This window comes from Nycticebus coucang, chromosome 16 (assembly GCF_027406575.1).
Source record: "Nycticebus coucang isolate mNycCou1 chromosome 16, mNycCou1.pri, whole genome shotgun sequence".
Classification (NCBI taxonomy): domain Eukaryota; kingdom Metazoa; phylum Chordata; class Mammalia; order Primates; family Lorisidae; genus Nycticebus; species Nycticebus coucang.
In genome coordinates, this window is record NC_069795.1 from 93913942 (window position 1) to 94048289 (window position 134348).

The 134348-nt window shown below is 39.1% G+C and overlaps 2 pseudogenes; both read right to left on the reverse strand.

The window, feature by feature from the left end:
• Positions 1-28708: 28708 nt before the first annotated feature.
• Positions 28709-119463, reverse strand: LOC128567498 (7-methylguanosine phosphate-specific 5'-nucleotidase-like; annotated as a pseudogene).
• Positions 115915-116014, reverse strand: LOC128568201 (uncharacterized; annotated as a pseudogene).
• Positions 119464-134348: the final 14885 nt, after the last annotated feature.

Below are 134348 nucleotides of genomic sequence, written 5' to 3' on the forward strand. Positions count from 1 at the left end.
ATGTGGGCCATTCTTGCTGGGGTTAGATGGTATCTCAGGGTTATTTTGATTTGCATTTCTCTAATAGATAGGGAGGATAAACTATAGGATAAAAGTCTATATGCTCTGTGCCCAAGCTGCCTGAGAAAAGCAGTTTCAATTTCTCGCTGACAAAAAGGTTTCGTTGCAGGCCTGGCTGCCTCAGTATGTGGCTGTTAAGCCTGGGGGCTTTGGAGCAGAAAACTCCACTCCCAGAGATACAGCCCAGAGGCTGATGCATGCAAAACATGTAATCAATAGGCTGAACAGCTTCTGGACCATGGTTAAGCAAGATACTAACTTTCTGCTCCTCAGGTCATTATGGGTTTCCAGAGATCTAAAGGAACAATCTATTCTTTCTTTATTGTGGTCTTATGACTTATCGGCTCATAAGCAAAGCAGCTGACATATGACTCATGTGATAGTTATTTTTGGGTTAGAAAAATGTATATCAGTTGATCAGTAGATTGGCAAGCACCAAGAAAAGGTTAATCAAATTTTACAATATGTTATGTAAAGTACTGTGTGATTATAGATCAACAGTGTGTACGTGACTAACTAGCTATTTAAGCTGGCTAGAAATAAAGAATATCACTACTTGCCACTATGAGCTTGTAGCCGTTTCTTGCTTTCATACCATTTCAGTAGTGGTCTTACACCTGTGACAACAGCCACTCTGCGATCCCTCATGCAACATTTTTGGGGCAGCAAGCAGGGTAAGCTGAGGACATCAGATGAGAGTGCTCAGCTCTGTGGACTCCAGAACAAGGGACGGCCGCCTTCTTTCAGGCTCTCCGCAGACTGATTCTGTCCTTTGTTGAGGTAGGACTGAGAACACTGAACCAAGATGATTCATTATTGTGCTGTGAGTACTCCAAACGTCTGGCATTAGCAAGAAACATGGGGAATACTCTTAGTTTACAACTGAATGCTACCTTGGAAGATCAGTATGTTGCTCTTTTAAAAACATTGTTGCCATCTATGAACATATGGTTAAAGGTAAAATCCTTTTAGAATTGTTTCAGGTAGTTGTTAAACATTGTTATTGGTTTTCCCCAGAGAGAAAAGTTCAATTAAATTTAAAAGTGTGGAAATGTATAGGTAGGGCTTTTAAAAGAGCTCACCAGAACGGTGAATTTATTACTAGAGATGTTTGGGGTGCTTATCACTAGGTCACTTTGGCATTGGAGCCATTTCAGTCATTCTCTGAGGCATCTGCCTTTGAAGCGGAGGATGTCCCCCAACCCCCACTCCATTGCTGGCGGTGTTGGGGGAGGAAACAGAGATCCCGTAGAAATCAGTATACGATGGGTCAATAAGAACTCCTGAGCCAGACTAAGTTACACCCACAAAGAAACTCTGTACTGCTGGTGATTTAATTAGTGTTGACAGTGACTCAGGAAGTTGCACACCTATAGATGAAGTTGCTCTAGAAAGCAATGAAGTTACTGAAGAAAGCAACTTTGAGCATCTTAAAAAATTGATTGCTGGGGCATGAGCAAGATGGCGGCTGAGTAACAGCTTCCCTGCATATGGGCACCATGAGTCTGGGGAAATAGGACTCCAGGCATCTCTGGCTGGTGGCATCTGCCTATCATCACCCCTGTGAGGATACAGGGAGTCAGCGAGAGACTTCTGGACCCCAAGAGGAGGACTAAAACAGTGGAAAACCAGCAAGTGGTTGCGTGTGTTTAATCAGTCTAAACCTGCCTGCAACTGTAAGTTCAGTAGCAGAGAGACTGCAAACCAGAAAGGCCTTACCTGTGAACTGTTCTGGTGTCTTTGGACTTGGCACTCAGTTGAACTGCCTTGGGGAGAGCCTGAGCAGGAGTGTGGAGAACTTTGGCCGTTGTCTAGGGCCCCAGTCTGAGCCGCTGAGCCAGACGGAGCTAATAGTGTTTGGCTGTGGACCACAGGGAGCCATTGTGAGTGATCTGCCCTGGCAAGCTCTGCACTCAGGGTTGCAGAGCTAGAATCAGGTGGGAGCTGGTAACTTAGCGACTGAATAGCCTAAGGGTGGGGTCTGAGCTGCCTTGCATTCCTAACCCTCAGGGGCAGAGTGAGACCCGTTTTGGCACACTGGGTGAGTGGATAGCCACTTCAGCAGTGATTCCAGTAACTTTCCTGGGAAAGCTTCTGCTCAGCAAGTTTACAAGTTCAAAGTGCCTTTTAAGTGGGCTGAAGAGAGATTTAGGGTGTCTACCTGCTGGGGTTTGAGAAATCAGCAGCCTCCAGTCATATCAGAACTGTGATTAACATCTCATACCCGAGACTACCACGTGTTGCCCAGACAATATTCAACAACATATTCATACAGCTTTGTTTTTGGTTGTGGTTTTTTTTTTTGTTTGTTTGTTTATTTTGATGTTGTTGATGTTGTTTTGCTTTTTAATTTCAACCTTTTCCGAATAGATCTTTTTTCTTTCTCAATTTTTCTAGTTCAATTATAACTTCCCATTGCTGCCTTTTTCAATACCTAGAACTTCATTTTTGCTAGTGTTTCTACCACTATTATTTGGTTTTTCACCCAATTTTATCCCATAAAGTTTTCTGTTTGCTTGTTTTGGTTTGATTTATAGCATTTTTGTCTTTCCTCTCTACCTGGTGGAGGTGGTGTACTGTGTCCGATCAGGTTAGCAAAGAGCTGCTGACCTCAAGGGAACCACCCAACTGGGCACCCCCAGAAGGTGGTTTTTTTTTTAAGGTTGTGTCAAAGTACCCTACTGTACACCTATATTGCTCTGTCTCCCTCTGTCTGTGCCTTTCTCCTTTTTGACAATATTCCTTTTACCCACCCCCTCTCCTTTCTCTATTTTTTTTTCTTTTCACTCGGTCCTCCTTTCTTTCATCCCTTTCTTGCTCTTCAAACTTCTCACCCTTCTGGTCATGTACCAAAAGGACTCATCGAACCCTTAGTCCACAGGCACGAGAACTTAAAGAGCAAGAGGAAGTGAAAGGAAAATTAGGACAAGGAAACAGATAAAAGAAATCACTCATGAGGAAGAATCAGCAGAAAACTCCAGGCAACATGAAGAACCAGTCCAGAACAACCCTGCCAAGGGACAATGAGGTAGCTACTGCAGAGGATTCCACCTATAAAGAAATGTTAGGAATGACAGAAAGGGAATTTAGAATACACATGATGAAAACAATGAAAAAAATGACAGAAACAATGAAGGAAACTGCTAATAAAGTGGAAAATAACCAAAAGGAAATCCAAAAACAGAATCAAATAAGAGATGAACGATATGAAGAATGTAAAAAGGATATAGCAAAGCTGAAGGAACTGAAACAAGCAATTAGGGAACTTAAAGATGCAATGGAAAGTATCAGCAGCAGGTTAGATCATGCAGAAGAAAGAATTTCAAAGGTAGAAGATAAAGTTTTTGAGATAACTCAGATAGTAAAAGAGGCAGAAAAGAAGAGAGAGAAAGCAGAATGTTCACTGTCAGAATTATGTGACTTTATGAAGCCTTCCAACATACGAGTTATAGGAATCCCAGAAGGGGAAGAAGAATGCCCCAGATGAATGGAAGCCATACTAGAGAATATTATAAAAGAAAATTTCCCAAATATCACCAAAGATTCTGACACGCTGCTTTCAGAGGGATATCAGACCCCAGGTTGCCTCAACTCTAACCGAGCTTCTCCAAGACACATTGTGATGAACCTGTCCAAAATCAAGACAAAAGAAAAGATTCTGCAAGCTGCCAGGAGTAAGCACCAGTTGACCTACAGGGCCAAATCCATCAGAGTGACCACAGACTTCTCTAATGAAACTTTCCAAGCAAGAAGACAATGGTCATGTACCTTTAATCTACTTAAACAGAAAAATTTCCAGACCAGAATTCTGTACCCTGCTAAGTTAAGCTTAAAAATGACGGAGAAATCAAATCATTTACTGATATACAAACATTGAGGAAATTCGCCACAACAAGACCAGCTCTACAGGAAATACTTCAACCTGTTGGGCACACTGACCACCACAATGGATCAGCAGTAAGAACTAAGAAATTAAAGGACAGAACCTAACCTCCACACTGATGCAAAAGATAAAACTAAGCAATGGACTCTCACAAAATAAGATGAATAGAATACTACCACACTTATCAATTATCTCAATAAAAGTTAATGGCTTGAATTCCCCACTGAAGAGACATACATTGGCCAACTGGATTAAAAAACACAAGCCATCCATTTGCTGTCTGCAAGAAACACACCTGGCTTCAAAAGACAAATTAAAGCTCCAAGTCAAGGGTTGGAAGACAATTTCAGGCAAATGGCATTCAGAAGAAAAGAGGAGTTGCAATCTTATTTTCAGATACATGTGGATTTAAAGCAACTGAAGTCAAAAAAGACAAAGATGGTCACTTTATATTGGTCAAGGGAAAAATACAACAAGAAGATGTTTCAATTCTAAATATTGATGCACCCAATTTAAATGCTCCCAGATTCTTGAAACAGACCTTACTCACTCTGAGCAATATGTTATCTGATAATACCATCATAACAGGGGACTTTAACTCTCCTCTTACAGAGTAGGACAGATCCTCTTAACAGAAATTAAACAAAGATATAAGAGATTTAAATGAGACCCTAGAAAAACTATGCTTGATAGACGCATATAGAACACTCCACCCAAACGATAAAGAATATACATTCTTCTCATCACCCCATGGAACATTCTCCAAAATTGATCATATCCTGGGATACAAAACAAATATCAACAGAATCAAAAGTATTGACATTTTACCTTGTATCTCTTCAGACCATAAGGCACTAAAGGTGGAACTCAATCCTAACAAAAACGCTCGACCCCACACAAAGGCACGGAAATTAAACAATCTTCTATTGAATAACAGATGGGTACAGGAAGAAATAAAACAGGAAATCTTTAACTTCCTTGAGCATAACAACAATGAACACAAGCTACCAAAACCTGTGGGATGCTGCAAAAGCAGTTTTGAGAGGAAAATTCATCGCTTTAGATGCCTACATTCGAAAAACAGAATGAGAGCGCATCAACAATCTCACAAGCCATCTTATGGAATTGGAAAAAGAAGAACAATCTAAGCCTAAACTCAGTAGAAGAAAAGAAATATCCAAAATCAAATCAGAGATCAATGAAATTGAAAGCAAAAGAATTATTCAGAAAATTAATGAAACAAGGAGTTGGTTTTTTGAAAAAATAAATAAAATAGATAAACTATTGGCCAGACTAACGAGAAATAGAAAAGTAAAATTTCTAGTAACCTCAATCAGAAATGATAAAGGGGAAATAACAACTGATCCCACAGAGATACAAGAGATCATCTCTGAATACTACCAGAAACTCTATACCCAGAAATTTGACAATGTGAAGGAAATGGATAAATATTTGGAATCACACCCTCTCCCTAGACTTAGCCAGGAAGAAATAGAGCTCCTGAACAGACCAATTTCAAGCACTGAGATCAAAGAAACAATAAAAAAATCTTCCAACCAAAAAATGCCCTGGTGCAGATGGCTTCACACCAGAATTCTATCAAACCTTCAAGGAAGAGCTTATTCCTGTACTGCAGAAAGTATTCCAAAAAATTGAGGAGGAAGGAATCTTTCCCAACATGTTCTATGAAGCAAACAGCATCCTGATGCCAAAAACAGGAAAAGACCCAACCAAAAAGGAGAATTTCAGACCAATCTCACTCATGAATATAGATGCAAAAATTCTCAACAAAATCCTAGCCAATAGATTACAGCTTATCATCAAAAAAGTCATACATCATGATCAAGTCGGCTTCATTCCAGGGATGCAAGGCTGGTTTAACATATGCAAGTCCGTAAATGTTATCCACCATATTAACGGAGGCAAAAATAAAGATTATATGATCCTCTCAATAGATGCAGAAAAAGCATTTGATAAAATCCAGCATCCTTTTCTAATTAAAACACTGAAGAGTATAGGCATAGGTGGCACATTTCTAAAACTGATTGAAGCTATCTCTGACGAACCCACAGCTAATATTTTACAGAATGGAGTAAAACTGAAAGCTTTTCCTCTCAGAACTGGAACCAGACAAGGTTGTCCTCTGTCACCTTTACTATTCAACATAGTGCTGGAAGTTCTAGCCAATACAATTAGGCAAGACAAGGAAATAAAGGGAATCCAAATGGGAGCAGAGGAGGTCAAACTTTCCCTCTTTGCTGATGACATAATCTTATACTTAGAAAACCCCAAAGACTCAACCACAAGACTCCTAGAAGTCATCAAAAAATACAGTAATGTTTCAGGATATAAAATCAATGTCCACAAGTCAGTAGCCTTTGTATACACCAATAACAGTCAAGATGAGATGCTAATTAAGGACACAACTCCCTTCACCATAGTTTCAAAGAAAATGAAATACCTAGGAATATACCTAACAAAGGAGGTGAAGGACCTCTCTAAAGAAAATTATGAAATCCTCAGAAAGGAAATAGCAGAGAATATTAACAAATGGAAGAATATACCATGCTCATGGCTGGGAAGAATCAACATTGTTATAATGTCTATACCTCCCAGGGCAATCTACCTATGAAATGCCATTCCTATCAAAATACCAACATCGTACTTTCAAGATTTGGAGAAACTGATTCTGCGTTTTGTATGGAACTGGAAAAAAACCCGTATAGCTAAGGCAGTTCTTAGTAGCAAAAATAAAGTTGGGGGCATCAGCATACCAGATTTTAGTCTGTGCTACAAAGCCATAGTGGTCAAGACAACACGGTACTTTCACAAAAGTAGAGACATAGACACTTGGAATTGAATTGAAAACCAAGAAATGAAACTAACATCTTACAACCACCTAATCTTCGATAAACCAAACAAGAACATACCTTGGGGGAAAGACTCCCTATTCAATAAATGGTGTTGGGAGAACTGGATATCCACATGTAAAAGACTGAAACTGGACCCACACCTTTCTTCACTCACCAAAATTGATTCAAGATGGATAAAGGACTTAAATTTAAGGCATGAAACAATAAAAATCCTCCAAGAAAGCATAGGAAAAACACTGGAAGATATTGGCCTGGGGAAAGACTTCATGAAGAAGACTGCCATGGCAATTGCAATAACAACAAAAATAAACAAATAGGACTTCATTAAACTGAAAAGCTTCTGTACAGCTAAGGAGACAACAACCAAAGCAAAGAGACAACCTACACAATGGGAAAGGATATTTGCATATTTTCAATCAGACAAAAGCTTGATAACTAGGATCTATAGAGAACTCAAATGAATCCACATGAAAAAAGCCAACAATTCCATATATCAATGGGCAAGAGACATGAATAGAACCTTCTCTAAAGATGACAGATGAATAGCTAACAAACACATGAAAAAATGTTCATCATCTCTATATATTAGAGAAATGCAAATCAATACAACCTTGAGATATCATCTAACCCCAGAGAGAATGGCCCACATCATAAATTCTCAAAACTGCAGAGAAGAGAACACTTTTACACTGCTGGTGGGACTGCAAACTAGTACAACCTTTCCGGAAGGAAGTATGGAGAAACCTCAAAGCATTCAAGCCAGACCTCCCATTTGATCCTGCAATCCCATTACTGGGCATCTACCCAGAAGGAAAAAAATCCTTTTATCATAAGGACACTTGTACTAGACTGTTTATTGCAGCTCAATTTACAATCGCCAAAATGTGGAAACAGCCTAAATGCCCACCAACCCAGGAATGGATTAACAAGCTGTGGTATATGTATACCGTGGAATACTATTCAGCCATTAAAAGAAATGGAGATTTTACATCCTTTGTATTAACCTGGATGGAAGTGGAAGACATTATTCTTAGTAAAGCATCACAGGAATGGAGAAGCATGAATCCTATGTACTCAATTTTGATATGAGGACAATTAATGACAATTAAGGTTATGGGGGGGAGGAAAAGCAGAGAGAGGGACAGAGGGAGGTGGGCGGGGCCTTGGTGTGTGTCACACTTTATGGGGGCAAGACATGATTGTAAGAGGGACTTTACCTAACAATTGCAATCAGTATAACCTGGCCTATTGTACCCTCAATGAATCCCCAACAATAAAAAAATAAAAATAAAAATAAAAAAGAATTGATTGCTGAAGGTTTTCAGGACATAAATAAATGCATGACTGTGATAGAAAAGAAGGGAGATCAGCTTCTTGGCAGTTCAAAGGCAAGCTCTGTTTGCTCTGTGGCACCTCCTTATCGGCCACACCCTATAGCCCCACCAGACCCTTCAGCTCCTTTAAAATGGAGAGATGGCCTATTGTCTCCCTCTGCTCCACCTGGCATTTATCCTATATGGCATGATCCTATGGACTCAAAATTTGTTGCTAAATACCACTTCCCTATTGAGTCCTCTGAAGTGAATATTCTAAATGAACCACCAATTTCCTCCACGGAATTAAATTCTCAGAAGTAGGAGGGTGTGGCCACTTTTCCTGTAATACAAGAAATCCAAGCAGATGGCTTCACCAGTCCAGTACACCTTCAGATTGAATTAAAATTTCTAAGAACCATGAAAGAAGCAGTTCATGCCTGTAGTCCTACTTCCCCTTATGTAATAGGAATTTTAAATTCTTATTGGGCTGATCATTCTTTTCTTCCTATTGATTGGAAAACCTTGGCTAAAACTACTTTAAGCCCTGGACAATTTTTACAATTTAAGGCGTGGTGGATGGAGGAAGCCAAATTACACACCCGTCGTACAAGGGCTACTGTTAATCAATTGACTGGGTCTGGTGATACAGAATAAGTGCATGCTCAATTAGGATTATCACAAGATTTATTAATTTAAATTAAAGATGTATGTATTAGGGCTTGGTAAAGATTAGAAGATAAGGAGGGAGTTCACCGTTTTTCACAAAAATAATGCAAGGCAATAATGAACCTTATGCAGAATTTGTAGCTTGCCTACAAACTGCCATAGAGCGCTCCATCCCAGGGGCAGAAGCTCGTTGAATGCTTTTATTACAGTTGCATTTGAAAACACCAACAATGACTGCAAGCAGACGCTGGCAGGAACTAAGAATTGGGAGAATGTCACCATTGAACAGTATTTGCAAGCTTGCAGAGAAGTTGGCTCTGGGACATTTCAAGCCAATTTGCAGGCCACTGCAATTGCTTCTGCCCTGCAAATATAGATAAAACTTAGTGTTTTAATTGTGGAAAAACTGGCCACACCAGAAAAGAGTGTAGAAAAGGAAAGAAGGAAGAAAGTAAACCTTCAGGCTTATGTTGCCAGTGTGGTAAAGTAAGGCACTGGACTAATGAATGTCACTCAGTTAGAGACAAAGATGGTAATCTTTTAAAACCAAATGAAACTATAGAGTCTGAACACAACCAGAGAAACTTCCATCTGGGCTCAGCTTAGGGTCCAAAATCAAACAACACAAGCTCCCCTCCCTGAGTCAGTTCCCTGTGAGCAATGGACTTGCTCATGCTCATATAAACCAACAGCAAACTCAATAAAGAAAATGCATGTACAGGATTTGTTTCATACAATGCAGGAAAGTGCTGCTTTAGATTTACCTTAGATTTATTATCAGATGTTAACATTAGCCCTATAAACTCTCCTAAAAAGTTGCCTACAGGAATTTATGGCCCTGTTCCAACAGGTGTGGGGGCTGATTTTAGGCAGAAGCAGCCTTTCTATGGAAGGACTCAATATTCACCTTGAAGTAATTGATGCAGATTATACAGGTGAAATTTTAATTATGGCTTCAGCTATGAAGCCTATTCAGCTGTCTGCTGGGCAGCGAGTGGCTCAAATTCTCATACTCCCGTATTATAAAGGGAAAGCTGCTCCCATAACCAGGGAAGGAGGCTTTGGTAGCACAGGAAAACAGGTCTTTTGGCATACTTTTTAAAATGACTCACGTCCTCAGTGCACTGTGTATTTTAAGGACAATGTGCAAATAAAAGAGCTCATAGACACAGGAGCAGATGTATTAATCATTGCCTCTTACATGTGACCAGAAAATTGGGCAAAAACTAAAGTGAAAGCAACTTTTATTGGACTAGGAACAATGACAGATATAGAACAAAGTGCCACCCTGTTAGAATGCAAGGGCCCAGATGGCCAGGCAGGTAGCCTGCATCCGTACATTGCCCCACTTGCAGTCTCCCTCTGGGGGAGAGATTTGTTACAACAATGGGGAGTAATATTAACCATCCCTACCATTTCAAAAGCAGCTAAGAATATTATGCTTAATATGAGTTATAACCCTACACTTCCAACCCCCTCAAGAGAGCCAGAGGTTGCCAGACTAGGAAATGACAAAACTAGACTTGGTTTACTTACATCTCCAGAGGATTTTCCCTAGGGGCTCCTGTGCAGCACTTCACCCTGCCACTACAGTGGAAGACAGATGAGCCCATCTGGGTTGAACAGTGGCCTCTTCCTTTGGATAAATTAGAAGCACTACATCAATTAGTTGAAGAATAACTCCAAGCAGGTCATACACAACCAACCACAAGTGCTTGGGATAGTCCTGTTTTTGTAATTAAGAAAAAGTCTGGAAAATGGAGAATGTTAACTGACTTAAGGAAAGTTAATGCAATTATCCAGCCCGTGGGTGCTTTTCAGCCTGGTATTCCTAACCCCATGTTAATCTCAAAACATTATTCTATTATTATTATTGATCTAAAAGACTGTTTTTTTATAATTCCATTGCAACTTCAGGATGCTGAGCAGTTTGCATTTACCATGCCAGCCTTAAATTCAGAAAGGCTGGCTAAAAGATTTAATTGGAAAGTTCTCCCACAAGGGATGCTCAATAGCTCTACCTTGTGTCAATTATATATGTAGCCCAAACATTAGAAGTCATTAGAAAAAATTTTCCAGAAGGAATATGCTTACATGATATGGATGATATTTTGTTTGCTCACCCTGACTTACAAATACTACAAAAAAAGTTTCAAATTGCTCTAAAAAAATTTAAGGAGTATGGTTTACAAATATCAAAAGATAAAATTCAAACTCAGGAACCATGGGAATATAGAATTACAGCCCCAAATATAATTCCTCAGAGAGTTCAAATTTGTAGAGACTCTCTGAAGACTCTTAATGACTTTCAAAAGTTATTAGGGGGGAGGGGAGACAAGATGGCGGACTGAAGCCAGCTTTCAACAAAGGCTCCCGTCCAGAAGGAGAGTTAAGGGACAGGAATTTAGTAAGTATCCTGGTGGACTTGAGCCTCACCAAGAGAGAAGGCTGAAGAACGCACATCAACACCGCTGAGGCAAGTTGTGATCACAAGGACGCAAACAAAAGGTACAAAATCCACCACCAAGCGGACGGGAGTCCCCCTCCCCCATGAGACCGGCTCTGGAGCCCCACAATTGAACAAGCGGGCAGAAATTAAAGCCCCTCCCACTACACTCCACGGGAGAGACCTTCTAAAAACTGGACCTACCTCCCCTACTGGGGTGCCGTGGCATTCTCCTGCCGGACATAGGGCTGAATAAAACTTTGGGAATCCTTTGCCGGCAACCCTGAATCCCCGGCGCTCCCCTCCCGCCCACTGAGGTCTGGAGGCCTGTCCCCCAGGACTTCGGATCCTTGGGTGTTTTCTCAAGGGGAGTGGACAGTCCCCGAGTTGCGACTGGTCAGCATTGACTCTGAGGCGCGCGAGTGAGGAGAGGACACCGGGCTGAGGGGGAGTCACGCCTCGGCACTTCCCTGCGGTGCAGTGCAGCAACCCTCCCCGGGCACAAGACTGAATAAGACTCTAGCCTCCCCGCTGAGAGCTGAGAGCCCCTACTCTCACTCGGGGTCTGAGGGACTATCCCCCAGGACTTCGGATCCTTGGGTGATTTCTCAAGGGGAGTGGACAGTCCCCTTGAGTGCGACTGGTCAGCATTGACTCTGAGGCGTGCCGAGTGAGGAGAGGGCACCGGGCTGAGGGGGAGTCACTCCTCGCGGCACTTCCCTGCGGTGCAGTGCACCAACCCTCCCCGGGCATAGGGGGCCCAAGACTGAATCAGACTCTGGCCTCCCCGCTGAGAGCTGAGAACCCCTACTCTCACTCGGGGTCTGAGGGCCTATCCCCCAGGAGTTCGGCTCCTTGGGTGATTTCTCGAGGGGAGTGCACAGTGCCTGAGCTGCGTCAGGTCAGCGCTGACTCTGGGACACGTGAGCGAGGAGAGGGCACTCTGCTGAGGGGAAATCAAGCCTTGGCATCACTTCCCTGCGGTGCAGTGCAGGAGCCCTCCCCGGACCGCAGTATTGCGTGAAACTGAATGAAACTCTAGCTTCCCCCCGCCCCACTCCCAATCCGGGTCTGGGGGCCCATCCCCCAAGAGTTCTGATTCTTGGGGGATCTCTTAAGGGGTGTGGACCCAGCACAAACTGCGGCCGCTCAATGCTGACTCTGGGGCGCGGGACAGAGGAGAAAAGGGTCGCCTGAGTGCCCACACCAGAGCAGCAGTTCCCTGGAGGTAGATCAACAGCCGTTTTTTCTTTAACGGCAGAACGCTCACTTCTGGATATTCTGAGGCCACACCCCCTGTCTCCCTGGGCAACCAGAGGAAGCCACCGGTGACACGGCTCACAAACCCAGAAGCCTCCAGGGCGGGGCCGACCCAGAGAGGTGTTCAGACGCAATTCTCCAGCAGCAAAGACGTTTGAACTCAAAACAGCCCGTCTCCTGTAGGCGACGACAGGAACAGAGACAGAACCTCACAAAGTTGTCTGTTCTGTTCTGTTCTGTTAGCAGCATCCATCAGGGACGGGGCTAAGCCTGAGTGAACACCTCCTTCCCATCACCTGCATCAAACACTCAAAGATGTCAGGCCCCATCTCCTCCTGCTAGATAGCGGCAGTCTGCGGGGGCCTGGCAGACTTCCTCGTGATTCAGGCAGGTGCAAACCCCTGGAGTGTCTGTTCACTGCAGGCAACTGGGTTAGCCATCTGCAGAGATACCAGTGACTGGGTCCGACGGAGGGGCAAAGTGGGGAAGGAGACGTCAACCTTCCCAGACTGCTCTGTTTGCAGGGTGGCTCCTCCTGACTCCACGCTGCACTGGGGTGAGCTGTCTCAGAGGAGTCACCAGGCCCCTGTGATCCAGTTCCCAGAGACCTCTTGAACCCTTCCACCTGAGACAAGTGCCGATTGAGACAGTTGATTCAGACCTTTTGAACTGGGCTAATAGACTGAGAACTTTTCAGGTGGTGCCCTGGGTGTGCGATTGTAGGTAGGTTTGATTCTCCTTTTCCAACTGGGGCCAGAGGTGGGCAGGCGGGGTGACTTAATTGCTGATTTTTCCACACAGCTGAGACTTCAAGCCAGAGTAGAAGTTGCAATAGGATCGAACAGAAACCAGCTGAAAACAAGACAGAACCACTTTGCTCCACCACACCAGACAGGGCCCCAGTTTCTCAGGCCACAACACTGTACGGGCCCTCGATAAAACCCCAGGGGAAAAACCAAAGGGAGTAAATCATGGGGCGGAATCAGCGGAAAAACTCTGGTAACATGAATAACCAGAATAGATCAACCCCCCCAAGAAAAGATACGGCAGATGTGATTGAAGATCCCATTCATAAACAACTGGCTGAGATGTCAGAAGTCGAATTCAGAATTTGGTTTGCAGACAAGATTAATAAAATGGAATTAGGAATTCGAGGAGAAATTCAAAAACTGTCTCAAGAATTTAACGAATTTAAAGACAAAACCACCAAAGACTTAGACACACTGAAACAAGAACTTACAGCCCTCAAAGATATGAAAAATACAGTAGAATCCCTCAGTAACAGAATGGAGCAAGCAGAAGAAAGGATTTCTGACATTGAAGATAAAGTCTTCGAACGCTCCCAATCTCTCAAAGAGGAAGAGAAATGGAGAGCAAAAACGGATCACTCACTCAGAGAGCTCTCAGATAATTCGAAAAAAAATAACATAAGAGTTATAGGAATTTCGGAGACTGATGAAGTGGCAGCCAAGGGCACAGAGGCCCTTCTACATGAAATTATGAAAGAAAATTTTCCAGACATGCCTAGAGAATCTGAAATTCAGATAGCAGACAGCTTCAGAACCCCAGCACGATTCAACCCCAATAAGCCATCTCCCAGACATATCATAATTAGCTTCACTAAAGTTAACATGAAAGAGAAGATTCTCAAAGCAGCCCGGCGAAAGAAAACTATAACATACAAAGGTAAGAATATTAGAATAACTGCAGATCTCTCTGCTGAAACTTTGCAAGCAAGAAGAGGCTGGTCATCAACTTTTAATCTCCTAAAGCAAAAAAACTTTCAACCCAGGATCTTGTATCCAGCTAAACTGAGTTTCATCTATGATGGAGAAATTAAATACTTCAATGACATTCATATGTTGAAAAAATTTGCCATAAGTAAACCAGCTCTTCAGGATGTTCTCAGACCTATCCTCCACAATGACCAACCCAATCCTATACCACAAAAGTAAACTCAATCAGAAACTTCAGATCAAACTCCAACTTCCACACTGGCGAAAGGATTAAAAATGTCCACTGGACCGTTGAAAAACTCGATACCCAAAATTCCACCAGACTTATCCTTACTCTCCATCAATGTGAATGGCTTAAACTGTCCTCTAAAGAGGCATAGGTTAGCTGACTGGATACAAAAACTTAAGCCAGATATTTGTTGCATACAAGAGTCACATCTCAACTTAAAAGACAAATACAGACTCAGGGTGAAAGGATGGTCATCCATATTTCAGGCAAATGGTAATCAGAAAAAAGCAGGTGTTGCAATTTTATTTGCAGATACAGTAGGCTTTAAACCATTAAAAGTAAGGAAGGACAAGAATGGTCACTTCATATTTGTTAAGGGTAATACTCAATATGACGAGATCTCAATTATTAATATCTATGCACCCAACCAGAATGCACCTCAATTTATAAGAGAAACTCTAACAGACATGAGTAACTTGATTTCCTCCAGCTCCATAATCGTTGGAGATTTCAACACTCCCTTGGCAGTGTTGGATCGATCCTCCAGAAAGAAGCTGAGCAAAGAAATCTTAGATTTAAACCTAACCATCCAATATTTAGATTTAGCAGACATCTACAGAACATTTCATCCCAACAAAACTGAATACACATACTTCTCATCAGCCCACGGAACTTACTCCAAAATTGATCACATTTTAGGTCACAAGTCTAACCTCAGTAAATTTAAAGGAATAGAAATTATTCCATGCATCTTCTCGGACCATCATGGAATAAAACTTGAATTGAGTAACAACAGGAATCTGCATACCCATACAAAAACATGGAAGTTAAATAACCTTATGCTGAATGATAGCTGGGTCAGAGATGAGATTAAGAAAGAAATCACCAATTTTTTGGAACAAAATGACAATGAAGACACAAGCTATCAGAACCTCTGGGACACTGCAAAGGCAGTTCTAAGAGGGAAATTTATAGCACTGCAAGCCTTCCTCAAGAGAACGGAAAGAGAGGAAGTTAACAACTTAATGGGACATCTCACGCAACTGGAAAAGGAAGAACATTCCAACCCCAAACCCAGTAGAAGAAAAGAAATAACCAAAATTAGAGCAGAATTAAATGAAATTGAAAACAAAAGAATAATACAACAGATCAATAAATCAAAAAGCTGGTTTTTTGAAAAGGTCAATAAAATAGATAAACCTCTGGCCAACCTAATCAGGAAAAAAAGAGTAAAATCTCTAATATCATCAATCAGAAACAACAAAGATGAAATAACCACAGACTCATCAGAAATCCAAAAAATCCTTAATGAATATTACAAGAAACTTTATTCTCAGAAATATGAAAATCTGAAGGAAATAGACCGATACTTGGAAGCACGCCACCTTCCAAGACTTAACCAGAATCAAGTGGAAATGTTGAACAGACCCATATCAAGTTCAGAAATAGCATCAACTATACAAAACCTCCCTAAAAAGAAAAGCCCGGGACCAGATGGTTTCACGTCAGAATTCTACCAAACCTTTAAAGAGGAATTAGTACCTATATTACTCAACCTGTTCCAAAATGTAGAAAAAGAAGGAAGACTACCCAACACGTTCTATGAAGCAAATATCACCCTGATCCCCAAACCAGGAAAAGACCCAACAAGAAAAGAAAATTATAGACCAATATCACTAATGAATATAGATGCAAAAATATTCAACAAGATCCTAACAAACAGAATCCAGCAACACATCAAACAAATTATACATCATGACCAAGTTGGTTTTATCCCAGGGTCTCAAGGCTGGTTCAATATACGTAAATCTATAAATGTAATTAAGCACATAAACAAATTAAAAAACAAAGACCATATGATTCTCTCAATTGATGCAGAAAAAGCTTTTGATAATATCCAGCATCCCTTCATGATCAGAACACTCAAGAAAATTGGTCTAGAAGGGACTTTTCTTAAACTGATAGAGGCTATCTACAGCAAACCCACAGCCAATATCATATTGAATGGAGTTAAATTGGAATCATTTCCACTCAGATCAGGAACCAGACAAGGCTGCCCATTGTCTCCATTGCTTTTCAACATTGTAATGGAAGTTTTAGCCACCGCAATTAGGGAAGAAAAGGCGATCAAGGGTATCCGTATAGGGTCAGAAGAGATCAAACTCTCGCTCTTCGCAGATGATATGATTGTGTATCTGGAAAACACTAGGGACTCTACTACAAAACTCCTAGAAGTGATCAAGGAATACAGCAGCATCTCAGGTTACAAAATCAACATTCATAAATCGGTAGCCTTTATATACACCAACAACAGTCAAATTGAAAAAGCAGTTAAGGACTCTATCCCATTCACAGTAGTGCCAAAGAAGATGAAATATTTGGGAATTTACCTAACAAAAGACGTGAAAGATCTCTATAAAGAGAACTATGAAACTCTAAGAAAAGAAATAGCTGAAAATGTTAACAAATGGAAAAACATACCATGCTCATGGCTGGGAAGAATCAACATTATCAAAATGTCCATACTACCCAAAGCAATATATAATTTCAACGCACTCCCTATTAAAGCTCCACTGTCATATTTTAAAGATCTTGAAAAAACATTACTTCGTTTTATATGGAATCAGAAAAAACCTCGAATAGCCAAGACATTACTCAGAAATAAAAACAAAACAGGAGGAATCACACTACCAGACCTCAGACTTTACTACAAATCGATAGTGATCAAAACAGCATGGTATTGGCACAAAAACAGAGAAGTAGATATCTGGAATAGAATAGAGAACCAAGAGATGAATCCAGCTTCTTACCGCTATTTGATTTTTGACAAGCCAATTAAAAACATTCAGTGGGGAAAAGATTCCCTATTTAACAAATGGTGCTGGGTGAACTGGCTGGCAACCTGCAGAAGACTGAAATTGGACCCACACCTTTCACCATTAACTAAGATAGACTCTCATTGGATTAAAGATTTAAACTTAAGACATGAAACTGTAAAAATACTAGAGGAGAATGCAGGGAAAACCCTTGAAGAAATTGGTCTGGGTGAGTATTTCATGAGGAGAACCCCCCGGGCAATTGAAGCAGCTTCAAAAATACACTACTGGGACTTGATCAAACTAAAAAGCTTCTGCACAGCTAAGAACACAGTAAGCAGAGCAAGCAGACAGCCCTCAGAATGGGAGAAGATATTTGCAGGGTATAACTCTGACAAAGGTTTAATAACCAGAATCCACAGAGAACTCAAACGCATCAGCAAGAAAAAAACAAGGGATCCCATCGCAGGCTGGGCAAGGGATTTGAAGAGAAACTTCTCTGAAGAAGACAGGCGCACGGCCTTCAGACATATGAAAAAATGCTCATCATCTTTAATCATCAGAGAAATGCAAATCAAAACTACTTTGAGATATCATCTAACTCCAATGAGACTAGCCTATATCACAAAATCTCTAGACCAGAGATGTTGGCGTGGATGCGGAGAAAAGGGAACACTGCACTGCTGGTGGGAATGCAAATTAATACATTCCTTTTGGAAAGATATATGGAGAACACTCAGAGATCTAAAAATAGATCTGCCATTCAATCCTGTAATTCCTCTGCTGGGCATATACCCAGAAGACCAAAAATCACAACATAACAAAGATATTTGTACCAGAATGTTTATTGCAGCCCAATTCATAATTGCTAAGTCATGGAAAAAGCCCAAGTGCCCATCGATCACGAATGGATTAATAAATTGTGGTATATGTATACCACGGAATACTATGCAGCCTTAAAGAAAGATGGAGACTTTACCTCTTTCATGTTTACATGGATGGAGCTGGAACATATTCTTCTTAGTAAAGTATCCCAAGAATGGAAGAAAAAATACCCAATGTACACAGCCCTACTATGAAACTAATTTGGGACTCTCACATGAAAGCTATAACCCAGCTACAACTTAACAACAGGGGGAAGTGGGAAAGGGGGTGGTGGGTAGAGGGAGGGGAATCGGTGGGATCACACCTGTAGTGCATATTACAGGGGTATTTGCGAAACTTGGTAAATATAGAATGTAAATGTTTTGGCACAGTAACTGAGATAACGCCGGAAAGGCTATGTTAACCACTGTGATAAAAAAGTGTCAAATGGTTTATGAAGTGAGTGTATGATGCCCCATAATCATATCATTGTATACAGTTATGATTTAATAAAAAAATTAAAAAAAAAAGTTATTAGGGGATATTAATTGGATTAGACCTACTCTAGGCATGCCAATGTATACATTTAAAACCTTTTTTCACTTTTAGAAGGTGATCCTAATTTAAATAGCCCTAGAAGTTTAACTCCAGAAGCAGAAAAAGAATTAAAATGAGTAGAACAACATATTCAAGATGCTCAGTTAAACCGTATTTCAGAATTTAATAATTTTTTTATTTTTGTATTTCCCTCTATCCATTCATCAACTGGTCTAATAGTCCAGGATATGGCATTTGTTGAGTGGTGCTTTTTACCTAATAAAACTACAAAAAAGATGGAATCATATTTATAAAATTGCCGCAATAATTTTAAAGGGCAGACAAAGACTTAGTAGTAGGAAGAGACCCAGAAAAAATAGTGGTGCCATTAACTAATAATCAAATTAATGATTTATTAATGCTTAATACTGAGTGGCAAATTGCCTTGTCAGATTATGTATGAATAATTGATAATCATTATCCCCAAGATAAAATAATTCAATTCCTTAAAAATACTTCTTGGATTTTGCCAAAAATTCTTAAATTAGAAACCATACCTGAAGCTCAAACTTTCTACACAGATGCTAACAAATTAGGAAATTCTGGATATATAGGACCTAATATTCAAAAAGTACAACAGTCTCCTTATACATCTGTACAAAAGGCAGAGTTATATGCTATAATTATGTTACTGATTGTGCTAATTAGCCTTTAAACGTGGTCAGTGATTCAATATATTCTATCCATGCTGTCCAAAAAATTGAAACAGTTACTTTGCCTTCAAACACAGAGGAGCTTAATATGTTATTTCTGTCTTTGCAACAATTAATTAGTAATAGACAATTTCCTTTATATATTATGCATGTTCGAGCTCATTCTAATTTACCAGGACCCATAGCTGAAGGAAATCAAGCAGTAGATCAATTAATTGGATCTGTAATTATAGCTTAACAAGAACATGCTTTATATTATAGTAACGCTAAGGCATTAAAGAGAAGACATGATATTTCATGGCATTCAGCAAGAGTGATTATTCGCTCATGTTCTACTTGTCAACTGAGGAGCAACCGTTAACTTTTCCTCATTTGCCAATAGGAGTGAATCCTAGAGGCTTACAATCTAACCAATTATGGCAAATGGATGTAACCCAATTTCCAGAATTTGGAAAATTAAAATATATTCATCATTCTGTTGATACTTATTCATATTTTTCTTGGGCATCTGCATTATCATCAGAAAAAGTGGATGCTATTATTATTCATCTTTTAGAAGAATTTTCAGTCATGGAAAAACATACTTAGACAATGGATCTGCTTATGTTTCTAATAAATGTCAGAGCTTTTTAAAATTACGTAACATAAAACATATTACTGGCATTCCTGGTAATAGCACAGGTCAAGCTATTATTGAAAGACAAAATAGAACATTAAAAGAAATGTTAATCAAGCAAAAGAAAGGGAGAGAGGGTTATACTATATTCCCCAGAAATAGAATATCTTCAGCTCTTTTTACTTTGAATTTTTAAAATTTAAATGAAGACTATGAAACACCTGCTTTTAAGCATTGGATAACTGTGGCATCACTGCCCCTAAATCAACCAGTTTACTATAAGGACCCTTTAAAAAATGAGTGGGTCCCAGCTAATGTTATATGTTCGGAGAGAAGTTATGCTTATATTTCTATAGGAAATACTATACTTTGGGTTCTAGATAAGAATTTGAAGCTACATCAAGCTCCAATCAATAATGGGGAAAGACAAAAATCGCCTGAGGGAGACAATGTCCTGGTTTCAAAGAATGTCTCTGACCAAGAAGATCAAAAGGTGGAGACAATGAGGAATCCACCACAGGAAGAATTTGAAACTGGCAACAATGGAGCAACTACAACACCTGGGTAATAAAGCTAAACAAGTGGTTATGCAGACCCAGCAAGAATTTACACCTGCTAATCTTTTTGTGGCCATGTTAGCTATTTTCTTGCTCCAGCTTCCAGACAAAAATTTGAGTATTAGACTTATGTCAATAAGTCTTATTAGACTTAGACTTATGTCAATATCAACCCCAACCCTCCTATATTAAGAGGAATAAGTTGGTTGGAACCTACTGTGTCTAAATATGTTAATGACTCATCATGGTTCCCAGGTCCTTATGATACCACAGGGCCTTTTAAGCCTGAGGAAGAAGGCACAGTAATTGTTAATTACACTACTGGAGTAACCGTTCTGCCTATTTGCTTTGGGCATAAGCCACAATGTTTAGATATAGCTTTACAATCTTGGATCAGTATTTTTGATCACAAACCCGATCAGTCAGATCCTAAAGATATGGTGCAAGAAATGTTAATGTTAAGTGCTTACTCTTTACATAGGAATAAAACTGGTAAAGCTTTAGTTGACACTGAATTGCCACCTTGTTCTATGTACTCCCTTAAGGAAATTAAAGACTGGATTCATTGGACTAAATGTAAAGGAAAGTTTCCTTTTATGTTGGTTAACACTACAAATGGTGAAATTGTTGACTAGGGACCAATGGTCATTTTAGTAGATGCTTCAGGAAAGTCAGTCCCATTTAATTAACCATTGGATAGATGTAAGTTTCCTTTTAATAAGGACAAAGTAAGTGTGGTGTTGTCTGGTACTATGAAATGGAGTAACAAGGGATTTCCCCCCCTTCTCTTGGGATAGCAACTTACCCTAAACAAAGTCATCTATGGAAGGTTGCTGTTGCCTTGCAACCCATTAAAGCTTGGACAGGAGGTTTATATCAACATTCTGGTACTCACCATTTTGAAATGAAATTTGAGGTAAAAGAAATAAGATATTCAAGCTTGTTTACAATTACCTTTTGTGTGGCTGAAAGGCAATATTACTTGGAATAAAGCCATGGGAGAGCTTTTATGTCCAAAATGTCAAATATTCACTTGTATGAATAATTCTGTCAGCTTTGATCCTTATAAGGAACAGCTGTATTTGCTACAGGCATGCACTGGCATGTGACTTCCAGTCAACCCAGCTCGTCAGTGGCAAGAATCACCTGCCCTGTCAGTGTTGCAGTTGCTACGAGATGGCATTTTGAAGAAGAGCAAGCATTTTATCAAGCTGCTGATAGCTGTCATCTTGGGAATCACTGCTGTGACTGCTACTGCTGCCACTGCCAGTATTGCACTGACTCAAGAGGTCAAAACACAAAACTTAGTTGCTGATTGGCACAAGAACTCTGAACAGTTATGGACTGCTCAAAAACAGATAAATACGAAATTGTATAATGAGATATCAGATCTTGAACAAGCTGTTGTAATGCTTGGAGACAAATTGGTTAGTTTAAAGAAACAAGTCAGACTTAAATGTGATTGGAATATGATGACATTTTGTATAACCCCTGTCATATATAATGCAACTAAGTTCCTTTAGGAGAAAGTTAAAAAACATTTGTTAAATCATGAGAATTTGACTAATGAAACTGTAGAATTGCAACATGAAGTGTATTCCACTTTCCAAAATAAGTTGCAAAAGATAGATGGTGATCAGATTTTACAAGGTATTGCTGATGGTATTGAGCAAATGAATCCCATGCCAAAAATACATGGGCTCATTGGAAGTTCTGTCAGTTCATTTGCTTTATTATTAATTTTAGGTTTAATTTTATATATTATTTGTAGAAGAGTTAATTAGAGTAAGAAAGATAATGAGAGACATCCAGCTGTTTTTGCTTTGATGATGACTGATTTAAATGCCACTCATCAGAAAAAGAAAGAGGAAATATAGGCTAAAAGCCTATATGCTCTGTGCCCAAGCTGCCTGAGAAAAGCAGTTTCAATTTCTCACTGACAAAAAGGTTTTGTTGCAGGCCTGGCTGCCTCGGTATGTGGCTGTTAAGCCTGGGAGCTTTGGAGCAGAAAACTCCACTCCCAGAGATACAGCCCAGAGGCTGATGCATGCAAGTTATGTAATCAATAAGCTGAATGGCCTCTGGACCATGGTTAAGCAAGATACTAAGTTTCTGCTCCTCAGGTCATTATGGGTTTCCAGAGATCTAAAGGAACAATCTATTCTTTCTTTATTGTGGTCTTGTGATTTATCGGCTCATGAGCAAAGCAGCTGACATATGTCTCATGTGATAGTTATTTTGGGGTTAGAAAAATGTATATCAGTTGATCAGTAGATTGGCAAGCACCACGAAATGATTAAACATTTTACAATATATTATGTAAAGTACTGTGTGATTATAGATCAACAGTGTGTACATGACTAGCTGGCTATTTAAGCTGGCTAGAAATAAAGAATATCGCTACTTGCTACTATGAGCTTGTAGCCATTTCTTGCTTTCATACCATTTCAGTAGCGGGCTTACACCTGTGACAACAGTCACTCCGTGATCCCTCATGCAACAATGAGCATTTTTTTCATATGTTTGTTAGCCATTCATCCGTTTTCTTTAGAGAAGGTTCTATTCATGTCTCTTGCCCATTGATATATGGGATTGTTGGCTTTTTTCATGCGGATTAATTTGAGTTCTCTGTAGATCCTAGTTATCAAGCTTTTGTCTGATTCAAAATATAAAAATATCCTTTCCCATTGTGTTGGTTGTCTGTTTGCTTTGGTTGTTGTCTCCTTAGCTGTACAGAAGCTTTTAAATTTAATGAAGTCCTATTTGTTTATTTTTGTTGTTGCAATTGCCATGGCAGTCTTCTTCATGAAGTCTTTCCCCAGGACAATATCTTCCAGTGTTTTTCCTATGCTTTCTTTGAGTATTTTTATTGTTTCATGCCTTAAATTTAAGCCCTTTATCCATCTTGAATCAATTTTTGTGAGTTGAAAAAGGTGTGAGCTCAGTTTCAGTCTTTTACATGTGGATATCCAGTTCTCCCAACACCATTTATTGAATAGGGAGTCTTTCCCCCAAGGTATGTTCTTGTTTGGTTTATTGTAGATTAGGTGGTTGTAAGATGTTAGTTTCATTTCCTGGTTTTCTATTCGATTCCAAATGTCTATGTCTCTATTTTGTGCCAGTACCATGCTGTCTTGACTATTATGGCTTTGTAGTACAGACTAAAATATGGTATGGTGATGCCCCCAGCTTTGTTTTTATTACTAAGAACTGCCTTAGCTGGTTCCATACAAAATGCAGAATCATTTTTTCCAAATCTCGAAAGTATCATGTTGGTATCTTAATAGGGATGACATTGAATAGGTAGATTGCTTTGGGAAGTATAGACATTTTAACAATGTTGATTCTTCCCAGCCATGAGCATGGTATATTCTTCCATTTGTTAATATTCTCTGCTATTTCCTTTCTGAGGATTTCATAATTTTCTTTATAGAGGTCCTTCACCTCCTTTGTTAGATATATTCCTAGGTATTTCATTTTCTTTGAAGTTATGGTGAAGGGAATTGTATCCTTAATTAGCCTCTTATCTTGACTGTTATTGATGTATACAAAGGCTACTAACTTGTGGACATTGATTTTATATCCAGACACATTACTGTATTTTTTTATGACTTCCAGGAGTCTTGTGGTTGAGTCTTTGGGGTTCTCTATGTATAAGATCATGTCATCAGCAAAGAGGGAGAATTTGACCTCCTCTGCTCCCATTTGGATTCCCTTTATTTCCTTGTCTTGCCTATTGTATTGGCTAGAACTTCCAGCACTGCGTTGAATAGTAATGGTGACAGAGGACAACCTTGTCTGGTTCCAGTTCTAAGAGGAAAAGCTTTCAGTTTTACTCCATTCAGTAAAATATTGGCTGTGGGTTTGTCATAGATAGCTTCAATCAGTTTTAGAAATGTGCCACCTATGCCTATACTCTTCAGTGTTCTAATTAGAAAAGAATGCTGGATGTTATTAAATGCGTTTTCTGCATCTATTGAGAGGATTATATGGTCTTTATTTTTGCTTCTGTTAATATGGTGGATAACATTTATGGACTTGTGTATATTAAACCAGCCTTGCATCCCTGGGATGAAACCTACTTGATCATGATGTATGACTTCTTTGATGATAAGCTCTATTGGCTAGGATATTGTTGAGAATTTTTGCATCTATTTTCATGAGTGAAATTGGTCTGAAATTCTCCTTTTTATTTGGGTCTTTTCCTGTTTTTTTATTTCAGAATGATGTTTGTTTCGTAGACGTGTTGGGGAAGATTTCTTCCTCCTCATTTTTTGGGAATAATTTCTGCAGCACGGGAATAAGCTCTTTCTTGAAAGTTTGATGGAATTCTGGTGTGAAGCCATCTGGACCAGGGCCTTTTTTTGTTGGAAGCTTTCTTATTGTTTCTTTAATCTCAGTGCTTGAAATTGGTCTGTTCAGGAGATCTGTTTCTTACTTGATAAGTCTAGGGAGAGGGTCTGATTCCAAATATTGATCCATTTCCTTCACATTGTCAAATTTCTGGGCATAGAGTTTCTGGTAGTATTCAGAGATGATCTCTTGTATCTCTGTGGCATCAGTTGTAATTTAACCTTTATCATTTCTGTTTGAGGTTAGTAGAGATTTTACTTTTCTATTTCTGGTTATTCTGGCCAAAGGTTTATCTATTTTATTTATTTTTTTCAAAAAAACAACTCCTTGTTTCATTTATTTTCTGAATGATTCTTTTATTTTCAATTTCATTGATCTATGATTTAATTTTGGATATGTCTTTTCTTCTGCTGGGTTTAGGTTTAGATTGTTCTTTTTCCATTTCCATAAGATGGCTTGTTAGTTTGTTGATGCACTCTTTCTGTTTTTTGAATATAGACATCTAAAGTGATAAATTTTCCTCTCAAAACTGCTTTTGAAATATCCCACATGTTTTGGTACCTTGTGTCTTCATTGCTTTTATGCTCAAGGAAGTTAAAGATTTCCTGTTTTATTTCTTCCTGCATCCATCTGTCATTCAGCAGAAAGTTGTTTAATTTCTATGCCTTTGTGTGGGGTTGAACATTTTTGTTGGAGTTGAGTTCCACCTTTAGTGCCCTGTGATCTGAGAAGATACAGGTAAAATTTGAATTCTTTTCATTCTGTTGAGGTTTGTTTTGTGGCCTAGGATATGATCAATTTTGAATAATGTTCCATAGGTGATGAGAATGTATATTCTTTATCTTTGGGGTGGATTGTTCGATATGTGTCTTTCAAGGACAGTTGTTCTAGGTTTCATTTAAGTCCCTTGTATCTTTGTTTAATTTCTGTTTAGAGGATCTGTCTAGTTCTGTAATTGGAGTGTTAAAATCCCCTTTTATTATGTTAGTATAGGATATCCTATTGCTCAGACCAAGTAAGGTCTGTTTCAAGAATCTGGGAGCATTTAAATTGGGTGCGTAATTATTTAGAATTGAAACGTCTTCTTGTTGTTTTTTTTCCCTTAACCTATATAAAGATATTATCTTTGTCTTTTTTGACTTTAGTTGCTTTAAATCCACATGTATCTGAAAATAAGATTGCAACGCCTCTTTTCTTCTGAATTCCATTTGCCTGAAAAATTGTCTTCCAACCTTTAACTCAGAGTTTTAATTTGTCTTTTGAAGCTAGGTGTGTTTCTTGCAAATAGCAAATGGATGGCTTGTGTTTTTTAAGAGTCAGCCAATCTATGCCTCTTCAGTGGGGAATTCAATCCATTAACATTTATTGAGATAATTGATAAGTGTGGTAGTATTCTATTCATCTTATTTTGTGAGAGTCCATTGCTTAGTTTTATCTTTTGCATCAGTGTGGAAGTTAGGTTCTGTCCTTTAATTTCTGAGTTCTTACTTTGCTGCTGATCCATAGTGGTGGAGAGTGTGCAGAACAGGTTGAAGTATTTCCTGTAGAGCTGGTCTTGTTGAGGTGAATTTTCTCAGTGTCTGTATATTGGTAAATGATTTGATTTCTCCATCAATTTTATTGCTTAGCTTAGCAGGATATAGAATTCTTGGCTAGAAATTGTTCTGTTTAAGTAGATAAAAGGTAGATGACCATTGTCTTCTTGCATGGAAAGTTTCATTAGAGAAGTCTGCAGTCACTCTGATGGATTCGCCCCTGTAAGTCAACTGGCACTTACTCCTGGCAGCTTGCAGAATCTTTTCTTTTGTCTTGACTTTGGACAGGTTCATCACAATGTGTCTTGGAGAAGCTCGGTTAGAGTTGAGGTGACCTGGGGTCCAATATCCCTCTGAAAGGAGTGTGTCAGAATCTTTGGTGATATTTGGGACATTTTCATTTATAATATTCTCTAGAATGGCTTCAATTCCCTTGGGGGCATTCTTCTTCCCCTTCTGGGATACCTGTCACTCGTATGTTGAATGCTTCATAAAGTCCCATAATTCTGTCAGTGAACATTCTGCTTTCTCTCTCTTCTTATCTGCCTCTTTAACTATATGAGTTATCTCAAGAGCTTTGTCCTCTACCTCTGAGATTCTTTCTTCTGCATGGTCTAATCTGTTGTTGATACTTTCTATTGCATCATTAAGTTCCCTAATTGACTGTTTCAGTTCCTTCAGCTCTGCTATAACCTTTATATATTCTTCATATTGTTCATCTCTTATTTGATTCTGTTTTTGGATTTCCTTTTGGTTATTTTCCACTTTATCAGCAGTTTCCTTCATTGTTTCCATCATTTCCTTCATTGTTTTCATCATGTGTTTCTAAATTTCCTTTCTGTCATTCCTAACATTTCTTTATAGGTGGAATCCTCTGCAGTAGCTACCTTATGGTCCCTTGGGGTGGGGGGAGGGGTTGCTCTGGACTGGTTTTTCATGTTGCCAGGAATTTTCTACTGATTCTTTTTCATGAGTGATTTCTTTTATCTGTTTCCTTGCCCTAATTTTCCTTTCACTTCCTCTTGCTCTTTGAGTTGCTGTGCCTCTGGACTAAGGCTTTGATGAGTCCAGTTCTCCACTGCTTTTGTCCTCCTCATTGGGTCCAGAAGTCTCACACTGACCCCTGTGTCTCCAAAGGGATGTTTCCGGGCAGATCCCACCAGCCAGAGATGCCTGGAGTCTTCTCTCCCCTGATTCACTGTGCCCAGTTGCAAGGAAGCTGTTACTTGGCTGCCATCTTGTGGGTCATCCCAACATCAAGTTTTTTTTTCTCAAATTATGTATTCATGCTCAAAGGTTGTTGGTTTTTTTTTTTTTTTTTAACTGTTGGGGATTCACTGAGGGTACAAGAAACCAGGTTACACTGATTGCATTTATTAGGTAAATTCCCTGTTACTATTGTTTCTTGCCTCCAAAAGGTGTGTCACACACCAACACCCCACCCCTGTCCCTCCAATAACATCAATTTAAATGGTATGCCACCACAAACCCTTTTTATCTCCTTCCTTCCTCCTTTTGTTCAATTTTTTTTTTTTTTGAAGTTTTTTGTTTGGGCTGGGTTTGAACCCGCCACCTCTGGCATGTGGGGCTGACACCCTAATCCTTTGAGCCACAGGTGCCACCCATTTTTTTTTCAGTTTTTTTTTTTTTTTTTTGTAGAGACAGAGTCTCACTGTACCGCCCTCGGGTAGAGTGCCGTGGCATCACACAGCTCACAGCAACCTCCAACTCCTGGTCTGAAGCGATTCTCTTGCCTCAGCCTCCAGAGTAGCTGGGACTACCGGCGCCCGCCACAACGCTCGGCTATTTTTTGGTTGCAGTTTGGCTGGGGCTGGGTTTGAACCCGCCACCCTCGGCATATGGGGCCGGCGCCCTACTCACTGAGCCACAGGCGCCGCCCTTTTTTCAGTTTTTTAATTTTCATTTGTCTCATACATTACATTTGTTTGAAGAAAAGCTTTCCATGTTTAAAATTTTTGAAAAAAAATAATTGCTGGACTAGACAAGCTTTATAGCACTAACATGCCATGGGCAATTGTTCATCAGATATAGTGCTTGTGCCCTTCTGCCTAGCAGGCCTCCCTCAAGCCACCAGTGATGAAGGCAACAGGGAGTAGGAGAAGGGAGGGGGATGGGAGGGTCCAGTCTTGGCCACCCTGGACTTTTCTCTGTGCTCACAGAAAAGCAGCTGACAAATTGGAGGCTCCTCCTAGTCTTGGCCTGCAGGGCCTGGCCTGAGCCTGCATCCTCACAAGCCCTGTATCTCCACCTGGTCCCCCTGGTGCAGGATGTGTTGTAGCAGCAGGTTGGCCACATCCAGCTTCTCGTCTTTCTTCAGCACGATGTCATAGGAGTCCATGTAGTGCTCCGTGGTTCCTCCACTTTGTCATTAGGAAGCCGATCTTCAGAATGTTCTGTACACCTGGAACCTCATCGGCCATAGTGAGGTCCCCCATGGAGTCTCCAAGCAGGATGATGTTGGTTTGGCCTCGAAGCTGCTGGCAGTAACTGGAGTTCTCACACACAGAGCTATTCTTATTGTATGTGTGTCTGAGTTGGCCCTTAAATCCCTGTAGGAAATCATCTTCATTAAAATCCATGTAGTTATCATGAATGATGTGGATGTTGGGGTGGAATACTTTTATCTGTCAGATAATTTCTTCCAGGATATCACCAATGCCTGCTGAGAAGATGAAAAGGGAAATGTTGTTCTGATAAAGTGTGTTGAATGTCTTGTATTCCTCCCTGAGCATTGCCCTGGACTCTAACCACTTGGGCTATCTGAAACTTCTGGATCTTCTGCTGACACAGGAGATTGTGTGCTTTGGTCCATCAGTCCACCATATGTGGTGACTTCTCCTTGATGGTTTGGTGAGGGTCAATCTCGATTGGGTAATAATGGTGTAGGAGCTCCATGAGCTGTAACCGGTCTCCCCGCCCCTGTGGAGGGTGCCAATGATCTCCTGCACCTGCCCAGGCTGCCGCTTCAGGACCAAGACCTTTCTCGGGGTGCTCACCTGTCCCGAGACCCCAGTGCAGTGCTGGGCCCAAGGGGCACCCCTGCCAGGCGGGCTGGGCGCGGCAGGGGGCGGGTACTGGCTGTGGTGGCACCGCAGGGCTTCAGGGACCTGCTGGGGGCCTCTGAGCTCTCCAGGGATCCCGCCCTCTCCACGCCAGATGCTTCTTCTAGACCTCTTCTGCGATGTCGCTCTGAACCAGTCGGTGGTGCAGAAGGTCCCTCGGTAGAGTGTGGGGGTTCAAACTGCTAGGCTTAAGCGATTCTCTTGCCTGAGCTTCCCAAGTAGCCGGGACTACAGGCACCTGCTGCAACGCCTGGATTTTTTTTTTTTTTTTTTAGAGACAAGAGTCTCACTTTGTCTCCCTTGGCAGAAGGCTGTGGTGTCACAGCTCACAGGATCCTCCAACTCCTGGGCTTAGGCAATTCTCTTGCCTCAGCCTCCCGAGTAGCTGGAACCACAGGTGCCCACCACAACACCTGGCTACTTTTTGCTGCAGTTTGGCCTGGGCTGGGTTTGAACCCGCCACCCTCTGTATATGGGGCCGGTGCCCTACCCACTGAGCTACAGGTGCGGAGCCATTCTCATCTGTTTAAAGCAAAACAAAACAGACAAACCCTATTTTTTTTTTTTGCAGTTTTTTTTTGGCTGGGGCTGGGTTTGAACCCGCCACCTACAGTATATAGTGCCAGTGCCCTACTCATTGAGCCACAGGTGCCACCCAGAAAAAGCAATGTTCCATAGCACATTCATCTAATTTCCTACTCATTCAGTGGCTGGTTTTTCTTCATTAGACTTCCAAATATTAGAGTATGTTTCAGGGCACTATCACAGCCCTTTCTTCCTCTTATCTTGAGTATCTTCTTAAGTAATTCCATCCAGTCCAATGACTTAAGTACTACCCTGTTTTCCCCAAAATAAGACATCCTCCGAAAATAAGACCTACTCACAGGAAAGATAAGACATCCCCTGAAAATAAGACCTAGCGCATTTTTGGGAGCACACCTTAATATAAGACTAGCTTATTTTCGGGGAGATAGGGTATTAGAGCACTTAAAGCACCTGATACTTTTATACCTCTAGCTAGGACTTCTCTGCTATGCTTTAGTCTCATATATCTGACACATTTCATCTTGGATGTCAATAAGGGCCTGTGTTGTTCTGATACATACTTTGGTTCTCATCTAGGGTTCTTGGCTCATAACTTCCACAGTTCTTGTTATAATGGGGTGTCTCAGGCCTCAAGAGCAAGTCTCAAAATACATAATCGCTCCCTGACCTTCTCTTGCCTTCTTTTAACCAGCCCAAGGCAGGAGTCTATTGATTGTGAGTCAAAAGACTCTTATTCCAGAGAGGGTTCTGCCCATATCGTGGAGAAAGAAATGCTGCTCAGAGAGGTCAGGAAGAACCTAAACAGACAGGCCTTGCTGAGTTTATATCATGTGCTTTTTGTCCAATCATATTCAAAAAGGAATATGATTGGACAAAAAGCAATTATAATTATCAATCTTACCTATGTAATGAAGCTTCTACTAAAAGGGTCCAAAGGACAGGGTTGGGAGCTTCTGGAGAGCTGAACTGTAGAGCTTCCTGGAGGGTGACACATCCTGGGGAGGCATGAAATCCCCATGTCCCTTCCCTATACCTGGCCAACTGCATCTCTTTGTGTGTACCCTTTGTAATATCTTCTATAATAAATTAGTATACCCATTTCTCAGAGCTCTTTAGCCACCCTAGAAAATTAATTGACTCCAAAGAGAGGGTCATAGGAACTCCAATTTGAAGCTAGTTGGTCAGAAGTCTAGAGGTCTGGACTTGGAACAATTGTCTGAAATGGGGTGAATTTGGGGGACCTAGCCCTCACTCTTTGTATCTGATGCTATCTCTAGATAGTGTCAAAATTTAACTAAAGGATACCCAGCAGGTGTCTGTTGCTTGCCATATAAAGGACAATACCACATTTGATCATAGAAATCTTAGGTGTTGATTATTGTTGTGGTACGAGAGCTAAGAAAAAACATTGTTTGAGGAGATTTTTGAAAGCAGTATCTCAAATTTACTGTGCTTGAAGGAGAACTATTTATCTAGTCATACCCCAAATCTGACTTTATCCATTGCTCTGTGTTACAGTAAGTGGTCCCATCATCTACCAATTCCTTGGGCACAAAACTTAGGTAGTCATCCCTAATTTCTCTCCTGTCTTTTTTCCCCAACAGTTAATGTTGCTTTTGAAATATATCTTTTTTTTTTTTTTTTTTTTTGAGATAGAGCCTCAAACTGTCACCCTGGGTAGAGTGCTGTGGCTTTACAGCTCACAGCAACCTCCAACTCCTGGGCTCAAGAGATTCTCTTGCCTCTGCCTCCCAAGTAACTGGGACTACAGGCACCTACCACAATGCCTGGCTATTTTTTGGTTGTAACTGTCATTGTTGTTTGGCGGGCCTGGGCTGGATTCAAACCCACCAGGTCAGGTGTATGTGACTGGCGCCTTAGCCACTTAAGCCACAGGCGCTGAGCCTGACGTATACCTTGAATCCAACTACTTCTCACCACCACTTCTACTATAATCCTGGTCCAAACCACCACTTTTTATCTGAACCAGAGATATGATAGTTGTCTCCCCTCCATTTTATGCTATCCATCCTCCATATGCAAATGAAACGATGATTCTAAAGCATAAATCTAATCCTTTAACTCACTAACATAAACTTTCTAATATCACCTTCAAACCAAGCCTACAGGATTTGGTGGTTCCTTACCATTTCCTCTTGTAGTCACTGTGCTCCAGTCACATCAAGATTCTTTTTGCCTCTCTAAAATTCTAAGCTTATTGTTCTCCCCACCACCAATTTTCTCCCCTTTATGTCTTCTGCTTAAAACATTTTGATCTTTATATGACATTTTGATCTTTATATAAAACAAATACAGATTCTAAGAGAGGCCTTTTCAGATCACAATACTCTACTGCCAATTTTATCTTTTTTAAAACCTGAATTTTTCTTATTTATTCTTTAGCTTATATGTTTATTTTTTCTTCTTATTATTATTTTTATTATTTTTCTTATTATTATTCTTTAGCTTATATATTTATTTGTCTTCTCCATGAGAATATATGAGCAGGTGGAGGACAAAATTCTACCTGTTTGTGATGGAATCCCCTATACTTACAACTATGATTGCTATAGGCATACAGTAAATTTTATTAATTGATGAGTCTCTTCTGAAAGATCCCATTGAATTCAGTATATTTGATGTATATTTAAGTGTAGTAATTATCCTGAAAAATGAAAATTGTTTATTGTTTTCTACATAAGATAAAACGTATTTAATGTAATAGCCTGAAGAAGAAAGTAAAGAGTTCCAAAATAGTGGCATAGATATAAACTGGTTTCACTTCCCCCAAACCAAAACATATGTGCATTGCCAAGGTTATTGATACAGGATTCCACCACTCAGGGCTGGACAGGGAGCCCCTCCACTCTCAGGTGAGCTCAGAGGTCATACCCCCATTTCCAGGCACAAGCCAACTGCCTTTTTTAGGACACACCCTTTGGGTTCTGATAAAATGATGAACAAAGCACCCTGAGATGATTTTTTGGGTGGTTCCACCTTGAGTAGGTGCACACACCCTTATTCCTTCTCAGAGACAAAGACTGTAAAGGACCTGATAACCTTGCCCTAGTGGAGGAGGAACTACATTCATTCATTTGTTAATGACTTTGAAAAGATGTTTTTCCATCTACCAAGTCCTGGCCACATGTAATTCTCTAGACCCTTAGATAAAGAGCCCATGTAGATGCTCTCCAGCTAGTTCATTTTTTTCTCCCTTCCAGAAGCTCTGGTCCTTTTTAGTTCTTCTGTATTCCTTTCTAACTTATTTTGTTGTTGTTGTTGTTGCAATTTGGCCAGGGCTGGGCTTGAACCCACCATCCTCCACATATGGGGCCGGCACCCTACTCCCTGAGCTGCAGGTGCCGCCCCTCCTTTCTAACTTCTAATAAAAGTCCTATCTTACCACTGATTTGTGGTCTGTGGGTTCATTCTTTGAATCCTGAGATCAAGGACCTACTGAAGAGCAAAATTCCAGTATTGTTATCACCAGTAATATTTCAGAACTCAAATATGATGATGAAACAGTTCCCAGAACCACAGAGAAGTGAAAAAAAAACTCAAAGAAGACAGTAAGAGAATTGGACTTTCATGTCTGGGATATACCACCCTCTTTCTGCCTGGCATCAAGCGCATGGAAAATTTCCTCCCAACTCACAATTTCTACAATGGAAAAAGTGAGAATGACGTAGACAATCAGCTTCCCCAACAGTTCTCTGGAGGGAGGCCAATCTTTGCCTTAACACATAGAAACCATCAGGAGTGTTAGAAGGAATCAATATCCCTGAGGACAGGTAGAGTAAAAGGGAGACAACAGAACTATTATCCCCTGCTATGGAAACTCTGCTCTGTAAGTAGGTCTAAGGAGACACCAAATAAGAATGGCTAATACTCCCTTTGAGACCGCCTCCATTTGGGATGGGCAGCATTCTCATTGTTTAGCAGAGCAGAGGAGAACCTGAGCTTAAATGACCATCTATAGCCAAAAAAAGAGGCAATGAGGTAAAGAATTGCTAAACAAATATGTGCTAAGAATTTCTAAATAAATATACCAGATAGAGAACACTAGTATAAATAATCATTCAATGCAGAGATATAGATGTACTTCACAAGAAACAGCAGCAAATAGGAACCCATGACCTCCCCAAGTGGACAAAGCAAGAAACAAATGACTGACCCTGATGAGATAGCAACACGTGAACTCTCTGACCAAGAATTCATAGTCATAGTTTTAAGGAAACTCAGTGCTCTCCAAGATAACACAGAAAAATAATTCAAAAATTTATTAGAGAAATTTAATAAAGAGATTGAAATACTAAAAAAAAAAAAAAAGCAATAATCCTGGAACTGAGACGTACATTTGCTAACATGGCAAGTTCATTAGAACCTCTCAGTAGCAGAATGGATCAAGCAGAGGAAAGAAGCAATGAGTTCAAAGAAAGACTATATTAAAATATCAATCAGAGCCTAAAAAAAGAAAACAAAGAAAAGGTATAAAAACTACCTACCAGATATAGAAAATTACCTCTAAAAACCAAATTTAAGACTTATTGATGTTCAAGTCAGACTTGAGGAAGAACAAGGGGTAAAAAGCTAATTCAAAGAACTAATAGCAGAAAACTTTCCAAAACTTGAGAAAGATTGCAGGTACAGAAAATTAGAAAACACCAAACATATTTGACCCAAATAAGTTTACCCACCAAGGCATGGAATAATCAAACTATCCAAAATCAAAGACAAAGAAAATCCTAAAAGGAGCAAAAAAATGTATGAAGTAACATATAAAAATTTCAGTTCATTGGGCAACTGATGTCTCAACAGTAATCAGGCCAAGAGGGAATGGTATTGCTTTTCGAAACTTTAAAAGAAAAAACTTCCATATAAGAATACCATATTCAGCAAAATTATCTATCATGTACGAAGGAGAGTCTTTCCTAAATAAACAGAAGCTGAGAGAATTCCCCACCATGAGACCGGTCTTACAACAAATGCTAAAGAGAGTTCTTCAATCTGAAAGAAAAAAGTTACTGATGTGTGAAAAGAAAACGTATAAAGATATAAAACACATGTAACATTAAATACACACAAACCCAGAATACTCTGATATTATAATTGTGATGTGCAATCCATGCATAATTCTCATATGAAGTCCGAAAGATAAACCCAACTGTTGGGTTGCCAGGTTCAATCCTGCCAACTGTTGTGAACCAGTGCAGGGTAGGGGAGTGAACCAGAGTGGAATTGGTAGAGAATGAGGAAAATACAGCATAAGAGAAGATATAGAAACGAAAGATGGGATCTGGAGGTCTGACTGAGCTGAAAGCTGCAGCCACCAAAGCACAAAATCGCTTTATTTTATAGTATCTCTACAGGGTTGTCCAGCAGAAAGTAGCATAGACAATATGGGGAAATAGCATAAACAAAAGACCTATTTTTGCTTTTACAGTAAGACAGGAAGATGTAAATGACTTGAATAAAGACAAATCCTCTTGTTAATGGTTTCTACTCAACTTCGTTAACATATGTAAGGAGAAGGAAGGGAATGATTACAAGGATCTCTGCATAATTAACTAGACAAAGAAAGATATGTGGCTTCTGGCAGTGAGAGCATGAAGAAAGGAATATGGCTGTTTTGGGAACGGAGGAGAAGCAGTTGGGGGTTCATTCCCTGAATGTTCCCCAGGCAGTGGGGGCCCTGCTGTCGCACAGCTTGCTCGCCACACCCAACAAAACAATAATAGCTATAGCAATCTTTTGAGAGACAGATAATATAAAATATATAAGTTGAAATGTGGAAGGATGTTTCTATTTTTTTCTTTATGATCTAAGATAAATTGCTATCACTTTACTCATTATAAGATGTTTTATGTAAGTCCCATGGCAACCACAATGCATAAACCTATAACAGATTAACTAAAAGTAAAAAGCAATAAATTAAATCATATTACCAGAGGAAAATAACCTAACCACAAAGGATGATAGTAAGAAAGGAATAAAGGAAGAAATCAGGTAAAAATAGCCAGAAAACAAAGAAGAAAAACCCCAGAAAACAAGGCAATAAAATGTCCTTGTTACCAATAATAATACTGAATGTAAATGAACTCAGGTTTTTGATTAAAAGACAGAGGATAGCTGAGTAGATAAAGAAATAAGACTCACCTATAAAGGTACACAATACACACTGACCAAAAATGATGGGGTGAAAAAAAATTCATGCTATTAAAAAACCAAAAAAGAGTAGGGTCAGATAAAACAGACTGCAAATTGGGGATAGTAAAAAGAGACAGGTCACTATTTAAAGATAAAGGGGTCAATTCAGCAAGAGAATATAATAATTAAAAGTATCTATGCATCCAACCCCAGAGTTCCCAAGTATAAAAAGCATTTATCAATAGATCTAAAGGGAGAGACAGATTACAGTATACTACTCACAGGGGACTTGAACATTCTACTCTTTGTAATGGACAGAAAATCAACAAAGAAACATCAGAGTTAAACTAGATCTAATAGACCTAACTGGCATATACAGAACAGGTCACCCAACTGCTTCAGAGTACACATTTTTTTGTGTGTGTGTGACAGAGTCTTACTATGTAGCCCTCAGTAGAGTGCCATGGTGTCACAGCTCACAGCAACCTCCAACTCCTGGGCTTAAGTGATTCTCTTGTCTCAGCCTCCCAAGTAGCTGGGACTACAGGCCCCTGCCACAATACCTGCCTATTTTTTGTTGCAGTTGTCATTGTTATTTTTTAGCTGGCCTAGGCCAAGTTCGATCCTGCCAGCCCTGGTGTATGTGGCCTGGTGTTATGTGACCCATTGAGCTATAGGCAACGAGCCAAAGAACACATTTTTTTTTCACCAGCACATGGCACATTCTACAGAATAGACCAATCTTAGGTCACAAAACAAATCTCAACAATTTCAAAAAAGTAGATATCATGTCAAGTATATTTCATTTCTGACAATGAAATAAAACTGGAAATCAATAACAAGAGGAACCTCAGAAACTAGGGCACTGGCCACATACACCGAGGCTGGCAGGTTCCAACCTGGCCATTCACGGCTCAGGCCAGCTAAAACAACAATGACAATCACAACAACAACAAAAATAGCCAGGTGTGGTGGCACCTGTAGTCCCAGCTACTTGGGAGGCTGAGGCAAGAGAATTGCTTAAGCCAAGAGTTTGAGGTTGCTGTGAGCTGTGACGCCATAGCATTCTACCCAGGGCGATAGCTTGGACTCCGTCTGAAAAAACAAAAAAAGAAAAAGAAACAAACTACATGAATACATGGAAATTAAACATGTTTCTGAATGACCAATGGGGCAATGAAGAATTAAAAAGAAATTAAATCTTTTTTGAATCAAATGAAAATAGAAATACAACATACCAAAACTATGGCATACAATAGAAGCAATAGTAAGAGGGAAGTTTTTAGCAATAAATACTTAAGTCAAAAAAGTAGAAAGTCTTCAAATAAGCAACCAAAGGAAGTACCTCAGGGAACTATAAAATCAAGAACAAACAAAATTCAAAATTAGTAAAAGAAAAGAGATAATAAATATCAGGGAATAAATAAATTTGAGACTGAAAAAATAGAGAAGATCAATGAAACAAAATGTTGGCATTTGAAAATGTAAATAAAATCAACAAAACTTTAGCTAGGGCTGGATGTGGTAGCTCACACCCATAATCCTAGCACTTTGGGAGGCAGAAGAAGGAGAATTGCTTGACCTCAGGAGTTTGAGACCAGCACGAGCATGGTGAGATCCTCTCTCTACTAAAAGTAAAATAAAAATTAGCTGGGTGTGCTGGCACACTCTTGTAGTTCCAGCTACTTGGGAGGCTGAGGCAGAAGAGCTGCTTGAGACCAGAAGTTTGAGGTTGTTGTGAGCTATGCTGAGGCCACAACATACCAGCCCAGGTGACAGAGCAAGACTCTGTTTCAACAACAACAACAAAAACTTTAGCTAGATTAAGGAAAAAAAGAGAGAAGACCCAAATAAATAAAACAAGAAATGAAAAAGAAGACATAACAACTGATATCATAGAAATACAAAGAATTATTAGAGATTATTATGAACAACTACACACCAACAAATTGGAAGACCTAGAAAAAATAGTTAAATTCCTGGATACATATAACCTACCAAGCCTGAACTACAAAGGAATGGAAAACCTCAATAAACCCATAACAAGTGATGAGTTGGAGGCTGGAATAAAGAATCTCCCAGCAGAGAAAACCGTGGGAACTGATGGCTTCACAGTTGAATTACCCCAAACATTTAAAGAAGAAATAATACAAATTCTACTCAAAGTCTTTTAAAAAATTGAAGAGAAGGAAATACTTCCAAACTTTTCCAATACTTCCAAACAAGGAGAATTTTCTTGTAATACAAAACCATACAAGCTCCAGGCCCGTAGCACAGTGGTTATGGTGCCAGCCACATGGACTGAGGCTGGTGGGTTCCAGCCCAGCCCAGCCCAGGCCACCTAACCAACAACGACAACTGCAACAACAACAACAAAATAGCCAGGTGTTGTGGCGGACGTCTGTAGTCCCAGCTACTTGGGAGGCTGAGGCAAGAGAATTGCTTATACCCAAGAATTTGATGCTGCTGTGAGCTGCGATGCCATGGCACTCTACTGAGGGTGACATAGTGCAACTCTGTCTCCAAAAAAAAAAAAAAAAAAGAAAGAAAGAAAAAAGACAAAAGCATAACCAAAAAAGAAAACTATAGGACAATATCACTGATGCACTGATGAACATAAATGCAAAAATCTTCAACAAAATACTAGTAAATAGAATAAAAAAACATATTAAAAATATCATTCACGGCTCAGTGCCTGTAGCTCAAGTGGCTAAGGTGCCAGCCACATACACAGGAGCTGGTGGGTTCAAATCCAACCCTGCCTGCCAATAAACAACAATGACAACTACAACCAAAAAATAGCTGGGCATTGTGGTGGGCGCCTGTAATCCCAGCCACTTGGGAGGCTAAGGCAAGAGCATTGCTTAAGCCCAAGAGTGGGAGGTTGCTGTGAGCTGTGCCGCCATAGCACTCTACCCAGGGTGACAGCTTGAGACTTTGTCTCAAAAAAAAAAAAAAAAACAAGAAAAACATTCACCATAATCAAATGGGATTCTCCCAGGGATACAAGAATGGTTCAATATGAGCAAATCAATAAACGTGACACTTCAGATTAACAGACCAACAAGAAAAATATCATATTCAACATCTTTTTTTTTGAGAGAGTCACACTATGTTGCCCTCAGTAAAGCACCGTGTTGTCACAGCTCCCAGCAACCTTCAGCCTCCCAAGTAGCTGGGACCACAGGCACCAGCCCAGCTATTTTTGTTTTGCTGTTGGTGCAATTGTCATTGTTGTTTAGCTGGCCTGGGCTGGATTTGAACCCGACAGCCTTGGTGTATGTGGCCAGAGCCAGTAACCACTGTGCTATGGGCGCTGAGCATTTTTTTTTTTTTCTTGACACAGATTCTCACTATGTCACCCGGTACAGTGTTGTAGCCTCTCAGCTCACAGCTTAAGCGATTCTCTTGCCTCAGCCTCCCAAATAGCTGGGACTACAGGTGCCCACCGCAACGCCCAGCTATTTTTGTTGTTGTTGTTGTTATTGTCATTGTTGTTTGGCAGGTCCAGGCCAGGTTCAAATCTGACAGACCCTATGTATGTGGCTGCTGCCCTAGCCTCTGAGCTACAGAATCAGAGCCTCAACATCTTTTATGGTAAAAACCCTCATCAAGGCCAGGCATGTGTCTCACTCCTGTAAACCTAACATTCTGGGAGGCCAGAGCAGGCAGATTGCTTGAGCTCAGGAGTTTGACACCAGCTTGAGCAACAGTGAAACCCCATCTCTAAAATTACCTGGGCAATGTGGCTGGTGCCTATAGTCCCAGCTACTTGGGAAGTGGAGGCAAGAGGATCACTTGAGCCCAAGAGTTTGAGGTTGCTGTGTTCTGCGTGGCCATGGCACTCTACTCAGGGGGACAGAGGGAGACTCTATGTCAAAAAAACAAAACAAAACAAACTGGTTATAGAAGGAACATGTTTAAAAATAATAAAGGCTATTTTTTTTTTTTTTTTTTTTTTTTGAGAAAGAGTCTAAAGCTTTTGCCCTGGGTAGAGTGCCATGGTGACATCATAGCTCACAGCAACCTCCAACTCTTGGGCTTAAGTGATCCTCTTGCCTCAGTTTTTTGTATTTTTAGTAGAGATGGGGGTCTCGCTTTGGCTCAGGCTTGAACTCACGAGGTCAAGCAATCCACCTACCTCAGCCTCCCAGAGTGCTAGGATTACAGGCTTCAGCTACCATGCCCTGTGAATAAATGCCATTTTTGACAAACCCATAGCTAACATCATATGGAACAGGAAAAAAATTGAAAGCCTTTCCTATGAGATCTTGAACAACACAAGGATTCCCACTTTCAACACTTTATTTAACATAATACAGGATGTCCTGCTCAGAATAATTATGCAAGAGAAAGAAATAAAGCACATGCAAATTGGAAATGCAGAAGTCAAATTAGGCTTAGCCACAGACAGCTTGATCTTATAATTAATAAAACCTAAGGATTCCACTAAAAAATTGTTAGAACTGATGAATGAATTTATTAAAGTTGCAGGATACAAAATCAACATACAAAAATCAGTAGGATTTATTCATGCCAACAGTGAACAATTAAAAAAAAATCAAGGTAGCAATCTCATTTAATTAGCTACAAAAAATATAAAATACCTAGGAATCAATTTAATAAAATATATAAAAGATCTATGTCAGGAAAACTATAAAAAGCTGATGAAAAAAATTAAAGAGTACACAAAAAATGGAAAGATAGTCCATGCTCATGGATCGAAAGAATGAATGTTATTAAAATTATAATACTACTTAAAGCAATTTATAGATTCAATGTGATCCTTATAAAAATACCAATGACATTCTTTATAGAAACTTTAGGAAAAAATACTAAAATTTATACAGAAGCACAAAATACCTAAGTCACCAAAGCAATCTTGAGTAAAATGAACAAAGCAGGAGGCACTATACCACCTAACTTCAAAATCTACAACAAAGCTATAGTAGTGAAGATACACAGACTAGGGAAATAGATTAGAGAGCACAGCTATAAACCCATGTATTTATAGCCAACTCATCTTTGAGTAAGGCACCAAGAACATACAATGGAGAAAGGACAATTTCTTCAATAAATGGTGCTGGAAAAACTGAATAACTATGTGCGGAAGAATGAAACTAGATTCCTATCTTACCATACACAAAAAGCAAATCAACATGGACTAAAGACTTAAATCTAAGAGTTGAAACTATGAAATGACTAAAAGGAAACCTTGGAGAAATGCTTCATTTCTTCAAATGCTTCCTTCATATTGACCTGGAAAAAATATTGTTGTGTGTAATACCTCAAAAGCTCAAGCAACAAAAGGACCCATAGACAAATGGGATTAAGTCAAGCTAAAAAGCTCTGCCTGGCAAAGGAAAAGGAAACAATCCACAAAGAGACAATTCACAGGATGGGAGAAAATACTGCAAACTATTCATCTGACAAGAGATTAATAACCAGAACATATAAAGGAGCTTAAACAATTTAATAGAAAAAACCCAAATAATCTGATTGAAAAATGGTCAAAAGATCTAAATAGACATATCTTAAAGAATATATACAAATTTGCAACACGTATATCAAAAATATATACTACTGGGTATATATCAAAAGGAAAGGAAATGAATATACGAAAGAGATAAATCTGCATGCTCATTTTACTACAGCACTATTCACAACAGCCAAAAATGTGGAATCAACCTAAGTATCTGTCGATGGATAAATGAATAAAGAAAATATGGTATATACACACAATGGAATATTATTCATCCATAAAAGAGAGTAGACTCCTGCCATTTGCAGCAACATGGATGTAACTGGAGGTCATTAAAATAAAACAAACCAAGCACAGAAAGATAAAACTTACATGTTCTCACTCGTGAAAGCTAAAGAAAAGTGGATTTCATGAAGATGGAGAGTAGGTTGGTGGTTACCAGAAAGTGTGTGTTGAGTGGGGGCCATGAGGGGAGGTTGATTAATGAGTATGAATATACACTTACTTAGAAGAAATAAAACCTGGTGCTCAATAGATTAGCAGGGTGAATATAATTAAAAATAATCTATTATACTTTTCAAAATGTCTAAAAGAAAATGACTTGAATCTTCCTAGTGTAAAGGGCAGATAAATATTTAAAGTGAGATATATCCCAGTTACCCTGAACTGATTATGTGAATATATCAAATAATCATATGTACCTAAAAATGTGTACACCAAATACATCAGTAAAAAGTATCTTTTCCAGTTTGTTGGTTGATGTTTTACTTTTCTCCTTCTGTGTTTGCCCCACAAAGAAATTTTATTACTTTTATTTATTTATTTATTTATTTAGAGACAGAGCCTCAAGCTGTTGCCCTGGGTAGAGTGCTGTGACATCACAGCTCATAGCAACCTCAAACCCCTGGGTTCAAGCAATTCTCCTGCCTCTGCCTTCCAAGTAGCTGGGACTACAGGCGCCCGCCACAACACCCAGCTATTTTTTGGTTGCAGCCATCATTGTTATTTTGCAGGCCTGAGTTGGATTTGAACCCTTCAGCTCAGGTGTATGTGGCTGGTGCCTTAGCAGCTTGAGCCACAGGCGCAGAGCCTGTTTTGTTTTGTTTTTATCTGGTTTTGCTATTCGTGTGAGGAAGGTCTCATAGAACGAGTTTGGGAGTATTCGTTCCTCCTTAATCTTTTGGAATATTTTTTTTTGTAGAGACAGAGTCTCACTTTATCGCTGTTGGTAGAGTGCCGTGGCGTCACACAGCTCACAGCAACCTCCAACTCCTGGGCTTAGGTGATCTCTTGCCTCAGCCTCATGAGTAGCTGGGACTACTCTTTTGGAATATTTTAAATAGTATTAGTATTAGTTCTTTTTGAATGGTTGGTAGAATTGAGCAGTGAAGCCGTCAGCTCCTGGACCTTTCTTTGATGGGAGATTTTTATTACTGTTTTTATCTCATTACTGGTTATTGGTTTATTCAAGTTTGCTTTTTGAGGCAGGGTCTCATTCTGCTGTCCTGGCTTAAATGCAGAGGCATCATTATCACTCTCAGCAACCTCAAACTCCTGGGCTCCAGTGATCCTCTTGCCTCAGCCTCCTGAGTAGCAACTACAGGTGTCTACCATAGTGCCTGGCTCATTTTTCTCTGTTTAGTGGAGATAGAGTCTTGCTCTTGCTCAGGCTGGTGTCAAACTCCTGAGCTCAAGAGATCCTCCCACCTTGGCCTTCCAGAGCACTAGGATTACAGGTGTGAGCCACCATTATTCAGGTTTTCAATTTCTTCCTGGCTCAGTCTTGGTAGGTTGTATGTATCTAGGAATTATCCATTTTGTCTAGGGTTTCTAATTGATTGGCATATACTACACTGGTATAATCATCTCCGATTTTATTTATAATATTTAGATTCATTGTAATGTCTCCTTTTTCATCTCTGATTTTACTTATAAAATTCAGATCTTCTCTCTTGTTTCCTAGTCTAGCTAAAAGTGTGTCAAATTTGTTTATCTTTTCAAAAAACTGATTTTTCATTTTGTTAATTTTTAAATTTCAATTGCATTTACTTTTGCTCTCTCTGATGTTTATTATTTATTTTCTTCTACTAATTTTGAGTTTGGTTTGCTCGTGTTTGCTCTGGTTCTTTAAGATGCATAATTACTTTGTTTATTTGAAGGTTTTATACTTTTTATTTTCTTATTTTTGAGACAGAGCCTCAAGCTGTCGCCCTGGGTAGAGTGCTGTGGCATCACAGCTCACAGCAACCTCCAACTCCTGGGCTCAAGCGAGTCTCTTGCCTCTGCCTCCCAAGTAGCTGAGACTATAGGTGCTCACCACAACACCTGGCTATTTTTTTTGGTTGCAGCTCTCATTGTTGTTTGGCGGGCCCAGGCTGGATTTGAACCCGCAAGCTCATTTGTATGTGGCTGGTGCCTTAGTGGCTTGAGCCACAGGCGCTGAGGCTATACTTTTTTGATGTAAGCAATTATTGCTAAAATTTTTTCTTATTACTGCTTTTTCTGTATCCCATAAGTTTTTGTATGTTGTGTTTTTTTGTTTTCATTTGTTTTGAGAATTTTTTAAATTTATTTCTTATTCTCTTTATTGACCCATTAGTTATTCAGGAGCATATAGTTTAATTTCCATGTGTTTATGTATTTTCCAGTGTTTCTCTTATTATTGCTTCTATTATAGTTTTATTCCATGTGGCCAGAAAAAATATTTGGTATGATTTCAATTTTTTTTAATTTTTAAAAACTTGTTTAGTGCTCCATCTTTCAGAATAATCTATGAGCTGAGAAGAAGAATGTGTATTCTGTGGCTGTTGAATGAAATGTTCTGTAAATATCTATTAGGTCCATTTGGTCTATAATACAGATTAAGTCCAAAGTTTCTTTCTTGGTTTTTTGTCTGGATGGTCTGTCCAGTGCCGAATGTGGAGTGAATTCTCAAGTGATTACTATATCAGGTCTATTCTTCTCTCTTTACCTCTCATTATTTGTTTTCTATATCTAGGTGCTCTAGGGTGGAGTGCATGTATAGCTAGTATTGTTATATCCTTTGGCTGAATTGACCCCTTTATTATTACATAGTGACCTTCTTTGTCTCTTTTTACAGTTTTTATCTTAAAATCTATTTTACCTGATGTAGCTATGCCTGTTCTTTTTGGGTTTGTATTTGCATGGAATATCTTTTTCATCTCTTTATTTTCAGTCTATTTGTGTCTTTATGGGTGAAGTGGGTTTCTTGCAGACAATATGTGGTTCATTCATGTTTATTTTTATTCATTCGTTCAGCAAGTTTATGTCTTTTGATTGGAAATTTTAGTCCTTTCACATTCAAAGTTACTATTGAGCGGTAAGGACTTAATAATGGCACATCATTTTCTCTGGTAGTGTGTTTTAATTTCTTGCTTTTTATTTTTTTTATGTATCAATTGTAGGTTTTTTGGTTTGAAGCTACTATGAGGTTTGCAAAAGCATTTTATAACCAATTATTTTAAATATATGACAACTTTGCTTACAAACAAAAAATCTAAGAGAGATCTAACAGATTTTCTATCATTAATTCCATCCCCTCCCACTTTTTAACTTTTCATTGTTTCCATTCATATCTTTCTATACTATCTAGCTTTCAAAAAGTTATATTTAATTTTGATAGGTTTGTCTTTTAGTCTTCCTACTCATGACATAAGTAGGTTTTTGCACCACAGTTACAATAGAGTATTCTGAATTTCTGTACTTTTACCAGTTAGTTGAATAGCTTTAGCTGATTTCTTCTTGTTCATTAATGTCCTTTACTTTCAGGTTCAAAAAGTTCTTTTAGCATTTCTTGTAGGCTAGAGCTGGTATTAATATAATTCCTCATCTTTTATTTGTTTGGGAAAATCTTTATTTTTCCTTCATGTTTGAAGTTTATTTTTTCAGGATATAATATTCTAGGGTTAAGGTTTATTTCCTTTAGCACTTTTAATATATTATGCCACTCTCCTGGCTTGTAATATTTCTACTGAGATGTCTGCTGCCAGAAATGTTGGAGTTCCTTTGTAAGTCATTATTTTTCTTTTTTTCTTGCTTCCCTTAAGACCTTTTCTTTTTTTTTTTATCAGCTTATTTTATTTTATTTATTTTTTATTTATTTTTTTTTCAGTTACCTATTTTTATTTATTTATTTATTTATTTATTTATTTTTTATTGTTGGGGATTCATTGAGGGTACAATAAGCCAGGTTACACTGATTGCAATTGTTAGGTAAAGTCCCTCTTGCAATCATGTCTTGCCCCCATAAAGTGTGACACACACCAAGGCCCCACCCACCTCCCTCCTTCCCTCTTTCTGTTTCCCCCCCGATAACCATAATTGTCATTAATTGTCCTCATATCAAAATTGAGTACATAGGATTCATGCTTCTCCATTCTTGTGATGCTTTACTAAGAATAATATCTTCCACGTCCATCCAGGTTAATACGAAGGATGTAAAGTCTCCATTTTTCTTAATGGCTGAATAGTATTCCATGGTATACATATACCACAGCTTATTAATCCATTCCTGGGTTGGTGGGCATTTAGGCTGTTTCCACATTTTGGCGACTGTAAATTGAGCTGCAATAAACAGTCTAGTACAAGTGTCCTTATGATAAAAGGATTTATTTCCTTCTGGGTAGATGCCCAGTAATGGGATTGCAGGATCAAATGGGAGGTCTAGCTTGAGTGCTTTGAGGATTCTCCATACTTCCTTCCAGAAAGGTTGTACTAGTTTGCAGTCCCACCAGCAGTGTAAAAGTGTTCCCTTCTCTCCACATCCACGCCAGCATCTGCAGTTTTGAGATTTTGTGATGTGGGCCATTCTCACTGGGGTTAGATGATATCTCAGGGTTGTTTTGATTTGCATTTCTCTAATATATAGAGATGATGAACATTTTTTCATGTGTTTGTTAGCCATTCGTCTGTCGTCTTTAGAGAAAGTTCTATTCATGTCTCTTGCCCATTGATATAAGGGATTGTTGGCTTTTTTCACGTGGATTAATTTGAGTTCTCTATAGATCCTAGTTATCAAGCTTTTGTCTGATTGAAAATATGCAAATATCCTTTCCCATTGTGTAGGTTGTCTCTTTGCTTTGGTTATTGTCTCCTTAGCTGTACAGAAGCTTTTCAGTTTAATGAAGTCCCATTTGTTTATTTTTGTTGTTGTTGCAATTGCCATGGCAGTCTTCTTCATGAAGTCTTTCCCCAGGCCAATATCTTCCAGTGTTTTTCCTATGCTTTCTTGGAGGATTTTTATTGTTTCATGCCTTAAGTTTAAGTCCTTTATCCATCTTGAATCAATTTTTGTGAGTGGGGAAAGGTGTGGGTCCAGTTTCAGTCTTTTACATGTAGACATCCAGTTCTCCCAACACCATTTATTGAATAGGGAGTCTTTCCCCCAAGGTATGTTCTTGTTAGGTTTATCAAAGATTAGGTGGTTGTAAGATGTTAGTTTCATTTCTTGGTTTTCCATTCGATTCCAAGTGTCTATGTCTCTGTTTTTGTGCCAGTACCATGCTGTCTTGAGCACTATGGCTTTGTAGTACAGACTAAAATCTGGTATGCTGATGCCCCCAGCTTTATTTTTATTACAGAGAACTGCCTTAGCTATACGGGGTTTTTTCCAGTTCCATACAAAACGCAGAATCATTTTTTCCAAATCTTGAAAGTATGATGTTGGTATTTTGATAGGAATGGCATTGAATAGGTAGATTGCTTTGGGAAGTATGGACATTTTAACAATGTTGATTCTTCCCATCCATGAGCATGGTATGTTCTTCCATTTGTTAATATCCTCTGCTATTTCCTTTCTGAGGATTTCATAGTTTTCTTTATAGAGGTCCTTCACCTCCTTTATTAGGTATATTCCTAGGTATTTCATTTTCTTTGAGACTATGGTGAAGGGAGTTGTGTCCTTAATTAGCTTCTCATCTTGACTGTTATTGGTGTACACAAAGGCTACTGACTTGTGGACATTGATTTTATATCCTGAAACATTACTGTATTTTTTGATGACTTCTAGGAGTCTTGTGGTTGAGTCTTTGGGGTTCTCTAAGTATAAGATCATGTCGTCAGCAAAGAGGGAGAGTTTGACCTCCTCTGTTCCCATTTGGATTCCCTTTATTTCCTTGTCTTGCCTAATTGTATTGGCTAGAACTTCCAGCACTATGTTGAATAGTAAAGGTGACAGAGGACAACCTTGTCTGGTTCCAGTTCTAAGAGGAAAAGCTTTCAGTTTGACTCCATTCAGTAAAATATTGGCTGTGGGTTTGTCATAGATAGCTTCAATCAGTTTTAGAAATGTGCCACCTATGCCTATACTCTTCAGAGTTCTAATTAGAAAAGGATGCTGGATTTTATCAAATGCTTTTTCTGCATCTATTGAGAGGATCATGTGATCTTTATTTTTGCCTCTGTTAATATGGTGAATAACGTTTATAGACTTGCGTATGTTAAACCAGCCTTGCATCCCTGGGATGAAGCCTACTTGATCATGATGAATGACTTTTTTGATGATAAGCTGTAATCTATTGGCTAGGATTTTGTTGAGAATTTTTGCGTCTATGTTCATGAGTGAGATTGGTCTGAAATTCTCCTTTTTGTTTGGGTCTTTTCCTGGTTTTGGTATCAGGGTGATGTTTGCTTCATAGAATGTGTTGGGGAAGATTCCTTCTTCCTCAATTTTTTGGAATAATTTCTGCAGTACAGGAATAAGCTCTTCCTTGAAGGTTTGATAGAATTCTGGAGTGAAGCCATCTGGACCAGGGCATTTTTTTGTTGGAAGCTTTTTTATTGTTTCTTTGATCTCAGTGCTTGAAATTGGTCTGTTCAGGAGCTCTATTTCTTCCTGGCTGAGTCTAGCGAGAGGGTGTGATTCCAAATATTGATCCATTTCTTTCACATTGTCAAATTTCTGGGCATAGAGTTTCTGGTAGTATTCAGAGATGATCTCTTGTATCTCTGTGGAATCAGTTGTTATTTCCCCTTTATCATTTCTGATTGAGGTTACTAGAGATTTTACTTTTCTATTCCTGGTTAGTCTGGCCAATGGTTTATCTATTTTATTTATTTTTTCAAAAAACCAACTCCTTGTTTCATTAATTTTCTGAATGATTCTTTTGTTTTCAATTTCATTGATCTCTGATTTGATTTTGGATATTTCTTTTCTTCTACTGAGTTTAGGCTTAGATTGTTCTTCTTTTTCCAATTCCATAAGATCTCTTGTGAGATTGTTGATGTGCTCTCTTTCAGTTTTTCGAATGTAGGCATCCAAAGCGATGAATTTTCCTCTCAAAACTGCTTTTGCAGTATCCCACAGGTTTTGGTAGCTTGTGTCTTCATTGTTGTTATGCTCAAGGAAGTTAATGATTTCCTGTTTTATTTCTTCCTTCACCCATCTGTTATTCAACAGAAGATTGTTTAGTTTCCATGCCTTTGGGTGGGGTTGAGCATTTTTGTTAGAGTTGAGTTCCACCTTTAGTGCCTTATGGTCTGAGAAGATACAAGGTAAAATTTCAATTCTTTTGATTCTGTTGATATTTGTTTTGTGTCCCAGGATATGATCAATTTTGGAGAATGTTCCATGGGGTGATGAGAAGAATGTATATTCTTTATCTTTGGGATGGAGTGTTCTATATGCGTCTATCAAGCACAGTTGTTCTAGAGTCTCATTTAAGTCTCTTATATCCTTGTTTAATTTCTGTTTAGAGGATCTGTCCAGCTCTGTAAGAGGAGTGTTAAAGTCCCCTGTTATGATGGTATTATCAGATATCATATTGCTCAGACTGAGTAAGGTCTGCTTCAAGAATCTGGGAGCATTTAAATTGGGTGCATAAATAATTAGAATTGAAATGTCTTCTTGTTGTATTTTTCCCTTGACCAATATAAAGTTACCATCTTTTTCTTTTTTGACTTTAGTTGCTTTAAATCCACATGAGTCTGAAAATAAGATTGCAACTCCTCTTTTCTTCTGAATTCCATTTGCCTGAAAAATTGTCTTCCAACCCTTGACTCGGAGCTTTAATTTGTCTTTTGAAGCCAGGTGTGTTTCTTGCAGACAGCAAATGGATGGCTTGTGTTTTTTAATCCAGTCAGCCAATCTATGTCTCTTCAGTGGGGAATTCAAGCCATTAACATTTATTGAGATAATTGGCAAGTGTGGTAGTATTCCATTCGTCTTATTTTGTGAGAGTCCATTGCTTAGTTTTATCTTTTGCATCAGTGTGGAGGTTAGGTTCTGTCCTTTAATTTCTGAGTTCTTACTTTGCTGCTGATCCATTGTGGTGGTCAGTGTGAAGAACAGGTTGAAGTATTTCCTGTAGAGCTGGTCTTGTTGTGGCGAATTTCCTCAATGTTTGTATATCCGTAAATGATTTGATTTCTCCGTCAATTTTGAAGCTTAGCTTAGCAGGGTACAGAATTCTGGGCTGAAAATTGTTCTGTTTAAGTAGATTAAAGGTAGATGACCATTGTCTTCTTGCTTGGAAAGTTTCATTAGAGAAGTCTGCGGTCAATCTGATGGATTTGCCCCTGTAGGTCAACTGGCGCTTACTCCTGGCAGCTTGCAGAATCTTTTCTTTGGTCTTGACTTTGGACAGGTTCATCACAATGTGTCTTGGAGAAGCTCGGTTAGAGTTGAGGCGACCTGGGGTCCGATATCCCTCTGAAAGCAGTGTGTCAGAATCTTTGGTGATATTTGGGAAATTTTCTTTTATAATATTCTCTAGTATGGCTTCCATTCCTCTGGGGCATTCTTCTTCCCCTTCTGGAATTCCTATAACTCGTATGTTGGAACGCTTCATAAAGTCCCATAATTCTGACAGTGAACGTTTGCTTTCTCTCTCTTCTTTTCTGCCTCTTTTACTATCTGAGTTATCTCAAAAACTTTGTCTTCTACCTCTGAAATTCTTTCTTCTGCATGGTCTAACCTGTTGCTGATACTTTCCATTGCATCTTTAAGTTCCCTGATTGACTGTTTCATTTCCTTCAGCTCTGCTATATCCTTTTTATATTCTTCATATCGTTCATCTCTTATTTGATTCTGTTTTTGAATTTCCTTTTGGTTATTTTCCACTTTATTAACAGTTTCCTTCATTGTTTCCATCATTTCCTTCATTGTTTTCAACATGTGTATTCTAAATTCCCTTTCTGTCATTCCTAACATTTCTGTATAGGTGGAATCCTCTGCAGTAGCTACCTCATGGTCCCTTGGCGGGGTAGTTCTGGACTGGTTCTTCATGTTGCCTGGAGTTTTCTGCTGATTCTTCCTCATGGGTGATTTCTTTTATCTGTTTACTTGCCCTAATTTTCCTTTCAATTCCTCTTGCTCTTTAAGTTCTTGTGCCTGTGGACTAAGGGTTATAGGACCAGAAGGGTGAGAAGGTTTAAGAGCAAAAAAGCGATGAAAGAAATGAGGACCAAGTGATAAGAAAAAAAAAAAATGAAAAAAAAGAAAAATAGAGAAAGGAGAGTGGTTGGGTGAAAGGAATATTGACAAAAAGAAGAGAGGCACAGAAAGAGGGAGACAGAGCAATATAGGTGTACAGCAGGGTACTTTGATACAACCTTAAAAAAAAAAAAAACACCTTCTGGGGGTGCCCAGTGGGGTGGTTCCCTTGAGGTCAGCAGCTCTTTGCTAACCTGATCAGACACAGTACCCCACCTCCACCAAGTAGAGAGGAAAGACAAAAATGCTATAAATCAAACCAAAACAAGCAAGCAGAAAACTTTACGGGATAAAATTGGCTGGAAAAACCAAATAATAGTGGTAGAAACACTAACAAAAATGAAGTTCTGATTATTGAAATAGGCAGCAATGGGAAATTATAATTAAACTAGAAAAATTGAGAAAGAAAAAGGATGTGTATGGAAAAGGTTGAACTTAAAAAACAAAACAACAATCTAGAACGTCAAAATAAACAAAAAAAACAACCAAACCAAAAAAAAACCCAAACAAACAAACAAAAAAAAACACACACGCAACCAAAAACAAAGCAGTATGTATATGGAATTGAATATTGTCTGGGCAACACGTGGTCTTCTGGGGTATGAGATGTTAATCACAGTTCTGATACGACTGGAGGCTGCTAGTTTCTCGAACCCCAGCAGGTAGACACCCTAAATCTCTCTTCAGCCCACTTAAAAGGCACTTTGAACTTGTTCACTTACTGAGCAGAAGCTTTCTCAGGGAAGTGCTTGTTGCTGGAATCACTGCTGAAGTGGCCATCCACTTACCCTGTGTGTCAAAACTGGTCTCCCTCTGCCCCCGAGGGTTAGGGCTGCAAGGCGGCTCAGACCCCGCCCTTAGGCTACTTGGTCGCTGGGTTACCAGCTCCCACCCAATTCCAGCTCTGCGGGAGCTTGCCAGGGCAGATCGCTCACAATGTCTGCCTGTGACCCAGAGCCAAACTCTATTAGCTCCGTCTGGCTCAGCGGCTCAGACTGGGGCCCTAGACAACGGCCAAAGTTCTCCGCACTCCCGCTCAGGCTCTCCCCAAGGCAGTTCAGCTGAGTGCCAAGTCCAAAGACACCAAAACAGTTCACAGGTAAGGTCTTTCTGGTTTGCAGTCTCGCTGCTACTGAACTTACAGTTGCGGGCGGGTTTAGGCGGATTGAACACACGCGACCACTTGCCGGTTTTCCACTGTTTTAGTCCTCCTCTTGGGGTCCAGAAGTCTCTCGCTGACTCCCTGTATCCTCTCAGGGGTGATGATAGGCAGATCCCACCAGCCAGAGATGCCTGGAGTCCTATATCCCCAGACTCACGGTGCCCAGATGCAAGGGAGCTGTTACTCGGCTGCCATCTTGCTCCACCCTAAGACCTTTTCTTTATCTATGACCTTTGGAAGCTTGGTTATTAAATGGCTTGAGATAGTCTTATTTGGGTTAAATATGGTGTTCTATGACCTTCTTGTATCTGAATATTGGTATCTTTACCTAGGTTTGGAAAGTTCTTTGTTATTCTTTCTTTCTTTTTATTATTGTTATTTTTTTATTAAATCATAACTTTGTGCATTGATGCATTGGTGGGGGTCAGGGTACTGCTTCAATATAAAATGTGAAATGCTTACATTGAATTAAGTAACACATCCATCGCAATTATACTCATTTCTTAATAGTTTTAAAATGTACCATTGCATCATGCACTTTAGGTGAGGTCCCCCTAAATATCTCCCACCTCCCATTACCTCCCCTCCCCTCCCATATTTCTCCTCTTCCCTTCTACTTTCTGGACTATAGTTATGTTTTGCCATTCATATGAGTCTATAGGTGATTATATATTGATTTCATAGTAGTATTGAATACATTGGATAATCTTTTTTCCATTCTTGAGATACTTTACTAAGAAGAATATGTTCCAGCTCCATCTAGGTAAACATAAAAGATGTGAGGTTTCCATCTTTTTAATGGCTGCATAGTATTCCATGGTATATATACATCACAATTTGTTAATCCATTCATGGGTCAATGGGCATTTGGGCTGTCTACATGTCTTGGCTGTTATGAATTGGGCTGAAATAAACATTCTGGTGCAAATGTCTTTGCTGTAAAATAATTTTTGATCATCTGGGTATATACCTAGTAGAGAAATTGCAGGATTGAATGGTAGGTCTACTTCTGGTTCCTTGAGTATTCTCCAAACTTCTTTCCAAAAAGATCATATTAGCTTGCCTTTCCACCAGCAGTGTAGAAGCATTCCCTTTTCTCTGCATCCATGCCAACATCTGTAGTTTTGGGATTTTGTAATGTGGGCTAATCTTACTGGAGTTAGATGATACCTCAAAGTGGTTTTGATTTGCATTTCTCTGATGGTTAAGTATGATGAACATTTTTTCATGTGTTTGTAGGCTATGTGCCTGTCTTCATCAGAGAAGTTTCTGTTCAAGTCTCTTGCCCACATAGAAATGGGGTTATTAGTTATTTTCTTATTGATTAATTTGCATTCTCTAGACCTTTGTTGGAAGCATAACCTGCAAAAATATTCTACCATTCTGAAGGTTGTCTGTTTACTTTACTGTGCTCTTGGCTGTGCAAAAGCTTTTTGATCAAATGGCAATAAGTAGCTGGGTTCATCTCTTGGTTCTCTATTCTGTTCCATAAATGTACCACTCTGTTTTTGTGCCAGTACCCTGCTGTTTGATCACTATAGATTTGTAGTATAGACTGAAGTCTGGTAATGTGATACCTCCTGATTTGTTCTTATTTCTGAGTAATGTATTTGCCATTCGAGGCTTTTTCTGATTCCATATAAAATGAAGTGCTATTTTTTTCAAGTTCTTTAAAGTATGACAATGGTGCTTTAATAGGGATTGAATTAAATCTGTAGATTGCTTTGGGTTGTATGGACATTTTAACAATGTTGATTCTTCCCAGCCATGAACATGGTATGTTTTTCCATTTGTTAACATATTCAGTTATTTCTTTTCTCAGAGTTTCATAGTTCTCTTTATAGAGATCTTTCATGTCCTTTGTTAGGTGAATTTCCAGATATTTCATCTTCTTTGGCACTATTATAAAAGGAATAGAGTCATTGATTGTTTTTTCAGCTTGATTATTGTTGGTGTATATAAAAGCTACTTACGTGTAAGTATTGATCTTGTATTCTGAGATGCTGCTGTATTCCTTGATCACTTCTAAGAGTTTTGAAGTTTAGTCCCAGGGATTTTCCAGGTATAGGATCATATGAGTGAAGTGTGAGAGTTTGATCTCCTCTGACCCTATTTGGATACCCTTGATCACCTACTCTTGCCTGATTGTGATGGCTAAGACTTCCATTACTATGTTGAATAGCAGTGGAAACAGTGGGCATCCTTGCCTCATTCCTGATCTGAGTGGAAATGTTTTCAATTTTACACCATTCAATATGATATTGGCTGTGGGTTTGCTGTACATGGCCTCTATTTTTAAGAAATGTGCCTTCTATGCCTATTTTCTTCAGTGTTCTGATCATGAAAGGATGCTGGATATTATCAAAGGCTTTTTCTGAATCAATTGGGAGAATTATATGGTCTTTGTTTTTTATTTTATTGATGTGATATATTATATTTATAGATTTGCATATGTTGAACCAACCCTGTAACCCCGGAATAAACCCAACTTGATCATGGTGTATAATTTTTTTTGATGTGTTGTTGAATTCTGTTTGCTAAGATCTTATTGAATATTTTTGCATCAATATTCATTAATTCTATTGGTCTATAATTTTCTTTCTTTGTGGGATCCTTTGCTGGTTTGGGTATCATGGTGATATTTGCTTCACAGAATGTGTTGGGAAGTATTTCTTCTTTTTCTATGCTTTGGAAAATGTTGTATAATATAGGTACTAGTTCTTCTGGAAAGGTTTGATAGAATTTGGATGTGAAACCATCTGGTTTCAAACTTTTCTTTTTAGGGAGATTTTGTATTATTGATGCTATTTCAGTGATTGATATAGGTCTATTCAAGATTTCTAATTCTTTCTGGTTGAGTCTAGGAAGGTGGTGTGCTTCCAGGTATTGCTCCATTTCCTTCAGATTTTCATATTTCTTGGAATAGAGATTATGGTAGTAATCATTGAAGATTTTTTGAATTTCTGAAGTGTCTGTTGTTATTTCTCCTTTATCATTTCTGATAGATGATATTAGAGATTTTACTTTTCTATTTCTGGTTAGGTTGGCCAAAGGTTTATCAATTTTGTTAATCTTTTCAAAAAACCACCTTTTTGTTTTGTTGATCTTCTGAATGATTCTTTTGTTTTCAATTTCATTTGATTCTGCCCTAATTTTGGTTATTTCTTTTCTTTTGCTAGGTTTGGGGTTGGAATGTTCTTCCTTTTCTATTTGCTTGAGATGATCCATTAAGTTGTTGGCTTCCTCTCTTTCTGTTTTCTTGATGAAGGCTTCCAATGTTATAAATTTTCCTCTTAGGTCTCCCTTTGCAGTATTCCACAGGTTTTGATAATTTGTGTCTTTGTTATCATTTAGTTCCAAAAATTTGGTGATTTCCTTCTTAATCTTGTCTTTGACCCAGCTATCATTCAGTCTAAGATTGTTTAATTTCCATGACTATGTTTGAGTATGAGGATTCCTATTGCTATTGCATTCAACTTTTATTCAATGATCGTCTGAGAAGATTCAAGGAATAATTACTACACTTTTAAATTTGCTGAGGTTAGACTTGTGTCCTGGATATGATCTATTTTGGAGTATGACCCATAGGCTGATGAGAAGAATGTATATTCAGTTTTATTAGGGTAAAATGTTCTGTAGAGGTCTGTAAAGTCCATTTGTTCTAGAGTCAGGTTTAAGTCTAATATTTCTTTGTTTAGTTTCTTCTTGGAGGATCTGTCCAAAACTGTCAAAGGGGTGTTAAAATCTTCAACTATTATAGTGCAGGAAGATATCAAATTGTTCGTATCCTGTAGGATCTGCTTTATGAATTAAGGAGCATTCTGGTAGGGTGCATAAATGTTAATTATTGAAATATCTTCATGTTGGGTGTTTACCTTGACAAATATGTAGTGACCTTCCTTATCTTTCTTTATTTTTGTTGGTTTAAAGCCAATTGTATCTGCTACTAAAATTGCAACCCCTGCTTTTTTCTGGTTTCCATTTGCCTGTATTAGATAAGTCCATCCCTTCACCCTGAGTCTATTTTTATTCTTTAAGGTAAGATGAGATTCTTGTATACAGGAGATATCCAGTCTGACTTTATGTATCCAGTCAGCTAGCCTGTGCCTCTTTAGAGGACAATTTAAACCATTCACATTAATTGATAGAATTGATAAGCTTGGTTTTGTTTTGTGTGTCTTGATTTTCGGATATCTGGTGGACATTTTTAATCCTTTCACCACTGTGGAAGTCAGGTTTTGTTCAAAAATTTCTGGGTGAGTTTACTTTGGAGGTAGAGCATTGCACTGGTTGTTGTAAAGGATGGGTCTGAGAATATCCTGGAGAGCTGGTTTAGTTATGGCAAATTTCTTCAACATGTCTATGTCATTAAAGTATTTGATTTCTCCATCACAAATGAAACTCAGTTTAGCTGGATAGAGGATCCTGGGCTGGAAGTTGTTTTGTTTTAGGAGACTGAAGGTCGATGACCATCTTTTTTTGGTTTGAAACATTTCAGCTGAGAGATGTGCAGTCATTCTGATATTTCTCTCTTTGTAGGTGATGCTTTTCTTATGTCTGGTTGCTTGCAGATTTTTCTCCTTCGTTTTAACTTTGGCAAAGCTAATCACAATGTGTCTAGGAGATGCTTTATTTGAATTGAGTCTTGCTGGGGTTCTGAAACTGTCTACTATCTGAAGTTCTATATCTCTTGCAATGCTTAGGAAATTCTCCTCCCAAATCTCTTGGAGTAGAGCATCTGTACCTTTAGGACCATCCTTTTCTCCTTCAGGAATTCCAATAAGATGAATGTTTGATGTTTTGGAATGATACCACAACTCTCTCAGGGAATGATCGGTTTTTGCTCTTCATTTGTCTGCCTCTTTGAGTGTTTGGGAACTTTCAAAAACTTTGTCTTCAGTTTCAGAGATCCTTTCTTCTGCCTGGTCAACTCTATTACTGAGGGATTCTACAGTATTTTGGAGTTCCTCAACTAACTTTTTCATTTCCTTGAGCTCTGCTATCTCTTTTCTCATTATGTCCATACCTTTGGTGACTTGGGCTTTGAATTCATTAATTTCTTGAGACAACTTTAGAACTACTCTTTGGAATTCAATTTATTTTTTCTTTCTTTTTTTTTTTTTTGAGACAAAGTCTCACTTTGTCACCTATGGTAGAGTACTGTGGCATCACAGCTCACAGCAACTTCCAGCTTTTGCGTTTAGGTGGTTCTCTTGCCTCAGCCTCCCAAGTAGCTGGGACTATAGGTGCCTGCCACAATGCCTGGCTATTATTTTGTTGCAGTTTGGCTGGGGCCAGGTTCGAACCCACCACCCTTGGTATATGGGGCCTGCACCCTACTCACTGAGCCACAGGTACCGCCCACCCCCACCAGGCTGCTTTTTGTCAGCAAGTAGGGGGCTAGCCAGAACTTGGGGTTTGGGTAGAGGATTTCTCTTTGGCTAGGTTGATCTAAATACTTCCTATGTGGGCACTGACAGAATTCTGCCCTGTGCTGTGTTCCCCTGTGCTAGGCCAGACACTCTAACTCCCCGTGTATTCTACCTGTGACTTGAAGTACACGTTGAGCTACTTCTACACGTTTTCATTTGATCTTAGTCAATAGGCCAAGAAGTGATATTCATACATATCTCCTATTTATTTTGGGTAATGATTTTCCTCCTTTGCTTCCCATATTTCAGAAATTTTATACGCTTTCCAGACCAACATGACCATTCCATATTATTATCCTAGGCTACTGTGAATTTATTAATATTATTTTTCTATTTGTAGAAAACAAATTTCTTTTTTTGAAACAGTTTCACTATGTCATCCTCAGTAGAGTGCTGTGGTGTCACAGCTCACAGCAACCTCAGACTCTTAGGCTTAAGTGATTCTCTTGCATCAGCCTCCCAAGTAGCTGGAGCTATAGGCACCCGACACAATGCCCGGATATTTTTTTGTTGTAGTTGTCATTGTTGTTTTGCAGGTCAGGGCTGTGTTTGAACTTGCCATCCCCAGCATATGTGGCTGGTGCCCTAACCATTTAGCTATCCTATTTGTAGAAATGTTGAATGGGATGTGAAGTTAGAATGCAAAGGCATATTGCAGTATTTCTATCAGCGTTTTATGTATGTAACAGTGTTTATGTCTAGGTAGTTTTAGTAGTTTTATTTATTTATTTATTTATTTATTTATTTATTTTTGATACAGAGCCTCAAGCTGTTGCCCTGAGTAGAGTGCTGTGGCATCACAGCTCGCAGCAACCTCCAATTCCTGGGCTTAAGCAATTCTCCTGCCTCATCCTCCCAAGTAGCTGGGACTATAGGCATGCACCACAACTCCTATTTTTTGGTTGTAGCCGTCATTGTTGTTTGGGAGGCCCAGGCTGAATTTGAACCTGCCAGCTCAGGTGTATGTGGCTGGCACCTAGCCACTTGAGCCACAGGTGCCGAGCCTACATTTTATTTATTTTTTTTGTTGTTGCAGTTTGGCCAGGACTGGGTTTGAACCTACCACCCTTGGTATGTGGAGCTGGTGCCCTACCCACTGAGCAACAGGCATCACCCATCTGGATAGTTTTAAATTTATGTTTAATTTATTTTTCAACTTTTATATGGTAGAACCTCTGTAAGTTGACCACCCAAGGGACTGTAACAAACTGTTCAGTGTACAGAGGTGGTCAACATAAAGAACTAGGCCTGGGCAGCACCTGTGGCTCAGTTGGTAAGGCGCCGGCCCCATATACCGAGGGTGGCAGGTTCAAACCCGGCCCCGGCTGACCTGCAACCAAAAAATAGCTGGGTGTTGTGGCGGGCGCCTGTAGTCCCAGCTACTCGGAAGGCTGAGGCAAGAGAATCGCTTAAGCCCAGGAGCTGGAGGTTGCTGTGAGCTGTGTGATGCCATGGCACTCTACTGAGGGCGATAAAGTGAGACTCTGTCTCCACAAAAAAAAAAAAAAAAAAAGAACTAGGCCTACTATACTGATATAAACATGTGGTGCACGTCTAGTCTATGAAAATTAGGCCAACTTAAATAGATGGCCAATGTAGACAGGTGATCAAATATGGAGGTTCTACTGTGCATTTATCCACTTAATACTAGTTTTAAGTACAAGAATGATTAAAGTATGCTTGCATGAAATAAAAAATGAAACTCGCTCCTCACTCCCACTTCCAATTCCACCCCGCAGAGTTTGCCATTGTCTAGATCAGAATTTCACATTGTGGCATTATTGGCATACAGGTCAAATAATTCTTTGTTATGGGATATTTAGCATTATTTCTGGCCTCTACTGACTGGATGCTAACAATAGCTTTCAAGTTGTGACAACTAAAAATATCTTCACACATTGCTGAGTGTCCCCAGAGGGCAATATCCTCTGTGGTTGGGAAGTCTTGCTTTAGATTTAGCTCTGTGAATTTACAAATAGACAAACACCCAGATATAGACATATTTACAGGAAAATAACTCATTATACTGAAATAGTAAATGATAAAACCTGCTGACATATAAGCCCCTAAAGTCAACATTTCCCACAGTATAATTTTTGAATGATAGCTAGTTGTCAAGAATGTTATTTGAAAAAAACAATGTTCTATGGTCAAATAAATTTGAGTAACACTCAGTCAGCAAAACCAAAAACAATGTTCTATGATCAAATAAATTTGAGTAACACCCAGTCAACAAAACCAAACCATTTTCTTTCCTACATGATTGCTCTGAGCCTTTGAGTTACTGCTATGCTTTCCAAATCTCCAGTAGGAAGATATAGTTGTACTATTACTCAGGTTTATACAGGATCTTTATTTTATGACACATTTTGTGGAACCCATGTTCTGTGGAAACCCATTAGGAACTTTACAATGATCCTTTATGTATAAGAAAGTTCATGGCAGTTTTTAAACAAATCTAATGTTGAAACAATAAACCATCAACAAAACCCAGAACTATGTATGGCAGGTTTAAAAACAAATATAGAGCTGAAACAATGAAAAACAAACATGGAACTATTTATGTTCCCACTATTTTCCCTTTTCCCTAGTCTACCTTCACCCACACTAAGGAAAATCAAACCATGAGGTTAGTCCAGCAGATGAATGAGCTGGAAGCAAAGAGCTGGCAGGCCCACTTGGCACCCAGAAGGTATGTGACTCTGGCTAGTGGGCCAGTTATTTACGGAATACCACAGACTGTTGCCAAAGAAAAAAACAAATACTGATACCATTTTAGAAGAGGCTTATCTCATGAATGGCCATCACAGTTATTCAGATTCCCCTTTGCTGAAGATTCCAGGCCACCATTTGATTCTTTGTCTTTCTTCGGAAGAAATGGATAAAGTTTCTATTGTCACCATAATTCTAACAGCATAAGTAGTATTTCCTTTTAATTCCTCATTGGCTGGCTCACCATTCACTGAGGTCCTCTGATTTTTAAAACAAGAGTCTTTCCTAGGGGAGAATAAATAAATAAAAATGCTTTATAATGTTTATCAGAGTGATAGTCTAAGCTCATGTGTAGTAAATGTAAAGCCTTTTCTTTGTTATTGATGTTGTAGCTATTGTTAGATAAGAGTCAGCCTGGACTATGGGGTTTGGGGCAGCAATGCCTTTCACAAAGACACTGTTTATCAAGTGAGGGTTGCTGGAGGTCCATTGGGCATTTGGTAGACAGCAGGGATATAAGTGAGCAATATCCAGACTCTCCTGTTCTTTCCTCTCCTCATGAATGAAATAAAAAGATGAAAGGCTGAAAAAAAAAAAAAAAAGAAACCCAAAGATGTGAAAGGTGATATTCCTGGTATCATTGAATAATTTCCAAGCTTATTATTCAATATTTGGAATTATGAGAGATAGAAACAAATGGAAAAGTGAAAAATACATAAATTCACATTGACTCATCCAGTGGGATCAGGACAGAAAGGGTGAAAGCTCTTCTGTTCTTATGTGAATACTGCAGCGTGCTGAGAAGAGGGGCCTGCAGCTCGCTTGTTCATCCTTAAGCGTGTTGTCACCAGAGGGCACTAGCAAATGTTTATGAAAAGTTAAAGACATTTTCAAAGAGGACAGAGTACAAAGCTGTAAGCATAAATCCCAGTTCAGTTCATCAGTCACTCTGTACTTATTTTTCATCTAACTGAAATATTTACAACTAACCTTAAGTGGAGATTTTATAAGCTTAAATTTTTATAACTACTCCTGAATGAAGGGCTCGATTTTCTAATTGAAACTATGTTTTAAATTCAGATGGCTTTTTGATATGCCTAATTACAACAGGTCTAAACTATTATAGAAGTCTTTTCTTTTCTGAGATGGAGTCTCACTTTGTCACTTTCAGTAGAGTGCAGTGGCATCATAGCTCACAGCAACCTCAAACTCTTGGGCTCAAGAGATCCTCCTGCCTCAGCCTCCCAAGTACCTGGGACTAAAGGTGCCTACCTCAATGCCTGCCTAGTTTTTCCTTCCTTCCTTCCTTCCTTCCTTCCTTCCTTCCTTCCTTCCTTCCTTCCTTCCTTCCTTCCTTCCTTCCTTCCTTCCTTCCTCTTCTCTTCTTCTTCTTCTTTTTTGGTAGAGACAGAGTTTCATTTATCACCCTCAGTAGAGTGCCATGGCACACAGCTCACAGCAACCTCCAACTTCTGGGCTTAGGTGATTCTCTTGCCTCAGCTTTCTGAATAGCTGGGACTACAGGTGCCCATCACAATGTCTGGTTATTTTTTGTTGCAATTTGGCCAGGGCCAGGCTTGAACCTGTAACCCTTGGTATATGGGGCTGGTGCCCTACCCACTGAGCCACAGGCGCCACCCATATTTTTCTATTTTTAATAGAGACACAAGGTCTCACTCTTGTTCAGGCTGGTCTCATACTCCTGAGCTCAAGCAATTCACCCTCTTCGGCCTCCAAGAGTGCTAGGATTGATTACAGGTGTGAGCCAACACACCTGGGCATCATAGAAGTCTTAATTTAAAAGAGGAATATTATCATTGAGAGTCAATGATGGTCCCTGACTTAGTCCTCCAGTACCAAGTGTCTACAGCTTTCCACTTCTTTTTCTCAGCTGTCAGCCTGATGCTATGCCCAATTTTCCTCAATGTATCTCCAGAAGACTATGCGGGTACTTGGAGAGATAAAGGTAGAGTGGGTGACATTGAGAGGAATGGGAACAAATCCTTTCATTTTTATTCATATGTTTTTGTTCACCTTTTGCATTTTTACTTTATTTTTTAAATGAACATGTTTAAAATTTTGAAGAATAAAATATGTTTCAACAAAATAGTCCCCCCAGAGTGACTGGCACAATTAGAATATCAGTGATTCAGGCATCAAGGCTAAATTGAAGAGCTTCTACACTCCTGATTTGATGCTCCCCCAACTAATACTGCTACAGACTGAGGCTGGCTGGTGAGCATTTGAGGGCGGGGCATGTACACCAGTCTGTTTATAGCTTTTGACAGTGGTGCCCTATGTTTTTTTTTTTGTAGAGACAGAGTCTTACTTTATTGCCCTTGGGAGAGTGCCCATGTTGTCACAGCTCAGAGCAACCTCCAACTCCTGGGCTTAGGTGATTCTCTTGCCTCAGCCTCCTGAGTAGCTGGGACTACAGGTGCCCACCACAATGCCCAGCTATTTTCTTGTTGCAATTTGGCTGGGGCTGGGTTTCAACCTGCTACCCTCAGTATATGGGGCTGGCGCTCTACCCACTGAGCCACAGAAGCCATCCTGGTCCTGTTTTTGTTTGAAGTGGAATTTATGAATAGTTGCAAAATTTGACGATATTTTTAAGCTTCTCCTTAACAGCCCGTCATGTCAAAAAAGAACAAGAAATGCTGGAAGAAGAAAACAGATTTTTAATGAGGATTGGGAATTGCAATACTATCTTGTTTCTGCGAAAGATAAGATGATTTTCTTGCTTTGTGATACTGCAATACCAAGATTAAAGACATTCAATGCTCACCAACATTACAAAAGTAATAAGGACCACAAATATTTTAAATTAGAGGGAGAGGCCTGAGAGGTTATATTGCAGAAATTAAAGATGAAGTCGGGTGCGGTGGCTCACACCTGTAATCCCAGCACTGTGGGAGGCTGAGGCAGGAGTTCAGGAGTTTGAGGGTAATCCCAGCACTGTGGGAGGCTGAGGCTGTATTGAGTTCAGGAGTTTGAGGGTTGTCTGAGCAAGAGTAAGTCCCCGACTCATGAAAAAAATGGAAAAACCCAGCTGGGTGCCGCTGTGAGTGCCTATAATCCCAGCGGTTTTGGAGGCTGAGGCAGCAGGATGCTCATAGCCAGAGTCAGAGGTTGCAGTGAGCTACGACGCCATTGCATTCTGCTCAGGACATAGGGTAGAACTTTGTCTTGACAAAAATAAAAAAAAAGAAAGGAAGGAAGGCAGGAAGAAAGGAAGGAAGAAAGGAAGAAAGAAAGAAAGAAATTATAGAGGAAAAGTAAAACCCAAGTTGATTATGTACTTGGGGGAAAAATAAAGTCATTCAGTGATGTAGAAATAAAAGAATGTATTGTCAAAGTTGTGGGATGCTTAGAGCTGGCTAATGTTTCAAAGTACAAACAACTGCCTCTTTCAAAGAGAACTATAACTGATTAGTAGCATGAATTAACTCAGCAGAATAACTTCATGCAATACTTCAAAAGGAAAACATATATTATGCAATAGTTTTGGATGAATCAACTGATATGATACTACTGACTCAGCATATGTTTTATACTTTCTTCTGGTCACAACAGACGATTTTCTTTTCTACAAAAGATTTTCTTTTCTACAAGAAGTTTTGTTTTCTTGCAAAAAGAACATGGGGAATATAGATCTTCAACAACTTGCAAGATAAATGTCTGGAAGTTGGACTGAGTTTAGTGAATTTAGTGAGAGTATGTACGGAGAGTCCACCTTCCTTTCATGATGGGGAAACATGAAGGGCTTATTGCACAGATAAAAGAAGTACAAAAGGATGGAGATGGTCTCATTCTTTTCATTGTGTCTTGCATCCCCAAAATCTTTTTGATAAAACTACTATTTTAAGTGACACTTTGAAAAAAGTTGTAAAATTTTTTAACTATATCTGTACAAATGCAACTCAGCATAATCAGTTTCATAACATGCTGAAGTTGAAGGATGAGGATTCAGTATGCATTTGATGTATCATTCTAAAGTGCATTGGCTGTCACAGGGTAGGGTGTCGAGCAAAATTTTATCTCTGCAAAAACAGGTAGTTAACTTTCATGAAGGACAGAATTAGTAACGTGAATTATCGAAAGAAGATTTCTATAGCAATGCAACATTTCTGAGTGGTGTCATGTCAAATCAAATGACTTGAATATTTCCTTGCAAGATAAAACAAAGTCTACATTTGATATGTGGCAAAAAAAAAAAAATCCAAGCATTTGAAAAAGCTATTTTTTAAAATTACTTCTTCATCAAAAGGAAATTTTGAAAGAATATTTTTCCCAGTTAGCAAAAGTCATTGATGAGTAGGATGATACATGAAAATCATTTGAAGAATATGTGGCTCTTACAGACATATTAATGGGCGATTACAATGAAAGTTCACTTACTTCTAAAAAATATTTGTTTCTTTTTTTAAATTTCAGATAATATGAGGGCACAGATGATTAGGTTTTGTGTTTCTTAGGGAAAGTGCAAGTTGCAGTTGTGCCCCAGATATGAGAATCAGGACACCACACTCAAATTAGCCTTTCAGTCTCCATTAGTTGATACCTATAAGGCATCTTAAGAACTGCAGATGGAATTGACTGAGCTTTCATTGGCATTTTGAAGTCATTGTTTGATGCTGAGAAAGATCCAATTGAAATATGAAAAAATGCAGCAGAATACCCACACCTTCAGCAACATGCCTGGAAAATGCTTTCTTGCTTTCAATCACTTACTATTGCAAATCTGCATTCCCCCACCTAACCCAAATCAAGAGCCCTTAAGGTCATGGATGACTGATACCCACCTAGAGAATCCACTGAAACTGGGAATTTTCATGCTGCAATCAAATATTCAAATACTTTCCAACAAAAAGCAGACATAACAAAGTAATTAAAAGATTACTTTAAAATTAACAGTTTTTATTTTTCAAATTATTAAGTGTACAGTGGTTCAATTTTTACAAAATAATGTACATTTTTAACTATATGTAACTGAAATTTCTTGAATGTGGCCTTTTTGATTACAGCTAAATTAATGCAGCCTTCCAGCATGAACTGGTCCTTCACATCTCATCTAGGTTCTTAAGGATATATGAAAGTGGAGATCAGTTTCTTAATGTATAAGTTTTTCTTTCACTTTTTAAATTCAAATTTATTTTTTAGAAACAGGATCTTGCTCTGTTTCCCAGGCTGGAGTGCAGCATCACAATTACAGCTTGCTGCAACCTCGAGCACCTCAGCCTCTTTTTTTTTTTTTTTGTAGAGACAGAGTCTCACCTTACCGCCTTCAGTAGAGTGCCATGATGTACACAGGACTCACAGCAACCTCTAGCTCTTGGGCTTCCGCGAGTCTCCTGCCTCAGCCTCCCAAGCAGCTGGGATTACAGGCGCCCGCCACAACGCCCGGCTATTTTTTGGTTGCAGTTCAGCCGGGGCTGGGTTTGAACCCGCCACCCTCGGTATATGGGGCTGGCGCCTTACTCACTGAGCCACAGGCACCACCCCTCAGCCTCTTTTTTTTTTTATTTATTATTATTATTTTTTTTGTAGAGACAGAGTTTCACTTTATTGCCCTCGGTAGAGTGCCGTGGTGTCACACAGCTTACGGCAACCTCCAACTCCTGGGCTTGGGCTTAGGCGATTCTCCTGCCTCAACCTCCCGAGTAGCTGGGATTACAGGCGCCCGCCACAACGCCCGGCTATTTTTTTGTTGCAGTTTGGCCAGGGCTGGGTTTGAACCCGCCACCCTTGGTACATGGGGCCGGTGCCCTGCTCACTGAGCCACAGGCGCCGCCCCCATCTCAGCCTCTTAAAGTAGCCGAGACTACAAGCATGGGCCACCATGCTCAGCTAATTCTTTTTTCTTTTTCCTGATACTTTATTCATTTTTTTATTAAATCATAGCTGTGTACATTGATATGATCATGGGGCATCATTCACTAGCTTCACAGAGCATTTGACACACTTTCTTTTTTTTTTTTTTATTGTTGGGGATTCATTGAGGGTGCAATAAGCCAGGTTACACTGATTGCAATTGTTAAGTAAAGTCCCTCTAGCAATCATGTCTTGCCCCCACAAAGTGTGACATACACCAAGGCCCCACCCCCCTCCCTCTGTCCCTCTCTCTGCTCCCCCCCATAACCTTAATTGTCATTAATTGTCCTCATATCAAGATTGAGTACATAGGATTCATGCTTCTCCATTCTTGTGATGCTTTACTAAGAATAATGTCTTCCACTTCCATCCAGGTTAATATGAAGGCTGTAAAGTCTCCATTTTTTTTAATAGCTGAATAGTATTCCACGGTATACATATACCACAGCTTGTTAATCCATTCCTGGGTTGGTGGGCAATTAGGCTGTTTCCACATTTTGGCTATTGTAAATTGAGCTGCAATAAACAGTCTAGTACAAGTGTCCTTATGATAAGAGGATTTTTTTTTCCTTCTGGGTAGATGCCCAGTAATGGGATTGCAGGATCAAATGGGAGGTCTAGCTTGAGTGCTTTGAGGTTTCTCTATACTTCCTTCCAGAAAGGTTGTACTAGTTTGCAGTCCCACCAGCAGTGTAAAAGTGTTCCCTTCTCTCCACATCCATGCCAGCATCTACAGTTTTGAGATTTTGTAATGTGGGCCATTCTCACTGGGGTTAGATGATATCTCAGGGTGGTTTTGATTTGCATTTCTCTAATATATAGGGATGATGAACATTTTTTCATATGTTTGTTAGCCATTCGTCTGTCATCTTTAGAGAAGATTCTATTCATGTCTCTTGCCCATTGATATATGGGATTGTTGGCTTTTTTTCATGTGGATTAATTTGAGTTCTCTATAGATCCTAGTTATCAAGCTTTTGTCTGATTGAAAATATGCAAATATCCTTTCCCATTGTGTAGGTTGTCTCTTTGCTTTGGTTGTTGTCTCCTTAGCTGTACAGAAGCTTTTCAGTTTAATGAAGTCCCATTTGTTTATTTTTGTTGTTGTTGCAATTGCCATGGCAGTCTTCTTCATGAAGTCTTCCCCCAGGCCAATATCTTCCAGTGTTTTTCCTATGCTTTCTTGGAGGATTTTTATTGTTTCATGCCTTAAATTTAAGTCCTTTATCCATCTTGAATCAATTTTTGTGAGTGGGGAAAGGTGTGGGTCCAGTTTCAGTCTTTTACATGTAGACATCCAGTTCTCCCAACACCATTTATTGAATAGGGAGTCTTTCCCCCAAGGTATGTTCTTGTTTGGTTTATTGAAGATTAGATGGTTGTAAGATATTAGTTTCATTTCTTGGTTTTCAATTCGATTCCAAGTGTCTATGTCTCTATTTTTGTGCCAGTACCATGCTGTCTTGACCACTATGGCTTTGTAGTACAGACTAAACTCTGGTATGCTGATGCCCCCAGCTTTATTTTTATTACTAAGAACTGCCTTAGCTATACGGGTTTTTTTCTGGTTCCATACAAAACGCAGAATCATTTTTTCCAAATCTTGAAAGTATGATGTTGGTATTTTCATAGGAATGGCATTGAATAGGTACATTGCTTTGGGAAGTATAGACATTTGAACAATGTTGATTCTGCCCATCCATGAGCATGGTGTGTTCTTCCATTTGTTAATATCCTCTGCTATTTCCTTTCTGAGGATTTCATAATTTTCTTCATAGAGGTCCTTCACCTCCTTCATTAGGTGTATTCCTAGGTATTTCATTTTCTTTGAAACTATGGTGAAGGGAGTTGTGTCCTTAATTAGCTTCTCATCTTCACTGTTATTGGCGTATACAAAGGCTACTTGTGGACATTGATTTTATATCCTGACACATTACTGTATTTTTTGATGACTTCTAGGAGTCTTGTGGTTGAGTCTTTGGGATTCTCTAAGATCATGTCGTCAGCAAAGAGGGAGAGTTTGACCTCCTCTGCTCCCATTTGGATTCCCTTTATTTCCTTGTCTTGCCTTATTGTATTGGCTAGAACTTCTAGCACTAGGTTGAATAGTAAAGGTGACAGAGGACAACCTTGTCTGGTTCCAGTTTTAGGAGGAAAAGCTTTCAGTTTTACTCCATTCTGTAAAATATTAGCTGTGGGTTTGTCATAGATAGCTTCAATCAGTTTTAGAAATGTGCCAACTATGCCTATACTCTTCAGTGTTGTAGTAAGAAAAGGATGCTGGATTTTATCAAATGCTTTTTCTGCATCTATTGAGAGGATCATATGATCTTTATTTTCCCCTCTATTAAACCAGCCTTGCATCCCTGGGATGAAACCTACTTGATCATGATGTATGACTTTTTTGATGATAAGCTGTAATCTATTGGCTAGGATTTTGTTGAGAATTTTTGCATCTATATTCATGAGTGTGATTGGTCTGAAATTCTCCTTTTTGGTTGGGTCTTTTCCTGTTTTTTGGCATCAGGGTGATGTTTGCTTCATAGAACATTTGGGGAAGATTCCTTCTTCCTCAAGTTTTTGGAATACTTTCTGCAGTACAGAAGTAAGGTCTTCCTTGAAGGTTTGATAGAATTCTGGTGTGAAGCCATCTGGACCATGGCTTTTTTTGTTTGAAAGATTTTTTATTGTTTCTTTAATCTCAGTGCTTGAAATTGGTCTGTTCAGGAACTTCTTGGCTAAGTCTAGGGGGAGGGTATGATTCCAAATATTGATCCATTTCCTTCACATTGTCAAATTTCTGGCCATAGAGTTTCTGGTAGTATTCAGAGATGATCTCTTGTATCATGTGGGATCAGTTGTTATTTCCCCTTTATCATTTCTGATTGAGGTTACTAGAGATTTTACTTTTCTATTTCTCGTTAGTCTGGCCAATGGTTCATCTATTTTATTTATTTTTTCAAAAACCCAACTCCTTGTTTCATTAATTTTCTGAATGATTCTTTTGTTTTACATTTGGGAAGTTTTATTGACTTGTCTTCAAGCTCACTGATTCTTGCCTTGATTGTGTCAAGTCTACTGATTAATTCATTCAAAATGTTCTGCATTTCTGCTAAAATATGTTTGGTTATTAATGTTTCCTTTGATTCTTAGAATTTCCATCTCTTTGCTTCAATAACCCATCTGTTCTTACATATTATTTACTGTGAGCTCTTAACATATTAATTACAGTTATTTAAAATTCTCTGACAACTCACCTGTATCACATCAGAGTTTATTTTGCATGCCTGATGTTTCTTGCCTTTGGCGTGCCTTGCTACATCTTGAAAGCTGGATGTGTTGTATTAGATAATAGGAACTGAGGCAAATAGGAACTGAGGCCTTTATTGTGAGGATTTCTGTTAACCTGGTCAGGAGTTGGGCTGTCTTTAATGGTTACTACAGCTTTTGTTAGCAGAAGCTTCAAATTTCTCTCTGTCCCTTGTTTTTTGTCTCTCTTCTTAATCTTGGGCCTTCCTAAGTACTTCTCAGAGAGTCTGTGTCTTGCTGCTCTTTTGGCTGTAATCCAGTTGTTATTATACTGGAATATCATTGGTGTGGTGAGATGTGGAGGAAAGGGAGAATTCTGTAATGCCACAATTAGCTCTTGGTATTCTAGTGGTCCTCTCTTGGGGGTATGAATTCATATGATTCTCTCCTCTCATTCCTCCTGCGCCCTGATGCCTTCCCACCTATAACACCCCCAATCTATCTTCTTTAATCCCTGACACTCTTAAACTTCTTTTTAACCCCTCAGGTGATACAGGAAGGCTAAAGGCTACCAGAGTGGGAGGAATGTTGTACATCTAGGAACCTTAGCAGGCTGTTACAGATTCGACCAAGAAAGATCTCACTGTGAGTCTGACAATGTCTTTTCCCCTGGAGAGGAAACCTTTGTCGGAAGAAAGCTCTGGGTGTATTTCATAACAATTACTCTTCCCCTCCTCCTGTTTTAGTGTCTTATCTATTTGCACTGTCTAATAATACCTTTAGAACAAAGTTGAATAGTAAAGGAGATATTTGGCTCCCTACCTGTTCCTGATCTTAGTGAAAATACCTCATGTGTTTTCCCATTACATAAGATGCTTTAAGACTAATGTGTATGTGTTTTAGGCAGTTAAGAATTTGTCCATCAATTTTTATTTTCTGAAGGTAACTTTCTCATCACAAATGAGTATAGAATTTTGTCAAAGTTTTTTTTCATCATTTATGAAGACAGCCAAACACATAAACCTCCCCCCGCCAAGACCTGTTCAAATAGTCTATTGTATTTAAAAATTTCATGTGGAATATATCTTGCTTTTTGGAACAAGTCCTACTTGATCATTGTATGTCCTTTTTGTTCCTGTGTTTAGATGCTGTTGGCTAACATTTTGTGTAGTACTTTTGCATTGATATTCATAAGTGATACTGGTCTGTAGTTTTCATTTTTTATACTTTTAAATATAATTATCATTGTTATGCTCCCTTCTTTATTTTATTTATTTATTTTATTAAATCATAGCTGTGTATGCTAATGCAATCATGGGGCATCATACACTGGTTTTATAGACCATTTGATATATTTTCATCAAACGGTTAACATAGCCTTCCTGGCATTTTCTTAGTTATTGTGTTAAGACATTTATATTCTACATTTAGTAAGTTTCACATGTACCCTTGTAAGATGCACTGTAGGTGTAATCCCACCAATCACCCTCCCTCCGCCCATCCTCCCCCCTGCCCTCCCTCTCCTCCTTCTCCATATTCTTAGCTTATAATTGGGTTATAGCTTTCATATGAAAGCCATAAATTAGTTTCACAGTAGGGCTAGTATATTGGATAATTTTTCTTCCATTTTTGAGATACTTTACTGAGAAGAATATGTTTCAGCTCCATCCATGTAAACATGAAGGAGGTAAAGTCTCCATCTTTCTTTAAGGCTGCATAATATTCCATGGTGTATATATACCACAATTTATTAATCCATTTGTGGATCAATGGGCACTTGGGCTTTTTCCATGACTTAGCAATTATAAATTGGTCTGCAATAAACATTCTGTTACAAATATATTTGTTATAATGTGATTTTTGGTCTTCTGGATATATACCTAGGAGAGGAATTGTAGGATCAAATAGCAGGTCTATTTTTAGATCTCTAAGTGTTCTCCAAACATCTTTCCAAAGGAAGCATATTAGTTTGCATCCCCACCAGCAGTGTAGAAGTGTTCCCTTTTCTCCACATCCACACCAACATCTCTGGTCTTGGGATTTTGTGGTATGGGCTAATCTTACTGGAGTTAGGTGATATCTCAAAGTAGTTTTGATTTGCATTTCTTTATTTTTTTATTTTTTATTGTTGGGAATTCATTGAGGGTACAATAAGCCAGGTTACACTGATTGCAATTGTTAGGTAAAGTCCCTCTTGCAATCATGTCTTGCTCCCATAAAGTGTTCTCTGATGATTAAGGATGATGAGCATTTTTTTCATATGTGTGTAGGCCATGCGCCTGTCTTCTTCAGAGAATTTTCTCTTCAAGTCCCTTGCCCAGCATGAGATGAGATCACTTGTTCTTTTCTTGCTAATACGTTTGCATTTTCTGTGGATTCTGGTTATTAAATCTTTGTCGGAGACATAACCTGCAAATATCTTCTCCCATTCTGAGGGCTGTCTGCTTGCTTTACTTACTGTGTTCTTGGCTGTGCAGAAGCTTTTTAGTTTGATCAGGTCCCAGAGGTGTATTTTTGAAGCTGCTTCAATTGCCTGGGGGGTCCTTCTCATAAAATATTCACCCAGGCCAATTTCTTCAAGAGTTTTCCCTGCACTTTCTTCTAGTATTTTTATACTTTCATGTCTTAAGTTTAAATCTTTAATCCAGTGAGAGTCTATCTTAGTTAATGGTGAAAGGTGTGGGTCCAGTTTCAGTCTTCTACAGGTCGCCAGCCAGTTCACCCAGCACCATTTGTTAAATAGAGAATCTTTTCCACACTGAATGTTTTTAATTGGCTTGTCAAAGATCAAATAATGGTAAGTAGCTGGGTTCATGTCTTGGTTCTCAATTCTGTTCCATACATCTACCTCTCTGTTTTTGTGCCAGTACCATGCTGTTTTGATCACTATCGATTTATAGTATACTCTGAGGTCTGGTACCATGACTCCTCCTGCTTTGTTTTTATTTCTGAATAATGTCTTGGCTATTCGAGGTTTTTTCTGATTCCATATAAAACAAAGTATTATTTTTTCAAGATCTTTAAAGTATGGCAGTGGAGCTTTAATAGGGATTGCATTAAAATTGTATATTGCTTTGGGTAGTATGGACATTTTAACAATGTTGATTATTCCCAGCCATGAGCATGGTATGTTTTTCCATTTGTTAACATCTTCAGCTATTTCTTAGAGTTTCATAGTTCTCTTTATAGAGATCTTTCATGTCATTTATTAGATAAACTCCCAAATATTTCATCTTCTTTGGCACTACTGGGAACAGAATAGAGTCCTCGACTGTTTTTTCAGCTTAACTATTGTTGGTATATATAAAGGCTACCAATTTATGAATGTTGATTTTGTAACCTGAGACACTGCCATATTCCTTCATCACTTCTTAGAGTTTTGTAGTGGAATCCCTGGTGTTTTGCAGATATACAATCAGATCATCTGTGAAGAGTGAAAGTTTGATCTCTTCTGACCCTATATGGATACCCTTGATCGCCTTTTCTTCCCTAATTGCAATGGCTAAAACTTCCATTACAATGTTAAAGAGCAGTGGCAACAATGGGCAATCTTGCCTGGTTCCTGATCTGAGTAGAAATGATTTCAATTTAACTCCATTAAATATGATATTGGCTGTGGGTTTGCTGTAGATGGCCTCTATCAATTTAAGAAATGTCCCTTCTATACCAATTTTCTTAAGTGTTTTGATCATGAAGGGATGCTGGATATTATCAAAAGCTTTTTCTACATTTATTGAGAGAATCATATGATCTTTGTTTTTTAATTTGTTTATGTGCTGAATTATATTTATAGATTTATGTATATTGAACCAGCCTTGAGACCCTGGGATAAAACTGACTTGGTCATGATGTATAATTTGTTTGATGTGTTGCTGGAGTCTGTTTGCTAGGATCTTGTTGAATATTTTTGCATCTATATTCATTAGTGATATTGGTCTATAATTTTCTTTTCTTGTTGGATCTTTTCCTGGTTTGGGGATAAGGATGATGTTTGCTTCATAGAACATGTTGGGTAGTATTTCTTCCTTTTTTATATTTTGGAACAGGTTGAGTAATATAGGTAGTAGTTCCTCTTTAAAGGTTTGGTAGAATTCTGACGTGAAACCATCTGGTCCCGGGCTTTTCTTTTTAGGGAGATTTCATATGGTTGATGCTATTTCAGAACTTGATATTGGCCTGTTCAACATTTCCACTTGATTCTGGCTAAGTCTTGGAAGGTGATGTGCTTCCAAGTATTGGTCAATTTCCTTCAGATTTTCATGTTTCTGAGAATAAAGTTTCTTGTAATATTCATTAAGTATTTTTTGAATTTCTGGGGAGTCTGTTGTTATTTCATCCTTGTCATTTCTGATTGATGAAATTCAAGATTTTATTCTTTTTTTCCTGGTTAGGTTAGCCAAAGGTTTATCTATTTTATTGACCTTTTCAAAAAACCAACTTTTTGATTTATTGATCTGTTGTATAATTCTTTTGTTTTCAATTTTATTAATTCTGCTCAAATTTTGGTTATTTCTTTTCTTCTACAGGGCTTGGGGTTGGAATGTTCTTCCTTTTCCAGTTGCTTGAGATGTCCCAAGAAGTTGTTAAATTCTTCTCTTTCTGTTCTCTTGAGGAAGGCTTGCAGTGCTATAATTTCCCTCTTAGGACTGCCTTTGCAGTATCCCAGAGGTTCTGATAATTCATGTCTTCATTGTCGTTTTGTTCCAAAAATTTGGTAATTTCCTTTTTAATTTCATTTCTGACCCAGCTATCATTCAGCATAAGGTTATTTAACTTCCATGTTTTTGTATGAGTATGCAGATTCCTGTTGTTACTGAGTTCAACTTTTATTCCATGGTGGTCCAAGAAGATGCAAGAAATAATTTCTATTCCTTTAAATTTACTGAGGTTAGACTTGTGACCTAACCTCAGTAAGGGGAGGTGAGGCCTGACAACCTCGGGTGCTTAATGGAGGCTGGGTCTGTTCACTCAGTTTAAGCCCCGCCTCTGATTGATGTTACTGACAGAAAAGAACAACTTTGCAGAATTTGTTTCTGTCCTGGCTATATTCCCTTTCAGCAGAGAGGCTGAGTTCACAGTACCTACTCCTCAGGCCCTGTCTGTGCTGCTGCCCAGTCTCACTGCCATTTGTATGTCAGCAGCACACTGTTAGGTGTCAGTTCCAGCCTCTGACTGCCCTCCTTTGTCTGGGCTAATGATCCCCTGAGGGCGGGGTGCATCCAAGCTCAGTAAAGCGGCCCCACCCTGGGAATCTGCCAGCTGTGCGTGTGCGTTTTCTAGTCCCCAAGCTCCACCCAGGCTGGTACAACCTTAGGCAAACCCTTTACTCATGGGGCTTGCGTTAGTGTCCCAGATCTGTTCTGCCGGTGGCTGCCACTAGAGAAGATGCCCGGCCTCCTCTGTTTGCCCAGAGAGACAGGGGGTGTGACTCCGAAATATCCAGGGGTGAGCCCTATTGTTGCCAAAAAACGGCAGCTGCTCTGTGCCTCGGGGTACCTCCGCTCCTGTGTGGTTCCCTCTCAGCCGACTGTCCTCTGCTCACTCTCGTGCTGCAGAATCAGCACTGACCAGCAGCAGTCCATGCCCTGTCCACACCTCTCGAGAAAATACCCAAGGATCTGGACTCCTGGGGGACAGGCTTCCAGACCTCAGAGTGAGAGTGGAGAGGAGTGTGGGGAGCTCAGAATTGAAGGTAGAGAATATATACTGTTTTATACAGTTTTTTTCCTGGCAGGAGGCACCCTAGTAGGGGAAGTAGGTCTAGTTTTTAGAGGGTCTCTCCCATGGGATATAATGGGAGGACTTTTGAACTCTGCTCATTTGTTTATGGAGTACTTCAAGCCATTCTCATTTGGAGGGGACTCCCATCTGCTTGGGGATGGATTTTGTACCTTTTGTTTGTATCCTTGGGATCGCAGCTTGCCTCAGCAGGGTTGATGTACGTTCTTCAGTCTTCTCTCTGTGCAGCTCTAATCCACCAGTTTACTTGCTAAATTTCTGTCCTTTAACTCTCCTTCTGGATGGGAGCCTCTGTGGAAAGCTGGCTTCAATCAGCCATCTTGCCTCTGCCCCCACCTATGCTTCCTTCTTTAAAGTAATTAAATAGATTTACTTCATTTTTAATGCTCTAGAACAATATGTGAAGCATTAATAGTCTCTGGTCTTTGAAGATTTAGCAAAAATTTCTGGTGAAATGCTATTGGCCCAGTGCTCTGGGTGGGTAGTACCCTTATAATTTTATTTTACTTGAATAAATAGTTCTATTCAAGATTTCTCTCTCTAATAGGATAAGTTTTGTTTATATCTGTTAACCTTGAAATTATCTTTTTTCTAGGTTTTCAATTTTGTTTGTATAGAGGTCTACAAATTAATATCTTAGGAGTTTAAATTTTTTTTCTGTTTGAATGGCTGTTTCCTCCTTGTAATTTCTTATTTTATGTATTTGTGCATACTTTTTTCTTTGCCAAGAAAATTAGGAATTTATATGTTTGTTAATTTTTTCTCCAAAAGACAGGTTGTCTCCAGACAAATGTAAATAGGAAACTGGATACAATCACTATTCCTTAGATATAAGTACTATTAAGCTTTGGTATATTTTTTTATATTCTTAGGCTGTTTTTAATTTCATTTTTAAAAGTTATCAAAATGATGTGTGTTGATTGTAAAAAAAAAAATTCCAATAGTTGAAAAGTTAAAAGTAAAAGGTGATTTGCCTTTTCTCCTTATTTCTCTAATATCTGTTACTGGACCCTATCTTTGCTTTTAACTATAATATATTTTCTATGTTATTATAAACTTCAGTATAAATACCCCACATAGCTTTCTATGAATATATATACATATATTTTTGAGACAGTCTCAGTATGTCACCCTCGGTAGAGTGCCGTAGCATCCCAGCTCACAGCATCCTCAAACTCTTGGGCTTAAGTGCTTCTTCTCTTGCCTCAGCCTCCCATGTAGCTGATACTACAGGCACCCGCCACAACACCTGGCTATTTTTTTGTTGCATTTGTCATTGTTGCTTTAGCAGGCTGGGGCTGGGTTCGAACCTGCCAGCTTCAGTGTATGTGGCTGGTGCCCTACCCACTGAGCTATGGGTGCCACCAGCTTTCTATGAATATGCACTAATTTACTTACACACTTTCAGCAGTTTATGTTGTTTCTGATATTCTTCTAAGTTTATAGTTAACTTCTTTGCGTTTAAAGACTTTTTTCTATTTTAAAAATTATTTTCCTCAGAAGAGGAATCACTAGGTTAAAGGCCATTCACACTTTGAGTGTCTTGACATCTAATGTAGAATTACTTTTTAGAAAATATATTGCTGATTTTTAATTTCACAAACAATAGAATTCGTAATAGTGGAATTTTGAATTAGTATTACTGATGAGAGATTTTTATTTATTTATTTATTTTTGCAGTTTTTGTGGCTGGGGCCAGGTTTGAACCCACCACCTACAGTATATGGGGCTGGTGCTCTACCCCTTTGAGAAGGCGCCACCTGATGAGAGATTTTTAACAAGGCATGTTACTGTGAAGTCACTTTTCAGAGGTTCCTTTTAAGTTACACTTATTTAACCGCAATCAGACTGGCAGCTAATAAAAGATATTTTAATCTTAAAAAAAAGCAAGTATCCATTCTAACCCAGAGAGCAGCACCTGCCAATTTTCCATCTTTGGGATATCCTTTTGGATGATACCTAGTGGCTGCCAGGCTTTCTTATGCAAAATAATCTTATGATGGGGACAGTGTCAATATGCTGCTCTGGAGTCTGAGTTGTTAAGTGTGGTGTTGGGGTCTGGATGGTGCACTTCTCAGGAGGGATTCTGGTACAATGATTTCTTGTCATGTGAAGACAAACTCCATGGGTTAAATTACTGACTTTAAAAAAAAATTATTTTTAATTAAATATGAATTTTATGTTTTGTGGGTACATAATAGTTGCATGTATTTATGGGGTACATGTGATATTGTGAGTTACATACAATGTGTGATAATCAAGGCAGGGTTTCCACCACTTCTACCATTTGTGTGCTTGACTTATTTCACTTAACACAATGTCCTCTGGTTCCATCTATGTTGTGGCAAATGACAGAATTTCATGCTTTTTATGGCTATACATTATTCCATTGTGTATATGTACCCCATTTTCCTCATCCATTCATCTGATGGACACAGAGGTGGATTCCAAACCTTGGCTGTTGTGACTAGCACTGCAGTAGACACGGGCACGCAGATATCTTTTAGATATACTGAACTCCCCTCCTTTGCATATACACCCAGCCGGGATCGCTGGGTCATGTGGTAGGTCTATTTTTTGATTTCTGAGGAACTTCTGTGCTGTTTTCCATAGTGGTTGCACTAATTCCTACTACCTGTGTATGAGGGTTCCCCTTTCTCTACATCCTTGCCAGCATTTGTTATCGCCATTTTAACTGGAGTGAAATGATGTCTCATTATAGTTTTGATTTGCATTTCTCTGATAACTAAGGATATTGAGTATTTTTCCATATACCTGTTCACCATTTATATGTCTTCTTTTGAGAAATGTCTGTTCAGCTATTTCACCCATTTTAAAATCAGATTATTTGATTTTTTTCCTATTGAGTTTTTGAGTTATATTAATATATATTCTATTATTAATCCCTGTCAGATGGGTAGCTGGCAAATATTTCTTCCTGTTCTGTGAGTTGTCTCCTCACTTTCCTGATTGTTTCCTTTGCTGTGCAGAAGCTTTTTAGCTTGACGTGATCCCATTTGTTCAATTTTGCTTTGGCTGCTTGTGCTCTTGTGGTATTGTTCAAGAAATCATTGCCCAGTCCAAAGTCCAGGAGCATTTCCTCAATGTCTTCTTTTAGTAGTTCCATAGTTTCAGATGTTAGATTTAAGTCTTTAATCTATTTTGATTTAATTTGTGTTTATGGTGAGAGATAAGGGTCTAATTTTATTCTCTCACATATCAATATCCAGTTTTCCCAGCACCATATACCGAAGAGACTGTTCTTTCCCCACTGTATGTTCTCGACACTTTAGTTGAAAATAAATTCACTTATTTTCACTTAGTATTATTTCTTCTATTTCTGTGAAAAATGACCTTGGTGTTTTGATGGGGATTGTGTTGAATCTGTAGATCAATTTGAGCAATTTTAACAGTATTGATCCTTCTAATCCATGAGGATAGAGTATCTTTCCATTTTTTGGTGTCATTTTCAATTTTTTTCTCAATGTTTTATAGCTTTGTTGTAGGCATCTTTCACTTATTTGGTTAAGTTTATTTCTAGGTAGTTTATTTAATTTATAGTTATTGTAAATAGAATTACTTTCTTGGTTTCTTTTTAAGATTGCTCCACTGTTAGCATGTAGAAATACTAGTAATTTTTGTATGTTAATTTTGTATCCTAAAACTTTATTGCTTTTGTTAATAGTTTTTTGGTGGACTCTTTAGGTAAATTACTGCTTTTTGATCTTTGTTTTGTGTTTAATAGTGGTTGATTGGAAAAAAAAAAGGAGCCATATAGTAAAAGTAAATATGGAAAATGGTAACATAAACACACAAAACAGGCCTAAATATATTTTTTAAAGAATTTTTTATTTTATTATTATTATTTTTTTGTAGAGAGAGTTTCACTTTGTCACCCTCGGTAGAGTGCCATGGCATTACACAGTTCACATCAACCTCCAGCTCTTGGGCTTAGGTGATTCTCTTATCCCAGCCTCCCGAGTAGCTGGGACAACAGGTGCCCGCCACAATGCCCAGCTATTTTTTTGTTGCAGTTTGGCAGGGGCCAGGTTCGAACCTGCCACCCTCAGTATATGGGGGTCAGCGCCCTACCCACTGAGCTACAGGTACCACCCATTTTAATATGCTAAGATGCTTTGTGACTTTTTAAGGAGGACTTATTTTTGTAGGATATTCCAAATTATGTAACTCACCAAATTTATTTTATAGCTGATTTTATTCGGTTTGTTTTGTTTTGGGGTGCTCCAACTATTAACATCTGGTGTTCCTAGGAACAAAATTTGGAAATTCTGAATTAAGTGATTTTTTTTTTTGACAATATTTCCCATTATTCACTTGGTACCATGCAAACTTTAATGAACCTCCTCAGGCACATGGCTTTTTACTATGTAGTTTAGGCAAAGTAAAATCCTTGTATTTTATAAATCTGAATTTTCAGGGCTAGATTAAGTGATTTCTTAGCAAGCAAACATGCATTAACTTTTTTCTTTGTATTCAAATGTCTTTTTGTTTATTCTCTTAATAAAAATGTACCAAAGAAATTTGTTTTGAAGCCCTTCATTTCTTATTAGTGCCTATTAACTGGAGTAAGATGTTATCTAGAAGAACTTCATACAATAGAAGGAGAGCCCATGTGACCAAAAATTTAACACTCATCCTACAACAACTGCTTCAGAAGTGGCAGGGTCTTTATTGTTTGGAATTTCTGATGTTGGGGTTTATTCAAAGGGTTATATAAAAAAAGGTCTTTGAAGCACTCCTGTAGCAAATTATTTTGGCTGAATTAGAAATCCTCAAAAGTGGAGCTTTATTATAATGGAAAAAGAGTTAGAATAAAGTCTGACAGTGTTTACAGGCTCAGTCTGTAATGAGGGTTGAGTGCATTGCTATATTATGACTGGAAGCATATCTTTTCACTATCTCAGTAAAGCACTCCTAGCTTTTATACACAGTGTTACTGGTCAAGTGTTCTGTGAGCTTCCCCGTTTCTTTTCATCTGATTGTTTAACACATCTTCTGCATTTGAAGCACCACAATCTCGAATGACCCTGTCAGGTTTAAATTATTAGCACTGAATTATTCTCCTTTTAGAAATGTACCACATATTTATCTGCAGAAGTAAATAACAGCTTCAACTTAACATGTCAACAACTCTATAGAACATTCTAGCCCACTTGGATGAATACTCTCTTGTTAATAGCACTATTTGAAATGTGGTTGGCTGATAAGATTAAGTATGACAGGCAGGTCAACTCACAAACTGGGTATTTATGCTTTATAATATGCAAAGCATTCAATATATGTGATTAAATTAGAGAAGCCTAGAGACATTCCTAGATCAGATGAGATCGGGCCTATTCAGGGTGGTATGGCCATAGACTTAGAGACATTCCTGTGAGGCAGGTGTTGTGATCACATCCCAGTACAAAGGTGGGAAACTGAAACCTAACTATGGTAAGTCATCCAAAATTTCTTACTCAGGAAATGATGCAGCTGGGACTCAGAGCCAGATAATTTGATGTGAAAATCTATATTGTTTCTACTGCACACATTCCATTTCTCCAACCCAACTTCCACTTAGTGTAAACTCCAAGAGAATTTTGTTGTTTAAGTCCATCCTCCATTTAAGGATCACCAAAGAACCTACCAACTTTCCAGTTACAAGCCTTTTCCTGTATCTCCCGTGAAGGCAGTGGGTCTCAGAGAACCCAGTGAGGCAGAGGCCTGGGTCTGAGTCTGTTCACTCACTAGTCCTGTGACCTTGGGAATGTTATTTCTCATGAGCCCAGTTCCTATCTGTGAAAATGGGGTGTACTTTATGTGTTGTTATAAAAACAAATGAACGTTGTGAAAGTGATAAAAAATATTTACGGAATATACCCAGCGTAATACCAATGGTACCTTGTAGTGCCTCAAGAAATAGAATGACAGCTATACCAGCATTTAACAATGTTGAATTTCAGCTCGGCGCCTGTAGCTCAAGCGGCTAGGGCGCCAGCCACATGCACTGGAGCTGGTGGGTTTGAACTTGGCCCAGGCCTACCAAACAACAATGACAACTACAACCAAAAAATAGCCGGGCATTGTGGCAGGCGCCTGTATTTCCAGCTACTCGGTAGGCTGAGGCAAGAGAATCGCTTAAGCCCAAGAGTTGGAGGTTGCTGTGAGCCACAGCACTCTACCCAGGGCGACAGCTTGAGATTCTGTCTAAAAAAAAAAAAAAATGTTGAATTTCATCTGAGCCTTCTGATCCTAAAAATTAGAGAAGGTTAAAGAAATTCCCTCCAGCCTCATGGAAGAAAAAGTATCCAATGTACTCAGCCCTACTATGAAACTAATTTTTGGCTTTCATATGAAAGCTATAACCCAGTTATAACCTAACAATTTGGGGAATGGGGAGAGGGAGGGGAGGGAGGGGGAGGATGGGCTGAGGGAGGGTGATAGGTGGGTTTATACCTGCGGTGCATCTTACAAGGGTACTTACTGAAACTCAGTAAATGTAGAATATAACTGTCTTAACACAATAACTAAGAAAATGCCAGGAAGGCTATATTAACCAGTGTGATGAAAATGTGTCAAACTGTTTATAAAACCAATGTATGGTGCCCCATGATCGCATTAATGTACACAGCTATGATTTAAAATTAATTAAAAAAAAAAAAAGAAATTCCCTCCAGCCTTTGTGTTCTAGAAAATGACTTAATAAGACTCACAGATCCCTTTCTTGTTTACCTACAACCACGCCAGACATTGAGCCTCAAAATTTCCTTTCTTTGCTTTGTAAATGATCCACTGAACTGCTGCGACCTTTGGTCAATCAGAACAAAATGCTTATGATCCAAACTTTGGTTAGGTTTCCATTCTTCCCGAGGACTCTGTACTTTGGGCCATCCTCAGCCTGAGCCAGCATACAACCCCTCCTGAGAATATGATGGCCTCAGGGTCACACATTTTCTGATACATGAGGGCATTTCAAAAAGTTTGAAGAGATAACGAAATTAAAAGATAAAAATAACAAGTATAAACTTAATTTCTCAATATAAGCTCCATCAAGTCCACGACAATTTTTTTTGTTTGTTTTTGAGACAGAGTCTCACAATGTCACCCTGGGTAGAGTGCTGTGGCATCATAGCTCACAGCAAGCTCACATTTTTGGGCTTAAGCAATTTTCTTGCTTCAGCCTCCCAAGTAGCTGGGAGTACAGGCGCCTGCCATAACGTCCAGCTATTGACGACAATTTTTAAAGTGACAATATTGGAGGGCGGCGCCTGTGGCTCAGTCGGTAAGGCGCCGGCCCCATTACCGAGGGTGGCGGGTTCAAACCCGGCCCCGGCTGAACTGCAACCAAAAAAAAAAAAAAATAGCCGGGCGTTGTGGCGGGCGCCTGTAGTCCCAGCTACTCAGGAGGCTGAGGCAAGAGAATCGCTTAAGCCTAGGAGTTGGAGGTTGCTGTGAGCTGTGTGAGGCTACCTCACTCTACCCAGGGCCATAAAGTGAGACTCTGTCTCTACAAAAACAGCAAAAAAAAGTGACAATATTGGCCATTTTGTTCTCCCTAAAGAAATATAATTTCAAAATGTCTAAACCATGTCAAGCTATCTTTTAATCATGTCAAGATAGTCTTTTTTTACCTTATTAACTGAAGAGAAGTGGGTACCCTTTACAGATTTTTAAGAATAGGAAACAAAAGAGGAAGTCCGAAGGAGCCAAATGAGTGCGAAGTGGATGTCTAGTGATTTCTCACTGAAGCATTAGCAAAATAGTCTTTGTTGGATGAGAGGAATGACCAGGAACAATCTGTGGTGGTGAAGGACTCTGGTGGAGTTTTCCTGGGCATTTTTCCGGGAAAGCTTTGGTAACTTTTCCAAAATGCTCCCTTGATGAGCAGGTGTTATCATTCCTTTGACTGTCCAGAAAACATCAACAAGCAGAATAAATGCCTTGAGCTTTCCAAAAAACTATTGCCATGACCATTGCACTTGACCTGTCCACTTTGTGTTGACAGGACCACTTCCACTTCTTGGTAACCGTTGCTTTGACTGTGCTTTGTCTTGATGACTATACCTGTCCTGTTACAGTTCTTCAAAGAAATGCTGCAGGATCTTGATCCCACATGTTTGAAATTTCCATTGAATGCTCTGCTCTTATTTGCAGCTGATCTGGGCACGACAGTTTTGGCATCGATTAAGTAGAAACTTTGCTTGGCTTTAGTTTTTAGTCAGAATTGTGCAAGCTGCAACAGCTAAGAGGTCGATGGTGTTGGCTGTTGTTTCTGCTGTTAATTGTCATTCCTCTTCAACCAGGGCACTAAGAGGATTAATTTTTTCCTTGCAAATTGACGTGGATAAGGTGCTGCTGCAGGCTTCATCTTCAGCATCCTGTCTTCCCTTGTGGAAGTGAGTGATCCATTTATAAAGTACTGCTTTCTCTGGGAGCTTTGTCCCATGAACTTTTCATGAAGCATCAGTGATTTCACCATTCTTCCACCCAAACTTCACCATAAATTTGATGGTTTTTTTTTCTTGCTTCAATTTTAGCAGACTTTATGTTGCTTTGATAGGGATTCTTTCCCTCCTTAGTGCCTCAGGCTAGATCCTATACAGGCATGTTATAAATAGTTAGTAAAAGTTTATTTTCATGCAAAAAAGAAAAAAGAAAGAAATCCATGCATAGTATTTCACGGTACACATTTTCCATGAATTTTTTCAAGTCTCCTCATTCTATCTGATCAGATATTCCTTTCATTACACTTCCCCACACCTGGTTCTTTCTACCTTTGTTTACTCCTCTCTGTAAAAGAAAAAAAACTTTTTAGTATACCTCTTGAGATGTTTGCAAATCTCATAGTCACAGAATAGTCCTCTACCCATTATTGCAACAGTTCGTTTTTCCCCTTGAAAAAATTCTTTTGAATAAAGTACTTTCTTAATAAGTCAGATTTGTTTGTTTGTTTGGAAATGAGGTCTTGCTCTGTCTCTTAGGCTGTAGTGGAGTGGCCCAATCATAGCTCATTGTAACCTCAAACTCCTGGGCTCAAATAATCCTCCTGCCTCAGCGTCTCTTCACCTGGGGCTACAGGTGTATTCCCTCAAGCCCAGCTAATTTTGTTTTATTATATTTTGGGAGAGATGGATTCTCACTATGTTGCCCAGGCTGTTCTCAGGTGATCCTCCAGCCTCAGCCTCCCAAAGTTCTGGGATTATAGGTGTGAGCCACCAGGTCCAGCCATAATGAACAGAAATGTATCGAACAGTTCTGTAGGCTGAAAAGTACAAGATCCAGGGGAGTGGCCAGCACCTGGTGAGGAGCTTCTTGCTGTGTTACCTTGTGGTGGAAGGGAGAAGAGGGTTAGAGAGAGCAAGAGATTGCACGTGTGGCCTCATGTCCTTTTATAAGTGGCATTGATCCATTCATGAGAGAGAAGCCCTCCTTTCCTAAACACATTCCACGAGTCCTCACTTCCCAACATCGTTGCACTTGGGGATTACATTTCTGACATTTGCTTTCAGAGCACCATTCTATATACCCTCTACCTATAAAGAATAATTTTAAGCAAGGCTATTAGGGAGATTGGAAATTTGTTACAATGCATTCATATATACATATATATATATTTTTTTTCTTTATTGTTGGGGATTCATTGAGGGTACAACAAGCCAGGTTACACTGATTGCAATTGTTAGGTAAAGTCCCTCTTGCAATCATGTTTTTCCCCCTGTACAATGCATTTTTTAAAAAGCAAATTTTAAAACACCATGTAGTCTATGGTCTCATGGTCTTAAAAATATATTTGTATGCATGAAGGAAAACTCGGAAGATTCGGCACCTGTTAACAGTGGCAGATCCTTGGGGAGTGAAACTTGGGAGAAGATTTTTTATTTATTTCTCAAAAATGGACAAGAATTACTTTGTGTGTGCATATATATATTTCTCCTTTTTTAAAATTAATATTTCAAAGGGAAATCCACTGTCTTAGTCTGTTCTGGATACCGCAGCAAAATTCCTTAGACCAGGTGGCTTAAACAATGAAAATTAATTTTTTTGTAATTCTGGAAGCTGGAAAGTCCAAACCCAAGGTTGTGTCAGGGTTCAGTTTCTGGGGGAGGCTCTCCTTTTGGCTTGCCAATGGTTACCTGCTCTCTGCGTCCTCATAGGGCATTTCTTTGGTACATGTACAAGGAGAGAGGGAGATGTTCAGTTCACTGGTGTCTCTTCTTATAAAACAACATTAATTCTATTGAATCAGGGCCCCACCCATATGACCTCAGATAAATTTATTTATTTTATTACTCTAAATATAACCACACTAGGGTTAGGATTTCAGTGCATGAATTTTGTAGGGGACGCATACATTCAGTTCATGCTTTGCTTATGGTAAAGGCTATACAAATTTAAATAATGTAAACAAGTGCATACACCGTGAAAGTGGCCCCCTTTCCCTTTGTGTCTGCATGCCAGAGACAACACTGTCCCTGTCTTTCTTGTCTGTGCTCACACACACATCTGTGGGGAGGAAGACACATACATGTGGATGCAGAACCACATGCAGTCTCTGTTTTAATGGGGTCACTAACTCCATATTTGTTCAGGGTTTTGCTCTTTCACTTTGTAATGAGTCCTATACAACTTTTCAAATCAGTTTACACAGATCTGTTTTACTATCTTTAATAGCCACTTAGATTATTTTGTTAGTACCATCCGTTGTTGAAGGACTTTTAATTCTCATTATTTTTGCTTGTTATTACCTTTCAAATATCTTTAAGCAAAGGCAAAAATCAGTTACTATAGCACAAGCCTAGTTTTTAACAAATAAAATATTGACATTTAAGCAAAGCTAGAAGGAAACACCTTACAATGTAAATACTGCTTATTTTTGAATGATGGATACGTAGATAATTATGTTATTGTTCTGCCTCACACTTGGTAAGATTTCCCTCCATTCTCCACAGAGAGTCTTGTGTCAGAACTTGGGAGAGTTCTGTTCTGTATCTCTGCTACAAAAAGGACAAAGCTTCAACTAGTTTAGCTGTAAACAGTAACCACCATTACATCACGTCTTCATCATTATTGCTTTATAACAATAAAGCAGTAGCTTCTTTCTGGAAAAATTTTGTGTCAAGGAGAATGTATGTGGGATTTGTATTGAAAGACTTTGGTTATAAACCTAGTTGAATTGTGTGTCTTGAGAAAATTAGCCTTACTTTTCTTAACTCAGTCCTCAGCTGCTAAACAGAGAACGTGAGAGCTGAGATGAAAGGAGTGAAGGGCCTATTTGCTGCATCTGTAGACAACAAAGTTGCTACAACCATTTATTTCTTATGTATTTGTGCCAATGATGAGTAGAAACTATCATCTGTGTAATGTCCTTCTAACCCTCCTCTTAAGGTGTGTGAAATATAAAAGAAATATATTAGAGCTCTCTCTCTGCAAACAGTTCACCCAATGGGTGAACCCAGCCCTGTGACATTTCTCTTTTAATTTGTTTTTATTCTGTGCACACTTGCCTTTTTTCTGCATTCAAGCATTCTAAAATTTATTTTGAAGGGAAGAATATTGCTAACTCCAGACTGCTTTTCTTTTTCTTTTTCTCTTTCTTTGAGACAGAGTCTCCCTCTATCACCCTGGGTAGACTCATGGGCTTAAGAGATCTTACCTCAGCCTCCTGAGTAGCTGACACTATAGGCATCAACCACCAGTTTGTTTTTCTATTTTTGTGTTTTATTTTATTTATTTTATTGTTTTATTGTTGGGGATTCATTGAGGGTACAATAAGCCAGGTTACATTAATTGCATTTGTTAGGTAAAGTCCCTCTTGCAATCATGTCTTGCCCCCAGAAGGAATGGCACGCACCAAGGCCACGCCCCCCTCCCTCCTTCCCTCTCTCTGCTTTTCCTCCCCCCATAATCTTAATTGTCATTAATTGTCCTCATATCAAAATTGAGTACATAGGATTCATGCTTCTCCATTCTTGTGATGCTTTACTAAGAATAATGTCTTCCACTTCCATCCAGGTTAATACGAAGGATGTAAGGGCGGCGCCTGTGGCTCAAGGAGTAGTGTGCCAGCCCCATATACTGAAGGTGGAGGGTTCAAACCCGGCCCTGGCCAAAACCTGCAACATAAATAAATAAAAAATAAAAGTGTTTAAAATACGAAGGATGTAAAGTCTCCATTTTTTTTAATAGCTGAATAGTATTCCACGGTATACATATACTACAGCTTGTAAATCCATTCCTGGGTTGGTGGGCATTTGGGCTGTTTCCACATTTTGGCGATTGTAAATTGAGCTGCAATAAACAGTCTAGTACAAGTGTCCTTATGATAAAAGGATTTTTTTCCTTCTGGGTAGATGCCCAGTAATGGGATGGCAGAATCAAATAGGAGGTCTAGCTTGAGTGCTTTGAGGTTTCTCCATACTTCCTTCCAGAAAGGTTGTACTAGTTTGCAGTCCCACCAGCAGTGTAAAAGTGTTCCCTTCTCTCCACATCCATGCCAGCATCTGCAGTTTTGAGATTTTGTGATGTGGGGCATTCTCACTGGGGTTAGATGGTATCTCAGGGTTGTTTTGATTTGCATTTCTCTAATATATAGGGATGATGAACATTTTTTCATATGTTTGTTAGCCATTCGTCTGTCTTCTTTAGAGAAGGTTCTATTCATGTCTCTTGCCCATTGGTATATGGGATTGTTGGCTTTTTTCATGTGGATTAATTTGAGTTCTCTATAGATCCTAGTTATCAAGTTTTTGTCTGATTCAAAATATGCAAATGTCCTTTCCCATTGTGTAGGTTATCTCTTTGCTTTGGCTGTTGTCTCCTTGGCTGTACAGAAGCTTTTCAGTTTAATGAGGTCCCATTTGTTTATTTTTGTTGTTGTTGCAATTGCCATGGCAGTCTTCTTCATGAAGTCTTCCCCCAGGCCAATATCTTCCAGTGTTTTTCCTATGCTTTCTTGGAGGATTTTTATTGTTTCATGCCTTAAATTTAAGTCCTTTATCCATCTTGAATCAATTTTTGTGAGTGGGGAAAGATGTGGGTCCAGTTTCATTCTTTTATATGTAGATATCCAGTTCTCCCAACACCATTTATTGAATAGAGAGTCTTTCCCCAAAGGTATGTTTTTTTTTTTAATTAAATCATAGCTGTGTACATTGATATGATCATGGGGCATCATACACTAGCTTCACAGACCGTTTGACACACTTTCATCACACTGGTTAACATAGCCTTGCTGGCATTCTCTCAGTTACTGTGCCAAGGCACTTACATTCCACATTTACCAAGTTTCACATATACCCTTGTAAGATGCACCATCTTGTTTGGTTTATCGAAGATTAGGTGGTTGTAAGATGTTAGTTTCATTTCCTGGTTTTCTATTCGATTCCAAGTGTCTATGTCTCTGTTTTTGTGCCAGTACCATGCTGTCTTGACCACTATGGCTTTGTAGTACAGACTAAAATCTGCTGTGCTGATGCCACCAGCTTTATTTTTATTACTAAGAATTGCCTTAGCTATACAGGGTTTTTTCTGGTTCCATACAAAACGCAGAATCATTTTTTCCAAATCTCGAAAGTACAATGTTGGTATTTTGATAGAAATGGCATTGAATAGGTAGATTGCTTTGGGAAGTATAGACATTTTAACAATATTGATTCTTCCCATCCATGACGATGGTGTGTTTTTCCGTTTGTTAAATCCTCTGCTATTTCCTTTCTGAGGATTTCATAATTTTCTTTATAGAGGTCCTTCACCTCCTTCATTAGGTATATTCCTAGGTATTTCATTTTCTTTGAAACTATGGTGAAGGGAGTTGTGTCCTTAATTAGCTTCTCATCTTCACTGTTATTGGCGTATACAAAGGCTACTGAACTGTGGACATTGATTTTATATCCTGAAACATTACTGTATTTTTTGATGACTTCTAGGAGTCCTGTGGTTGAGTCTTTGGGGTTCTCTAAGTATAGGATCATGTCATCAGCAAAGAGGGAGTTTGACCTCCTCTGCTCCCATTTGGATTCCCTTTATTTCCTTGTCTTGCCTAACTGTATTGGCTAGAACTTCCAGCACTATGTCGAATAGTAAAGGTGACAGAGGAAAACCTTGTCTGCTTCCAGTTCTAAGAGGAAAAGCTTTCAGTTTTACTTCATTTAGTAAAATATTAGCTGTGGGTTTGTCATAGATAGCTTCAATCAGTTTTAGAAATGTGCCAACTATGCCTATACTCCTCAGTGTTGTAATAAGAAAAGGATGCTGGATTTTATCGAATGCTTTTTCTGCATCTATTGAGAGGATCATACGATCTTTATTTTTGCCTCTGTTAATATGGTGGATAACGTTTATGGATTTGAGTATGTTAAACCAGCCTTGCATCCCTGGGATGAAACCTACTTGATCATGATGTATGACTTTTTTGATGATAAGCTGTAATCTATTGGCAAGGATTTTTTTTGAGAATTTTTGCATCTATATTCATGAGTGAGATTGGTCTGAAATTCTCCTTTTTGGTTGGGTCTTTTTCTGGTTTTGGTATCAGGGTGATGTTTGCTTCATAGAATGTGATGGGGAAGGTTCCTTCTTCCTCGATTTTTGGGAATAATTTCTGCAATACAGGATAAGCTCTTCTTGAAGGTTTGATAGAATTCTGGTGTGAAGCCATCTGGACCAGGGCATTTTTTGGTTGGAAGTTTTTTTTATTGTTTCTTTAATGTCAGTGCTTGAAATTGTTCTGTTCAGAAGCTTTACGTATTCCTGGGTAAGTGTAGGGAGAGGGTGTGATTCCAAATGTTGATCCATTTCCTTCACATTGTCAAATTTCGGGGCATAGAGTTTCTGGTAGTATTCAGAGATGATCTCTTGTATCTCTGTGGGATCAGTTGTTATTTCTGATTGATGTTACTAGAGATTTTACTTTTCTATTGCTCGTTAGTCTGGCCAATGGTTTATCTATTTTATTTATTTTTTTTCAACAAACCAACTCCTTGTTTCATTAATTTTCTGAATGATTCTTTTGTTTTCAATTTCATGATCTCTGATTTGATTTTGCATATTTCTTTTCATCTACTGAGTTTAGGCTTAGATTGTTCTTCTTTTTCCAACTCCATAAGATGGCTTGTGAGTTTGTTGATGCGCTCTCTTTCTGTTTTTCGAATGTAGGCATCTAAAGCGATAAATTTTCCTCTCAAAACTGCTTTTGCAGTATCCCACAGGTTTTGGTAGCTTGTGTCTTCATTGTTGTTATGCTCAAGGAAGTTAATGATTTCCTGTTTTATTTCTTCCTTCACCCATCTGTTATTCAACAGAAGATTGTTTAATTTCCATGCCTTTGTGTGGGGTTGAACGTTTTTGTTAGAGTTGAGTTCCACCTTTAGTGTCTTATGGTCTGAGAAGATACAAGGTAAAATTTCAATTCTTTTTATTCTGTTGATAATTGTTTTGTGTCTCAGGATATGATAAATTTTGGAGAATTTTCCATGGGGGTGATGAGAAGAATGTATATTCTTTATCTTTGGGATGGAGTGTTCTATATGTGTCTATCAAGCACAGTTGTTCCAGGGTCTCTTTTAAATCTCTTATATCTTTGTTTAATTTCTGTTTAGAGGATCTGTCTAGCTCTGTAAGAGGAGTGTTAAAGTCCCCTGTTATTATGGTATTGTCGAATATCATATTGCTCAGACTGAGTAAGGTCTGTTTCAAGAATCTGGGAGCATTTAAATTGGGTGCATAAATATTTAGAATTGAAACATCTTTTTTTTTTTTAATTCTGGAACATTTTTATTTTTATTTATTTTATTTTATTTTATAATTCATTTTTATTGTTAAATCATAGCTGTGTACATTAGTGCAATCAAGGGGTACAATGTGCTGGTTTCAAATACAATCTGAAATATTCTCATCAAACTGTTCAACGTGGCCTTCATGGCATTTTCTTTGTTACTGTATATAGGCATTTGTATTCTGCATTTAGTAAGTTTCATCCGTACCCATTCTAGGATGCACTGTAGGTGTGGTCCCACCCATTACCCTCCTTCCACCATAACCTCCCCCCTCCCTTCCCCTTTCTTGGCCCTTTCCCCGTAGTCTTGTGCTATAGTTGGGTTATAGCCTTCATGTGAAAGCTATAATTTAGCCTCATAGTAGAGTTGAGTACATTGGATACTTTTTCTTCCATTCCTGAGATACTTTGCTAAGAAGAATATGTTCCAACTCCATCCATGTAAACATGAAAGAGGTAAAGTCTCCATCTTTGTTTAAGGCTGCATAATATTCCCTGGTATACATGTACCACAATTTGCTAGTCCATTCGTGGGTCGATGGGCACTTGGGCGTCTTCCATGACTTAGCAATTATGAATTGGGCTGCAATAAACATTCTGGTACAGATGTCTTTGTTATATTGTGACTTTTGGTCTTCTGGGTATAAACCTAGTAAAGGAATTATAGGATCAAATGGCAGGTCTATTTTTAGGTCTCTAAGTATTCTCCAAACATCCTTCCAGAAGGGACGTATTAGTGTGCATTCCCACCAGCAGTGTAGACGTGTGCCCTTTTCTCCACATCCACACCAACATCTCTTGTTTTGTGATTTTGTTATGTGGGCTACTCTTTCTGGGGTTAGATGATATCTCAAAGTAGGTTTGATTTGCATTTCTCTGATGATTAAGGATGATGAGCTTTTTCTCATGTGTTTGTAGATTGTGCATCTGTCTTCTTTGGAGAAATTTCTCTTCAAGTCCTTTGCCCACCCTGAGATGGGGTCATATGTTCTTTTCTTGCTAATATGTTTGAGTTCTCTGTAGATTCTGGTTATTAGACCTTTATCGGAGGTATAACCTGCAAATATTTCCTACCATTCTGAGGGCTGTCTGCTTGCTTTACTTACTATGTTCTTGGCTGTGCAGAAGCTTTTTAGTTTAATCTGAAACATCTTCTTGTTGTATTTTTCCCTTGACCAATATAAAGTGACCATCTTTGTCTTTTCTGACTATAGTTGCTTCAAATCCACATGTATCTGAAAATAAGATTGCAACTCCTCTTTTCTTCTGAATTCCATTTGCCTGAAAAATTGTCTTCCAACCCTTGACTTGGAGCTTTAATTTGTCTTTTGATGCCAGGCGTGTTTCTTGTAGACACCAAATGGATGGCTTGTGTTTTTTAATCCAGTCAGCCAATCTATGTCTCTTCAGTGGGGAATTCAAGCCATTAACATTTATTGAGATAATTGATAAGTGTGGTAGTATTCTATTCATCTTATTTTGTAAGAGTCCATTGCTTAGTTTTATCTTTTGCATCAGTGTGGAGGTTAGGTTCTGTCCTTTAATTTCTGAGTTCTTACTTTGCTGCTGATCTATTGTGGTGGTCAGTGTGCAGAACAGGTTGAAGTATTTCCTGTAGAGCTGGTCTTGTTGTGGCAAATTTCCTTAATGTTTGTATATCTGTAAATGATTTGATTTCTCCATCAATTTTAAAGCTTAGCTTAGCAGGGTACAGAAATCTGTGCCGGAAACTGTTCTGTTTAAGTAGATTGAAGGTAGATGACCATTGTCTTCTTGCTTGGAAAGTTTCATTAGAGAAGTCTGCAGTCACTCTGATGGATTTGGCCCTGTAGGTCAATGGGCGCTTACTTCAGGCAGATTGCAGAATCTTTTCTTTTGTCTTGACTTTGGACAGGTTCATCACAATGTGTCTTGGAGAAGCTCGGTTAGAGTTCAGGTGACCTTGGGTCTGATATCCCTCTGAAAGCAGTGTGTCAGAATCTTTGGTGATATTTGGGAAATTTTCTTTTATAATAGTCTCTAGTATGGCTTCCATTCCTCTGGGGCATTCTTCTTTCCCTTCTGGAATTCCTATAACTCATATGTTGGAACACTTCATAAAGTCCCATAATTCTGACAGTGAACGTTCTGCTTTCTCTCTCTTCTTTTCTGCCTCTTTTACTATCTGAGTTATCTCAAGAACTTTGTCTTCTACCTCTGAAATTCTTTCTTCTGCATGGTCTAACCTGTTGCTGATTCTTTCCATTGCATCTTAAGTTCTCTAATTGACTGTTTCAGTTCCTTCAGCTCTGCTATATCCTTTTTATATTCTTCATATCATTCATCTCTTATTTGATTCTGTTTTTGGATTTCCTTTTGGTTATTTTCCACTTTATTAGCAGTTTCCTTCATTGTTTCCATCATTTTCTTCATTGTTTTCATGATGTGTATTCTAGATTCCCTTTTTGTCATTCCTAACATTTCTTTATTGGTGGAATCCTCTGCAGTAGCTACCTCATGGTCCCTTGGCGGGGTTGTTCTGGACTGTTTCTTCATGTTGCCTGTAGTTTTCTGCTTATTCTTCCTCATGAGTGATTTCTTTTTTCTGTTTCCTTGCCCTAATGTTCCTTTCACTTCCTGTTGCTCTTTGAGTTCCCGTGCCTGTGGAGTAAGGTTTCGATGAGTTCTTTTGGTACAGGACCAGAAGGATGGGAAGGTTGAAGAGTAAGAAGGGATGAAAAAAAGAAGGAAAGAGCAAAAAGAAAATAGAGAAAGGTGAGGAGTTGGGTAAAAGGAATACTGACAAAAAGAAGAGAGGCACAGAAAGAGGTAGACAGAGCAATATAGGTGTACAGCAGGGTACTTTGACACAACCTTAAAAAACACCCAACCTCTGGGGGTGCCAGGTTGGGTGGTTCCCTTGAAGTCAGCAGCTCTTTGCTAACCTGTGCAGACACAGTACCCCACCTCCACCAAGTAGAGAGGAAAGACAAAAGTGCTATAAATCCAACCATAACAAGCAAACAGAAAACTTTATGGGATAAAATTGGGTGAAAAGCCAAATAATAGGGGTAGAAACACTAGCAAAAATGAAGTTCTAGTTATTGAAAAAGACAGCAATGGGAAATTGTATTTAAACTAGAAAAATTGAGAAAGAAAAAATCTGTATGGAAAAGGTTGAAATTAAAGAACAAAACAACAACAACATCAAAATAAACAAAAAAGAAACAAGCAAAAAGAAAAAACCAACCAAATACAAAGCAGTATATATATCTTGTTGAATATTATCTGGGCAACAGGTGGTCTGGGGCATGAGATGTTAATCACAGTGCTGATACGAGTGGAGGCGTCCGCTGATTTCTCAAACCCCACAGGGTACACACCCTAAATCTCTCTTCAGCCCTCTTAAAAGGCACTTTAAACTTCTAAACTTGCTAAGTAGAAGCTTTCCCAGGAAAGTGCTTGTCGCTGGAATCACTGCTGAAGTGGCTATCCAGTTACCCAGTGTGCCAAAACTGGTCTCATTCTGCCTCTGAGGGTTAGGGCTATAAGTTGGCCTGGTCCCCACCTTTAGGCTGCTCAGTCAGTAGGTTACTAGCTCCCACCCGATCCTTGCTCTGCAACCCTGAGGGCAGACCTTGCTGGGGCAGTTCTCTCCCAATGGCTCCCTGTGGCCCACAGCCAAACATTATTAGCTCCGTCTGGCTCAGTGGCTCAGTCTGGGGTCCCAGACAATGCCCAACGTTCTCTGCACTCCTGCTCAAGCTCTCCCCAAGGGAGTTCAACTGAGTGCCAAGTCCAAAAACACCAAAACAGTTCACAGGTAAGGCCTTTCCAGTTTGCAGTCTTGCTGCTAGTGTACTTAACAGCTGTCGGTGGGATTAGGCCAATTGAACACACACGACCACTTGCCAGTTTTCTACTGTTTTTGTCCTCCTCTTGGGGTCCAGAAGTCTCTCACTGACTCCCTGTATCCTCAAAGGGATGATTATAGGCAGATCCCACCAGCCAGAGATGCCTGGAGTCTTATCTCACCAGACTCGCGGTGCCCAGATTCAAGGAAGCTGTTACTCGGCCGCCATCTTGCTCTCTCCTGTTTTTCTATTTTTAGTAAAGATGGGGTTAGGGTCTTGCTCTTGCTCAGGCTTGTCTCGAACTCATGAGCTCTGGTGATCCACCCACTTTGGCCTCCTAGAGTGCTAGAATTATAGGTATGAGCCATTGCACCCGGCCCAGGCTATTTTTCAAGATTTTGTAAACTATTAACACAAGTCAAAAAATATAAAAACAGGCTCAGCGCCCTTAGCACAGTGGTTATGGCACCAGCCACATGCACGGAGGCTGGCGGGTTCCAGTCTGGCCCAGGCCTGCTATACAACAATAACAACAATTACAACCTAAAATAGCCAGTTGTTGTGGCAGGTGCCTGTAGTCCCAGCTACTCAGGAGTCTGAGGCAAGAGACTTGCTTAAGCCTAAGAGTTTGAGATTGCTGTAAGCTGTGATGCCACAGCACTCTACTGAGGGTGACATAGACTCTGTCTTTAATAAATATATATATACAAAACAAAAACCCTAGAAAATCTTTCATATTTGCTACCCTCCTCTCTACTAAACCAATGTGCACAACTAGATCTATGCTGTATATTTATATCTTTACCATTTTATATATAGGATCTTACATGCACACAGGCACACAAACACCCCATCCTTAGTTCTGACTGTGTGTATACATTTTTATTTTGTGCCAAAACAGTATCACCTTACAGGTGTATAAGATGGTGTAACTGATGCTGAGGTGGCCCACAGGAGCATTTTTGGCTTCCCACATACCTAAACCTCCTTCCCTCTCTTGATGTAGGCTTCCCTCCTACCAGGTTGGCCTTGAAAGGCCACACTCAGATCTTTCTCCCAAGATTTTCCAGTGGTTTTATCAGTGGCCAAGTTCCACCTGGAGAACAGGTAGTGCAGGAATCTTCTCAGCCTTTTCTAGGTATTGTCTTTGTCATTTTCTTTTCTTACTTCTTCTGCTCCCTGAGAGACTAATACATGGGATTCTTTTTAAAAAGAAATAATTTGAGTATTTGTTGCAATTATTTTTCCTAGTCTGTGGTTTTAGGGTTCAAATTGAGGGAGGTAGACTTGCTGCAATGCTTATTCAGTTCTTGCTCCCCCACCATAGCCAGGCACTGTAATGACTACAAAATATTTCTAAAACAAGTTATTTATGTTACAATTTAAGGCTTATGTCATTTTGTTCTCTGAGGGTATCCAGGGCCATTATTTGTGCTTACAGTTCTTCTAATTAAGCCAATAATTGAAAAATAATCACATCCAAATGGGTTTCAGGATCTTGAGTGGTACTTGTATTTGGGAACTAACAGATATTTCTCCTCTAGGAAGCAGGTAGTTGAGAAAACACAGCACAAATGGCTTTAGGATGTTTTTTCCCAGCAGCCATCTGGGATCCTGCAAGATTACTTGCAGAGTAGGGTTGAAACGGAGTGTGTTAGTCCTGCAGAGTGGAACGCATGAGGGGGTGCTGGCACTCACCAGCTCATCCTTATGCTGACTTGCCAGGCATTAAAAAATACATAGACAGTAGCTAAGTTCTGACTTATTGCTATTGCCAGGTTGACTGTGAAGATCTGTTTTTCCCAACTAGTCTTCAGTCTCTGAGCAGAGAGTTAATGGCAGCCAAGAGTAGAATGCTTTGGACAGGCAATGCTTCCTGCCTCCCGCCAGTTGCTACCTATCAAGCGGACAAATGCTCCCCTACACTCTTTATGGTTCATTTAATCATTATCCTTATGTCCAGATAAGCTGAGTTGAGCAACAGTGACAAAAATGAATGCACAGCTTTGTGATTATTTTTACATTTGGACTTTATAAAGAAATGACAATAGATATATCATGCTTAATAAGCACCATAATGTCCCTCTGGTATTTTTTTTTTTTTTTTATTGTTGGGGATTCATTGAAGGCACAATAAGCCAGGTTACACTGATTGCAATTATTAGGTAAAGTCCCTCTTGCAATCATGTCTTGCCCCATAAAGTGTGACACACACCAAGGCCCCACCCCCCACCCTCTGTCCCTCTTTCTGATTTTCCTCCCCCCATAACCATAATTGTCATTAATTGTTCTCATATTAAAATTGAGTGCATAGGATTAATGCTTCTCCATTCTTCTGATGCTTTATTAAGAATAATGTCTTCCATTTCCATCCAGGTTAATACGAAGGATGTAAAGTCTCCATTTTTTTTTAATAGCTAAATAGTATTCCATGGTATACATATACCACAGTTTGTTAATCCATTCCTGGGTTGGTGGGCCTTTAGGCTGTTTCCACATTTTGGCGATTGTAAATTGAGCTGCAATAAACAGTCTAGTACAAGTGTCCTTATGATAAAAGGATTTTTTTCCTTCTGGGTAGATGCCCAGTAATGGGATTGCAGGATCAAATGGGAGGTCTGGCTTGAGTGCTTTGAGGTTTCTCCATACTTCCTTCCAGAAAGGTTGTACTAGTTTGCAGTCCCACCAGCAGTGTAAAAGCGTTCCCTTCTCTACACATCCAAGCCAGCATTTGCAGTTTTGAGATTTTGTGATGTGGGCCATTCTCACTGGGGTTAGATGGTATCTCAGTGTTGTTTTGATTTGCATTTCTCTAATATATAGAGATGATGAACATTTTTTCATGTGTTTGTTAGCCATTCGTCTGTCATCTTTAGAGAAGGCTCTATTCATATCTCTTGCCCATTGATATATGGGATTGTTGGCTTTTTTCATGTGGATTAATTTGAGTTCTCTATAGATCCTAGTTATCAAGCTTTGTCTGATTGAAAATATGCAAATATCCTTTCCCATTGTGTAGGTTGTCTCTTTGCTTTGGTTATTGTCTCCTTAGCTGTACAGAAGCTTTTCAGTTTAATGAAGTCCCATTTGTTTATTTTTGTTGTTGCAATTGCCATGGCAGTCTTCTTCATGAAGTCTTTCCCCAGGCTAATATCTTCCAGTGTTTTTCCTATGCTTTCTTGGAGGATTTTTATTGTTTCATGCCTTAAATTTAAGTCCTTTATCCATTTTGAATCAATTTTTGTGAGTGGGGAAAGGTGTGGGTCCAGTTTCAGTCTTTTACATGTAGACATCCAGTTCTCCCAACACCATTTATTGAATAGGGAGTCTTTCCCCCAAGGTATGTTCTTGTTTTGTTTATCGAAGATTAGGTGGTTGTAAGATGTTAGTTTCATTTCTTGGTTTTCAATTCGATTCCATGTGTCTATGTCTCTGTTTTTGTGCCAGTACCATGCTGTCTTGAGCACTATGGCTTTGTAGTACAGACTAAAATCTGCTATGCTGATGCCCCCAGCTTTATTTTTGTTACAGAGAACTGCCTTAGCTATACGGGGTTTATTCCAGTTCTACACAAAACGCAGAATCATTTTCTCCAAATCTTGAAAGTACAATGTTGGTATTTTGATAGGAATGGCATTGAATAGGTAGATTGCTTTGGGAAGTAGAGACATTTTAACAATTTTGATTCTTCCCATCCATGAGCATGGTATGTTCTTCCATTTGTTAATATCCTCTGCTATTTCCTTTCTGAGGATTTCATAATTTTCTTTATAGAGGTCCTTCACCTCCTTTCTTAGGTGTATTCCTAGGTATTTCATTTTCTTTGAAACTATGGTGAAGGGAGTTGTGTCCTTAATTAGCTTCTCATCTTCACTGTTATTGGCGTATACAAAGGCTACTGACTTGTGGACATTGATTTTATATCCTGAAACATTACTGTATTTTTTGATGACTTCTAGGAGTCTTGTGGTTGAGTCTTTGGGATTCTCTAAGTATAAGATCATGTCATCAGCAAGGAGGGAGAGTTTGACCTCCTCTGCTCCCATTTGGATTCCCTTTATTTCCTTGTCTTGCCTAACTGTATTGGCTAGAACTTCCAGCACTATGTTGAATAGTAAAGGTGACAGAGGACAACCTTGTCTGGTTCCAGTTCTAAGAGGAAAAGCTTTCAGTTTTACTTCATTCAGTAAATAATTAGCTGTGGGTTTGTCATAGATAGCTTTAATCAGTTTTAGAAATGTGCCACCTATGCCTATATTCTTCAGTGTTGTAATTAGGAAAGGATGCTGGATTTTATCAAATGGTTTTTCTGCATCTATTGAGAGGATCATGTGATCTTTATTTTTGCCTCTGTTAAAATGGTGGATAACGTTTATGGACTTCCTATGTTAAACCAGCCTTGCATCCCTGGGATGAAGCCTACTTGGTCATGATGACTGACTTTTTTGATGACAAGCTGTAATCTATTGGCTAGGATTTTGTTGAGAATTTTTGCACCTATATTCATGAGTGAGATTGGTCTGAAATTCTCCTTTTTGGTTGGGTCTTTTCCTGGTTTTGGTATCAGGGTGATGTTTGCTTCATAGAATGTGTTGGGGAAGATTCCTTCTTCCTCAATTTTTTGGAATAATTTCTGCAGTACAGGAATAAGCTATTCCTTGAAGGTTTGATAGAATTCTGGTGTGAAGCCATCTGGACCAGGGCATTTTTTGGTTGGAAGTTTTTTTATTGTTTCTTTAATCTCAGTGCTTGAAATTGGTCTGTTCAGGAGCTCTATTTCTTCCTGGCTAAGTCTAGGGAGAGGGTGTGATTCCAAATATTTATCCATTTCCTTCACATTGTCAAATTTCTGGGTATAGAGTTTCTGGTAGTATTCAGAGATGATCTCTTGTATCTCTGTGGGATCAGCTGTTATTTCCCCTTCATCATTTCTGATTGAGGTTAGTAGAGATTTTACTTTTCTATTTCTCGTTAGTCTGGCCAATGGCTTATCTATTTTATCTATTTTTTCAAAAAACCAACTCCTTGTTTCATTAATTTTCTGAATGATTCTTTTGTTTTCAATTTCATTGATCTCTGATTTGATTTTGGATGTTTTTTTCTTCTACTGCGTTTAGGCTTAGATTGTTCTTCTTTTTCCAACTCCATAAGATGGCTTGTGAGATAGTTGATGCGCTCTCTTTCTGTTTTTCAAATGTATGCATCTAAAGCGCTGAATTTTCCTCTCAAAACTGCTTTTGCAGTATCCCACAGGTTTTGGTAGCTTGTGTCTTCATTGTTGTTATGCTCAAGGAAGTTAATGATTTCCTGTTTTATTTCTTCCTGCACCCATCTGTTATTCAACAGAAGATTGTTTAATTTCCATGCCTTTGTGTAGGGTGGAGCGTTTTTGTTAAAGTTGAGTTACACCTTTAGTGCCTTATGGTCTGAGAAGATACAAGGTAATATTTCAATTCTTTTGATTCTGTTGATATTTGTTTTGTGTCCCAGGATATGATCAATTTTGGAGAATGTTCCATGGGGGTGATGAGAAGAATATATATTCTTTATCTTTGGGATGGAGTGTTCTATATGCATCTATGAAGCACAGTTTTTCTAGGGTCTCATTTAAATCTCTTATATCTTTGTTTAATTTCTGTTTAGAGGATCTGTCCAGCTCTGTAAGAGGAGTGTTAAAGTCCCCTGTTATTATGGTATTATCAGATATCATATTGCTCAGACTGAGTAAGGTCTGCTTCAAGAATTTGGGAGCATTTAAATTGGTTGCATAAATATTTAGAATTGAAACATCTTCTTGTTGTATATTTCCCTTGACCAACATAAAGTGACCATCTTTGTCTTTTTTGACTTTAGTTGCTTTAAATCCACATGAATCTGAAAATAAGATCTCAACTCCTCTTTTCTTCTGAATTCCATTTGCCTGAAAAATTGTCTTCCAACCCTTGACTTGGAGCTTTAATTTGTCGTTTGAAGCCAGGTGTGTTTCTTGTGGACAGCAAATGGATGGCTTGTGTTTTTTAATCCAGTCAGCCAATCTATGTCTCTTCAGTGGGGAATTCAAGCCATTAACATTTATTGAGATAATTGATAAGTGTGGTAGTATTCTATTCATCTTATTTTGTGAGAGTGCATTGCTTAGTTTTATCTTTTGCATCATTGTGGAGGTTAGGTTCTGTCCTTTAATTTCTGAGTTCTTACTTTGCTGCTGATTCACAGTGGTGGTCAGTGTGCAGAACAGGTTGAAGTATTTCCTGTAGAGCTGGTCTTGTTGTGGCAAATTTCCTCAATGTTTGTATATCAGTAAATGATTTGATTTCTCTGTCAATTTTTGAGCTTAGTAGGGTACAGAATTCTGGGCTGGAAATTGTTATGTTTAAGTAAATTAAAAGTAGATGACCATTGTCTTCTTGCTTGGAAAGTTTCATTGGAGAAGTCTGTGGTCACTGTGATGGATTTGCCCCTAAGGTCAACTGGTCCTTACTCCTGGCAGCTTGCAGAATCTTTTTTTTTTTTTTTTGTCTTGGCTTTGGATAGGTTCATCACAATGTGTCTTGGAGAAGCTCGGTTAGAGTTGAGGTGACCTGGGTCCGATATCCCTCTGAAAGCAGTGTGTCAGAATCTTTGGTGATATTTGGGAAATTTTCTTTTATAATATTCTCTAGTATGGCTTCCATTCCTCTGGGGCATTCTTCTTCCCCTTCTGGGATTCCTATAACTCGTATGTTGGAATGCTTCATAAATTCCTTTAACTCTGACAGTGAACGTTCTGCTTTCTCTCTCTTCTTTTCTGCCTCTTTTACTATCTGAGTTATCTCAAGAACTTTGTCTTCTACTTCTGAAATTCTTTCTTCTGCATGGTCTAACCTGTTGCTGATACTTTCCATTGCATCTTTAAGTTCCCTAATTGACTGTTTTAGTTCCTTCAGCTCTGCTATATGCTTTTTGTATTCTTCATATCATTCAGCTCTTATTTGATTCTGTTTTTGGATTTCCTTTTTGTTGTTTTCCACTTTATTAGCAGTTTCCTTCATTGTTTCCATCATTTCTTTCATTGTTTTCATCATGTGTATTCTAAATTCCCTTTCTGTCATTCCTAACATTTCTTTATAGGTGGAATCCTCTGCAGTAGCTACCTGATGGTTGCTTTGAGGGGTTGTTCTGGACTACTTCTTCATGTTGCCTGGAGTTTTCTGCTGATTCTTCCTCAGGAGTGATTTCTTTTATCTGTTTCCTTGCCCTAATTTTCCTTTCACTTCCTCTTGCTCTTCAAGTTCTCATGCCTGTGGACTAAGGGTTCGATGAGTCCTTTTGGTATAGGACCAGAAGGGTGAGAAGGTTGAAGAGCAAGAAAGGGATGAAAGAAAGGAGGACCGAGTGAAAAGAAAAAAAAAATAGAGAAAGGAGAGGGGGTGGGTAAAAGGAATATTGACAAAAAGAAGAGAGGCACAGAAAGAGTGAGACAGAGCAATATAGATGTATGGTAGGGTACTTTGACACAACCTTAAAATAACCCCACCTATTGGGTGTGCCCAGTTGGGTGGTTCCCTTGAGGTCTGCAGCTCTTTGCTAACCTGATCAGACACAGTACCCCACCTCCACCAAGTAGAGAGGAAAGACAAAAATGCTATAAATCAAACCAAAACAAGCAAACAGAAAACTTTATGGGATAAAATTGGGTGAAAAACCAAATAATAGCGCTAGAAACACTAGGAAAAATGAAGTTCTGGTTTTTGAAAAAGGCAGCAATGGGAAATTATAATTAAACTAGAAGTATTGAGAAAGAAAAAAGATCTGTACGGAAAAGGTTGAAATTAAAAAACAAAACAAAATCAACAACATCAAAATAAACAAACAAACAAAAAACCATACAAACAACAACAAAAAAAAAACACAGCCAAAAACAAAACAGTATGTATATGTTGTTGAATATTGTCTGGGCAATACGTGGTCTTCTGGGGTATGAGATGTTAATCACAGTTCTGATATGACTGGAAGCTGCTGATTTCTGAAACTCCAGCAGCTAGACACCCTAAATCTCTCTTCAGCCCACTTAAAAGGCACTTTGAACTTGTAAACTTGCTGAGCAGAAGTTTTCCCAGGAAAGTGCTTATCACTAGAATCACTGCTGAAGTGGCTATCCACTAACCCAGTGTGCCAAAACTGGTTTCGCTCTGCCCCTGAGGGTTAGGGCTGCAAGGCAGCTCAGACCACACCCTTAAGCTACTCAGTCGCTAGGTTACCAGCTCCCCCCCAATTCTAGCTCCGCAACCCTGAGGGCGGAGCTTGCCAGGGCAGATCACTCACAATGGCTCCTTGTGTCCCATAGCAAACACTGGTAGCTCCGTCTGGCTCAGCGGGTCAGACTGGGGCCCTAGACAATGGCCAAAATTCTCCGCACTCCCCACTCAGGCTCTCCCCAAGGCAGTTCAACTGAGTGCCAAGTCCAAAGATACCAAACAGTTCACAGGTAAGGCCTTTCCGGTTTGCAGTCTCGCTGCTACTGAACTACCGTCGCGGGCGGGTTTAGACTGATTGAACACACGCGACCACTTGCCGGTTTTCCACTGTTTTAGTCCTCCTCTTGGGGTCCAGAAGTCTCTCGCTGACTCCCTGTATCCTCACAGGGGAGATGATAGGCAGATCCCACCAGCCAGAGATGCCCGGAGTCCTATCTCCGCAGACTCATGGTGCCCAGATGCAAGGAAGCTGTTACTCAGCTGCCATCTTGCTCTCCTCCTCCTCTGGTATTTTAAAGACCTCTAAGTCATTCTTTAAAACAATTTTTAATTCATTGTTGTTTTTTTCTAAGTTTTATAGACTTCCTGAGGGCGGAATGTTTTCCTTCACTGCTATGTCTTGGCACACTGTTGGCCCTTAGTACATATTTTTAAAGTCATAATTGATATTGTCCTTTTACAGATTTTAGGGTCTCAATAAGAAAGAAAATTTAATAATATGTGAAGGACTACTAGGTTCCTTTAAAAATGTCCAAGAAGGATCTTTAATTCAAATTCCTTAAAAGTACAAAGCATGTTTCTGTCTCTTTATGCATGATCCAGAGGCACACTGAAAAGGACCTCTCCGCAGGTCCTCAGTCAAGGGCGCTGCCTAAAGACTTCTTTCTAACAAGGACACTTGGTTAAGGGACCATCCAAACTTGGAGTTCTCTCCTGAAATGGCTAATAAGAGCGCCAATTGGTACCCACTTGTTCATGTGGAACCAGGAAACACAAACTTCAGTTTAGGCATTTTCTTAAATTTGTTTCAAGTAAGATCATCTTTAAGAATTCACCTGCACTGCAGTGAAAGCCCCACTCACAGAACAACCAGCATACAAACCGCCCCTTTGCGACTGCCTCGATGTGTTGCTTTGTACATCGCCTGCTTTGTACCAGAAAAGTCCTTTGAATTCCTGTGCCATAGTGGCCTTTTTGTGACAAGATGCAGAAGATTGGGAGCAGGAAACTGGAATAGCAAAACAGATGTGAAACAGGAACTGGAATAGGAATTATTGTTGTTGTAGAAAAGAACATGTATAAAGTGTTGGTTATATGAAAGTTAAAGTAGTATGAAAATTAAAGAATGTAATTAACCCAGTAAAATTCAGCTAAAAATAAGATGAATAAGTTAGTAAAGGGACAAAGTAATAGTTAATATAAAATCTGTGTATTTGGTGCGGTTACTGGATTTCAGGAGTCACGTTCCTGCTCTTACCCCATGTAAACCACATGTTTACATGTTTTAAATGCTGTCTGTCTTCCTGCATTGTCCTGCACTTACACTAGCACTATTGGAAGAACAACCCATGTTTTAGAAATTTCACTGAAAAAGTAGGGAGGAAAATTTGATTTGCAAAAATTGTTTCTGCCCATTCATTCATTCATTTGTTCATCTCTGCCTCTCTTTATCTTTTTTTTTTTTTTTTTTTGTAGAGACAGAGTCTCACTTTATGGCCCTCAGTAGAGTGCCGTGGCCTCACACAGCTCACAGCAACCTCCAACTCCTGGGCTTAAGCGATTCTCTTGCCTCAGCCTCCCGAGTAGCTGGGACTACAGGCGCCCGCCACTCTGCCTCTCTTTTTCTTTTCTTTTTCTTTTTTTTTGTCAGTTATTAATTTATCTCATTGCCATGAATGATGCTAGGCTCTGGGAATACAGTAAGGCAGAAAGGGCAATGTTTGACCTGAAGATATAAGGGGTTTTGTTACAAAAATTTTACTAAAATGATGCCTGAATCATGAGAAATTTGGGGATTCTGATGTCAAAGTCCAGTTAACTGCTAGAAAGGGAAAATTATGTTATCCTTCTTCATAGGCTCCTGCTTGACCAAACTGATATGAGCAAACCTATATTCAGCAAGCCAGATGGATTCTGTCCCACTAACGGTGTTTCTGCTAAGGCAACATGTCAGGTCAGAGTAAGTGCCTGTTTACTTCTCTTTTTCTTTCAATGATTGCTTGACTTACCTAAATATGATCTGTGATTTTTCTCAGAAATTGCCATTTCCCATCATCAGGAGCTGAAAATTGCTGAGAGCAAATTTACTCTACTTTTGGGAAATATCAAAAAGGGTTGCTTACAGAGTCTTAGATTTTATGTTTCCTTTCCTTTATGCTGTGCTTTTAATTTCTAATGTTTGTTTTTAATAAAAATAAAAACTGAACTCAGAGGAAAGTCCACTATAACATGCCTTAATCATACGAAAAGGTGAAAACATACAGGGGATATGAGGGAAATTATATTGTAAGGCAAGAAAAAACAACGCCATCCAAATGCACATTGGATTTGGAACATTCCAGTAATTTTTGCAGGCATGTAAGTCCTTGCTCCCAACTTCTCACTGCTAGAGGCACTGCTGTAGTTGCTCGACTGAGAAGGATTTGTTTTGCACAAATTTCTGGAGATGGCTAATTTCAATAACATTTAAAAATATACCATTTACATATATACATTTATACATAATCATTTAAAATTACTCCTTTTCTTGTAGGAATGACTTTTATTGTAAGCTGTACTGCTGCGTACCTTATGTTCCTATATAATGAAGTATCACTGGAGAGAACAGTCACTTGTGGCAGGTAGCAAAGAAATTTCAATAAAGTAAACTCTTAGTATTATCAAAATTATACATTTGGGGCTGTTAGCATGGCCTAGAAAAAGATGAAGACAGGCTCATCTCATTAAAAGAGAAGAAATAGTGGAATTAGCTTGAATCTAATTACAAGCCACACTATCTAATGTAAAAACATGACTGTTTTTTCACTCCCATTCATTTTGACTAGTAATTAGTTTTGGCCTCTAAAATGCCACCCTTTAATCATCCAAACACAGATGTGATTTGCTGTGCAATTTAATCTTGCTTTAATGAAGAACTAATGGACGCATCGCAAATTACTTTCCCTGTTGGAGAAAAATTCTATTTCCTGCTTTTCAAAAGATCAAGAGTATCTTGTGATAATAGCCCAAGCGGCCCTGGCAGCCTCACGGCACAGAGCAAACAAGCTCTTTTACTCAACTCCCAATTCAATGGAGAAAAAGAGGGTACAATTAGCAACAAAGCAGGGGAAACGCAGCATTACAGCCGAATCACTTTCTGTAGCTCAACCCCCAGCAACCACTGGCTTGTTAGAGCCAGGTCTAAAGTGTCAGGCACGAACAATGCACTGTGATAAATTACTCTCTTCAAACAGCTGCACTGCTAATTTTCAATTATACACACAAATGGCTCTCAGATTGGAAGAAAATGGAGTGCACGGGGAGAACAGTAGTAGATTTCTATGTTTGTTTGGTAGTGAGTGTGGAGGCGGGAGAATGACATTTTGAAAAGAAAGCCTAGTGAGGAGTCAGTGTTTGAACTTCAGAAGATGAGCCATCCTGAGTCTTAGGGAGACCTGTGGTTTCCTCGCTTAGCTCTGGGCTCTAAAAGGCATGAAATTACAAGTTACCTGCCTTTGTGGGTTTTTTTTTTTCTTGTTGTTTGTTTGTTTTTTGACCTGTCACCCACTTCATCCTGGAAATTCCCTGCTGACCCGTCTTGGTAAGCCCACTGGGAATCACAAAGGTTCGGTTCCCTCCGTCCCCTTGCCATCTTTGTACCAGATCCCCACAGACCCCTCTGTCTCCCTTCTTACTTGCTTAGTTCCCAGATAGCCTAATTGTGCTGGAGCCCTCTCCCTGTCCCTCCATTCACCCCATCTGCCACCTACTGTTCCTCATAGCCAGAGTTCAACACTGTATATGTGGACTCTGCGCACACCTCCTCTACCCAGATAGAAAACGTTCCCCCTTTTAGACGAGAGAAAAATTTTAGAAATCTCACTTTTTTTTCTGAACAAGATTTTACCTTAAGGAATATTAAAACTTGATCAGTCTTCTCTCTCAAATGGAAATGGGTTTCATAACATATTCTTTCTGATTTGTTTTTGATGTGGAGATGAACAATGTAAACCAACACACATTATTATTATTGTTTTTTCACCTGGATGACATCCCTATACCTTAAGTGCTAGCGTGTTTGGGAGTTGATTTTAAAATTAGACATCTCTAACTCTTTCAGGAAAGATGTGCATGGACCTGTGCCCACACCTGCTATACCCTAGACTCAGCACTTTTGCAGAACACGTGCTCCCTCACTTCCTATTTTTTAACGGTGTCTATTTTATAAAAGACAAAAGGCAAGGATTTGCTATCTGAAAAAGACCTTTGCAAAAGACCTGAATGGTGGCATGAATTAATTTTCTTCCAGAAAACGTGAAACCAGTTCTTGTTGAATCTGTTTCTGTTTTGTTCTAAGCAGGAGATTATAGCCACAAATGTGAGACACGGGTTGTTCTTTTAACTTACTTTCTCAGAACTCAGTACGTGACCAGAGCTGCTCTTCTGTCTCATAGTAGGGATGATGTTGATTGATCTTCTTGCATTTTTCATCTTGAAGACACCACAGATCTCCTGCCTCCATTGGAGAGTTCATTGTATTCCCTGACAAGGACACACTCATCTTTTGGGGAGCAGTCTTGAGAGACAATCCCCCCTCCTTTTTTACCATGCTGATTCAAGCTAGGAGCTTCCTTTGACTACCACGGCCCAGAAGAAGACAATAAGTGGGCCGCATCTGCTTAAGGGCCACACATTAACACAATACAATCATTTGGCTAGAGGAAGATAATGGCCATTAAAATGTTCCGATTTTCAGCCATTTTCTATAAGATTGAATATAATGTAAATTAATGTTCAAAAAAGGGGCTTCTGCTATGAAAATTGTTTTAAAAAGAGCAACCATTGGGCAGTGCCTGTGGCTCAAAGGGGTAGGGCACTGGTCCCATATGCAAACCCAACCCCAGCAAAAACTGCAAAAAAAAAAAAAGCAATAATTTTAGGAGGATGTGGTGGGGGAACTCTTTTAAAGCAGTCTTCCTCCACCAAGGAAAAACTGTGAGCATTATATGTTTGAATTAGAAATATCACCATTCAGAAAAGACTGTGGAAAATTTAAAATGCCCATCCATTAAAAGTTACATTTCTTGATGCAGTGGGAAAAGGCTGTTGAGAGATGGGGGGCTGGTTGTGATATTGAGTGAAAAATGCATTTTTTTTTTTTCGCTGAAGTGGGATTTTACTCCTTTTACTTTATAATCGTTACAGAAATTTAAACCTCAAACCATTTCAGCCCAAGCTTATACTAAGCTTGTTAGTGGTTTCTGATGCTGTGGACGATAATGCTGCAGCATTACCATAAATCAGCAGAATTAACTATGATCTTCAGAAGCATGCTTGAAAGTGGGTGACAGAAGTCTGCAATTTGGTGCTCTGAATATTATGATAACATTCTATATTAAATGTTCATAATCTACTTAGAGCTGAGCTTCAAGTACATTTTGTATTTGTGCCTTGCCCAATATTAAAAGCCAGTAACAATTATTACAACCCATGTGAGGCTTTATTGTTTGCAAATGCAAAATATAAAAATATATGGTTATATATGTACCAAGTGGCTTTTTAGTTAATTTTTTAAGTGTTCATTTTTTCCATTTAAATGTGGTTACTGCTTTCTCCACTGAAGAACTAGCTTAAAATTGTGTTTGTATCACATTGCCATTTACAAGGAAAATGAGCTATAGATTCAAATACATTTCAGGTACTATATTGAAAAATTCTAAAATATGCATTAGTCACTCTGCCTTCTACATCTCGTGTAGTTTTCATATAATATTATGACTTGAAAGCAAAGGGTTCACATTGGACAGTGGGTCCCAGAAAGTATTACTTTACCTTTATATATACAACAATTAATGCCCATAACATGTTTTTTGCAAACTGCCCATGTCTGTGAAGGCATAGTCTCTGACTGGGTCCCAGAGTGACCTAGTTATAAGCAAACTATGGTTTATTTCTTTATTGCCTTTGTTATCCTGTGCTAAATTACACACATACCAGAGCATATCTGGTATGCTGATTAATGCTGATTAATGCTGTAGAGATACAAAGAAAACATCTAGGCAGTCACTCTTAGCAAATGGGTAGAAAGTGAATTTTTTTCTACACTGTTTAAAAAATATGATTAATTGCTTAAAGGGAGACCACCACCTCTGTTTAAACTTATCCCTAAGTGGTACCTAGTATAAAGTTTGCACAGCATGATCAATAATTGGCTAATTTAGGAGGTAAACAAGTTAGACAATCTGAGGATTTTTATCATGCCATTTAACGGGCTCAAATGAAGAATGATGCAAAATGAAAGGCAACTTTATTTCCCACTGATTTTGTGCCAGTGTCAGGAAGATAAAATTTTGATAGTACTTTTCATTCACTATAGTTATATAGAAAAGCAAAGCTCATCTAAACCAGATCCTAAATGGGATTAAATATGATCTATTTTAAGTGGATAATCTTCTAAAAACCTCATACATTTCTAGCACTCAAATGCTCTCAAAGAAGCTCTGCCTCTCGGATTCAAAGGATGCAGGAGGAACCTGAGTTCTTGAGATTCCTTAGCTTACGCAATTTGTCCAGCTAACCCTCACTTCCAGCAACAGCAAGGGACGATTGCCAGCAACCCTCCCTCTTAGTGTCCCTGTGCCATAAAGGACCATAAAAAGATCCATGAAAACACTTAGAAAAGAGAAAACTGCTATATGCATGCAAAATACACAACAGAATAATCGTAATAATCACAATTAATTAGTACCTACTAAGTGCTGCAATGTGTAAATGTTTTACGTGTAGCATCTTTGTTACAAACAGCAGACAAAGTAGGCAATTTAATCTTTGGGTTGATGAGGAAATCAGGTCTCCAGAGAAGTTAAGTAACTTAACTACAATGTAAAATTTGAATCTAACAGTTTGATTCTAAAGCCTATATTTATTTTATTTTGTTTTATTTCTTCTTCTTCTTATTATTATTTTAGAGATGGGATCTTCCTCTATCATCCAGATTGCAATGCAGCGGTGGGACCAAACCTCACTGTGGCCTCAGACTCCGGGGAGCTGGAACCATAGGCAGGTACCACCACTCTCATCAAGCCCATAACTGAAATCACTGGACCACTCTGGCTCTAATTACTTACATATATTTACTATATATCACAATGATTTAAAAATAATACTCCAAATTATATGGTCAGTGTGTTACATATGAAAAAATAAGGATTTTTTATCTGTTGTCTTTCTCTCCAAGGTAACAAGATTTGAGAGATATTTATCTCTTACCAGGTGATTGGGAAAAGAAGGAAAGACGCAGAGGCCTGGAGTTCTAGAGATCACTCAATCAGGAACACACACGATTTTTTTTTTTTTTTTGTAGAGACAGAGTCTCACTTTATGGCTCTCGGTAGAGTGCCGTGGCCTCACCCAGCTCACAGCAACCTCCAACTCCTGGGCCCAAGCGATTCTCTTGTCTCAGCCTCCTGAGCAGCTGGGACTACAGGCGCCCGCCACAACGCCCGGCTATTTTTTGGTTGCAGTTTTAGCCGGGGCTGGGTTTGAACCCGCCACCCTTGGTATATGGGGCCGGTGCCCTACTGACTGAGCCACAGGTGCCGCCCCACACACGATTTTAATATGAAAATGTGTGTTTGTTTTTTTTTTTGTTTATGGCATGATATGCATTAATAATGCTTTCATCAAAAGCAGCACAATTTAAAAAAATGAATCTGGCTAACTTCTAAGAGTAAATGGGCAGCTAGGGCTCATATGGGCACCTTGGCACCCTTACATATAATAGCCAAGGAAATTTAAGAAGAAAACAATGTTTGGAGACTTACCTCACCAGGAGCAAACCATATTATGACAACGTGCTAGTCAAGATATACTAATACAAGGTAGTGTGGTAACTCATGCCTGTAATTCAAGAACTTGAGGAGGCCAAAGCCAGGAGTTTGAGACTAGCCTGGGCAACATGCAAGATCTCATCGCTACAAAAAGAAAAAAATAGAATTAGCTGAGCATGGTGACAATTACCTGAGTAGTCTGTAGTCCCAGTTTCTCAGGAGGCCGAGGCAGGAGGAAGCCATTGTGCTTCAGCATGGGCAATGGAGTAAGAGCTTGTCTCTAGAACAAATAAAGATTTTGCTTAAAAAGATATGCTAATATGCAAAGGAGTATTCATGCAAGCATTAACCAAGTAATCAATGGGACAGAATGCAAAGTCTAGAATAAGATCAGTGTACATATGGGGATGTGGTTATGATGAAGACATGTTTTAAATCAGTGAAATAGATGGAATAGATTCAATCCAATTGGTTGCCCATTTGGGAAAAAAATGCAGTTACACAAAAATGTCCTGAAGGATTAATGATTTAATCTAATAAATAACCACTCAAACAAATACATAATAATGCCAACAAATTAACACCAGAAAAATCCTAGAAGAAAATACAGGAAAATGTTTTTATGATCTATAACCAGGGAAGAAGTTTCATCAAAACACAAAACCACCAAGTCATAAATAAAAGAATTGAAAAGTTGACATAAAAATAATTTTTTTTCTACAGTTAAACAATAATCTATTTTAAAAAGTTAAAAGATGGCTCGGCACCTGTAGCACAGTGGTTATGATACCAGCCACATACACTGAGGGTGGTGGGTTCGAGCCTGGCCCAGGCCTGCTAAACAACAATGTCAACTGTGACAAAAAATAGCCGGGCATTGTGGTGGGCACCTGTAGTCCCAGCTACTTGGGAAGCAGAGGCAAGAGGATTGCTTAAGCCCAAGAGTTGGAGGTTGCTGTGAGCTGTGATGCCACAGCACTCTACCGAGGGCAACATAGTGAGACTCTGTCTCAAAAAAAAGGTTAAAAGACAAGAACTAGACTGGAAGAAAATATCTGCAAATTTATCACATTTGAAAAAATAAGGATTCAAAGGAATTATTTAAAGGAATAATACCCACAACATGTAAAGTTCTATTAGTCCAACAATAAAAAGAAAAATATTCCCATGGGAAATTGAACATAAAATATGGAGAGGCAATTCATTCTTGTAAGATGAAACACAAGTAATAAACATAGGTGCATAATCTCACTAGCATTCAGGAAAATGCAAATGAGAGCAAATTACCATTTTTTTTTTACCTATCAAACTAATAAAAATAAATAAGCTGTTTCTTTCTTTCTTTTTTTTTTTTTTTAGAGAAAGTCTTACTTTGTCACCCTTGGAGAGTGCCGTGGCATCACAGCTCACAGCAACCTCCATCTCTTGGGCTTAGGTGATTCTCTTGCCTCAGCCTCCCAAGTAGCTGGGACTACAGGTGTCCGCCACAGCGCCCGTCTATTTTTTTGTTGCAGTTTGGCTGGGGCCAGGTTCGAACCCACCACCCTCAGTATATGGGGCCAGTGCCCTATTCAGTGAGCCACAGGTGCCGCCCAGAAAAGCCTGTGCACGGCTATTGTCTAGGAAGATGTGTAGAAAAGGGCACATTTGGCACTTTGGTGTACTATGTAATTGATGTTATGCCCATCAAAATTAAAGATGCACAAACTACCCTATCCAGCAATTCATTTCCAAACAAAATCCTATAAAAATAGTTTGTGTATATGCAAAAAGATGTAGTCATGCATCACTTAATGATGGGGATAGGTTCTGAAAAATGCATCATTAGGCAATTTTGTCATTGTGCAAACATTATGGAGCGTACTTACACAAATCCAGACGACAGAGCCTACTAGTGCCAGGCTATCTGGTCTAGCCTATTGCTCCTGGGCCATGAGCCCGTGCACTATGTTACTGTACTGAACACTGTAGGCATTGTAACCCAATGCTAAATATTTGTGTATCTAAATATAAAAAAGGCACAGTAAAAATACAGTATTATAATCTTAAGGTATCACCATAACTTATGCAGGCTGTTGCTGATTGAAATAATGTTTCTTATAATAAGAGAGAATTAGAAATGTGCTGAGTTCATGTGTGTAAGATATATCCCACATGGAATATTATTCAGCCATTAATAAGAACAAGATAGATTTCTGGAAAGACAATCACTGATTTGAGGAAAAAAGGCAAATCTCAGAACAATACGCATAGTGTGATTCTTTTTATTATATAATACATCTATATGTGTGTAGTACGTGGAAAAGCTCTGAAAGGATATAACTCCAAATTATTAATAATGGGCTGAAGCAAAATGGAGATTGGTAGTTTGGGGATTGTTTGAAATTTTTACTGTTTTGTTTCCTCCAGGTTTATTAAGGTGTAATTGACAAATAAAAAATTGTATTATTTATGGTGTCCAGTGTGGTGCTTTGATATAAATGGTACACATTGTGAAATGATTAAATAAAGCAAATTAATGTATCCCTCACCTCATATAGTTTTTATTGTGGTGAGAACATTTAAGTTCTACTCTGAGCAATTTCAAGTTTACAATATGTTCTTATTAACTACAATTACCATGCTGTACAATAGATCCCAGAAGTTATTTATTCTGTCTGCCTGAGACTTTGTACCCTTTGACCAACATGTCCCCATCTTCTTTACCTCCCCAGTCCCTTGTCCTCGGAAGCCACCATTCTACTCTCCACTTCTATGTACTCAATGAAGTTTCTATTCTTTGTACTTTTATATTGTCTGAATTTGTTTTTTATAATAATCTTTCTTTTTATCCCCGTATTTTGAAGTGAAATAAAAGTGACAAGAACTCCACTGCCTAATTCACATAAGCATTTTGTAGGAAAGAGGAAGGGTCTTATTAATATTTCTGTTTCTTTCGATTTTTTTTCTTTTTTTTTTTTTTGAGACAGAGTCTCACTTTGTCACCTTGGATAGAGTGCCATGGTGTCACGGCTCACAACAACCTCAAACACTTGGGCTCAAGCAATCCTCTTGCCTCAGTTTTTCATTTTTAGTGGAGACAGGGTCCTGCTTTTGCTCTGGCTGGTCTTGAACTTGTGAGCTCAGGCGACCTACCCACTCGTAGAGTGCTAGGATTAAATACTTCTTTTCATAAGAGCTGTAGTTGTTAATTCTTTCTCACAGTTTGGCACTTATACTTAAGAGAAAGGGCTTTGGCATCAGATATATGAATTAAAGTTCCAGTGGCAAACTGCTGAACCTTTGGGAGCCTTTGTTTCCCCACATGGAAAATGGATTTCTGTCTTATAGCACTATCGTGAGGATTAATGAGGTAATGTATGTAAATCATGGAGCTGGGAATCTGGTTCAGATGAATGGTGGCTTTTATTTTTTGTAGCTTCGCAACAACTCTGCGGTTGTAAAATAAGAACTATTTTAACTCTAATTTTTTACAGATGGAGAAATTCAAGCTCAGAGAGGTTAAATGGTTCTACAAGATCATACAGAATCAGGATTTAGAGTCCAGATCTGATTATTATTCTGACTTCTGTTTCTTTTTCTTATAAGTAGAAGAACCTGAAGGTTGGATAATTTTTCCTTCAAAAGTTGAGTTTTTATCTGCATGTTAGAAACTACCACTTTCCCCTGTGAAATGAAAGAAAAAACAATTTTTAATGGAAATTGGCAACAAAAAACCTCCACTAGCTCTACATAATTTCCTATGAAATTATGTGCTTTGCCTCTAATGTAGAAATAGCTGTCATTACTGGGATCCTACAGCAGTGAAAGGAACAAATCCCTACTCCATTCTGATTCAAAAGATTATTTCTCCCAACCTCCCATTTCTCCTCAAATGGCCTGCCCCATTCTGAAATCTCATGATTTCAGAATGTCGCCTGGTACAGCTCTCTCTCCTCAACACTTGTCTCATGGATTTTCTGTCCTTAATTCTTGTTGCTTTCCCCACATTTGGGGCTGTCCTACAAGCTTAGCCCTGAGGACAGATAATTTCCTTGACAACTTATAAGACAAGAACAGGTAGAGCTTGGAGATACTGCCAGAGATATGAAAATATTAAAATGTAAAATGCTGAGGTTATCTTCAATCCATTAGGGTGTCACTCTCCAAAAGATTCCTGAACGACTTTGTTTTTCCAGAGCCCAGTACAGTGCCTGCTACGTTACGTGAGTGCACAACTAGAGTTCATTGAATGAATGAACGATGATAGAGCTCACACGCTCTTTGCTACCAAGGAAGAAATGTCTAACAATGGCACAGGTTGTCTAGAAAAGCTCAAAGACCACCTGCCATGGATGTCTGCAGTGAGTATGAAGCTAAACAAGACCACATAGAGGATCTCTCTGATTCTGGAATTCTGAGATTTTAATTTTTGAGGTTAAATAAGAACTATTTATTTATTTTAATATTTTTGAGCCTATATATTTTTCACTGCATTTTTTTTTTTATTGTTGGGGATTCATTGAGGGTACAATAAGCCAGGTTACACTGATTGCAATTGTTAGGCAAAGTCCCTCTTGCAATCATGTCTTGCCCCCATTTCACTGCATTTTTTTTAAATTTCAGGTTAGTGTAAGAGTATGAACATCTAGGTTATGATATCTGCACTTGTTAGGTAGAGTCTCTCTTATGTCCTGCACCCAAAAGGTGTGCGCATACCCTTACATTGAAAAATATGGAACACTTCATGAATTTGTGTGTCATCCTTGTGCAGGGGCCATGCTAATCTTCTCTGTATTGTTCCAATTTTAGTACATGCCTAAGCAAGCACAGATTCTTGGATTTTAGAGTAAATGTTGAGAATCTGGTTTTATTTGCTAATTTTTGTTTTGCTTTTGTACCAGATGCTTGAAACCTGAGCTTAAGTAAAGCTAATAGCATTTTATTTTTTCCTTTATAGAAATAAAAACTTAGGGAATCAATGTTAGGACTGAACATTGGTGGATAGCTTAGAATCTGGCCAGGCAGGGCAGAGAGGACCTAGAAAATCTACTGACTTTTTGGAATGATGTGGGCACTTGGAACACACCAATAGGCAATAGTCAGGTTAGACAGCAACTTCAGGGGTACATTGAGAGGCAGGTGTCCTCAGAGATGAGCAGAGAATTCTAGACGAGGAATTATATGGAGATTCAGGAAACAGGGGGCAAAAGTGGAAGTAGGACCTCACTCTTTAGGCTGGATTTCCGAGTAAGCCTCTAGCAGGGAGGAGAGGCTCTGGCGTAGAACCAGGGTCAACAAGAAAGGAGAGGAGGCCAGTCCAGGTACAAGGGAAGACTTAAGAGAAGGGAAGGGTGAATGGAGACTGGCCAGAAGTCAGCTCAGCTCCCACACAGTTGCAAAGGCTTTTATTCACTTGGAAAAGGGCAGTGAGCTGGATTATTGCCTGGGGCTCTTCTGTACTGTGGGTCAGGGTTATGGGCCTACATTTAGGGTCAGGATAAGGGCAGGATATTTCCAGGAATTTGGGGAGAAGATTGCTGGTTTCTGACCTGATTTTCTAAAATGGCTGCACTCCTGTCAGGGGTATGAGAATTCCTTTCCCAGTACAGGGCATTAAGTCAGGCCCCAGTTCAAGGGTACTAGAAACAAGATAGAAGGGAAATTACTAGAAACAGTCAAGAATTAGAGCACTAAGCACTTAAGATAATTAACTAGAATTTTTAAATTGTTTCTACTTAGACCAACTACAGGATGAGTTCTAAAACAGGCTGAGCCCAATTCTGACCCTGTTTTAGTCAGGTAGGGAAATATCCTGAATTATAACATAAACCAATACAGAAGATATTTTTAAAAATGTAATGAAACGGCACACATTTAGCCTATTAATGGTGATTTGCTAGGAGATTTCCTCCAAATTTGTTTACTGGAAGGATTTTTGCAGGTGAAATTTAACGTAGCTTTGCACTGAGAACATTCAGAGAAGAAATAACATTCATTTTGGTTTGGTTTTGTTTTGCAGTAATTATTTTCTAGCTATCTCTTTATTATGAAACTATTTTGTATCCTAAGACCATTCGCTATGGCAGACAGAAAAATGGCACATTGGTTAATAGTTACAACATTATTACAAGCACTATGCAGTTTTTGTGACTCTTTGTCTCTTTAATCTAATATTTCTGTGATGTGGACCTGACAATCCTATTTTCACAAAAAAGTCCTATGAATCAGGGTGGTCTGGTCAGTGCAGAAAATAAAACACAGAAATTCAAGTCTTCAGGCCTTCCCCTGGCCATGGAACTAAAAACAGGCCTCTAATAAAAAATATCTTGAAAGACCTGGCAATGACTTGAGCTTTCCTTTGTGGACACCAAAAATCTTCAAGGACTTGCTTACCTTTTGCAGATGGTTTTCTTCAAGACTTCCAGAAAGCCAGCAGGGCAGCATACAAGTTTTATGAGGGATTTTGATCTCCAGTATGTCTTTGAGCAAAAAAGGAAGAAGAAGAAAAAGAAATGGGAGGGGTATTTTCCGTGGTGAGATCCGTTGAGTTTTTGTGCCAATTGAAGACTATGAATTAATGCTTTTCTGATATTCCTAAAATTAAAACCCCATGAACTAACCATTTTAGGGTATTAAGCTTTGCTTCAAAATGCATTCTCCACAGATGAATCAAAGGGCCTAATGCATTTGCTGTTTGGGAATAATAAAGCATGAAATGGTGCGTAGGACTTATATATTTACATAAGAAGAAAGAGCTGGAAAAGTTTAGGAAAAGACAACAACAGAGGAAAGTACTACTGTGGGATTTTCTCTGAAAATGCAGACTTGCCAACCGTTCCTCTTCAAACCACTGCCCAGTTGATGGCAGCTCAAGAGAAAGAAGGCTTTCAGGAGCCTCGACCCTTGCCTTCCCTTGGTTCCCCTGAGCCTCCTCTGGATTTTGGCATTCCCCTTGCCCTTGCTGTGTACTCCTGGAAGAAACATAGAGCAAGAAAAAACAAGGGAAAGGAAAAACACTTGTGTTTCCCAAGTTTTTACTGTTGATTCAGGTATGAACAGTTGCTATTACTGTAATAGGGAAGGGAGGCTTAGAGTAACTACCACCATTTTGCTTCTGATCCCCTGTGGAGATATCCTTTAGGCTAAAAACTTCTGTTTAACTCTGCAGGCAGACTAGAAGAAGATGATCATCATTCCTTTCTCAAAATGTAACTCCTGGAGAGATAAGAAAAGTGTACACACAAGTAACAATGACCTTCATCCTCCAAAGTTAACTGACCAGGAACAAAGAAGTTTTACAACCCCCTCAGACCCTCCCTGACACACAGATGCCTGTGGTCCTTGGTTATCTTTTGTAACCCTCTCCACCTCCCTTAACATAAAAAGAAAGTTCACAGTAACCTAAGATGTTTTTGCAGGATGTTAGGCTGCCGTATTCTCCATTTGCCAATTCTCTGAATGAAAGTCATTTTCCTTGCCCCAATACCTGGTTTCTTGACTTAATGATTATCTTCCTAGCAAGCAGTTTGAGCTTGGGCTCAGTTATTTAGGAAAATAACATCATTTAAAATGGCAGGGAAAAAGTCAAGATATAAACTTTAGGAATGTTGGTGATCTAGTTTTAACTTAAAATCAATTCGATTTAGACCTTGCACTCAATGCAATAAAAAGTTATCAAAATTACTTATCAATGTGCACAGACTCTTTTTGCAACAGATTTGCAATCTCCTATTACCAATTTGTGGCCTTCAAGTAATTCCATTGAGGAATCATGGAATCATGTAGTTTTATACCAGGGACTTAAATATCCTGTTAAGATGGCTAGGATTTTTTATTTTTAAACAAAAAGATCATTATTGATAGAATTGCTTTTATTTCACCTACATTAAAATAAATTCAGGACAAAACTCACACTGCATGCTGTCCTTGAGTGAGGGAAGGGTGTGTCAGTTAGCCTGGGTTTGCTGCATGTGACAGCAGGACCAAAGTGATGTGAGTAAAGCATAAACAAGTTGAAGAATTTCTTTCTTTTTCAAGTAAAATTTGAGTCCAGGTTTGATGTGGTGACTCCGTGGTCATCGAGGAGTCTAACTCCTTTGTTCTTGCTGCTTTGCCACTCAGAACTTACCTCCTGCCCTATAAGGACAGCTCTGGCTTCAGTCATCATGTCTGCACTCCAGCCAACAAGAACAAAGAGGATCGGCAGATGATGGAGGTCAAGGAAGAGTCCCAGAAGCCACCACAGAAGCCTTGTATGTGGTGCTTTGGAAGCCATCGCTCAGTTTTATGGTCACAGTTAGCTTTAAGGAAGGCTGGGACTGTATTCTTTATTCTGGGCTGTAACATGCCCAGCTGAGCACTATTAGCAAGGGAGAGGTTGAGAATGGACATCAGAGGAGGCAGCCATCAGTCTGCATCTGCATGACAACTCCATGCCTGTTCTAATACCCACTCTTCATCTTGGTTACTTATTTCTGCACTTTTAACCTCCCGAGTTCTCTCATGGATACAAGTACAGAGCACTGGTTCACAGTTACAATACGTGAAGTCTATGACAATAATTGCTGGAGACACCAGAGATAAAAATAGATGATTTCTAACTAAGGAACAAAACAAGGGGCAAAAGGGTCTATTCAGCTTCCTCTCTCCCTCTTTTCCACTCTTTCTCTTTCTCACCCACCACCCTGCCCACAATCTTTACAATTTCCAGCTATTTTTTGTTGATTTCTTGGCCAGAGCACCACACTCTTTTTTTTTTTTTTGCAGTTTTTGGCTGGAGCTGGGTTTGAACCTGCCACCTCTGGCATATGGGGCCAGCGTCCTACTCCTTTGAGCCACAGGCGCCACCCCCAGAGCACCACACTCTTTAATAGAAATTATAGTTCAGGGAGAAGAAGAAAGACAGTTACTTGTTTTTCTTTCCTTTTTTTTTTTTTTGCTTGATAGACCATTTCACAGACAGGACAAATGGTTTGTCTACGGAATTAGTGGAGAGAAAGAAGCAAAATCATTTTTATCAGGGTTATCTGAGGAAAGTCAAAGCCTGAGTTTCTTTGGTTATTTCAAACTCTGCCTTTGTTAGGTACCTTTTGCTTTCAAATTTTTGCTAACTGAACATAAAGTTATTTTACTGAGATAACCACTAGACAAGGTTAGTTTCAGCTAAACTACCAACAGAAACCATGCATGCAACATAAGAAGGTTCACTTGGCATCTAATTCATCCTCTGGGTGTAGTAAGTTGCCTGACTCTGGGGAGCTTTCTGGGGAAATTCAAGGACAATGAAGGATGGAGACTTTATTGTGCTGGCCTTGAGAGTAATGTGAGTAAAAACAAATATTACGATATATTGGTTGATTCATTACTTTGATGGTGGTAGTATAACGTGGTAAAAATAATATACACCCAGTATAACGTGGTAAAAATAATATACACCCAGAACTGTGGTAAACTTTTCAGTGTGTAATTATCAACTGAGGAGTTAAAATACCTGTTTCTAATCTAATCCTCCAGAATCTGATTTAGGGCCTCTGGGATAGGACCTAGGAATCTAACCATCTGACAAGCATTACGTGACTAGCTTGGAGCACTAACAACCCAGAAATTCAGGTAGCAGAAGATCGTGATGGAATATGAGACTTGATACTGTAAAATTAGATTTCAATTGTCTACACCATTTATTGACTGTGTGATCTTGGGGAAGCTATTTAACCTCTGAGTTCACGTTCCTTGTTTTTAAAATGAGTAAAAATATAATTACCTCATAGGTTTGTTTTTCAGATTAATCAAAAAAGGATACGTGGAAACATCTAGCACATTGCTGGAACTTAAGCATGTAAAAAAAAGTTGCTTCATAGTGTCACGGGCTCTACACAGACTATTTGTCCCAAAGCTCCATCACAAGTTAAGCACTTGAAATTTCCATCAGTGAATCAGGCCTTTTGGTTAAAACATTGTCTTTAGAAAATACCTATTGCCAGACAAATAACTCACTTGGAACTGCTAATCTTTACCTAGTGTGTCCTGGATTGTGTTCTATGGGACAGGGATCCTGTGGGACATTATGAGGTGTATTTAAACAAAAGAGTTCATGGTCAAATAATTTTGGGAAACATTAAATTAAACAAAATTAATAAAGTTCTTCTAGTACAAGACATCTCTGAGCCTTTGTTAATGCTTATTTTGAGTCTGGGAGTGTTGTATAAACATTTTCCAAATTTAATAGGGAAATCTCTTTTCACGTAGCTTCTCAGGAGGGTTGGGTCTGCAGAACATACTGGGAAACAAGATGATATATTTCCACACACTGAAAGTTTAGATTTGCTAGCAGAGAGCAGTGAGCTAAGAGAGAGACTAGAGTAGGATTTGGTTGGTGGGAGGTAATAGGAAAATGTGTGAGACATAGGAGTCAGCCAGGGGAGGACAAGTTTAAGTGAAAAGTCCAACAGTAGCCAAGGATGTCAGGAGAGCACCAAGGGGCCTGGAGTTTGAGGCCCCAAAATGAACTCAATAAGTCACTATTTAGCCCAGTACTGCTTGGTTGGGGAACAAGTTCTATATTATCTTTCTCTGTTCTTCTATTTACCTTCACTTAAGTACTTACAAAGAAAGTTCATTCTTTCTCTCCCATAAGAGAACCCTTCATTGGATCTTTAACATATGCCAGGCATATGTTTAGAACTGAGAATTAAAAGATCAAGAAGCTATTTTTTATGTCCTAGAAGAGAGAAATACTGTGAAAAGATGAATATGAATATAGTCCTGTGGTAATGTTGATGAAGTTATCCGCACCACCTGTGGATGGGGGATGAAGGGTAACATTTGTGGGGGTTGGGTATGTCAGGAAGATTTCACATATAAAGTTATGGTTGAGCCAGTTCTTCAGAGAGGAAGGTTTGCTTCAAATGCTAAGACTTGCAAGCTTGACTTAGAATAGCGTTCTAGAGGACAGAACCTTGATAGAAGCACACAGGATCTGGGATTTGATGGGAACACATGGTTCTTAATGAGGTAAAAATCTAAGGGTAAATTCTCAAAATAATGACACTAAAGCCTCTCTATAACTGAGAAGTCTTTTCCCTCCATGACATAGTGACATTTATGGAAAAAGTCAGCACTAAATCTAATGCTCTCCAAAGCCACACTCCCTCTCAAGTGGGTCTTCTTGGGAACCGTATTGTCACTGCTAAGTCTTGAGTACATTGTCTATACTCTTTATTTGGGCTGGTTTTTGATCTGAATGCCAATGTATTTTCATCTGAAATCAACCAATCATCCAAGTCTTAGGCAAACCCAATGTGAAACTTTCTCTGACTACTATAGTTCAAAGTTCCATCTTTTTTTCTGAATTTACAAAGTAGTTGTGGTCTAAAAACAGCATTAGACTCATTCACTGGCATTGCATCTTATACGGGAATTATTCCTGAAAAATTTATTAAATTGACATTTAAATTGATAGGATCTGGGCACACTAAAGTTCAAAAACCAAGAATTAGAATGTACTCGGAGGGGGAGACAAGATGGCGGACTGAAGCCAGCTTTCAACAAAGGCTCCCGTCCAGAAGGAGAGTTAAGGGACAGGAATTTAGTAAGTATCCTGGTGGACTTGAGCCTCACCAAGAGAGAAGGCTGAAGAACGCACATCAACACCGCTGAGGCAAGTTGTGATCACAAGGACGCAAACAAAAGGTACAAAATCCACCACCAAGCGGACGGGAGTCCCCCTCCCCCATGAGACCGGCTCTAGAGCCCCATAATTGAACAAGCGGGCAGAAATTAAAGGCCCTCCCACTACACTCCATGGGAGAGACCTTCTAAAAACTGGACCTACCTCCCCTACTGGGGTGCCGTGGTGTTCTCCTGCCGGACATAGGGCTGAATAAAACTTTGGGAATCCTTTGCCGGCAATCCTGAATCCCCGGCGCTCCCCTCCCGCCCACTGAGGTCTGGAGGCCTGTCCCCCAGGACTTCGGATCCTTGGGTGATTTCTCAAGGGGAGTGGACAGTCCCCTTGAGTGCGACTGGTCAGCATTGACTCTGAGGCGTGCCGAGTGAGGAGAGGGCACCGGGCTGAGGGGGAGTCACGCCTCGCGGCACTTCCCTGCGGTGCAGTGCAGCAACCCTCCCCAGGCATACGGGGCCCAAGACTGAATCAGACTCTGGCCTCCCTGCTGAGAGCTGAGAACCCCTACTCTCACTCGGGGTCTGAGGGCCTATCCCCCAGGAGTTCGGCTCCTTGGGTGATTTCTCGAGGGGAGTGCACAGTGCCTGAGCTGCGTCAGGTCAGCGCTGACTCTGGGACACATGAGCGAGGAGAGGGCACTCTGCTGAGGGGAAATCAAGCCTTGGCGGCACTTCCCTGCGGTGCAGTGCAGGAGCCCTCCCCGGACCGTAGTATTGTGTGAAACTGAATGAAACTCTAGCTTCCCCCCGCCCCACTCCCAATCGGGGTCTGGGGGCCCATCCCCCAAGAGTTCTGATTCTTGGGGGATCTCTTAAGGGGTGTGGACCCAGCACAAACTGCGGCCGCTCAGTGCTGACTCTGGGGCGTGGGACAGAGGAGAAAAGGGTCGCCTGAGTGCCCACACCAGAGCAGCAGTTCCCTGGAGGTAGATCAACAGCCGTTTTTTCTTTAACGGCAGAACGCTCACTTCTGGATATTCTGAGGCCACACCCCCTGTCTCCCTGGGCAACCAGAGGAGGCCACCGGTGACACGGCTCACAAACCCGGAAGCCTCCAGGGCGGGGCCGACCCAGAGAGGTGTTCAGACGCAATTCTCCAGCAGCAAAGACATTTGAACTCAAAACAGCCCGTCTTCTGTAGGCGACGACAAGAACAGAGACAGAAACTCACAAAGTTGTCTGTTCTGTTCTGTTCTGTTAGCAGCATGCATCAGGGACGGGGCTAAGCCTGAGTGAACACCTCCTTCCCATCACCTGCATCAAACACTCAAAGATGTCAGGCCCCATCTCCTCCTGCTAGATAGCGGCAGTCTTCGGGGGCCTGGCAGACTTCCTTGCGATTCAGGCAGGTGCAAACCCCTGGAGTGTCTGTTCACTGCAGGCAACTGGGTTAGCCATCTGCAGAGATACCAGTGACTGGGTCCGACGGAGGGGCAAAGTGGGGAAAGAGACGTCAACCTTCCCAGACTGCTCTGTTTGCTGGGTGGCTCCTCCTGACTCCACGCTGCACTGGGGTGAGCCGTGTCAGAGGAGTCACCAGGCCCCTATGATCCAGTTCCCAGAGACCTCTTGAACCCTTCCACCCGAGACAAGTGCCGATTGAGACAGTTGATTCCGACCTTTTGAACTGGGCTAATAGACTGAGGACTCTTCAGGCGGTGCCCTGGGTGTGCGATTGTAGGAAGGTTTGATTCTCCTTTTCCAACTGGGGCCAGAGGTGGGCAGGCGGGGTGACTTAATTGCTGATTTTTCCACACAGCTGAGACTTCAAGCCAGAGTAGAAGTTGCAATAGGATCGAACAGAAACCAGCTGAAAACAAGACAGAACCACTTTGCTCCACCACACCAGACAGGGCCCCAGTTTCTCAGGCCACAACACTGTACGGGCCCTCGATAAAACTCCAGGGGAAAAACTAAAGGGAGTAAACCATGGGGCGGAATCAGCGGAAAAACTCTGGTAACATGAATAACCAGAATAGATCAACCCCCTCAAGAAAAGATACGGCAGATGTGATTGAAGATCCCATTCATAAACAACTGGCTGAGATGTCAGAAGTCGAATTCAGAATTTGGTTTGCAGACAAGATTAATAAAATGGAATTAGGAATTCGAGGAGAAATTCAAAAATTGTCTCAAGAATTTAACGAATTTAAAGACAAAACCACCAAAGACTTAGACACACTGAAACAAGAACTTACAGCCCTCAAAGATATGAAAAATACAGTAGAATCCCTCAGTAACAGAATGGAGCAAGCAGAAGAAAGGATTTCTGACATTGAAGATAAAGTCTTCGAACGCTCCCAATCTCTCAAAGAGGAAGAGAAATGGAGAGCAAATCGGATCACTCACTCAGAGAGCTCTCAGATAATTCGAAAAAAAACAACATAAGGGTTATAGGAATTTCGGAGACTGATGAAGTAGCTGCCAAGGACACAGAGGCCCTTCTACATGAAATTATGAAAGAAAATTTTCCAGACATGCCTAGAGAATCTGAAATTCAGATAGCAGACAGCTTCAGAACCCCAGCACGATTCAACCCCAATAAGCCATCTCCCAGACATATCATAATTAGCTTCACTAAAGTTAACATGAAAGAGAAGATTCTCAAAGCAGCCCTGCGAAAGAAAACTATAATGTACAAAGGTAAGAATATTAGAATAACTGCAGATCTCTCTGCTGAAACTTTTCAAGCAAGAAGAGGCTGGTCATCAACTTTTAATCTCCTAAAGCAAAAAAACTTTCAACCCAGGATCTTGTATCCAGCTAAACTGAGTTTCATCTATGATGGAGAAATTAAATACTTCAATGACATTCATATGTTGAAAAAATTTGCCATAAGTAAACCAGCTCTTCAGGATGTTCTCAGACCTATCCTCCACAATGACCTACCCAATCCTATACCACAAAAGTAAACTCACTCAGAAACTTCGGATCAAACTCCAACTTCCACACTGGCGAAAGGATTAAAAATGTCCACTGGACCTTTGAAAAACTCGATACCCAAAATTCCACCAGACTTATCAATACTCTCCATCAATGTGAATGGCTTAAACTGTCCTCTAAAGAGGCATAGGTTAGCTGACTGGATACAAAAACTCAAGCCAGATATTTGTTGCATACAAGAGTCACATCTCAACTTAAAAGACAAATACAGACTCAGGGTGAAAGGATGGTCATCCATATTTCAGGCAAATGGTAATCAGAAAAAAGCAGGTGTTGCAATTTTATTTGCAGATACAGTAGGCTTTAAACCATCAAAAGTAAGGAAGGACAAGAATGGTCACTTCATATTTGTTAAGGGTAATACTCAATATGACGAGATCTCAATTATTAATATCTATGCACCCAACCAGAATGCACCTCAATTTATAAGAGAAACTCTAACAGACATGAGTAACTTGATTTCCTCCAGCTCCATAATCGTTGGAGATTTCAACACTCCCTTGGCAGTGTTGGATCGATCCTCCAGAAAGAAGCTGAGCAAAGAAATCTTAGATTTAAACCTAACCATCCAATATTTAGATTTAGCAGACATCTACAGAACATTTCATCCCAACAAAACTGAATACACATTCTTCTCATCAGCCCACGGAATTTACTCCAAAATTGATCACATTTTAGGTCACAAGTCTAACCTCAGTAAATTTAAAGGAATAGAAATTATTCCATGCATCTTCTCGGACCATCATGGAATAAAACTTGAATTGAGTAACAACAGGAATCTGCATACCCATACAAAAACATGGAAGTTAAATAACCTTATGCTGAATGATAGCTGGGTCAGAGATGAGATTAAGAAAGAAATCACCAATTTTTTGGAACAAAATGACAATGAAGACACAAGCTATCAGAACCTCTGGGACACTGCAAAGGCAGTTCTAAGAGGGAAATTTATAGCACTGCAAGCCTTCCTCAAGAGAACGGAAAGAGAGGAAGTTAACAACTTAATGGGACATCTCACGCAACTGGAAAAGGAAGAACATTCCAACCCCAAACCCAGTAGAAGAAAAGAAATAACCAAAATTAGAGCAGAATTAAATGAAATTGAAAACAAAAGAATAATACAACAGATCAATAAATCAAAAAGCTGGTTTTTTGAAAAGGTCAATAAAATAGATAAACCTCTGGCCAACCTAATCAGGAAAAAAAGAGTAAAATCTCTAATATCATCAATCAGAAACAACAAAGACGAAATAACCACAGACTCATCAGAAATCCAAAAAATCCTTAATGAATATTACAAGAAACTTTATTCTCAGAAATATGAAAATCTGAAGGAAATTGACCGATACTTGGAAGCACGCCACCTTCCAAGACTTAACCAGAATCAAGTGGAAATGTTGAACAGACCCATATCAAGTTCAGAAATAGCATCAACTATACAAAACCTCCCTAAAAAGAAAAGCCCGGGACCAGATGGTTTCACGTCAGAATTCTACCAAACCTTTAAAGAGGAATTAGTACCTATATTACTCAACCTGTTCCAAAATGTAGAAAAAGAAGGAAGACTACCCAACACGTTCTATGAAGCAAACATCACCCTGATCCCCAAACCAGGAAAAGACCCAACAAGAAAAGAAAATTATAGACCAATATCACTAATGAATATAGATGCAAAATATTCAACAAGATCCTAACAAACAGAATCCAAGAACACATCAAACAAATTATACATCATGACCAAGTTGGTTTTATCCCAGGGTCTCAAGGCTGGTTCAATATACGTAAATCTATAAATGTAATTCAGCACATAAACAAATTAAAAAACAAAGACCATATGATTCTCTCAATTGATGCAGAAAAAGCTTTTGATAATATCCAGCATCCCTTCATGATCAGAACACTCAAGAAAATTGGTCTAGAAGGGACTTTTCTTAAACTGATAGAGGCTATCTACAGCAAACCCACAGCCAATATCATATTGAATGGAGTTAAATTGGAATCATTTCCACTCAGATCAGGAACCAGACAAGGCTGCCCATTGTCTCCATTGCTTTTCAACATTGTAATGGAAGTTTTAGCCACCGCAATTAGGGAAGAAAAGGCGATCAAGGGTATCCATATAGGGTCAGAAGAGATCAAACTCTCGCTCTTCGCAGATGATATGATTGTGTATCTGGAAAACACTAGGGACTCTACTACAAAACTCCTAGAAGTGATCAAGGAATACAGCAGCGTCTCAGGTTACAAAATCAACATTCATAAATCGGTAGCCTTTATATACACCAACAACAGTCAAATTGAAAAAGCAGTTAAGGACTCTATCCCATTCACAGTAGTGCCAAAGAAGATGAAATATTTGGGAATTTACCTAACAAAAGACGTGAAAGATCTCTATAAAGAGAACTATGAAACTCTAAGAAAAGAAATAGCTGAAAATGTTAACAAATGGAAAAACATACCATGCTCATGGCTAGGAAGAATCAACATTATCGAAATGTCGATACTACCCAAAGCAATATATAATTTCAACGCACTCCCTATTAAAGCTCCACTGTCATATTTTAAAGATCTTGAAAAAACATTACTTCGTTTTATATGGAATCAGAAAAAACCTCGAATAGCCAAGACATTACTCAGAAATAAAAACAAAACAGGAGGAATCACTCTACCAGACCTCAGACTTTACTACAAATCGATAGTGATCAAAACAGCATGGTATTGGCACAAAAACAGAGAAGTAGATATCTGGAACAGAATAGAGAACCAAGAGATGAATCCAGCTACTTACCGCTATTTGATTTTTGACAAGCCAATTAAAAACATTCAGTGGGGAAAAGATTCCCTATTTAACAAATGGTGCTGGGTGAACTGGCTGGCAACCTGCAGAAGACTGAAATTGGACCCACACCTTTCACCATTAACTAAGATAGACTCTCATTGGATTAAAGATTTAAACTTGAGACATGAAACTATAAAAATACTAGAGGAGAATGCAGGGAAAACCCTTGAAGAAATTGGTCTGGGTGAGTATTTCATGAGGAGAACCCCCCGGGCAATTGAAGCAGCTTCAAAAATACACTACTGGGACTTGATCAAACTAAAAAGCTTCTGCACAGATAAGAACACAGTAAGCAGAGCAAGCAGACAGCCCTCAGAATGGGAGAAGATATTTGCAGGGTATAACTCTGACAAAGGTTTAATAACCAGAATCCACAGAGAACTCAAACGCATCAGCAAGAAAAAAACAAGGGATCCCATCGCAGGCTGGGCAAGGGATTTGAAGAGAAACTTCTCTGAAGAAGACAGGTGCAAGGCCTTCAGACATATGAAAAAATGCTCATCATCTTTAATCATCAGAGAAATGCAAATCAAAACTACTTTGAGATATCATCTAACTCCAATGAGACTAGCCTATATCACAAAATCTCAAGACCAGAGATGTTGGCGTGGATGCGGAGAAAAGGGAACACTTCTGCACTGCTGGTGGGAATGCAAATTAATACATTCCTTTTGGAAAGATATATGGAGAACACTCAGAGATCTAAAAATAGATCTGCCATTCAATCCTGTAATTCCTCTGCTGGGCATATACCCAGAAGACCAAAAATCACAACATAACAAAGATATTTGTACCAGAATGTTTATTGCAGCCCAATTCATAATAGCTAAGTCATGGAAAAAGCCCAAGTGCCCATCGATCCACGAGTGGATTAATAAATTGTGGTATATGTATACCATGGAATACTATGCAGCCTTAAAGAAAGATGGAGACTTTACCTCTTTCATGTTTACATGGATGGAGCTGGAACATATTCTTCTTAGTAAAGTATCCCAAGAATGGAAGAAAAAATACCCAATGTACACAGCCCTACTATGAAACTAATTTGGGACTCTCACATGAAAGCTATAACCCAGCTACAACTTAACAATAGGGGGAAGTGGGAAAGGGGGGGTGGGTAGAGGGAGGGGAATCGGTGGGATCACACCTGTGGTGCATATTATAGGGGTATTTGCGAAACTTGGTAAATGTAGAATGTAAATGTTTTGGCACAGTAACTGAGATAACGCCGGAAAGGCTATGTTAACCACTGTGATAAAAATGTGTCAAATGGTTTATGAAGTGAGTGTATGATGCCCCATAATCATATCATTGTATACAGTTATGATTTAATAAAAAAATTAAAAAAAAATTAAAAAATAAAAAAACCAAGAATTAGCTAGTTTTTTTGTTCGTTTGTTTTTGTTGTCGTCGTTGTTTGCTTTCTTACTTTTTGCCCTGTCTCTCTTTCCTGGGGTAGTGGAAACAAGAGTTTCAATTTAACTATAGATTGACAAACAGAGAAAATGAGAAGTTCTCCCTTAAGGGAAGAATATGAAATTTGGGAAATTATATGAAATTTGAGGCCAAGGGACATGTCTAACCTCCCTGGTTTCTAGTATTATAAGTGGTTTGTTGGTTAGTTTGAGGAGACAAGAAAATACATAGAATTAGCACTGGGAAGCTATTTTCCTGGTCAAAAATGTCTCCTCATTGTGAAGCCAGCCAAACAGGCCACCTCTCTGCTTGATAGCAAGTCTCCCTGACAAAAATCTACTCCTAATTTGTAAGGCTTTAAATATATTTTAAAAGAAAAAAAAAAGAAATTAGATGAAATGAAGCTATTTTTTGTAAAATTCAATAAATAAGAGTCTTAAAATATGTGTAGATAAAACGGAGATCAAAGTTTATAGACATATGAATCACTTTTAAGTTCTGACAATGTTGAGTCTCTAGTGTATATGCCTGCCAGTGCTATTTGACAACACACAGAAGAGAAAAGAGGATGCTGACTCCTTCCAGTTACTGTGGCTTTAGGCAAAACTTCGGCCACAAGCTCTGCCGAGACGCCTCTGATTTTCTCATTTTAACAATTGCACTAAATTCTGGGTAAATTAATTTTCCCTCAAAGTGAAAGGTTCTTTTAATAATTCTTTGAATGTTCACATCATTGTCATTAATGGGCTTTGTTCTGTTCATTGCAGGATAACTTCTTTATGTACTTGTCTTTTCAAAAGCTTTCTTTCAGTGAATAGACATCACAGTAAGTCACTTGAAAACTCCCCTGTAAATATGAATTTTTTTTCAATCTTATCAACCATTGTCTCATAATTTTTTTCCTATAATTCTGACTTGGAATTACAGAAATGCTGATCATGAATACCAGGTCAAATTCTACACTTGTAGCTTGCAAAAGCAATTTGATAATAAATACAGATCTTATTGTGGTGAAAAAAAAAATAGTAAGGCATCAGTATGGTTTAGCATTCTGAAGAATTTATTTTTGTTAATATCTTTTGTTCTCATCCTGTACTTTGAGATTTAATCTTGATGATACCCAATAAAAATATGAAGAGTTAAGAGTTCAAGGCAATGTCACTTCTGGAGACTATATTCATGAAAAGAATATATATATTTTTAATTACCAAGAAAGTGATGCAGAGTCTCATGTTTAGATATGTGGGGCCCAGTGAGTGACACGTCTGGCAGAGTTAATATCGTGGCTCTTCCACTTACTAGATATGTAGCTTCATTTTTCTTATCTATAAATTGGGGGTACCGTAGATACCTAAGGTTTTTATAAAAATTAAATGAGGTAGCCCATAAAAGTGCTTAGTACAGTGTCTTAAACCTATCAAGATGGCTATTATATTATTATTATTATTCTTTACTTTTTCCCTATTATCTTGGGATATTTCAGAATTAAAATCCAGGAAAGCAAATAATTCCAGAAAAGATAATTTGGAAATTTTGTTTAGGGGACCCCCAAAAATCATTTTCAGGAGGAATAGTTCTTTCATTTGGGAGGACCAAGTGAAAACATAACTTTTCCAGAAGAAATATATGATTATATATTATTTGGAGTTTTCCAGAAGGCTGGCCAGCCATGCAGAACAGGTCAAACCCACACTCCCAGTGGTTTACTGAGAAAAACACATCACCAAATGGATTAATAATAAATTTACAGGGCCAGGCTTGATGGCTCATGCCTGTAATTCTAGCACTCTGGGAAGCCAAGGTGGGTGGATTGCTTGAGCTCAGGAGTTCAAGATCAGCCTTAGCAAGAGTGAGACCCTATCTCTAAAAAATAGCCAGGAGTTGTGGCCGGCTCCTATAGTCCCAGCTACTTGGGAGGCTGAGGCAAGAGAATAGCTTAAGCCCAAGTGTTTGAGGCTTTCTGTGAGCTGTGATGCCACAGCCTCTACTGAGGGTGACATAGTGAGACTCTGTCTAAAAAAAAAAAAATAAATAAAAAGGAACATATTTACAGGCCGCAAACATTTTATTTTTCCACAGGCTGAATTAATATTTGTCTCTAGCTCTCATTCCACGAAGTGGAAATTAAATTCCTAGTTACTTCATATTTGCATCTAAATCTGGAAGCATTTACATGGCACTTCCTCTGTTAGGAACTAGATGTTATGTGTCCTCCCGGCTCCCACCAAATTCATATGTTGAAGCTGTAAAGACTGATTTGGTTTTGTTTTTTTTTTGTTTCTTGTTGGAGATTCATTGCGGGTACAATAAGCCAGGTTACACTGATTGCATTTGTTAGGTAAAGTCCCTCTTGCAATCCTGTCTTGCCCCCAAAAGGTGTGGCACACACCAAGGGCCCACCCCCTCCCTCCTTCCCTCTCTCTGCTCTTCCTTTCCTCACCCCTCCTTCCTTCTTTTTCTCTCTGCTGTCCCCTTCCTCCACCCCCACTGTGACCTTAATTGTCATTAATTGTCCTAATATCAAAAATTTATTTATTTATTTATTTATTTTTGTTGGTTTTTGGCCAGGGCTAGGTTTGAACCTGCCACCTCTGGCATATGGGACCAGCACCCTAATTCTTGAGCCACAGGCGCCACCCTCATATCAAAATTGAGTACATAGGATTAATGCTTCTCCATTCTTGTGATGCTTTACTAAGAATAATGTCTTCTACTTCCATCCAGGTTAATAGGAAGGATGTAAAGTCTCCATCTTTTTTAATGGCTGAATAGTATTCCATGGTATACATATACCACAGTTTGTTAATCCATTCCTGGGTTGGTGGGCATTTAGGCTGTTTCCACATTTTGGTGATTGTAAATTGAGCTACAATAAAAAGTCTAGTACAAGTGTCCTTATGATAAAAGGATTTTTTTTCCTTCTGGGTAGATGCCCAATAATGGGATTGCAGGATCAAATAGGAGGTCAAGCTTGAGTGCTTTGAGGTTTCTCCATACTTCCTTCCAAAAATGTTGAACTAGTTTGCAGTCCCAGCACCAGTGTAAAAGTGTTCCCTTCTCTCCACATCTATGCCAGCATCTGTGGTTTTGGGATTTTGTGATGTGGGCCATTCTCGCTGGGGTTAGATGGTATCTCAGGGTTGTTTTGATTTGCATTTCTCTAATATATAGGGATGATGAACATTTTTTCATATGTTTGTTAGCCATTCGTCTGTCTTCTTTAGAGAAGGTTCTATTCATGTCTCTTGCCCATTGGTATATGGGATTGTTGGCTTTTTTCATGTGGATTAATTTGAGTTCTCTATAGATCCTAGTTATCAAGTTTTTGTCTGATTCAAAATATGCAAATGTCCTTTCCCATTGTGTAGGTTATCTCTTTGCTTTGGCTGTTGTCTCCTTGGCTGTACAGAAGCTTTTCAGTTTAATGAGGTCCCATTTGTTTATTTTTGTTGTTGTTGCAATTGCCATGGCAGTCTTCTTCATGAAGTCTTTCCCCAGGCCAATATCTTCCAGTGTTTTTTCCTATGCTTTCTTGGAGGATTTTTATTGTTTCATGCCTTAAATTTAAGTCCTTTATCCATCTTGAACCAATTTTTGTGAGTGGGGAAAGGTGTGGGTCCAGTTTCATTCCAGTTCTCCCAATACTATTTATTGAATAGGGAGTCTTTCCCCCAAGGTATATTCTTGTTTGGTTTATCAAAGATTAGGTGGTTGTTAGATGTTAGTTTCATTTCCTGGTTTTCTATTCAATTCCAAGTGTCTATGTCTCTATTTTTGTGCCAGTACTATGCTGTCTTGACCCCTATGGCTTTGTAGTACATCCTAAAATCTGGTATGGTGATGCCCCCAGCTTTATTTTTATTACTAAGAACTGCCTTAGCTATATGGGGTATTTTTGGTTCCATACAAAATGCAGAATCATTTTTTCCAAATCTTGAAAGTATGATGTTGGTATTTTAATAGGAATGGCACTGAATAGATAGATTGCTTTGGGAAGTATAGACATTTTAACAATGTTGATTTTTCCCAGCCATGAGCATGGTATGTTCTTCCATTTGTTGATATCCTCTGCTATTTCCTTTCTGAGAATTTCATAATTTTCTTTATAGAGGGCCTTCACCTCCTTTGTTAGATATATTCCTAGGTATTTCATTTTCTTTGAAGCTATGGTGAAGGGAATTGTATCCTTAATTAGTTTCTCATCTTGACTGTTATTGGCGTACACAAAGGCAACTGACTTGTGGACATTGATTTTATATCCTGACACATTACTGTATTTT